Consider the following 139,588-nt stretch of genomic DNA (forward strand, 5'->3'; position numbering starts at 1 on the left):
ACATGCACACACACACACACATACACATGTGTGCACACACACTTGCACATACTTAGCGGCCCACGTCTTTAGGTCTGTGAGGACCACCCGATGTGAAGGTTCCGAAGGCGGTAGACGGTTATGGTCTTGGTCTTGAGGTGTGATCCTGGTTATGGCCATTCAAGGTCCTTTCATGGCTGCTCCCCCCACCCCTCTAGTTCTTCTGGCCCCATGAATCAAGGTGGGGAGATCCAGGAGAGACACGGCGGTGAGCTCACTCCAAAAATCAAGGTGTCACCATTCCCTTTGGGAAACCAAGGGGTGTCAAAGGCATAGTTGCTCTGAGAGAGATGGGAAGGGTAGCATCAAGGGATGGGACCTAGGGTTCGATTCCTATTCTGAAATCCATATTGGGCTTCTATCTGTTCTTGCTTTATTTGGGGGAGGGGAGGAAGGAGGTAGGCAAAGGATTCTGTGAGCTTAGCGTTGCGTAGGTCCAGAGTTACAGAACTGTAATCCTGGTCTGGTTGTGTTCAGGAGCTTGTCTCACGGCCTCTATTTCGCTTCCTCGGTCTATGACCTCCACCACCATGGTTAAACCAATTCCGATCTCGAGAGTGCATGACTACATCTCTTCCTAGCGCCTCTCAGAAATCTGTGGTAGATCCACACCTCCTCCTTCCCTTGGGCCATTTTTGTGGGTTTACTAAACCCAACACCCCCAGTTATTTTCTTACCATACTTCCATTTGCTTGGACACTAACGCCACAACCTGCTGCAGGAAAATGACAGAGAGCACACAGCGCGGGCTGCGCCCGACGTCCACGTGCGTTTAGTCTGACCGCGCATGAGCAGTGGGGTCAGGATGAAGCACCTTGAGACCAACCCACCCGATGAACTTTTCCTTTCTTGGCTTAACACACGTTGGGGATTCTTGCCTGGATAATAAACGCGTAAGCCTCTGCCAGCCACGCCTTCCTGTACAAGCCCACTTACGTCTCCATGGGGAGGAAAAGAAACACCTCCAAAAACTACAAACATCGTTTAGATCTGCCAAGAAAACATGAGACAAGAGAAGAACAGAAAGCTCCACCCCAAGCTCGCAGGACTGTGAAGGTACCCCCAAATTATAAGCAAATCCAGCTCACCTAGAAGTATGCATCTCTCTTAGGGCAGAGTCTCAGCTGACCGAGGACACATCCTGACTTAGGGAAGGGGACACGGAGGAGAATTTCTCACTCTCTGCCCTAAATCAACCTCGCTCAGACTTTTGTCTTCTCCGGGCTGGCTGGCATCGTGTCTAGCTGCTTCAATCTTGTCCCTGAAAAATGCTACGGAACAGCTGGGGCGGCCGCCATGTCTCCCGAGCCATTCTCCGCCCAGCTTTTCACACACCCGGCTCCATGCTCTGTCTACGTTGGTCAGGCCATAAATCAGAGAGGGCCTCTGATGGGGTCAGGCCTGCTCAGCTCGATGCTGGGCTTAGAGTAACGGATGGGGATGGGCTGTTTCGGTGAGCTTTGGCTCTGGAGCTGGGGGAAGAAGGCTGGCACTTGGTTGTTTGATAAACTCGGCACTGGCGTGTCCTGGGTCCAATAATTATGGTTTAACATCTATTGGGAGGGGCTGGCGTGTCCCTAAGAATGTGTGGCTGCCTCAGTAGCTCTCCTAAGGAGACAGGATGTCCAGTCAAGGCTGGACAGGGGCAGGGCACAGAGTGAGTGTCAGACACAACACCGATGGCCTCTTGCCTTCCCACCAAGGTCTGTCCTGCACTATGTTCCCCTTCTGGGGTCTGTGTTCACGGTTAATGGATGCACCAAGCAGTTTAAGAGTGTGGACACTTGATAAGGAGGGCCGTGGTTGCCTTGCCTGTGTTCAGATAGAAGAGGCCAGATACAGGGATGACGCGGACCGTGCCTGACACCAGGTCACGCGTGTCACAGCTCTGAGGAGGACCCAGCACACCCCACAGGGGTACTTCAGCGCAAGGACAGAGTGGCAGGTGTCTTCTTGAAGACTCAAGTGGCAGAATGTCAGGGCTGCCTCATGGGGCTCTCCCCCCATTCTAAGAAGCCAGCACTCATCCTGGGGAATTGGGGTCGCCAGGTCCAGCTAATGCCTGTGAAGCCTGGAGGTCATGGCGGGGAAGAGGTTTGCTTGGGCGATGATTCCAGAAAGAAGAGGAGGAGAACCCTGAAAGAAACAGCCTCCAGTGATAAAATCGGACAGACATGATCTTTTTCCAAGGGTAGCCGATGTGACTGCTACTCGACACTTGACACCTTTTATCCGTTGGGGGACATTTATTCTTAGATCTCCACCACCTCCTTCGCTGCTGCCACCATGTTGTAAGGAAGCTCAACTTCCCCCGTGGAGAGGAACGTGTACCTGGGCAAAGAGTAAATCTCACAGGTGAGCAGTGGGGAGGGCAAGGTGGAGAATGGAACCGAAACAGGGTACGTGGCCACCCTCCCATCCCATGGTTCTGTGTTGCCGGCTCCACCTATGTACCTGCCATGCTTGCTTCTCTCCAAAGCTATCATGGAGCCAAGGACTCTGACACCGTGGCCCCTGTGGGACTCTCCGTCTCTTACCCAGATTTCTGCTTCCCAACGGAATCCCATAACATGATGAGAAAGTTGTCTACCTCCCCCCTCACCCCACTACCACCCCATGCAAAAGAAACTCCATGAGGGCAGAGACTAAGTACCTGCTCTCTGTTCTCCATCTCCAGGGCAGGACAAACACCTGGGTGCGTCCCATGCCTTTGTCTTAGGGTTATCTCTCCAAGAGGAGAAAGGACCAGGTGGACACCATTGTCTACCAGGGTGTTCATGTGCAAAGGGCTTTGGAGTGAAGAGGTTCAGAAGGACCCGAGTTGGGTCTGAAGCCTCATCCGATGTCTTCATCCTGGGGAGCACAGGCTGGCTTTGCTTGCAAAGCAAAGACTTGAGCTGTAGCTTGCAAAGTGGGTGGAGCTGTCGGGGGTTCAGACCAGATGGTCCCTAAGCCATCCCATGTGTGGACCTGGCCAGGATCCTCTCCCCACCCCACTCCCAACACCCTCCCCCCACCCAGGGGAGGCCCCACCCAAGGTGTCTCTCCTCGCTGGCCTTGAAGTCACACCTTCCTGGGCGGAACATTCCTTTATTGTAAACTCTCCACCTGATTGATCTCATAACCCAGCGCTTTGATGGTTTTATTGTCCCTAAATTCACACCAGGCTCTGGGTAACTTCAGAGCAGGTAGAGAATGTGGAGTGGAAGGGTTGGGGCAGTGAGCAATCCAAGTTCCAGGTTGCTACTTCAAAATGCATGGGAACAGATCCATGTCAGAGAGGGGGAGAGAGAGGGGGTGGGAAGGGGGTCCCGAGCACTGGCCCAGATCACCCAGTCTAAACAGATCAAGATCCACCTCCAGGACCCCTGGGCTCACCTGTCAAGGCTGCTTACGGAGTGATGGGTGCACTAGACCAGCCACACTTCTGGAGTTGACGCTGGTGACAATTGCTCTTGGTTCCACACCAGCCAGCACTGCCTGAAATCACCTGAGCCATGGGACTAGGGGCACAAGGAAACCCCTTCATTTTCTTCCTCTTTCGCTGGGGACTGTTACGTCCTGAATGAAAATGTGTCTTCCTCAAAATTCCTATGTTGGGCTGGGCACTGGTGGCTCACACCTGTCATCCTAGCGACTCAGGAAGCTGAGATCTGAGGATCACGGTTGGAAGCCAACCCCCCAGCAGGAAAGGCTGTGAGACTCTTATCTCCAATGAACCCCCAGAAAACCAGAAGTGACGCGGTGGCTCAAAGTGGTAGAGTGCTCGGCTTGAGCAAAAGAGAGCTCAGAGACAGTGTCCAGGCCTTGAGTTCAAGCCCCAGGGACCAACAATAACAGAAAAACGAAACTCCTAAATGGGGCTCCTAATCTCCAAAGTGATGGCTGAAACACACAGTCTCCAGACCAGGCAGCAGTGCAGAAAAGAGCACATCGCCCTCCTACAGGTGCTCACCTGGGAGGGGCGATGAACCCCATCACCATGGCAACCAGTAGAGATGCAACTCCCAGGACCCAGCACGTGGCGAGTTCCACACGGGCACGGGCCATCCCCAAGGACACACGCCGCAGTTTCTACTTGCAGAACATAACCAAGCAGTAGCTGGGCAGCCCTCCTGGGGTGTCCTGTAACAAACCCCCACTGCCTTGCAGGGTCCCTGAGAAAGCATACCCAGTCTCAGATACATGGGATCTTAGGGTCCCCACCAAGTACCTCAGCCTGACGTCCAGAGGTGGAGGGAGCTGGTCAGATGGTCAGCGGTGGTTTGTTGACCAGATGAAGGGCTCGGGACCTGATGCCACTGGGCAGACCCCGTGTCTGCGTGTGACAGACGACTCCCGTCTTGGATGCAAGAGATACCCTGGAAACGTGCATCTAGGAGTGACCCTTGGGTGGAGACTGGCGCTTGGGAGATGGAAGGCTTGTTGCCACGTGGTCACATGACGGGAACGGACTTTTCTCGTGACTTTGAGTGGTTTGAAAGGCTGAGTTGGGGGTAGGGGGCAGGGGAGGAGATTTGCCCTGTCTTCACATCAGCTCGGGCTGGGTCAACTCAGCCACCACTGACTAAAGCTCCTACTATGCGCCAGCACCTCTCCTAACCAGATAGGAGTAGCATGAGGCCCTGGCTTCCTATCACCCCATTCCGCTGCTCCTGGGCAACCCAAGATGTCCTTCTGCTGCTCACGGCTAACCTTCCCCTGGCCCGAAGGCTCTCTGTGCTCGGGATCGGCAGAGCTGGCTTCCCGTTCCTCGGGGATCAAAGGAAGGAAGGAATAAGATACAACCGAGCGTGGTGTCAGGAAACAAGGCAGGCAAGCGTGGCTGGAGGGGAGGTGGGAGGAAGGAGAGAGGAAGGGTCAAAGGGGTTGCCTCCTATAAAGCATTATAGGGCAGAAAAAGGAGTCTGGCTTTCTTTAGGCTGGTGGAAAACTCATTATTTTCGCAATCGGAACAAGTCCTGCCATTTATCCTCTCCTCCCATCGTGGCCTCCTGGCTTCTGTTCTCCAGAAAGAGAAGAAAAAGGATGTGGGCAGATTCGAGATGAGAGAGAGAGCACTTACTGATCATTCTGATGGATGGGAGGGGGGAGAAGAAAGATTAAGTTTGAGATGATCAGATCTTTTGGTTTCGTGGGGTCTCCCAGAAAGCAATGTGTCAATAAAGTTCAAAGGGCAAGTCACTTATTCGGGGCAATTTCCTTGACCCCCATTCCCCCTCTAAATGGAAAGTTGCTTTTCGTTTCTTTACATTGACCAAACTTGTATTTACGGCATACTTGTTTCCATAGGCGTCTACACCATGGAGCTAATTAACACATTTATCGCATTGTATACGCATTGTTTTACCCTTGTATAATGATCACCTTGTAGTGACAATGCAGAATCTAGCCGGCGATTTCGTTAGCTGTTCTGGGGGTTTGAACTCAGGGTCTGGCACTTGCTAGGGAGATAGACGGCTCTACCACTTGGGCAAGCCTCTAGCTCTGTACTTTTCTGATTATTTATGAGATAAGGCCTCACCTTCTCCATCTGAGCACCTGCCTGAGCTACGATCTCACCTACTTTTAAGCTTCCCATCATTGCCGGGATCAGAGGCAGGCACTCGACCACTGCAACCTCCCTGTCTCTGTTGAGGAGTCTGGGTGACTTTTCTGCCTGGGTTGGCTCAGAACTGTGATCTTCCCATCTGAACATCTCAAGCAACTAGGCTTGCAGCCACCGCGTTGCACCATGGGATGGATCACTTAGCATATTCTTTCTGTCTAATCGAAGGAGTCTTCCTTTGTGCTCTTGGTCAACATCCCAGACCCTACCACCCCCCAGTACCGCCCTTCTGCGGTCCTTCTGGGACACAGGTCTGAGAGGTACGCCTGTCCCCGTGTGTGCCCCCTCCTGAGAGCGTGGAGGGGGTAATGTACCACAGTGAAGACAGCCACCGAGTCTTCCTGTGAGACGCCGGCTGTCAACCTCAGCTCTGCATCCTCCTCCCTCCTCCTCCTCCTCCTCCTCCTCCGGGGACCTGACCTGTCCCACATCCGGCCCAGGGCCCGGCTGTCTGGCATCCAGATGGATCCTCCACATTCTCCCTTAGAGCCTCCCCTCTCCAGGTGATGCTTCGTTCGTTCCTGTCGGTGCCTGAATGCTGCGGGAGAGAACAATCCAAACCTGTAACCCATCTTCCATTCAAACAGCCCCGGGGATGGAGGGAGGGCGGGGGGAGGGGGAGAGGGGCAGCTGCACCCAGATGCTCCTCCTCCCTTCCCCCACCCCAAGGCTGGCAAATCCTCCCTTAATCCCCCTGTCATTTGAGGGTGCCTGAATGCTGCAAGAACTGTTTCGCCGTGGTTGTATTTTGTATTTCGCTCCCACCAAGAAAAGCGAGGTGAGCAGCGAGGCCCGACTGAGCTGCACGTGTGTCCTGTTGCTTTGGTGAACAGGGCCACTTGATATAAAATCCCCCATTTAGGGAATCAGGGACCAATCAAAGTCTACAACAGTGAGCCGGGCGCTGGTGGCTCCCGCCTGTCATCCCAGCAACTCAGGAAGCTGAGCTCTGAGGATCGCAGTTCAAAGCCAGCCAGGGCAGGGAAGTCCATGAGACCCTTATCTCCAATGAACCACCAGAAAACCGGAAGTGGCACTGTGGCTCAAGTGGTTGCACGCTAACCCTGAGCACAAAGAGGCTCAGGGGCAGCACCCAGGCCCTGAGTTCAAGCCCCACAATGAACAAAAAAAGATCATAATCACCCTTGGCAAGGATTTGGCGACGCTGATGTAGAACTCAGTCCTAAAGACCCAGCCCACCGATAGACAGCAAAAGTCCAAGACACCACACCACCCACCAAGAGTGCCATAGTAGGTGCTATGGTCCTGGGGCAGATCTGGAAAACCAGATCTGAGCATCACATAAAGCCAGGATGCACAAGCTGATCTTCGCTAAGCAGGGAGATAATGTGTTTCCAACCCAAGTCCTGCCCGCCAACCACAGCCCTGGCCCTGGCTGTTTGTAATCGGCTGGAAATGGTGACCTCCCCCCTAAGTTTGTCTTCCCAGGCAGCTGAGCCCCCTTTATCTCTTTGAAGATTACGGGGCTCTAGCGTGCCTTTAAAGTGATTTTTTTTCTCCTCTGCGTTTTATTATAATTAATGACCAGAAAACTCTTCTCTTTCCCCCCCTCCCTTTATCTCTTAAATATGTTTCTTCCCTCTTTAAAAATGCAATATTTCTTTTTAAAGCAGGATATAGATGAGCCTGTCCCTAGCAGGGCAGGCTGGGCTTCATCTGTCAACCTGATTATGCAAAGCCTCTGTTTTCAGCTGGCATCTGAGGTGGATTTCAAAGCCATGACTCACGTGTGCTCCAAGCACACCATGCAGACAGCACGCGTCGTGGAGAGCCCGGGCACCCTGGGCTGCGGTGGCTCGTCCCTCCGTGGTGCCAGAGACAGGGTGACTGGCGGGACTCCGTGTCCACACGCTGCACATGGAGCGCAGGCAGGCTCCTAGGCAAATGCTCCATGGTGCGATCATGCCACACAAACGGTCCATGATAGCTTTGCGAAACTCAAAGCTGAGCCGGCGGCTCACGCCTGTCATCTTAGCTACTCAGGAGGCTGAGATCTGAGGATCACAGTTCAAAGCCAGCCCAGGGTAGAAAAATCCGTGAGATTCTTACCTCCATTGAACCACCAGAAAACCGGAAGTGGCGCTGAGGTTCAACATGGTAGAACGCTAGCCTCGAGTAAAAGAGCTCAGGGACAGTGCCCAGGCCCTGAGTTCAAGCCCCAGGACCAACAACAACAAAGCCCTCAAAGCTGTAGTTACAATGCTTGTCCTGTGTGTGCTGTATGCATGCAGAGAAGATACCCATGATGGGGGTCCTCAGACTTGGAGACCAGCGACAAAGTCCCACCATCGCAAACCTCCACTGCACACGGCATCCTTCAGAAAGCAGGCTTGTGTGCATATGCATATGGCCCTGTATATGCTTTCCTCTGTGTGTGTGTGTGTGTGTGTTTATAATTTAGACCTGATTCCTTCAAACAGCTAATGCATAGCTTCACAAGATGAACTCCAGGGAAACATATGTTGTTGGAAGAGAGAGAAAGAGCGAGCTAGAGGGAGAGGTGAAAGATGGCTGGAGAGGGGAAGGGTAGGCCAACACAGTCATGCTATTCAATGTTCGTAGGTGAAAATGGAACAGGCCGCTAGAGGGCAGCGGTGGGGAGAAAGATGAAAGGGGTGATATCAATCTGGAGGCCTTGTATTTGTACATTGATATGCTGAATTGAAACCTCTTCGTGTAACTGCTGAAAGGGAATTAAAAAAAAAACTAGTGAGCTGTGGGGGGCCATCTTACAGACTGGACAATTTCTGCCAGCATCTCTGACCTCTGCCCACCAATGCCAGAAACACCATCCAGCCAGGACAACCAAAATGTCTTCATGCATTGCCACATGATCCCAGATAGCCCCTCTGGTTCAGAACCATTCATCTACTGAGCTGGGCACCGGTGGCTCATGCCTGCAATCCTAACTACTTAGGAGGTTGAGATCTAAGGACCAAGGTTTGAAGCCGACCCAGGCAGAAAAGTTCACGAGGCTCTCTTATCTCCATCCAACCAGCAGCAAGTCAGATATGGCGCCGTGGCTCAGGTGGCAGAGGTCCAGCCTTGAGTGAGCAAGCTAAGCGAGAGAGCAAGGCCCTGAGGTCAAGCCCCCGTACCAGCACAACAACAACAACGACAAAGAAATTCTGCACAGACACACAACAAAATACCAGCCCTACATTCCAGCCAGCAGCGTGAGGGCATGGGGTGAGTAGAAGACTTTGGCTAGCTGCGTCCCGTTAACTATTACTTTGCATAAAGAGTAGAGTCGCTATTGGGGAAATCTGGGTTTAATAACCAACTACTCTGGTTTGGGAGCAAACAAATTCAAGGAGTCTGTGTTGAGAACTCTGGGACGGGGCTGTTCCTGTGCAAACCATTTTCCCCAGAGGGCTTGCGTGGGAGCCCCTGAAAGGTTTGTGTTTGGGGTGTAGGGGTATCCTAAACATAAGCTGGAATGTTCTCGCGACACTTCTCTGCTTAATCATACTACACGGCACACAGTACGATTCTGGTGGAAATCATTCCTGTACTCTGTGCAGTGTCCCTCGATCCTCCGTAGTTGGATGCCCCTCCTTCTGAAAGTGGGGGAGGGACCAGTCTGCTCAGCCTCCTCCAGGGTCCCCCTCTGTAGGAGGAGACTTCACTGGGGTGGGGCAGGTGGTGAGCAGAGGTCAAAGTGCATACCCCCTAACCAGGACGCGTGAATGAGCCTCTTTGCCGACCATCCTCAAAGAGAGCCTGCCGTTGCGTTAGAGAACAGATTCAAGATCACCACTCCTTCATCTGCGCTAGAGACCAGTGAGTCTTGTGTCTGCGGGGGCCGTGGAAGAAGATCTGACGGCTCTGTCCCTGCTAGGCCTGGCACGGTCACAGAACTGAGCTCTGAGCCACATGGCCCAACGGCCAGCTGAACTTGCCCAGAGCATGGGGGTCCCCCAAGGCCCCCCTCCACCCCCGTCCCCCAGCTTGGGATTCCTCAACTCCTGGGTTGGAGGAGAGCTGGACATGGGTACATATCAGGAGTGCACGAAGTCGGGTGCCAACCACCAGCCCTCACACAGAAGGACAGGGTGCATCCCCCCTCCCCGGCATCTGCTCCCCCTCCTAGCCCCATCCCACCCCACCCCAGAGCAGGATCCTGCAGAAACGAGTCTGTCTCTCTGTCTCAAGCAGTGAGAATGGAAGGCCAAGGATGGGAAAACTGCCCAGACCAAAGGGAGTCTGGGAAGCCCCAGACTCACAGGGATGGTAGCCTAGAGAGGACTGCAGACACTGACCATTGTACTTCCCAGCCAGGCCCTTACCAGCTTGAAGATTCTGTTTTTTAGGAAACTGTTACGCAGAGGTTCCTCAGCCTTTCCTTCCTTCACCACTTCCATTTCCCTCCCAGTGATGTGGAAGCCACCGCCGCTGGGTTTTATGAAGGACTGAATGGTGTGACTTAGACATTTGCATAATGCAACCACATGACCTCCCCTGGGGATTCCCCAGGGCTGATTTCTTTTTATTTAGCCATCAGTAGCTGTCAATCAAACAACAGTTCAACCCCCTAGACCCGTTCAATGCAATTTTCTAGTCCGTTACCACCATCTTAGCTATGAGCGGCCAGATGAGTGTCTGTTCTCAAAAGTTCACCCTCCCCCACACACCCGGCAGACTCCAACATCTCAAGTCATGGCTGCTTTGCTCATCTGTACCCCGTCCCACTGAGTAGGCCTGCAGGCCTGGAACACAGGTCTAGGGGTACAGCAAGAGCTCTGAATGGGGGGGGGAATCTCTCTTACCACTCTACTCTGAACCGCACCACAATCTCAGGTGATTCTCGGCATGAATCAGGAAGGTACGCCGAGCCTTGATGGAATGGAGGAGAAATTGGAAATAACTTATGTACTCTTGAAAAGGGGAAGACATTTCAGGGTACACCAGAGCCAGCAAGGCAGATCAACATGTTGCCATGGTGGAATAATCCCCCAAACCACCTCGGGAAACTTGTCCACCATGTGCAGTGTAGTCTGTGCGGCACACAAATATGTAAAAATGGGAGGTATGTATTTATGTTTATAAAAACAACATCGAAAGGTCTAGAAAGTGGGCATCAGAGTTGGGTGTAGATGGGTGGAGTCAGGGCTATAGCCACTTGTAATGTCTGTGATGAAACCACCATGGCTGACAAGCCGAGTGTTAAACTTGATCTTTGATCCTTTACAGTTAAATAGTCTCATTAGCTAAATAGTCTCATTAGCTACCAAGTACCATAATGGACCAGGCAGTTCTACTCTCCAGAGCCAAGAATCAAGCGGGAATTCTTAAGTGGTTTGGCTTGCTTAGAAAACATAATTCCAGGCTGGGAAGGTGGCTCAGTGGTAGAGCACTTGCCTTGCATGCATGAGGCCCTGGGTTTGATTCCTCAGCACCATATAAGCAGAAAAAGCCGGAAGTGGTGCGATGGCTCAAGGGGTAGGATGCTAGCCTTGAGCTGGAGAGCTGCGGGACAGCGCCCAGGCCCAGATTTCAGGCCCCACGACTGGCCAAAAAGAAAAAGAAAAAGAAAACATAATCCCGTATCGTATCAGAAAATTAGGACTTTCCTAAGTGTATTGGGGGGGTACCCTGGATGGGACCCCCAGATGGTAGACGAATAATAGAACTCTTGCTGATGGTCCATGGAGTCATGACTTCAGCAGTAATACTTTGCCAGTGCTTGCCTTCGTTTTGAAAGATGTCACATTCCTGTAAAAGGTTACCGGCAGGGGAGGCTGGATAAAAGGCACGTGGGGCTGGCTTGTCTCCGTACCTTCGTTCCAGAATAAAGTATATTCAGAAATTGATCGCATGGGAGTTTGGTGCCTAGGTAGTTTCCTGGACTCAAAAACAAAAGACAACTCACCACACTTGAGTTTCTGCTCTTGTCTTTCATCAGCGATGCTTTGGGTGCCTGTGGGTTTGGAAGATTTGGCACTTTGGAAAACCTTGGTGAGGGAGGAGGAGGAGGAGGAAGAGAAGGAAGGAAGGAGGGAGGGAAGGAAGGCCATAGGGCCACACACAAGGGCCATGGGAAGCGGAAATAGCTGCTTCCATCTGGCATTCGGCCACAGGACACCCCAAGGGTATAGCAGCCTGGGGGGTACCCTGGCTTGAACTCAGGCTTCAGCATGGGTTCAAGAATCCTGCAGGGCCCCCTGTGTCTGGGGGACCCTTCCAGAGAACCTGCCCCTGACTACGTAAACACTGGAGACTCAGGATCAATCTCCTCCTCGCCCACGTACCTCCCTCCGCCTCTGAGCCTGAAGATTTAAACACCCCAAGTACTGTCCTGCACAGCCGTTTCTGGAGAAATACTGTCCTCTAAAGGCTTCTGGAGCCTGGTGGACCTCGGTCCTGTGTTCGATTCCCACCGCAGCACGAGGGGAGCTGTAGCTCGTGGACAGCTCTGGACTTCAGTTCTCCCTCTCATTTGGGACCACCCTCACAGAGGGCCGTAAGAACTCCACCCTCTTGAAATCAAAGCCTCCATCAAGCCCCGGTGCATCATGGGTAGTGGCCATTTCCTGATTCCCGCCCCCAGAAAGCAAGCTCCAGAGCCACCTCATCTTCTAGAAAGTTCCCCTAGTCAAACCAGGAAAAAAGATTCTTAGATGTAGATGGCTGTGTGTCTGGCTTGGACTCTCACCCTCAACCCCAGGCAGAGGGAGAGCCCCAGTCTCGTTGTCGGGTCTTAGAACCCATCTCACCCGCACAAAATAGAGCTGTCCATCGGGGGTGAAAGACGCAGCCTGCACCCCCTTCATGCGAGAATAAAGAACCCTTGCTAACCATCGTTAGCGTCCTGTGGCTGGTGTCTGCACAAGGCTGACAGGAAGTTGCCACCCCTCCACTTCCTGGGTTGAGTGGCGGACTGCTCCCCCACCAGCCCGCAGGCTACGTGGGGCCCTCTGCCTTCCTGAGTGGAGATCCTCACAGGTGAATCAGAACCAGGCTGGCCCTCTCCTGCCCCGCCAGGCTACCCCACACCCGCCACAGGCCAGCTGACCACAGGGTCCTGGCAGCTGCTGGCCGGGCTTAGAGGGCATCCTGGATGGTGGATGGCGGGGTCCGGTGCCCCTGGCTCTTACCCGCAGCTCAGCAACACCTGTGATGCCCGCAGGGGCCCTCTGCCCACCCCGGAAGGGCCTGCAGCCCTCTGGGGTCCACTGATCCATTCTCTCTGCTGTCCCCATCAGTCGAGCAGTTGGCTTCTGGACCCAAGGAGAGTGAGGTGGCTATGGATGCCCATCAAGACTGCTCCTCCTGGCATCCAAGCCCCAACAGCCCGGTCTGGCAGCTCGTGGTGCTCCCTGCAGGACTCTGGTCCCTGGCTCTGTAGGAAAGGCAGGTGTGTAGCTGGACACAGGCGGTTCCCCCCTGCCCAAACCCCTCTCCATTATCCCCCTGCCTTGGTCTCTAAGAGTGGTCTCTACAACCACCAGCTCATCATGAATTTCCTTCTGAACCTGTCATCTGAGCTACTCAGGAGGCCGAGGTCTGAGGATCGCATTTCAAAGCCAGCCTGGGTGATAAAGTCCAGTCTGTGAGACTCTGATCTCCAATAAACTACTCAGAAAAAGCTGGAATCGACTCTGTGGCTTAGGTGGTAGAGCGCTAGCCTTGAGTACAAAGAGGCTCAGGGACAGCGCCCGGGCTCTGAGTTCAAGCCCCAGGACCAGCACACACACACACACAAATTCATGATCAAACCTAGTAGCCAACCTCTAGAAAGACCTGTTAAAGTCTTCTCGAAATCCATTTTATGTAAGCTGTTGCACCTCTGAGCCTCAGTTTCCCCCCCCTGCCACTGGGACCACCGTGACCCATCTATCTCAGGAGTGTTCTGAGCATCAAATAAAGTATTTCATCAAAAGCATCACTGCTAAGAGGACCACTGGGTCCTGGCAGAAGTCTCTCAGCGGAAGGAGCTGGTTACCGCTTTTGCTGATGAGAAGGAGAGCATCTGGCCTGGGCTTGGGTCACGGCTGGCGGGTGCCTGCCTGGGCTGCCAGCCAGGGCCATCAGCCTGAAGTCTGCACCCCGGTACCCACATCAATGTGGTGGTGACGGAAGGCATGCCGGGCTTCGTTGAATCGATCGTTCTGCCATCCACCCTGTCCACTAGCCTCAGTGCTGCCCGTCGATTACCCATTAGCACACGATCTAGTCAGTCTATTAAGACAGAGCAAGGGAAAGGGTGGACATTGTCCAAAAGAAATGTACTCACTACCTGACGTGTGTTAACTGTCACACCTCTGTGAGTCACCTTTATCAATGACAACAAAAATTAGAATTTTATAAAAGAAAAGAACAGACGACAACACCTTAGGCATTCAGCCAGTTGACGATAAGTAGAGGAGAGAGAAAAGTAATCTCGTAGGCCAATGAGCAACCTCAGTTTCAGATCACTGAATCCTTTCGTGTGTCTGTGTGCTGGTACTGGGGCTTGAACTTGGGACCCGGGGCCTCTCCCTGAGCTTTCTCTGCTCAAGGTGCTTGAGCAACACCTCCACTTCCGGCTTTTCACTGGCTTTCCTACAGACTTTTCTGCCCCAGCTGGCTTTGTCCTAGGAGCCTCAGATCTTCACGTCTTAAGTAGCCAGGATTATAGGTATGAGCCACCAGTGTAGGACACCGATATATATTTTTTTCATCGGACACCTTGAACTTCCTATTGCATAAGTCTTCGTTTTCTTACATACATGAACTTATCTGAGCCTCCATTTCCCCATCTGTAATATGGCCAGGAGCAGTAGGTTTGAAAGGACGGTGAATGCAACTTGCCTCTGAGAGTTACCATCTAGAACAAAGAGCTGAGAATTTGACCTCTGGCATTCCTGCCTCTGGTCTGGGCCTACAGCCACCTCCTCCTGGGGACCAGGTGAGCCCCCCGGGTAAGACGAGACCTCCAGCAGGCCCCTGCTGCTGCTCCCCCTCCTCCTCCTGGAATGAGGCTGGCCATCCCTGCAGCCGACGACGACGATGAATAATAACTGGAGAAAGGGTCGCTCTGGTTCCCAAATAAACAGGCTTGTGAGTGATAAGGGGACCCCCCCTTCTCTCCCACCCCCATCCCCGCCCGGGCAGCTGTGGCTGGCAGCATCGTGTGTGTGTGCACGTTTCCTACATGCAAGAGAATAAACACCCCACAAGATCCACTTCAAAAGGCCCAGGGCTGCCGTGGACAGGCAGCTGCTGCTGCTGCGACCAGTGTACAGGGGGGTGGCGGGGCGGGGCCTGAACCAAGGGGTTGGGGTGGCCTCTCCGGCAACCCCCGGCCCCCGAGACGTCCAAATACATCAGTATGGAGGCCTCAAAAGCCCAGAGACCGAGAGCAGGAAAAATAAATAATTCCCGTTATCTCTGATGAATTTTTGTCTTTGATCTCCTTCCCCCCCCTCCCTCTTTTCCTTCCATCGCTCTTTCTCCCCACCCCCTGCCCTGATTTTTTTCCCCCTCTCCCCACTACCTTTAAAAAAAAAAAAAAAAAAACCTCTCCTCTTAACTGTTTGATTTATGCTCCCAAGTGCTCTGTGAGCCTGACGTCCTCTGATGAATGATCGGGGTGGTTCTTTTGTGCAGACACCAGGATGGGCCTCGGAGAATGGGGGAGAGAAGCTCTCCTAACAGAGAAGAGCCCTGGCACTGGAGAAGAGCAGGCCGGATAGACACACGTGGCGTGCGTGTGGAGGTGTGTTCCTAGATGCTCACCCCCACCCTGTTCCCCAGAGCTTGGACCCCTCTGCTCCCTTTTGCCTCCTGGGCCAATCTAGGAAGAGAAGAAAGATGCTTGTTCTTCCTTTTCTCCTTGAAGGGAGAAGGAAGAAGGCCTGGTCTCCATTCGATCACGCCAGGACCTCAGGTTGTACGGCCAGAGGGCCCAGGTTCAAGTCCCAGCTCTGCCAGCCTCCTGTGAGCGCAAAGCCTTGGCATAAGGTGGCCGATTCAGCACGCCAGGCTCATCTCCTGCACAGATAGAGCGGTCATCCACGTTGGTTCTGAAAAGCCGAGCTCAGAAGCCGAGCTTGCTGGGGTCAGCTCCTCCTCCAACCTCTGAGTGGATGGACGGTCACAATGCTGCAAGAATGGGCGAATGGGCCACGAGGATTCCTCCTGTGTGGGGCACTGCGTGGCTTCTTCCGTGGAGATAGGACAGCCAGGCATTTGAACTCGGAGCCTTGCACTTGCCAGGAAAAAAACTTGACCCAATGAGCCAAACCCCCAGACCCTTTTGCTTTTAGTTCTTGGTTGATTTTTTTCCCCCATGTGAATGCCAGGCTTAGGACCTTGATCCTCCTTTTTATGCTTCTCACATGCTAGGATAAACAGGTGCATCTCAGCTTTTCTATTAGCGGACATAAGTGTCTCAAACTTTTTTTTGCCTGGGCTGGCACCAAACTTCAATCTTCCCGACATCCACCTCCCGAGGAGCCGGGATTACAGGGGTGAGCCACCATGCCCAGCAGCCTTCCTTTCTTTCATGTTCGGCCATTTCATCCTCGGAGGAAGAGGCTGGTAGGACTCCTTTTCGTGGATGGGCACAGCCAAATGCCCCTGGTGGAATGGGCCAGGCCAAGCCTGCTCTCCACTAAACCCAGCCTGTCACTGCCCTGGGACTGGATACAATGGCTCCCAGCCCCAGATGGGGATAACTGATACTGTAGGAGTGGGATCTTTGCTACAAGGCCTGCGGCAAGCTCTTCACCATCCTGAACCCGTTTCCTCACCCAGAAAATGGGAAGAACAGTAAGGATCTCACGGATGGGGCTCCAGAGAACGTCAGAGCAGATCCCGGTATCAGGTTAGCCCTAGCCGTTTCCCACTTCATCTGAGACACGTGGGGCTCCGCATCACCCCTGCCCTGGGCCCTCATAAAGAGGCGTGCTGGGAAAAGAAGCTCTCATTCTGGCAGGTGAGACGCAGCAGCGGTGCATTACTCGGTACCCGCTGCCAGAGTTCAGACAGGAGTCTGCGTGGATGCTCAGAAGGGTCCTTCGAGGGGGTGCGGGAGGGGGTATCTGATTGGGGTGTGGCTCTCCTTGGCCACCGCCCCGCCCCACCCCATCTTCCTGTCTACATTTCCTGCCTGGTCCAACTAGAATAAAGTCCTACAGGGCTGGTGTTCCAAAACGAGGGATTAAAAATGAACCCAATTAAGAAGATGGATCAAACTAGAAAAGGTTAAAATAACAGCCTGACTGTAAAACGGCTCCCCTGGCCCGGGGAGCGCCCTTGCTGTCACCCCTGGGAAGAATCCGGCGCTCCCTGCCTCTTAGTTCTCGTGGGGGTAACTGGCCTTGCTCCCAGGGAATCCAAGAGAAGAAGCCAAGGCAAGGCTATCCCACGGGGGAGGGGGTGGCTTTTGGCTCTTCCCATGGTGCTCCACGCACTGCTTGCTAAGCCGTCTGCCCCCTCCTGCTTGTAACTGGGCTCCACGAGACCCCAACACCAAAGCCCTCCCTGTGTGCACGCGGCGGCGGCTCCAGACCCAGCCTTGCTGGTAAACATTTGGCTTCGTCCCACACAGATCCTCTGTGGAGAGCAGGCAGGGCTGGGCCCATCCTGGCCCTCGTTCCAGGCTTTTCTGGTAATTTTCCACTTGGAACAGGTTGTACTTGCCTGGAACTGTATGTAGAAGAGGTTAGGATATCTCCAGAATCATCAGAGGAGAAAGCCAGACCCGTGTATGGTGTCAGCTGACCATCAACTACATAGGAAGGGGAATCACACAGTATGGCGGCCTAGACCACGTGGCGTCAGTTGACTGGAATTAAATGCACTTCCTCCAGCCCTTGGGCCTTAGACCTATGTTGTAACTCTGGGCTCTCTGTAAGGCGGTTAGAATGGACTAAAGTCACACGATTGAGGCTCAGACCGAATGTGGCCAACACTGTTCATGATCAGCGATAATAGCACGATGCCGTGTGTCCCAGTGTCTCCTGGCTGTGAACTCAGAATCCAAGGAGGAGGTAGTGTGAGGACGGAGGGGCTCACAGAGCCCCAGGACGGCTGTGTGCCCAGCGTCTGAGTCCCCGGTGCTGGGTTTGGTCCTTGGTTACACCACGAGGCTTCGGATGACGACTCAACCTGCTGTGCCTCAGTTTCCTCCCCTGTGGGCCGGAGGTGATAGGCTCTCCAGGTATGGCTGCGTCACTGAGACAGACAGGAGATTGGCCTGGCAGGTGATAAAGGCTCTGTAAACCCGAGGTTCAAGCGTGTGCATCGAGACCCTTTTGAGAGAAGAGGCTCAGGAGCAAAGATGGGAGCGCTCCCGGGAAGGGCATGAGCTGGGATCGCTGTGTGACTGCTCTTCTTCTCCACTCCTGCCCTGGCCGTTCTCCGGCTTCCATTTCAGAAGAACAAATTCCTCTTGAGGAAGCTCCCAGCCCATCTGCTTCAACGTTCAAGGGAGAGATGCCAGACAACCTCCCCGGCGGGGGCCTCGCTGCCTCTGATAAGAAGGATGAAAAGAGGTGAATTCTAAAAATTAAACAAATCCTGGTGTCTTGGAAAGGTCACCGGGCTCCCAGTTCGGCCGTCCTGTCGGAGACAGACTGCAGGGCCGGGCCAGCCCTGCAGGGAGAGGAGCAGAGTCCCCAGAGCTGATGAACCCGGGGCGGACAGACCGGAGCAGGGCCAGACCCCAGCGTTCACTCCAGGTCCGAGGCCCACCGGCCCAGGGTGTGGCTGTCCGTGAAGCTGGCTGCCCACAGGTGTCTCTGGGACAGGCACAGGGCAAGGCACACAGAACTGTGGTGTATTCCCTGGACAGCCCACTTCCTGTGGGCAGTGAGCACTTCCTGCCCCCATGAGCACTTCCTGATCCAGTAGGCATTTCCTGCCACCACTGGGCACTTCCTGCCTTTGTGCTACTTCCTGGGCCCCCCCCCAAAGGCATTTCCCCACTCCATGGGTACTTCCTGCCTCCATGGCCATTTCCTGTCTCTCTGGGTATTTCCTGCCCCCACTGGGCACTTCCCGCTCTAGCCCCAGACAAGGACCCCACCACCTTCTAGTGGCACTCCGTCTCGGGGCAGCACAGAGGAGCGGCCTGTTGGGCTCTGCTGCGCTCACTGGTGGGGTGCTGTTCCCACATTAGACTTTCACCCCCATTGCTTGCAGACACGAACATTAAGACCAGCCTCTCATGTATCAGTGTCCGCCATTATGGGGAGGAGAAAGTCTGCAGAAAAATGACTTCCAGCAGTGCCGGCTCTCCTGTATCCACTGGGAGACGGGTGTTGTTTCCCCTCTTCTCGGGTCTGGCCTGGCCCCGGACCTTACTTTAACCAACAGAGTGTGGTGGAGGTAATACGCTGAGACTTCTGCGCTCTTAAGAGAGATCACAGCTGTTCCTTTCCCTTCTAGAAACCGACACTGCTGCTGTGAGAAAGGCCCGGCTAACGCGTACAGAAGCCAGAGGCCCAAGGACCCTTTCAGGGCCCTGTGGGAACCCCCAGCTAAATGTGAAGACAGAGACTCTGACAGGAGACCCACCCAGCCGAGCCCTGGCCGAATGCCCGACCCACAGCGTCATGAGAAATGAGCAATCGTGGCACTACATTTGGGGGAGTGTTTAGTCACGCAGCAAGGAAGAACCCCAGGAACACAGGGATTTTTGTCTGTGCGGGTCCCATTGGAACCCTGAGCCTCACCTAGAACCTGGCCCCCAGGACAGTGGCTTCTGAATTCCAATAGATGGCCAAAGAAAGCCACGGGTCCAGGCAGGCCCCAGGCCTCGGCCACCTCTGCGTCTCTGGGTCTTCTCCCGGGTCCACCCTTTATCCAGAGCCACCAGGTCTCAGGTAATAGAAAAAGATGGGATCAGCAGGCTGAGGAGATCTGGAAATGTCTCCGCACCTCATCAAGTTGCCAGAGGGGTTATGTCCCCTTCCCAAAGGGGGGCAGCCATCCACCAAGCTCTGCTCCCCATTCTCCTTCCACTGGGGGGCTGCACCCCATTCTTCCCCAACCCAGAAATAGGAAGGGATCCTTTCACCTCTTGATACCGTGAGAGGCCCCCCCTCCCTGCTTGTCTCCCCAGCACTGCGCTCCACAGTGGGGGGGGGTCATGTCCTTCCCCCTTCCCCCACCTCTCATCATACCCCTGTGCCAACTTCTGAGAGCCAAGAACGGAGGGTCCTGAAGGAAGGGCGGGTCCCACCATCCTGTTCTCCCACCTCCCACACCTCGAGTGCTTTGGAGAAGGAAGCCACTTCTGACTGCGAGAGGGGAGAGAGGAGAGCTGAACCCCCCTCCCAGAGAGCACCGAGTCCCCTTATCTGTCCCCAGCCCTGCCCCAGCCCCTCCCCGGGCCAGGCCGGGCCTGACAAGCTCATACATTCGCACTTTTCCAAAGCAGTGTCCACTTTGGGACGAGTGGTGGGGGCCCAAGAGCAGTCATTTCCTTTGACAAATGCCAGTGCTGACAGCTGGACACTGTCCTACAATCCCCGGCCCCCCACTGCCCACTTCCCCCCCACCTCCCGCCCGGGCGCTGGCAGAGCAGGAAGGCGCTCAGAGGCAAGTCCTTCTCCAAGGACAGAGACCCAAGAGGACGTCCACTGCGTGCAATCTCACACCGACCGTCAGGGTGGCCCAGGCTGCACAGGGCCAGACGCCCGGCTGCGCCCTGAGCCTGGCCAGCTTCCCTGCCTCATCCTGGCTCTCCTCAGCGGTGGAAGAGAGGTGGCTGTCTGGCTGTAACTGCTTGGCAAACCGCACGGACTCAGCTGGAGGCAGTGGGCATCACTCTGGCTGCCGGTCAGCGCCGTCGGTTGCCTGGTGAGCGCTCAGAAACAGGCTCTAGTAGTGTTGGATCCATAGTGTCGGTTGAGCTGGGGTCTCTTTTGAAGGCTGGGTCAGGAATGATCTCCCAAACTCCTCGGTTATTGGGCAGGAGGTGGTCTCTCACAAGCTGTAGAACTGAGAACCCCAGGCCAGGTGTGGTGGTTTATGCTTGTAATCCCAGCTATCTTAGGAGAGTGAGATCCAGAGGGTCATCCAAGGGACCCCCATCTCAACTGATAAGCTGGACATGTCATTGTATGCCTGCAATCCCAGCTCTTTGGGAGGTGGAGATCAGGAGGTTTGCTGTCCAAGACCAACCTGGGCAAAACATTGAGAGTCTCCTACACACACACACACACACACACACACACACACACACACACACACACACACACACTTCAATCAACACACCAGGCAAAGGGGTACATACCTGTATTTTGAACCCCTCGGGAGGCACAGGTAGGAGACTCGTGATCCTCTAAAGCTAAAAGGATTGGGGGCCATGATTCAGAGTGCCTGCCTTGCAAGTGCAAGGCCCTGAGTTCCAACCTTAGAACCACTAAAAAAAAGCAAAGGGAGAGATCTTCAGTTCCATGCTGGCTGGTGGCCAGAGGCCACCCTGGGGTCCTGGGTCTCTCCAACATGAAAGTAGCTTCGCCAACCCCAGCAGGGGAAACAGAATTCCGTGAACATGGGCCGTGACATCGCCATGGGGACAGCCCACCCCCTTTGCCCTCAGCTAGTTACCTAGGAGCCAATCACGGGTGCCCGTTCACTCTGGAGGATTCAGAAGGGCCTCCTGACTTCATGGTTATCCAATGAGGCCCTGGGTAAGTCATTTCCCCATGGCCCTCCTCTTTGCAGGGAGCCACCGTTCCTGTTCTAGCCATTCCAGGTTACAGAGCTGGTAGAGAGCACAGAAATCCCGGCAATGGGGGAAGTCTCCCGAGGAGCCAAATTCTGAGACTGGAAGTGGGATGGTGGAGAGGAGGGAGGACAGAGAATGAAACAGGAAGGTAGAGAGGAGGAAGGAAGGAGAAGGAGACAGGAAGTGGGATGGTGGAGAAGAGGGAGGAAGGAGGAGACAGGAAGGGGGATGGTGGAGAGGAGGGAGGAAGGAGGAGGCAGGAAGTGGGATGGTGGAGAGGAGGGAGGACAGAGAATGAAACAGGAAGTGGGATGTAAAGAGGAGGGAAGTAGGAGGAGACAGGAAATGAGATATAGAGAGGAGGGAGGAAGGAGAAGGAGGAGACAGGAAGTGGGATGGTGGAGAGGAGGGAGGAAGGAGGAGACAGGAAGTGGGATGGTGGAGAGGAGGAAGGAAGGAGAAGGAGACAGGAAGTGGGATGGTGGAGAGGAGGGAGGAAGGAGGAGACAGGAAGTGGGATGGTGGAGAGGAGGGAGGAAGGAGGAGGCAGGAAGTGGGATGGTGGAGAGGAGGGAGGAAGGAGGAGACAGGAAGTGGGATGGTGGAGAGGAGGGAGGAAGGAGGAGGCAGGAAGTGGGATGGTGGAGAGGTGGAGGAAGGAGGAGACAGGAAGTGGGATGGTGGAGAGGAGGGAGGAAGGAGGAGGCAGGAAGTGGGATGGTGGAGAGGAGGGAGGAAGGAGGAGACAGGAAGTGGGATGGTGGAGAGGAGGGAGGAAGGAGGAGGCAGGAAGTGGGATGGTGGAGAGGAGGGAGGAAGGAGAAGGAGACAGGAAGTGGGATGGTGGAGAGGTGGAGGAAGGAGAAGGAGACAGGAAGTGGGATGGTGGAGAGGAGGGAGGAAGGAGGAGACAGGAAGTGGGATGGTGGAGAGGAGGGAGGAAGGAGGAGGCAGGAAGTGGGATGGTGGAGAGGGGGGAGGAAGGAGGAGACAGGAAGTGGGATGGTGGAGAGGGGGGAGGAAGGAGGAGGCAGGAAGTGGGATGGTGGAGAGGAGGGAGGCAGGAGAATTCATTTCAGGGTCTACCACAGGGTGGAGGGCAGTGGCGGGCGGTACGCAGGTGTGAAGGTATTTGAACCCACTGAACTCTCCCCCTCAGTTCTGGCAGAGGAAAATGGAGTTGAGCAGAGAACAGCCAGGGCTGGAGGAAAGGGCGTTAGCTCCGCACACATGGCTGCCAGGCTGTGTTGCCACCCGCCATGCCCCACGCTGGCAGGCCGGGCCCTTCGCTCCTTGGTGCTGATTGACAGCATTCCCCCAACTCCCACCCCCTCACCCATCATTCCTTCCTGCTCTCACCCATCCCACCTTTCAAGGGCCGGCCAGGACCCCACACCCATCCATCCACAGTGCTGACCCCGTCCACCCTCCATCTCAGAGCCACCTTCCACGCCTGCCCTGCTCTGGCCTTCCTCACAGTCCTCCAGATACACACGACACAGAGGAGGAAACTGAGGCTGGCGTCCAAGGACAGAGATGAGATTGTCCCGCCCAGAGCTGCTCATCTTCCTGGCTCTGTAGCTGGACACTTAGGGGTACACTCTGTGGATACCCCATTACAGACTTGTACCCCAGCCACCTGGGGTCTTGTTGACCCCTGTGGTCTTCTGCATCAAGGGGGTCTGGGTGAGGCCTGGGACTCTGAATTTCCAGCCAGCTCTGGGTTGGTGCTGCTGGTCCTGGTGGTGAAGTTTGAGAAGCTACATCTGACATGTGGCCCCTCAGATACTGGGGGTGTTGTATGAGAACTTCTGGGGTCGCCTCAGTACAACTGGTGTGAGCTTGGGGCAGTGGGTGGGGGTCATTCGTTGGGCAGGTCATCTACTGCCTTGGTGAAAAGTGGGTTTGAGCAGAGGCATTGCCTGTTTACAAAAATAATCAATGAAGCCGGGCACCAGCGCTCATGTCTGTAATCCCAGCTACTCCTCATGCTGAGATCTGAGGATCCCAGGTCAAAGCCAGTCTGGAGAGGAAAGTCCAGGAGACTCGTATCTCCACTGAATCACCAGAAAACTGAAGTGGCGCTGCGGCTGGTGGTACAGCACCAGCCTTGAGTGAAAAACGAAGGGACAGTGTCCAGGTCCCGAGTTCAAGCCCCAGTATCGGCACCTCCAAACAGGAATAAAACAAATCCTCCTGCCACACCGAAATCTAAGTCTCTGCCTCTCAGGGCTGAACCCTCTCCTCTGTCGGCACCCACAGTCCTACAAGTAGCAGGGTGCAGAAAGGAGGATGGAGGACCTTCATGGTAACATGGGCAGGGCCACCACCAGGGAGGACAGACAGGGATGAGGAGGAGCGGGGTCTCCATCTCATGGGGAAAGCCGAGGGCCACCCCAGGAAGCCAGTAGAACGACTTCCTGGCGCCCTGCCCAGAGTTGCTCCTTGTGGCCTGGGCTCAGCAGAGCCCGAGGACTGTGCGGGAGGAGAGGCAGCGCTGAGCAGCTTGGGACTGCCTGTGGTGTGAACTCCCGGAAGTGAACTCGGGCCAGGCAGGAAGCCAGGTGACAGGTGATGGAGGTTCGGAGTTCAGCTAGACCCGGTGACCTAAACCCCAAATTGCCAGGACACTGGGCGAGGACCTGGGTTTCCACAGGCTATGGGCCCCTCCCCAGGACAACACAGAGCCCCACATCCATCTCTTCCTCCACGAATGAAGCCAGAGGAACCCCAATATCCATGGACACTCCCCTCCCCACCCCGCCCGCCCCAAGACAGCCATGGGTCTGGGCCCCTGGGAGCCCAGGAACAGGATGACTGTGTGCGCCCCACCTTCAAACCTCGCTCTGCTCTTCCCGGGGATGTGTGCACCCCACCCCTCCCGCCCACCCCCACAGTCCTCTGTCTCCCCCCCCCCCCCCCCCCGTCTCCCTCAGTGACATGAGGTGAGATTGTGGTTGGGATCTCCCAAAATAGAGCTGAGAACCCGTTCTTCCAGTGGCACAGGACACACCGCACCCGCCGGGTAAAATCTAGAGGAGCAGCAGTTGCCATGGCTGGATCAGCAGGGTGTCCGGGTTCTGTCCCCAAACGTGGGCAGCGGTGAAATGAGACCTCCTGGGGGCCCATACCGGGGATGTGATTGGTCACACTCTCTCTGGAAGGCAACAGAGTAAAATCCAAAATTCTCGGGTTACATGGAGAGTTAGGATCCAAAAGATTTGGACCTGGGGGTCCTTGGGATGCATTTTATGACACCAAAGAACTGGCATTGTCTGTCTGTCTGTCTGTCTATGACTGGGTATGGGCAATGCACCCACAGCAGAGAATTTCCTGTGACTTTTTTTTTTTTTTGCCAGTCCTGGGACTTGAACTTAGGGCCTGGGCGCTGTCCCTGAGCTTCTTTTGCTTGAGGCTAGCATTCTACCACTTGAGCCACAGCGCCACTTCCAGCCTTTTCTGTGTATGTGGTACTGAGGAACGGAACCCAGGGCTTTGTGCATGCTAGGCCAGCACGCTACCACAGAGCCACCTTCCCAGCCCCACCCATGACTATTTACAAGCATGCTGGCAGCCCATGCATTTCAACCGGAAAGCATGGCCGCAATGTATTGGTAACGTAACAATGGGCCAATCAAGTTCTCCAAAACAAAGCCAGCCTCGTGTGTGTGTGTGTGTGTGTGTGTGTGTGTGTGTGTGTGTGTGTGTGTGTGTGTGTGTGTGTGTACACGTGATGGCAACGCATGGGAGGGGAGTTAGGCATCACTTTGTTGGAGGGTGTGACCATCTTCTGACTTGTGTAACTTTCCTTGAAGATGTGCTTTGAGCGGTTGTAAAACTCCAAGATTCAAAGCTACTAAAAACCCTGAACGGCTGCTCACTGGAGTCAGGGTATCTCACCCCTTACCTGTCTCCCAGGGTTCCTGCTGGTCCTGGGCCTCCGTCCCCTCCACGGTCCCCTCCACCGACCCCTCCACACCTCTCCCTGCCTAGCCCCCTCCCTCCCAGGCCTCCTGGGATGTCTCACACTGACTGGCCCAGGCTGCCCCAGCCCTGACCTGCTCTCCAAGAGGTTGAGAGGCCGAGGTGAGATAACTCAGCTCTGGCCACGCCCTCAAGGGAAGGGAGAGGAGGAGAAAGTCTGGTGCCTCACCAGGGCCTCCTCTGACAACCCCAGGGCCTAACCCCCCAGGGGCCAGGTCCGACTCTGGGCCTTTATTAAATGGGTCAGCACACCCCAGCACCATGGTGCACAGAGCTTGCGAGAAGGGCAAAGACGGAGGCCAGCACCTGCCATTTCGGGGCCTTGGTTTACTCCTCTGGGAAATGGGTGTGCTAAGAGCAGTCCCTTCGAGGATGAAGGCAATACTGGGCCTTGAACTCAGGACCTCCTGCTCTTGCTTAGCTTTTGTGCTCCAGGCTAGCACGCTAGCACTTGAGCCATACCTTCACTTCTGGCTTTTTTGGGGGGTAGGGAGGCAGTTAATTAGAAATAAGAATCTCAGCCAGGTGTCGGTGGCTCATGCCTGTCATTCTAGCTACTCAGGAGGCTAAGATCTGAGGATCACGGTTCAAAGCCAGCCCAGGCAAGAAAAGTCCATGAGACTCTTATCTCCAATGAACCACCAGAAAACAGGAAGTGGCACTGTGGCTCCAGTGGTAGAACTCTAGTCTTGAGCCGAAGAGCTGAGGAGCTAAGGGACAGCACCCAGGCCCAGAGTTCAAGCCCCACAACCACAAAAAGAAAAAGAAAAAAGAATCTCTCAGATTTGTCTGACCGGGCTGGCTTCAAACCATGATCCTCAGACCTCAGCCTCCAGAGTAGCTGGGGTGACAGGCGTGAGTCACCAGTGAAAGACTCCTGTGTTTATTTTCAGTCTCTGTTTAATTCTCTAGGTATCTATCTACGTTCTCCTGTTTTGATATGTCCCCCTACATATTAGACCTCTTGTTGATACATCTTTGTAGAAAAGAGGTCTGCTGGTGAATGCAATAATAATAATAATAATAATGACCCTGTGAAGAATAATAATTGGTCCCCACCGTGAGTTGGGGGCTGAGGATGGGTCAGCCTGGTGCTGGTCTTGCAGAGTTAGAGTCAACAGACGGCTGGGAAAATCCCTACAACACGAGCAGCCACTTAGGTGAATTTTCCCGGTATTGGCAGCACAGGAGCCGCACGTGGTGCCTTCTGGGTAATCCCTGTATCTGCCCTCTGAGCCGTGCACCAAGTTAGGCCGGCCCCCACCCAGGACCTGCTCAGCCAGTGGCACTGGCTAGAGTACCCCAGGCAGGGGGAGGGGGTGTGGGGACCCATCTCCGGGGTCTAAGGATAAGTCTTTGTCATAATACTCAGGGCACATATGTGCAAATGGAACCAGGTGACTCAGGGTGGTGGGGAGGTTGGGGGAGATGAGGAGAGAGGGATGGAAGAAGGGCTGACGTTTCTGGAGACACGCCGGACTCCCAAACTGACATGTCCAATGGAAACCCCTTGGTTACACCGACCTAACGATAAGAACGCAAGCCCGGTCCCTCCTGATCTTCTGCCATACGCGTAGCCTAATTCATCTTCTCTCTCTGTGTAAAGTGGGGTTGTTGCAGTCCGAGCAATGATATTCATTAATGATATTCATTGTGGGTACTGTGTGTCAGGAGCCGCCCGCCCCCCCGTAGCCCCCCCCGTAGCCCCCCTCCATTGCCCCCCCGTTAGTTCCTCTCCCTCGACCTGGTGAGGGGGAGGGCATCCCAGATCTCACTTTGTGTGTTTGGGAGGGGGGGAAGGGAGGGGGGCATGGCAGGTGTGGAACTGGTGACATGAAGAGACTGTTCTTGCAACTATGCTATGGAGATGAGATACTGTGGGTAAACTCTTCCCCCACCCATTTCTCAGATGAGGAAACTGGGTGGGGGGCATAGAGGCTGAACCACATCCAAGGTGTCAGGAAGAGAAAGGGGAGCCCTGGGGCACACAGCAGACTTTCTATCCGCACTTTCACCCTGAGCCAGCCCATGGGTGCTCCTGCTCAAAGAGCTCTGAGGACCCCTAGTGGCCAAATGTTGTCTTGCTTGGGGACAAATTGGACCTGTGGGCCTGAAGGCAGGATTTCTCTCTCTGTCTCTCTCTGTCTCTCTGTCTCTCTGTCTCTCTCTGTCTCTCTCTGTCTTTCTCTGTCTCTGTCTCTGTCTCTCTCTCTCTCTCTCTCTCTCTCTCTCTCTGGTGGAGAGAAAAAGGGAAATTCCCACAAAAGCATTGGGCTCTTTTCATCTATGCATTAAACGAGGGTCCAAGTGGACGCCTAGAATCCTAGCTACTCAGGAGGCTGAGATCTGAGGATCAAACGGTCGAAGACAGCAAGAGCATTAAGTGAAGCCCTGAATTCAAGTCCCAGTACCCCCGCAGGGCAACAGCCACAATCTTCCTTTCCTATGCTTCTCATCACATATCAAAGAAATATCCATCCATGGTTATGTCCGGCTGGTAGGATTCATTACGGGCAACTTTGAATATTCTTTGTTCTTAACTGTATTTACTAAATTCGATAAACAAAAATGCTAGATTTTTTTTTCTTCCATGGTTACTCTATCTATGTCCTGTGAAATTTTCATGTACTTTTAATTTCCTACAGGAGAAGGTGGCAGGCCAGAGTAGTCAAAAGCCTATGTAATGATCCAGAAAAGGCCTTGTCCTGGCTGGCTGGCCCCAGGGTGCTTCATCCTAGTGGGGGCTCCCCCCGGGCTGGCCGGGGCCCCAGGAAGACCCATCGATGCCATGACTTTTCCTGACCACCCCAGAAATCTCCATTCCCTGGCTGCACGAGAGGAGGGAAGGAGGGTACAGAGAACTTTTACTCCCCAGACTCGCTCCCCACAGGCAGAGAAATGGGACTTTTACCTGGAGGCCACACCAACCCTCGCTGTGTCTGTCCAACAGAGAGTTACAGATGTTCCCCTCTACACACACACACCAGGGGTGGGGAGGGGAATGGAGACCCTCACACTGCTCTCTTTAGAAGCTGGCAGACATCGTGGCTTTGATCCTTCACCCCTCCGTGGGTGTGGGGGGGCTGAATTTAACTCAGAGAGTGCCAGGGTGCAGAAGTGTCCCCGCGGCCTTTGTGGGGGGCTGCACGGAACCCTGAGCCCATGTGGTGGCTAAAGATGGCCTCTCCCCCTTGAACCTGGAGACGAATGTGACTGTCTTAGGATGGCAATGAGGGCTCTTGGGTCTGAGATCTCTGCAACCGGGTCTTCTCAAGACCTTGCTGTGAGTGGGCGCCCTGCTACTTTGCTGTAAGGAAGCCCACATTCCAGGGACCCTGGAGAGGCAAAGATGGCGTGCCAGCATCACTGAGCTCCTAGTGCGTGACTGGTTCATTAGATGGCGTCTCTTGTGCACTTGCCATGAAAAACCCTGTGTGAGGGGCGGCATCAGTACACCATGGATTTGTCTGCCTGGGCTGGCTTTGAACCTCAATCCTGAGTAGCTAGGATTACAGGCATGAGCCACCACCAGGCATATGTGCTGTGATTTATCTGACGGATTCCTTTTCAAATCCTATTAGCAAGAAAGTAACTGTGGCCCATGGGCATCTTGCAGACAGGGAGAAGGGAGAGCTTCCAGAAATCTCAAGATCATAAAGTGACATATTCGGGAAACGACAAAACAACCATCTCCAAAAGTGGAACCGACATTCACCCATGAGTTTTCACAAGCACCGAGCCGCTGGGGGGGCGGGGGGGGGAGGTGATCGGGCCCCACCCTGGCCTGCGTGCTGATCCTTGGGCTCCAAGGCTATTTTATGGACTGTTTTGCGGAAAAGAAGTAAAAGGAGGTTTTTGAAAACCCATCGTCGAAGGTATCCAAGAAAACTCAGAACCCTGAGCAGGGAGGGTGTGGGTCTGGAAGCCAGGGTGGTGGGGGCAGCTGTGGGCAGGGCTGGGAGAGGCGGGGGGTGGGGCAGCCCACGCCAGGGGACCACCCCCGGCAGGACTCACAGTGCGCTCATTCTATCCTAGACGGCCGGGCACCGGGCTGGGGTGGAAAGGCCGGCACTGTGTGTCTTGGCAGAGCTGGCCAGGGTTGGGGGCCTCGTGTGTTTACCAGAAAGGGTACTCCCTGCCATCTAGGGGAGAAGAAGGGCAGGCGAAGCTCCGGGAGGGACTTGGAAACGTGGAAGGGCCGGAGATCGACATGGGTCAGTGTGTTCCCAGAAGGAGCAGAAGGGAAGGGAGAGGGGAGGCAGGGAGGCCGGAAGCCCGGGGCGGGGGCGGGGGGAACCTTGGCCTCCATAAAGCAGTTGAGGTCAGGGCTCCTGACACGGGCTGTGGGACTGAGGCCCAGAGAGCACAGCAGCCCGCCGACACGTCTCCCGCTCGGAACCAGGGCTCAGAGCCACTGTCACCCCAACTCCACGCTTCAGCTGGCCATCACCCATCAGTACAAATAATATCCCAGAGAGACTTCGAGAAAGTACGACGCCCACCGTGTTTGGACAAGCCGTGGCTTTAGGGCCCCGTGGGTTGGAGCTGGAGGGGTGGGCTATGAGCTACCTCCCTTGCTGGGAGACCCTCCCCCCCCCACTTCCTATCTGCCCAGCCCCTCCAGAGCCTTGGTTTGCTTCAGCCGCGCCCCCCCCAACCCAACCCAGGCCTTTGGGGTGATCACAGTTACAGCACGCTCCTGCCCTCTAGTGGCAGGAGGTCAAAGGTGCCGTTGTCTGCCAGCCAGCCGGACTCCCAGGGAGAGAGACACAGTCCACTCTCTCCTCCTCCACCGTTTGGAGCAGCCCAGGATCTCTGAGCAGGGGCCTGGGTGCGTGGAAGAGGCCAAACCTCGCTTCTCACTGTCGGGTGAGCCAGAGCAGTGACCAACACCGAGTCTCCTGAGAGATTTGTTCAAGGAAATAGACCAAGGGCAAAAGAGCCAGGGCAGAGCGAGGCTCCGGGGAAAGCCACGGCCTTGGCCTGGTCCTGTGGGAGCTCCACGGCTCCCTCTGCTGTCCCGCACTGGTCCATCGAGGACGAGGGTCACCCCAGAGCCGGGCTGGGTGCAGCCACTAGACCCCATGGGGCCAGAGGCTGGGGTGGGGGACAGGAGGGAGCTGGGGGGGGGGAGTGGGAAAGCAATCATGCAAGTCTGCTACCACCCAGACAATCAGGTTCCAAGTGAACAGTCACGGGAGGTTGTCTGAGATCTGGTGCTGGATCCTGTCCACCTGTCCATCTGTCCATCCTCCCTGGTCCGCAAGCTAGCCTGCCTGCCGCACCGTCCGTTCACACCCAATCCTTGTGTGTTGTAAGAAGAATGTCTGCCTCAAACTCACCAGAGCCCCTCGCTGGATGGATTTATTCCCCCACACACCTCTGCACTGGCCCCCCCGGCCCTCTCTCCTCCCCGATGTGCCCACCCCCCGCCCCCCGGTTGGTTCCAGGCTGGCCCACGCTGTTTTCACTCAAGTGAAAACCTCACCCCTGCCCAGGCCGCTGTGAAGTCCTGCGCCATGAAGCCCCCAGCCAGGCCCCACCCTGGGGCAGCTGGCCACCAACAGCCCGTCTTCACCGGACGGGAGCCACAGGGGAAAAGCCCACCCATATGGAGAAACCCCGGACCCTCCAGAGCTGCTTGGCCTGGGGCATCCAGGGCTGGCCTCAGTTGCTTCCTCCTCCATGATGAAATGTCATGACGGCTGGGCACCAGCAGGGGCGCTGTTCTGAGTGCTTGTGTGTCACTTGGCTCCCCCCCACACACACACACACTTTGTAGGAAGGGAAACCGAGGCACGGAGCGCCAACATCCCTGAAGCACCATCCATACTGTCCTTCCCACCGGGTCCTTGGAGTTCCGTGAGTTGTTCCAGGTCCTGCCCCCCCCCATTCTCTCACTCCCCCCCATCCTTTCCCTCCCCCCCCCCCACCGCCGTGTTCGGCCAGCCCCGGCCCTCGTCTGTCACAGCCTTCCCATCTTTGATCACCAGGCAGCCCAGATGTTGGGCTGATCAAAGGCAGCTGCCGCCTGGACCCTGCTAGAGCCGCAGGTTGTGAATGCACTTAGAGCGCGGGAGGCTGGCGGGGGCGCACTGTGGCCTGGGGCCGCGCCCAGGGGGTGGTTCTCCCCACTGGGGGGGGGGTTGCAGGGTCTCAGAAGGGCACTGGGCAGAGGCTGATGCTTGCCCAGGGGTCACCATCGCCAGAGGAAAAGCCTGTCTCCAAACATACCACGCACATTCAAATTCCATCATTTCATCCACCTTCACAGGTTTCAGACTTGGCTCAGTTCATCCTGGGGTATGTGTGTGTGTGAGAGAGGCGGGGGACTGGGTCTCAAGATGCAGCCCAGAACCTGCCATTCTCCTTCCTCTGTCTCCTGAGAGCTGGGATTACAGGTGTGTACTACCATGCTGGGCTCATTTCCATCTTTTCTTTCCTTGCAGGTCCTCCAGATTTTTGAGGGTTTTTTTGTTTGTTTGCTGTTGTTGTTTAAAATTAACTAGAAAACAGCATGGAATAGCAAGTACAACATAACATACATAATATATATTTGCCAGTCCTGGGGCTTGAACTCAAGACCTGGGCACTGTCGTTTTGCTCAAGGCTACCACTCTACCACTTGAGCCATGGCACCACTTCCAGCTTTTTCTGTTTAATGTGGCACTGAGGAGTGGAAACCCAGGGCTTGGTGCATGCTAGGCAAGCCACATTCCCAGCCCAACATTTTATATTTTTAACAGAATTGTGCTGGTACTGGGGCTTGAACTCAGGGTCCAGGTGTTGCATCTTAGCTTTTTTACTCAAAGCAAGCACTCTAATACAGTACCACTCCGGTTTTCTGGTGGTTCACTGGAGATAAGAGTCTCACAGGTTTTCCTGCCAGGGCTAGCTTTGAACTTCAGTCCTCAGATCTCAGCCTCCTGAGGAGCTGGGATGACAGGTGTGAGCCACCAGCACCTTTTAAACATTTGTCAGACCCCCTCTGTGCATACAAGAAACACTCAGCTTCACAAACTGGAGGTGATGGCCCACACCTGTAATCCCAGAACTTCAGAGGCTGAGGCGGGGAGGATCGTGAGTTGGAGGCTAGCCTGGGCTACTTAGTGAACACAGCAGACAGACAGACAGACAGAGAGATGTCCACACTGAATGATTCTCAGGCCGCCCAGCGAAGCCAGTGTCTAGCTCTTGCTCAAGATTGAAGTCGAGGCTGGACCTAAGTGTGTATGCTCCTGAACTGGGCCAGGCAGTTATGGCTGTGTCCACACACCAGGTCACCATGTGGCACAGATCGAATGCCACCCATCTGTGGTGGTCTCTGCCCAGCCCAGGGGGCCCGCTCCACCCTGCCTTGACCCCCCCCCCGTGGCCATCTCCCCACTGCACCCTCTGCACGGCGGGGGGGGGAATGGAAGGCTCCATCCCAGAGTCCTCCTGGCCCTGCCTGTCCTGTCCTGTCCTGGACAGAGGCCGGTACGCCTGCCGGGCGGTGCGTGGCTCGGCCGGGGCCGTGCACAGGGCAGTGCACTCAGCAAACGGTGGTGGTTTGCCGTGGCTGAGTTCTTTGGTTTTCTGGTTCGCAGACGGGACGGGTGAATCGGGCGGTCTAGGGGTTCCCCTTGGAGTCTCCCCTCCCCCCTCCCCCTCCCAGAGCCCCTGAGAATACAAGGGGAAAGCTGAGGGGAGGGCTGATCCATCACCAAGCCTTCTGAGGCCCCCGTGGCCGTGCCCGGCTCCCTGGCTGTCCCAGCGCTGCCTGTCTGGTTAGAGCTCGCAGCAAATGCATCTTGGAGCGGGCTTTGATCGCTGGCAGCTGTGTACTTGTGGCTGAACCCGAGGCCCCGGGGCCGAGGCGGGATGGGGGGGAAGGAGCTGGACTCTCTCCTGTCTTCTAGGCCTGGGACTTCACACACACACACACACACACACACACACACACACACACACACACACACACACACACACACACACACACACACACACACACCGCCCCCAGCAGGCTGCGCTGGGAGGCAGGCAGGATGGAGCACAAAAGCCATAGCCAAAATATCACAGAGTCCCAGGTTCAAGTCCAAGCTCTGCCCCTTTCCAGCTGTGTGGCTTTTCAGCCCCTCTGGACCTCGCTTTCTCCTCATCCAGAAAACAGGCGTAAGAACCGTTTGGATGTCAGGAGAATGCACAAGAGTAAATAGGTCCAGGTTCTTTTGGTTTTGTTTGTGACAGTCCTGGGACTTGAACTTGGGGCCTGAGCTTTCTTTGCTCAAGGATGACACTCTGCCCATTAGGCCACAGCAACACTTGTAGCTTTTTTTTGGTGGTTAATTAGAGATGAGTTTCACGGACTTTCCTGCCCTGGCTGGCTTTGAACCACAATTCTTAGATCTCAGCTTCCTAAGCAGCTGGGATTACAGGCGTGAGCCACCGGCCCCCACCAGGTCCACATTCTTGAGTTGTTTGGGATAAAGTAGGGGCTGGAGCAATCTTTCCAGTTCTGCTTGCAGAAAGACACCAATCCGTTATACAGAATATGATGTAACACTCTAAAATGTTGCAAATGATGCCACTTAGAGAGATCTTCTCAGTTCTTCCCTTTCTGAGCCCACACACACCTCCTCTCCTACCCCTAGAGATGGAAACAAAGCAGAATTATCTTCCTCACAGGGCATTTAATCTGAAAATTAATTCAAGCCGTGTTTTAAAGTGCTTGGGACACTCCTCCACGGGCTCAGCATCGGAGTCAGCGGGAGAAACAGATAATGCTGTGTGACCTGGGCCAGGGCTTTCCTGCTAGGAAAAAAAATAATAATAATGACCAGGCACTGGCGGCTCTGGCCTGGAATCCCAGCTACTGGGGAGCCTGAGATCAGAAGATCGGGGCTGGAAGCCAGTTTGGGCAGGAAAGTTTATGAGCCTCTTTATCTCCAATTAAGCCCAAAAATCTGGGAAGTGGAGGTGTAACTCAAGTGGTCCAGCACCAGCCTTGAGCAAAAAAAAAAAAAAAAGCTCAGGGATAGCACCCAGGTCCCTGAGTTCCAGCCCCAGGACTGGCAAAGGGAGGGGGGTAGGGGTGATAAAGCTTCATGTAAGATAAGGATAATCTCCATTAAGGACAACATCCATTGAGATAACCACAGCGTCCCAGCGTGACCTAGAACCCAGGGCCCTGCTGGGACCGCACAGTGCCCGCAGTGGGGAGGGCAGTTGAGAGCGGCCGGTGGCTCTGCCCCAGATGGGGGTTTCCATCTTGCTTCCTCCTCTAGGCTTGGGGCTCCTCAAGGTCCTGGCTGAGGCTTTTCCCACAGCCACGCCCGTGTCCCTGCCTCCCCGGCACCCCTCACCAGCCGGTGGCCACGGCTGACCCCTTCCCAGTGCCCTCTTGACTGACCCCCCCTCCCCAGCCAGGGTCCGGCGGCTCAGCGACTGACATCTATTTATGTCGGCAGAAGTGGCCCTCACGCGGCCTGTCCCCTCGGAGTTTCTCTGGCAAGAAACCTGCGGGGGCAAAATCAGGACCCCATCGCCCCTCTGTGCCCACACCGGGCCGGGTGGCTGCCTGGCTCTGGCTGCCAAAGAACCCCAGGGGCTTCCCCTAGCTTTCCCCGGCTTCTGCTGGGGCAGGTCCACGGTCCTCCGGCGCCCCCTGCTGGCCCCAGCAAGGGACTGTTTAATCTCCTCCCCAGTTCCTGGCTGGCTAACACGGGATCTTCCAGATTAAAGTCATAGCATCTGTACCGCCTGCACACTGCTCACCCCATGGGCCCCTGACTCATTTGCCTCCCGTAAGAAGCCAAGACCAAGCCGGATGCCGGTGGCTCATGCCTATAATCCTAGCTACTCAGGAGGCTGAGATCTGAGGATCCCAGTTCAAAGCCAGCCCCGGCAGGAAAAGTCTGTGAGACTCTGATCTCCAATAAACCACCAGAAAACCGGAAGTGGCACTGTGGCTCAAGTGGTAGAACACTCACCCAACCAAGAAGAAGCCAAGACGGACTCATTATTTCTCTCTCCTCTTCTCTCTTTTTCCCTTCCCCCCTTCATTCTCTCTCTCTCCCCCTCCCTCTCTCTCCCTCCCTCCCACCTCGGCCTTTGGAAATAGATCACTGGGCCACCCACACCAAAGCTTGGGGTTGAGCCCTACTTTTAAAAGTCCCAGGGGCTTAAACTTGGGTCCAACGGCATCCCAAATGTCCTTGTAAGAGGTTCCGTGTGAGAAGGAGAGGTGAGGATAGGGGAAAAGTCAGAGCAGGCGTTGAGGAAGGGGGTGGGCTCACAAGCCAAGGGAAGAGGGCCGCTTCCGGTGCTGACAGCTGGGGATGGAATTCCACGGGGAGCCCAAGCCTGGGGGTGTTTTAAGCCACTACAACCAGTGAGTGCTTGTTACAGAGGCAACGAGAGACTAACACGGCAGGTACCTGACCTGGGCTGCGGCCGGTGTCCACGGCAAACCTTTCAGAAGTGCAGTGGACGGATCTCACGGATGGAGAGACAGAGGCTGAGGGGCCGGGAAGGGGCTCTCAGATAGCAACAGAAGGATGAAGCCAGGAGTCCCTGCAGAATTCCTTCCTCCCCGGCCCCCTCCCCTCTGCCAGGCCCAGACCCGGCTTCCCACAGGGCCTCTTGTACTCATAAAGCCTCCTCATTGTGTATGTGTTTGTTTGTTTGTTTAAATCCCCAAGCCCAGACAGGGGGAGCCAGTCTGGGGGGTCCAGTTACCCTTGGATCGTATTTTCCGAGAGTAAAAAGGGCAGAAGGCAGAGCAGGAAGGCAGGAAGGCCGTAATCATGTTATAACGTGCTTGCTTATTAAACGCGGGGGTTACATAGCCCGCAACACGGTCGGTCATTCTCCTAACATGTGGTCACCACATTTCCCCGGGCCGGGGTGGGGACGTGGGGTTCGTAAAGCGCTTTCCATTTTCTTTTAATGCCTTTAAAACACCCTCTGATCGGACGCGGTCTCGGGAGAAGGCTATATTTAGTTGTGTTTTAATAAAGGCAGTTCAGGAAAATAATAAAAGCATATGAAACTGGCAACCTCCGCTTGCTTTAAAGGCAAATTCCTCAGCACTGCCACAGAAAGCCTGTATACCCCCATCTTAACGGGGTCACGGCGGAGGCGGGGAGAAACAGCCCCCCTAATTGTCCTTCTAATTAAAAGCACATCAGTAAGCAAAAGTATCTGTTAAAACTCTTTCAAGGAGGTAGAACGCCGGTATGGCCCCTGCCACCTCGAACACTGACAGTGCTTGGGTTACAACCTTCCAGCTCCCCTCTGCGGCTATTCGGAAATGTGTAACTTCTTGTTGCCAACACACACACACACACACACACACACACACACACACATCAGTGGGTTTGGGTTGTTGTTGTTTGGTGTTGCTTCTGGTTTTTGCAGTGGTTGGGTGTGGCAGCCAGGGTGATGTGCATTCACATGCACGTGTGTAGTAAGTGCCCTGAGCTACAACCCAGCCTCAGCCAGTTAATGGAGCTGAGTGTGTGTGTGTATGTGTGTGCGTGCACGTGCGTACATGCATGCATGCGCACATACGGGGAATCAACAGTCCATGTAAGACATAGCAATGGAGGGATGCAATCACAAGCCAATCACACAGAAGCTGCAGGGAGACAAGGAATCTTCTATGGTTCTACCAAGACTCATCTTTCTATCCTCACATGGCTTCTCCTGTGTGTGTTTCTTATAAGGATACCTGTCGTTCCATTGAGCAGGGAAGGGGTCAGCAATAAAGGGGCAGGGATTCCTTTGGAGGAGGTGGTGACAAAAATGTCCTAATATTGACTCGAACATGGTTGCAAAAGAGCAAGCATGCTATCACCATGGGACAAATGTAGACAAGTGAATTGTCCGATATGTGAATTAATCTTTTGTGTGTGTGCACGCACCAGTACTGGGATTTGAAATCGGGGCTGGGGCCTGTCTCTGAGCTTCTTTGCTCAAGCTAGTGCTCTACCATTAGGTGGTTAATTGGAGATGAAAGTCTCCAGGGCTGGGTGGTGGTGAGTCACACCTGTAATCCTAGCTACTCAGGAGGCTGAAATCTGAGGATCATGGTTTGCAGCCAGTAGAAATGGCCCGGTGACTCTTATCTCCAATCAACCACTCAAAATCCAGAAGAGGTACTGTGGCTCAAAGTGGTAGAGCTCTAGCTCTGAGCAAAAGAGCTCAGAAACAGCACCCACGCCCTGAGTTCAAGCTCCACAACCAAGAACAACAACAACAAACAAATGTCACGGACTTTTTCTTGCCCAGGCTGGCTTCAAACTGCGATCCTCAGATCTCAGCCTCTTCAGTAGCAAGGATTATAGGCGTGAGCCACCAGGGCCCAACTTGTGAATTCATCTCGATGAAGCTATTAACCAAAACTCAGGAGTATCTTGAAGAGGGAAATTGCAAAAGCTGAGAGGAGGGGGAAAATCCAAACAACGTTAGTGCATCAGATGCTGTGGCCAAGAAGCAAATGCTGCATACTAAGGATAGTATGGGGGTTCCTGCGGATCTCCCCCACCCACCAGGGGGTAGAGACTGCATCCTGATGTACTCTTGTCCTGTCTCCTTGAACCTGGGGTAATGCAGAATTATCACCGTAGAAATCGGTGTGCAGACTCCCCTCTGCCCGCCCCCCAACCCCGGGATCCTGGGAACCAGCGCCCCCTACCGACATCTCCCAGCCTCGTCTCTAGATGGAGCTGCGCCTGCGCAGTGGGCGAGTCCTCCGCCGCCCTCCACCCCGCCCCCTTCCTCTTAGGGCGTGACTTCCTTGAGCGGCGTGGCCAATCACGTCTGCTTCTGGGAGGGGGCGGGTCTCGAGCGCGGTCACGTGACCGGCGAACCATGGCGGCGCCCAGGGCGGCAGCGTGAGAGCGGCGGGGAAGGCGCCGCGGGCTGCGGCTGGGATCCGGAGCGCCGGGAACCTCGCACCATGTCGCGACTGATCGTGAAAAACCTCCCGAACGGGGTGAGTGCAGAGCCAGGCCCTGGGACGCTTCACGGCGCGCCCTCCGGGGCACGGAGCCCGGGGCCTGCATCCCGAGCCCGGAACCCCGGGCCGACGTCGGCACCCCGGGCTTGCCCGCGCGGCCCTCGGGGAAGGAGGAGGAGCGGCTGCTCGAGGCCTCCCCGCCGGCTGGAACCCCGACTTCTCTTCCCGGGGCGATGCCACCCCCGCCCCGGCCCCCCAGGAGGACCCACAGGTTCGGGTCGAAGTTTCCAGGCTGTTCACCGCGAGGGACGACGGGCCTGAGGGCTCATCGGGGGGTCACGGCGTTTGCTTCCCCGCCGCTGCGGCCCGGGCACCTCGGAAGACCAAGTGGGGGGCGGGAGGTGATGGGGCGGGGTGACCCCGCCCTGCTTTCCTGCATCCCCGGGAGCCCCGGCCTCCACCTCCCCAGGGAAGCATCCCTCCGACACACGCCGGGTACCTCAGCCGAGAAATGGACGAGTGGGCGTGGACACGGGGGGTTGGACCCTCCCTCCCATTTCAGTCCGACTTCTGGGTTAGAGAGCTCCTGATGATGATGGAAGGCCCCAGGCCACCATGGAAAGTGAGCCGTTTGAATGGGGTGATTGGGAATAACGCCTTCAGAACTCTGGCTTCTATCCCCGAGGGTATCTTCCTCACTTTAGAAAATGCCAGACTGTTTCTGGTTTTTACTGTTGCCTTGGGTGGATTTGTTTGTTTGCTGGCTGGTTTTATTGTTGTGGATTTTTCTTCTCAAACTCTCTCGCCTGGAGGGCTGGGAAGGTGGCTCTGTGGTAGAGCACTAGCCTTGCTTGCGCGTGAGGCCCTTGGGTTCCATTTCTCAGCACCACATAAGCAAAAAGAAAAAAAAAAGCTGGAAGTGGTGCTGTGGCTTAAGTGGTAGAGCGCTATCCTTGAGCTGAAGAGCTGAGGAACTGTGCCCAGGCCCAGAGTTCAGGCCCCAAGACTGACAAAAAAAAAATCTCTCACTGGATGGTGCTCTGCCACTTGAGCCATGCCTCCTGCCTGGTTTTTTGTTGCTCAACTGGAAATGGAGTCTCATGGACTTTTTGACCCAGGCTGGCCTCAAACTGTGCTTCTCCAAACCACATTCTCCTGAGTAGCTAGCGCGTCTTGATACCTGGGCTCCCGATGGAGGAGGGGGCACCCCAGGTCTCCCCTCATTGTGCCCCTTCTCCTCCAGATGAAGGAGGAGCGCTTCAAGCAGCTGTTTGCTGCCTTCGGCACACTGACCGACTGCAGCCTGAAGTTCACCAAAGATGGCAAGTTCCGTAAATTCGGCTTCATCGGCTTCAAGTCGGAGGAAGAGGCCCAGGTCGCCCTGAGCCACTTCAACAGGAGCTTCATCGACACATCCCGGATCACGGTGAGTCGGTGGGAGTCCCGCTTTGCCTGCTTCCCTGGAGTGACAGCAAGCCTCTCACTCAGCGCCCGTTGCTCTTCCCCTTTGGCCTTCACCTTGGGTTCACACTCTTTTGAACACATAAGAATCACCTGAGAACTTGGTGAAACATCCTGGGCCCGTCCTGAGTGTCTGAATGAGCTTGTGGAAATGAGGCCCCAGCACGGGCACAGCCTGTCCCCAGGGGACCACCTGTGAGCCCCTCCTTTGTTCACTCACCTGTCAGCTGCCTCTGGGAGCTCCCTCTGAGGCTGGGTAGCACACATCTGTCTGGGATTCCCAGCTCTGTGTCTTCACATGGCCACCTGCCAGCCGGCAGGCAGAGCTCTGTAAATCAGCAAGCTGCTTGTGTACCTGGAGGGCTCAGGAAGGCTTCCATGTGTACTGATGACATGACAAAGCATGAGTCGTACCGCAATGAGAAGGAAAAGGAGACCTGATCCCATGCACGGCCATATCCCTGCTCTGCGGGTATATAAATGCAGAAAGAACCAGGTGCCACAAGTTTCCCAAAAGATTAATTCCTCTCTGTGATTGATAGAAATTCAAGTCATTTTAAAAACCATCTTTATACTATTTTTCTGTCAGTTGAGTCATGAACACATGTCCTTACCACAGAAATAATTTTCATGGGTTTTTAAATGGACCAATAGCAGGACTTGAATTCAGGGCCTCAAACTCTCACACCTCACTTTTTGCTGTTTAATTGGGAGATGGAGTCTCAAGGACATGTCTGCCCAGGCTGACTCCAAACTTGGATCCTCCAGGTCTCCGCCTCCTGAACTGCTGAACTCGACACGAACCACCAGTGTCCAGCTAACAATTGGTTTTTATTCTTTTTTTGGCTGTTTGTTTTGGGGACAAGGTCACAATATGTAACCCCAGCTGGCCTTGAACTTGAAATTCTCCTGCTACACCTGAGTACTGGCTTACTGACGTGTACCACTGCGCCCAGCAGAAGGAATTATTCTTTTTTTTTTTTTTTTTTTTTTTGGTCGGCCGTGGGGCTTGAACTCTGGGCCTGGGCTCTGTCCTTCAGCTCTTCAGCTCAAGGCAAGCGCTCTACCACTTGAGCTACAGCGCCACTTCTGGTTTTCTGGTGGTTTATTGGAGATAGGAGTCTCACGGTCTCTCCTGCCCGGGCTGGCTTTGAACCGCGATCCTCAGATCTCAGCCTCCTGAGTAGCTAGGATTACAGGCGTGAGCCACCAGCGCCCGGCTCAGGAATTATTCTTAAAGACCCCATGAAAGGATTGTGACCCTGGGAAAAGTGATTCCCTGTCGTGGCAAGGTGTGGCTTGTGGCTGTGTCCACGTGGGCTCCCACAGGGCCAGTCCTCCCAAAGGTCACCTCCTGGAGTGTTGGAAACGTCTAGGTTTTGAGAGTTGTTCCTTAGGGCTCTCCTGAGGGCCCCCCCCCCATTTTCCCTGTTACCCTGTGATGGTTGTCTGGGGCCAGCCAGGCTTGCCCCTGTCAGCTGTCACTCTGCATTGCTCTGTTCCAGCTCCCAGCTGAGCATAAAGCCTGTGTCACCAGAGCCAACCTGCACACGTGGTTTTAAGACCTTAGGCCCTGAGTTCGGTCACTTGCCACCTGGTCACTGGGCAGTGGCTTCTGTTCTCTGCTTTGATTCCTGGGCTGGGAAGTTGGAGAGCAGCGACTCCTCCTCTCTGCTTGGGGGAGGTGGGGGTGGCGGGGCTTGGCATGCTGACCCTCGCAGGTGGAGTGAAGCAGCATCAGTACTCAGGTTCCCCATGCATAGTAACTGTGGCAGTGACTTCAGGACTGGGGATGGGAAGGAATTTGCTTCAAGGAAACAGGTCACTGTTTATGGCCTGTCTCTAAAGCCCATGTGCCCAGGTCCTATGTGTGTGTGTGGGGGGGGGGGGGTGGCGGGTGATAAACGCCATCTTCTCCCCACACAGGTGGAGTTCTGCAAGTCGTTTGGGGACCCCACAAAGCCCCGAGCCTGGAGCAAACATGGCCAGAAAGCGATCCAGCCCGAGCCTCCTGCACAGGACTCTGTCCCCAGAGAAACTAAGAAAGTACGCAGGTGGTGGGGCGGTCACTTGCTCCCTGGGAACAAGGCAGGGTGGATGGTCCCTGGGCCCAGCAGGGCTGTGCTGCTCTCCTCTCCCCAGTCCCCACTCATGCTCACCCTCTGCCTTCTGCCTTCAGGATAAGAAGAACAAGGTACCAACTGAGCTGCAGAAGGTGAGTCCTGGGGCTGATCCGAAGGGAGGCCTGTGCAGGGGAGCTTGGGGGAGACCGAGTCCACCCCTTGCCCCATCTCCTGGCTTCTTAAATCTCCTGCATCCCAGGGGCTCTTGCTGGCCTTCCTCGCTAGGCCCAGCCCTCACCCGAGCCTCCTCTGCCTCTTCTCCATCTCTCCACCCCTGCGTCCTCGGACGCTGTGCCATCAGCTGAAGGAAGACACCGAGTTCCAGGAGTTCCTGTCAGTTCACCAGAGGCGGACACAGGCGGCCACTTGGGCCAACGACGCCCTGGACACTGAGCCCCCAAGAAGGAAGAGCCAGCCAGCCAGCGACTACTTAAACTTTGACTCTGATTCCGGCCAGGAGAGTGAGGACAGTGAGGCAGCTGGGGAGGAGGCCAAAGGTGAGGACCCGGCCTGAGTGCTCCTGAGTGCTCCGTGGTGGCATGGCTCCTGAGTGCTCCGTGGTGGCATGGCGTGTCTGGCACATCCTGGAACGCCGGCCCCCTGTCACCCAATTCGCTGAACTCATCTCCCTGTTCCTCCAGGGAAGCCAGGGCTGGAGGGAAAGGTGGCCGTGCAGAAGGGGCTCTCCGACATGGATTACCTGAGGTCCAAGGTGGTGCAGGCCGAGGCATCCTCCTCAGAGGAAGAGGAGGAGAGTGAGGATGAGGCCGTGAACTGTGAGGAAGGCAGCGAGACCGAGGGCGAGGCCCAGAGCCCCCCTGCCTCCCCTGCCCACCAGGAGAGCTCGAGCAGGGGGCTGGGCCCGGAACCGGGGGTCCTACCCCCCAGCAGACCCCAGGAGGCTGCCGCTCAGGTGTGTGCTTCTGTGAGGGCCCGAGGCGGGGAGGAAGGAGGGCCGGGCTGCACATGCCAGCCTGGGGGCCCGCCCTTCGGGGCATGGCATGGAAGAAGAGCCAAGAAACTGAGGCCTGGAGCAGGCCATGGCTGGGAGGCAGTGCGGTCAGGACTCACTCCTGGCTGCCGGGTTCTGAAGAAGGGGTTATAAAGGTTGCTGCACACCTTGTGTCCCTCCCATGGGGAGGGGGGAAACCCCTGCGGGCCCCCCACCTTAGAAGCACCCACTCTTCCCTCCTCTAATCACAAACACTCCAGAGAAACCTGAGTTCTGGGTTCAGATCTCAGCTCTAGTCCTTAGTTGGCCGTTTAAACCTGTGCGATCTTCCCTATAAACAAGGCTCTTCCAGCTCAGTCCCTGAGCAGGTTCCCATTCCTCCCTACGCCAGGCCTAAGCCCAGGGGTGCACAGCGCCGGGAAGATGAGCACACGTACAAGGGTCTTTGGCCCTGGCATCGCTCATACAAACCTCATGCCGAGGACTCGGCCGGTCAGCCCCGTGGGCCGGTGCTCAGTGCTCAGCCCGGAGCTGACCCATGGGAACCACACTCGAGTCAGGGCAGGTTTTGTGCCCAGAGCTTGGGTTTGGCAGGGCTGTTTGGATTTCAGAATCCAGGGAAAGACTGAACCAGAATACCTGTCGAGTCGTATTACAGACTGAGTCAGACACTGGCCTCTTGAGTACTGGGCACAGTCCCGGTTGGGGTGACCAGTGTCTTTGTGCCTCCGGCTTCCTTCCCTTCCCCGCTGGTATCCCCACACCGCGGGGCCCGCTGCTCCCTGATGCCATGGCCTCCACCTCGGCCAGCCGTGCCACGCCCAGCCCTCCCAGGGCACGGGCAGCAGCTCTGCTGCCGTGGGAGCCATCCCTGGGGACTCACCGCCACTCCTCTGTCTCGCCACCACTCAGACGCAGAAGCCGGCAAACCAGAAGGAGCCCACGACCGCCCACACAGTGAAGCTGCGCGGAGCCCCGTTCAATGTCACAGAGGTGCGGGACAGGACGGGCGGGCGCCAGGACGGAGGGGGCGGAGCCTGAGCCGCCCCTGGGATGAGGACCAGCCAGGACGAGCTAGAGGGAAATAGGGGCAGAGGCGGAGCGATGAGCCCACAACATTGTTGTGGAAAGGGGGCCAGGGGGGAGGAAGATGGGTCATTCCCTGCCATCGGCACCCGGCTGGGTGGGCCTCCTGCTATAAAGGGGCGGTAGCCACGGTGGTGCCCACGCACCCTGGAGTAGGGCGCACGGGCTCTCCCACGACGCCAGGTTTCTTGTGGCGCAGACGCACCGGCCTCCCCAGTCCTCTCAGTTAGACCCGGGTCATTGTCAGTGTTTGGCTATGAGGACTAAACGCTGGAGACTGAGGCCCGGGCCTCACGCATGCCAGGCAAGAGCGCGGCCAGCAGCCATGACACCCCTGCCCAGTCATGGGATGCTTCAAAGTCTTCAGATAACATATCTGAAGGATGTTTTATAGGATTAATAGGATTAATTTTTTTAAAAGTCGTTTATTAAGGAAGTAACACAAGAGAGACTGGCTGAGAAAACATTCTTTCTTACAGAAAAACGTCCTCGAATTTCTGGCCCCCCTGAAGCCCGTGGCCATTCGGATCGTGAGAAACGCGCATGGGAACAAAACAGGTGGGGTCTCACAGGTTCTGGGGGGGCGGGATTGTGGGGCGCACCTGGCTCTGGCTTCCGTCGGGTGGTCGGGGTCTGTCCCCGGCCCCCCATCCCTGCCTCTGGCAGCCTGGCTGACGGTGGCATCTCTCCCAGGGTACATCTTTGTGGACTTCAGCAGTGAGGAGGAGGTGAAGAGTGCATTGAAATGTAACAGAGAGTACATGGGTGAGACTGGCGGGACAGGGCCATGAGCGGTTCACCATCCACGGGCCGTGAGCTTCCTTGCTCTGCCAGAGCCCGGGGTGGGCACTGGGGGTGCAGTGGCCAGCAGTCCCCTTAGTCAGGCAGAGGGCTCCATGGAGCACCTGGGGTGGGGGGGGGGTTGGAGGATGGATGGCCACGCGGGGTGAAGCACGGGCCTTGACACCCGTGACCCTGGTCATTCTCCTGGGCTGGATTGGCACAGAGGACGTTGCAAGTGGTACCAGAAGGTCAGCCTCAGGACTCTGGGGTCTCTGTGGCCTGGGCCGGGCAGCCCCCAGGCTGGAGGGTGGTGGGGTCAGCAGAGGGGGTGCCAGGGGAACTCTCCCCCTCCCGGGCCACAGCGTCCAGCGGTAGCAGAGAGGAGACCAGAGCCACTGGTCAGGAGGCCCTGACCCCCTGTCCCTGCACAGGTGGGCGCTATATCGAGGTGTTCAGGGAGAAGCACGTCCCCACCGCCAAGGGGACCCCCAGAAACAGCGCCAAGCCCTGGCAAGGCCGCACGCTCAGGGAAGACGAGGAGGAGGAGGACCTGGCGGACTCCGGGCGGCTCTTTGTGCGCAACCTGCCCTACACCAGCTCCGAGGAAGACCTGGAGAAGCTCTTCTCCGCCTACGGTGCGTGCGGCCGGCCTCGGTCCTGGGTGGAGCCCCGTCCAGTCTGCAGCGGATGGCCGCAGCCCCTGTGTAAAGTGGGGATTCCCAGCTGTGGCCTGAGGACCACTAGATGGCGGCTCTGCTGAGTGTGTGGAGCTCTTCGTGCCAAGGCAGAGCTGGAGGCGGACGCTTTCCTGAAGCTGCCTGGCTGGCCAGATCCTTACACACCCTCCCGCCCCCTCCCCCCCCCCCCCAGTGTTTGGCAGGCAGTGACTACAGGCCTGGGCATGCCTGCCACTTGGGTGTCTGAAGTTGGCTTCCTGTGCAAAGCCATCCCCAAATAGAGGTGGTGCTGGGAGCCAGTTCTGGCTGTGTTGTAGGGCGTGGTCACCCCTGGGCTCGCCGTGGCCATGAGGTCTTGGTGCTGGTGCCACCCCAGCAGCGGTCTTGGGTCTCCCCGGGCAGGGAGGTCCTGGGTCACACAGCAGGAGTTGGCCACAGACCACAGCTGTCCATTCGGGAAGACAGATGTGAGGCCACCCAGCAGGCGGTGGGCGAGGCTGAGGCACAGCTGGGCACACCGAGAGCAGACGCGAAGGAATTGCGCGGTGACACTTTGACTGTCAGGCGGCTGCGACAGCCAGTGGCCGGGAGAGCCGGGACTGAAGTTCCCACAGCCACGCCCGCCCCCTCCAGCGCCAGCACCTTGCTCACCCAGCGCTCGGGCAGCCAGCCCCGCTCCCAGCCGGCTGACTCCATGCCCGTCTCTGCCCAGGGCCCCTGTCCGACCTCCACTACCCCATCGACAGCCTGACCAAGAAACCCAAGGGCTTTGCCTTCGTGACCTTCATGTTTCCCGAGCACGCCGTGAAGGCCTATGCCGAGGTGGACGGGCGAGTATTCCAGGTGAGCAGCAGCAGGGCCGCTTACAGGGATCCGCCATCAGCTGACCCCACCCAGTGACCACCCTCGGGTCAGCGGTGTCCACAGTGAGTAGCATGTCCGTGACAGCCAACCCCTCCCTCCTCCTCTGCCTCCTCCTCCTCCCCCCAGGGCAGGATGCTGCACGTGCTGCCGTCTACCGTCAAGAAGGAGGCCAGTGAGGACACCGACACCTCCGGCTCCTCCTACAAGAAGAAGAAGGAAGCCAAGGACAAGGCCAACAGCTCCAGGTCCTCATCACCCAGTCACCCACCCCAGCTTCCGCCCCCTCAGTCCTGCCTTCTCTCTCTCTCTCTCTCTCTCTGACACTGAGGTTTGAACCCGGGGCCCCATGTTCTCTCTCTGCTTGCTTGCCTGTGGCTGGAGCTCTTTTCCACTTGAGCCTTGTCCCCCAGTCTCCCAGTCCAAGTCTTTGCTGGTTATTTTGGAGATGGGGTCTGGACTTTTCCTGCCCAGGCTGGTTGGGAAGCCCCCTGCCGTGGCTCCCAGCCTCCTGAGCAGCTGGAATTACAGGCGTGACTCACCAGCCTTATCCAAGCTTCCTGCTGCTCTCACTGTTCTTCCCCATGGGTTCTGTGTGTGGCCTTCCAGAGCCTCTCTACTCATCTGCTCAGCGGGGAGAGCAGTGTGGCCATCACTGGCCGCCAGTGACCACAGGCACTGGCATCTGCCATTGTGTGCACAGCCCCACGCATGCGCCGTGCTCCGGCCATGCTAGCTGGGCGAGGGCGGGGGGCGGTGGGGTTGGAGCTCGGGCAGCTGCCCAGAGCCATGCCTTAGCTCTTGGAGGTCTGAAGGAGTTCCCCTTAAGCCGGGTGTGACCCCTGCTCTGCCTCTGCCCCTCAGCTCCCACAACTGGAACACGCTGTTCATGGGGCCCAACGCCGTGGCCGATGCCATTGCTCACAAGTACAACGCCACCAAGAGCCAAGTGTTCGACCACGTGAGTGAGGGCCACATGGGCACGTTCTGTGATCCAGCGGTACCTAGAGTCTCAGGCTCCTGAGTCTGTGTTAGATAAAACCCACAACTGGCTTCCTCCAACCTGCCAAGGGCAGCCCTGATTTTGTCCACTGTCCCTTAATCCTCCCAGCATGCCAGGCCAGCACTGTCCCTAGAGGTAGAGTGACTGCAAAGGAAGGAGACAAAGTTAATTCCAATCATCCCAAGCCATTTTTCAGTCTGTTTCTCACCAAGTCCAGTGTGACTGGGCCACTTAGCGGCTCAGTGTGGCCCCTGGTGGCCATGTAGGGTAGTGCAGGCTGGCCCAAGGTAAGAGGAGAGGCAGGTCGCAAGTACCCGCCGCGCACCAGGAGCTCAGCGGAGCCCAGAGCAGGGGTTCTAGCCCTCCCGTTCCTTGTAGTTGAGGAAGATAGTGGCGCCCAGAGTAGTAGTCCAGTCTGAGGTCAGCAAGTCCATGAGTGCCACCCGAGGTCAGCAAGTTTGTGTCGGAGTCACAGCAATCTGTCCCAGGGGCTGGGGGAGGAGGAGGCTGGAGAAGGGGCTGTGGGGTCCTGGGGTACTCGGACCCAGGCAGCAGGGCCGTGAGGGCAGGTGAAGGCCATGGGCCAGCCCCATTTCCCTCTGAGTCCGCCACCCTCCCGACGGGCCGCCGTGCCTCTTCCATTCCGTCCCTCAGGACACCAAGGGCAGCGTGGCCGTGCGGGTGGCCCTGGGGGAGACCCAGCTGGTCCAGGAGGTCCGCCGCTTCCTCATCGACAACGGGGTCAGCCTGGACTCCTTCAGCCAGGTAGGTCTTCACGCAGCTCCAGCCGGGGACTCGGGCGTGGGCGTGGCTTTCCGGGGAGGCCACGGGGCCTCGGTGGGGGAGACCTGCCAGGCTGGCGGGGGGCCCATGCTTCCGCAGAGACAGGGTGCACCAGCCCACGAAGGAACCAGGCTCTCGGTCACTGCTAGGCCCAGCCAGGACGGGCCGGGCAGCGAGGGGATCTGCCTGGCTCAGAAGGGCCCTGGGCCTTCACTTCACCCTCCACAAGGCCGCCATGGCGGCCGAGGCCGGGCCTTCTGGCTCTGCTGCCCGAGGCCACTGCTGGCCGGGGCTGGGTTTTGCCCCAGGCCCCGCTGCTCTGGTCCCACCGGTGTTGTTCACTTCACCCCTGAAGGCTGCAGCGGAACGAAGCAAGACTGTGATTTTGGCCAAGAACCTCCCAGCAGGCACCTCGGCGGCCGAGCTGCAGGAGGTCTTCGGCCGCTTCGGCAGCCTGGGCCGGGTGCTGCTGCCCGAAGGCGGGGTCACCGCCATCGTGGAGTTCCTGGAGCCCCTGGAAGCCCGCAAGGCCTTCAGACACCTGGCCTACTCCAAGGTGAGGCCGGGCGTGCGGCGTGGGGAGCCGGGGGAGCAGGACGGCTCACAGACGGACACTCGCAGTTCTGTCAGCCGCGGGCTGTGGGGGTCAACGCGCAGCCATATCTTTGGGGAACCCCCATTCATCCCGCCAGGTGTCTGTCAGGAGCGGACACACCTCGCTGACGGAGCTCTCTCTGTGACGCAGGGAGGAGGCTGCCAGGGGTGGGGGAGAGCGAGCCTCCGGCCTGGACTCAGCCCACTCGGCTCTCGGGTGCCCCCGTGCCAGCCTGTGCATGCAGCTACCCAGGAACGGCCCTGGACCCCAGCAGGCACAGGCTCCCCTGGGATGTCGATGTCCATGTCTTTTTTTGTTCTTCTTTTTTTGTCGGTTGTGGGGCTTGAACTCTGGGCCTGGGCGCTGTCCCTCAGCTCTTCAGCTCAAGCCGAGCGCTCTACCACTTGAGCCACAGCGCTACTCCTAGTTTTCTAATGGTTTATTGGAGAGAAGAGTCGCATGGACTTTCCTGCCTGGGCTGGCTTTGAACCAGGATCCTCAGATCTCAGCCTCCCGAGTAGCTAGGATGACAGGCGTGAGCCACTGGTGCCCAGCTCATCCTGTTGTTTTATACCACCTCCATTAATGACAGCGGCTCTCTCGCTGGCTCCCCGCTTTGCACTCCCCACTTTGCATAAGTGTAAATGAAGGTCCGGGAGCCTCAAACCATATGGCTGGAAGGTGCCATCCCAGCCCTCTAGTTGTCCCTTCTGAGTACACAGGCGCAGGTGTGCACCCTCCCACCCCCAAGGCTGGCTTGGAACATGCGCACACCTTTCCCCACCCCACCCCCAGCTCAGCATGTGGACTCCTGGTACTCAATCGGGCGGGCTAGAGCATGGAGTGAGATCCGGAAGGTTCCGAGTAGCCAGCGATGCTTTCTGTGGGGCTGGGAGATGTACCCCCCACATACCCTGTGTGTGTCTGCCCAAGTGCACCGTGCTCTCCTGCCCCATTCATTCTTCCTGTCCCGGCCAGACACTCCGCCCTCCCAGGACCTTGGCGGGCTCTCAGCCCCGGGATGCCTCCCACAGCTGGCACCCTGTCTCCACAGTTCCACCACGTCCCCCTGTATCTCGAGTGGGCTCCGATGGGCGTCTTCTCCAGCGCAGCCCAGCGGACGAGCGAGCCCCAGGCCGGGCCAGGCGACGCTGATGAAGAGGTGCAGGCGGGGCCAGGAACAGGTAAGAGCCAGGAGGCAGGAAGTCCTCGTGGAGCCGATGGCTTCTCCCTTCACCCTGCAGAGATCTGAGGGTCTCCTGGTGGGCGCAGCCTGAGGCCGTTTGGGTTGTCAGTTAACGGCTGGAGAGAGGAACTCTAGAATCCATTAGCGGGACTCAGAGCAGCAAATGGGAGCACCTTATCGTTGCACAGGTGGCGGAGGGGCAGGTGGAGACCGCCCAGGTGCGCTCCTGGCCTGGTTCCACAGCAGCCCCTGGGGTCCAGTGGCTGCACGGTCGGTCAGGTCGGTCAGGCAGCGTGGTGGCCCCTGGCGTCCTGGCAGTGGGTCTTCCCCCCTCCCTCCCCCCATCCCCCAGTAGCTAGGCTGTGAGGCACTGTTGTCAGATCGTTCCTGCTCAGCAGGATCGTGGTGCAAGCGGCAAAAGCCTATCACAGCCCGCAGAGCAGCAGGGGTGCCTCCGTTCCCAGATGCCCCCTAGCGGGTGGTAACGGCCCCCCACGAGAACCACTGATTCTAACCACATGTTAGACTCCAAGACCGGTAGCCGCGTTTGGAGTATAGTAGAGGTCTGTTTACTCAAACATTAGGGTTTTACCCATAAGGATGGGCCTGGTGGTACATACCTGTAATCCCAGCATTTGATAGGCAGTGGCAGGCGTGTTGAAGGCTGGTAAGACTGGCTATGTAACGGGCTTGTTTCAAAAGTTTGGTGGTTTTTTCTTTTAAAGTCCACCAGTAGCAGGGCGCCCGCATGGAATAGAGTTCCCAATTGGTTTATTAGATAAGAATACATCTTTTAAAGAAGTCAAGTCGGCTGGGAAGGTGGCTCAGTGGTAGAGCGCTTGCCTTGCATGCCTAAGGCCCTGGGTTCGATTCCTCAGCACCACATAAGCAAAAAGAAAAAAGCCGGAAGTGGCGCTGTGGCTCAAGTGGTAGAGCGCTAGCCTTGAGCTGAAGAGCTGAGGGACAGCGCCCAGGCCCAGAGTTCAGGCCCCACCACTGGACTAGAAAAAAGAAGCCAAGTCCTCCATCTGCTGACTCCATCATTCTTGCATATTTCAAAAGAAAACTAGAAGGCAGAGGGGCAAAATGGTGAGAGAGGACAGGTGGTTCTCACCTAAGCAAAGAGCAGGTCTGAACCTCTCCTGTCCTGCTCCACAGCAGGTCCCAGAGCCTGCTGGAGGGTGGAGGCGTGAGCAGGGCCCACGTCCACCCGTGTCCGTGGAAGCATACACGACTCGCACCCACGGAGAGCTGCACACCAGCAGCCGCGAGGGGCTGACCAGGATGGGCACCATCTTCCCGTCCCTCGCGAGCTTCTGGCTGGTGGGGGGCCCGAGGGGGTCTGGGGGCCACCCCAGCTGCTGTGGGGTTCCCTGTACAGAGGCAGGTTTCCCACAATGGAGGCCTGGGAGCCTGGAGGAGGGGCTCGCTGCCTGCCTGGCTCTAGACCAGGGAAGTGTGCCATCTGTGCCTTGCCCAGCGGGTCCCCGCCCCCGCCCCCCCCCCCCCCCCATGTGTCGCCTTGGCTGTGATTTCCCAGCGCTGGTCCCAAGGCTCCCTTCTATTCTCCTCTATCTTCCCTTCCATCCCCTGCTCCCCACCCCGCCCTGGTGCACCATTGTTTGAAGTGTCCCCAGGTCTCTGGCTCCCCGTGGCTGGGTGAGTGGAGCCCTGGATTTGTCAGCCCTGCAGGGAGGGAGAGGATGGCGGGGAGGGAGAGGGCCGGGCCGTGTGGTGCGTGTCGGCCCGTCCCCCCCTCCCCCCCCCCCGCCTGTCTGCGATGCTCTCCTGTTCTCCGTGCCGGTCCCCCGGGAGGGGACAGCGTGTTTTATCTCCCCACAACCAAGACCCTCACCTCCAGATAAAGGGCCGCGAGTGGGGGGGAGGTCCGGGAAAGCTGGGCGCCGCTGATAACGCCGCGCCGCGGGCCCCGAGCCGCCGCCTGCAAGGGGAGGGCGCGGTAATTCTGCGCCCGATTATCCCGGAGCCCCGGGTGGCGAGGCGTGACTGGATTTGATTGTGCTCAGGACAGACGAGCACAGCCCCTGTCCCCCTCCAGCCCTCCCCAGCCCACCTTGCTCCCCGCCCCCTCCCCCCGCGCAGCCCCGATCGCCTGCCCAGCCGCCCGCCCGCCCGCCCCCTTCCTGGTGGTTTTGTGGGCAAACATCTGTAGGCGCATCACCAAGCCGTGTTTCCCTCTCCTCCTCCTTTGTCTACTCGTGAGGAAGACCTTGGGCTCTCCGACCTGCGGAGCCTGGAGTGGGCTGCAGGGAGAGGGGTGCGGGGCTCAGCGCCCCTCCCCTCCTGAGGGCCCCGCGGGACATTGCTGCCGAGCGCACATCAGGCCTAGGTGCGCTGCCGCCCGCAGGGACACCTGTCACCCCTTCATAGAGGTGACAGAGGCCCGGGATCTGTACGGGGACACACGCAGAGAGAGCCAGGTGGGGTCCAAAGCCACCGGCCTCAAGGTCTGAGCTCTTACCCACCGCGCCGCAGCTCCGCGTGGGCACCACTTGGGTGTTTCTGAGCCTCACTGCGTTCCAGGCGCGCACCACGTGCAGCCATTTGTTGTGCACAAATAGAGATCTGAGCAGGAGGAGCCAGGCCTGGGTGGACCAGAGATGAGCAGAATAGGCTGGAAGTGCAAGTGCAAAGGCCCTGTGGCAGGTGTTGGTTTGCAGGCTTGGCGATCAAAGAAGAGGCCGGTGCAGTTGCAATAGAGCAGGACAGGGAAGAAGGAAGGAGCAGGAGAAGGACCCTCAGCTGCTCGGCGCGGAGACGGCTGGGCTGGCCAGTTGGGACCTCTCTCAGTGGTGCAGGTGGTGTAAGCTCAGGCGGGACCAGCTCCTTCGTGACGCAGTCAGGCCACCAGGATCTGAGGACGAGGTTTCCCCGTAAGAAGCTGTACTCTCCACTTTTCTAGAAGCATCTGAACTCCTGGCCATGCTGGGTGGGCCTCCCCAAGTGGGGAGACCTGGAGGGGCTACCCCTAAAACCACAAAACTTGAGAGGTACAGCGCTCTGGAAGTTTCTTCAGGTCTGCGGTGAACCTGCCAGCCCTGGGTTCGATTCCTCAGTACCACGTTCACAGAACGCTGGAAGAGGCGCTGTGCGTGGCTCAAGTGGTAGAGCGCTTGCCTTGAGCAGAAGCAGCTCAGGGGCAGCGCCCAGGCTCTGAGTTCAAGCCTCAGGACTGGCAGAAAAAGAAAAGAAAAAGTTACATTGGAGTTGGCAAGCTTGCCGAACGCCGCTTTCCTAGGTAGAATTCACATGTGACGCGCGCAGCCACGGCCCCCGCTCAGGAGCAAGGTCTCGCGAGGGCTCTGACGTTGAACGTCCGGCTGCCCGGGGCGCGTTCCTGCGCAGAGCTGGCAGTGTGGGGGCCGCAGCCGGCGTTTGCTCTGTCCCCGGAGGCGGCGGGGGTCCCGGCTGCGGCCTTGGGCAAACCACGCTGCCCCGGGCCGCAGGGAGCTGGTGGGCTCTGGTTTTCGGGCTGGGCCCCCTGGGCTGAAAACGTGTGGTGTGTTTGTGCTGAGGACAGCCGCCGGCAGGCCGGGCGACGGCGACCACGGAGATGATGACGATGACGATGACGACGAAGAGAGCTCCCCGGGGTGCACGCTGTTCATTAAGAACCTCAACTTCAGCACCACGGAGGAGACGCTGAAGGAGGTAAGTGGTGCTTAGGGGGGGACGGGGGGGAGGGGAGTGTCCTGCGTGGCCCCCGCCACGCGTGCAGCTCTGGCTCACCCGGCCCTTTTTAAGTGGGGGTGCCCCCCAATGGGCCCCACAACCCAGTTCTGAAGGTTTGGGGCCTGCCGCTGCTCCCCCACTGCCCGCATGTAAACCCGCTGTGTGTCGCCGCGGGGGCCGTGGGCCCGATCCCCGCGCTCCCCGCACGTGCTCCCCACGCAGTGCTACCCTGTCCACGCCTCACCTCCCACACGGCCTCGCTCTGTGCCCCCGAGCATGGGGGGATCCCCGGGAGCTGGGGTGAGACCTGGTGACGCTGTCTTGCAGGTGTTTTCCAGAGCGGGTGCGCTGAGGAGCTGCGTGGTCTCCAGGAAGAAGAACAAAGCCGGTAATGCCTGGATGACCCCCGAGACCATGGGGGGCGGGGTAGGGTGACCAGGGACCCCGTGCCCTCGCTTGGTGTGTGGCGTGGCCCCTGCCGTTCCCCCAAAAACCGGCCGCATTTAGTGGGCAGGCAGGGTGGATGACCCTTCTCCCCCCCAGCAGCCTCCACCCCCTCCCCACGTGGTGTTTAGATGTAGAACTTCTAGAACATTCTCCCGAGTCATGAACCCTGGGCCTCTCAGCTGGAGCAGGGTGGGTGGGGACGCCCCGTCACCAGCCTGGTGCTGTCCTGACCCCTGCTGGTTGCGGGGGAGGGGGGACGGTGGGGTGGCCGAGGCCCAGTGGTCCTGTCGTGGGGACCCCGTCCCCAGGGCCCCCCAGCACAGCTTGAGGACACAAGTGGAGGTCTGCAGCACTTTTGCCAGGGTCACGGGACGCTGTGGTGTGACAATCCCAGCACAGGCTCCCCCGTGGCAGCCCGGGGGCTTGGCAGAGAAGAGCGGTCAGGTGGCAGAGGCTGCCGGCACTGAGCACCAACCAGGATGTCCTGTGCTTCAGGTCCTCGTGGCGTCCTGGGTTCGAGTCCTGCCTACCCTGGCCCTTTCTTAAAGGGCAGCTTCCATACAAGTTCCATACTGGGACTTGTACCCACCCAGGTGGCCTGGTTTTGACTCGATGGTTTCTGTGAAGGACAAATCTCACAGCCCGGCATGGTGGTGCACACCTGTAGTCCCAGCACCCCGGAGCCTCAGGCAGGAGGGTCGCAAGTCCCCAGGGTGGATCCTGTTTCAAAAGAAAACAAAAACCAAAACATTTCCATAAGGTCACGTTTCGGGAAGAATCAGTTTGGGGATTCGGAAAAGGAGATCACTCTAAGGCCCGGAAGGGGGGTCGGGCTGAATGGAGGTGCCCAGGGCCAGCAGGTGCCAGGTCTCAGGGTCCCCGAGCCCAGAGGCCGCCTCTGTCCCTGGGCGCCCAGCTCAGCAAGGAAGCGGTCCACACGGCAGACGGGACCAGGGCCGGCCAGGCAGAGCCCCGACGCCCACCTTGTCAAACCCCTCTCCCTCCAATGGCGGTGCTCCGTGACGGGCCCATGGTCATGCCCGGCTTATGCCAACGATTGGCCCGCCGCGTCTCAGGTGGCGTCCATGATCACCTCGTGGGCGCCGGCCCGGGCCCGGGCGCCCTGGCACACAGTCCTGGGCCTCCTCCCTGCCCACCTCGCTGGTGACCCCCTTTCTTTCAGGAACCCTGCTGTCCATGGGGTTCGGCTTCGTGGAGTACCGGAAGCCCGAGCAGGCCCAAAAAGCCCTGCGGCAGCTCCAGGCAAGATCTCTGGGGAGACTGGCAGGTGCGGGGGGGGGCGTGCATACACCCCTCCATCTGCCACCACTCATCCTGCTCTAAGGAACTGCAGCCGGTGAGCAGCTCAGAACGCATTAGTTCATTCGTTCTGTCCACAGCCCTTTGTGGGCGTGGTTTGCGCCCTGTGCTGGGCGAGGCCTGGAGAAGGTGCTTCCTCTCTCTATGTGGGGGAAAGATAGGCAGCAAAAGCCTGAGCAGGCATGCAAGCCCACAGCACCAGTAGGGGCAGTGGGTACATGCAGAACACATCTCTAAAGAGATGGAGGTCGAGCTCACACCTCAATCTGAAGTCAGCTGTGCAGAGAGCCGGGAGGGGAGCAGTCAAGAAGGTGGGAGCAGCATGTGCAAAGGGCCTGTGGCGTGGGAAGGTAGGACTGAATTTCATGTGTGTGAAGCCAACGGAGGCCCAATAGTGGGGTAAAAGGTGAGGTGACGGGTGTCGGGGGCAACGTGTCCCAGGCTTTTGAAAGATTGGGCTGGAGCCAAAGGCTGTTTCAGGGTTTGGAGATCCCTGAGGAAGGATCCGAGGAGCTGTGAGCCGGCCGGCCGGTCTCTGATCTGCCGGTGGCCACCTGGGCCAGGTGTGGCCGCCATGCTCAGGGCAGGGAGAAGTACCCTCAGCCCCAGAGGCAGGAGGAAGAGAGCTGGGGTTCACACCTCCCCGAGGGTTGCAAGGGCTCCTCGCGCCCCACATCCTGGCACGCACGTGCACGCGTGCGCGTCGGGGCCGGTGGCACCGCCCACCAAGGGCTGCCCACAGAGGCTGCGTGCGCCGCGGCGTCTCTGAGGTGCTGTGGTTTTCAGGGTGGATTTTGCTATCACCCCAGCTTTGTCTCCAGAGACTGGCGTTAGAATCCTGCCCTCGGGCCCCGGTTTAGACTTTTCCTTCAGGAATTAGCACTCCGACTAACCCACATTGCAAGCCTTGAAGGGTAGAAGATTCTGGGTCCCTAGTGGTGTAACAGGAAAATAAGGAAAGGTCAGGTCTCCGAAAGCCGTCTGTGTCCCCTGCCCTGGGCGGGGGTTCCCTGGGTTACAGGCAGAGCGGTGAGCCCAGCGTCTCCTCTTACAGGGTCACGTTGTGGACGGCCACAAGCTGGAGCTGCGGGTCTCAGAGCGAGCCACCAAGTGAGTGTCCTGATTCCCTGCTTCCCCCACCCGTCGGGGGTCTTCTCGGTGAAGGCTGTGCGTGCCAGCTGGCCGCCGTGCCGCTCCCCGCCCGCTCAGCCCGGGCCTGGCCTTTGGGGCCATGTTACCTGTGCTGCTCCGATGTGCGGCCGGGGAGAAACATGCACGCGGTCAGGGCTGGATGGTAGGAAGGAAGCAAGGGAGAGTTGCACACGTGCCTCAGATGAGCACTGTGAGGCATCACGCCCACCCGCGTTGGTACGCCCCCTCCCCCACTTTCCCAGAGTGGGACAGCAGAGGCCAGGGACATCGGTCAGTTTGAAACTCGGTAGATGTTAGGTAGACCAGTTGTCCGATAGCTGTTTCCTGGAACAGTGGGAAGAGATTTTGGGAGCTTTGTTAGTTGGCTCCCCTGTCTCTACCTGCTTCTCCACATCAGTGACCCAGCACCCCCAGGAGCTTCCAGCAGTGCCCCCCAAGAGCGTCTCCCAGCAAGTGCTCATCTCCTGGCCATTACCATCTACCTACTCTGAGTCTGATGACCGACCGCCTCCCACCGTCCAGAGCTGGCTTCAGCCATTTCTTTGGCCATTTATTGTGGCTGTCCAGCAGCCGGGTGCTAGTGAATGTTGGGGAGTCCTCCCTCCTGTCAGGTCCTCCTCCGGTCCCCCGACTCTCAGATTGAGGGGTAGTGAGTGGCCCTCACAGCTTGTTGCCTGGTGCCGGGCTGACGTGGCCCCCGGGTCACGTGGGGCGGGGGTGATGCATCCCCCTGCTGAGGGCGGGGCGCTGGTTCTGGGTGGGGGGGGCGGGGAGGCGGGCTTCAGTCACCTGACCACCGCCCCTCCTGCAGGCCGGCGGTGACATCCGCACGCAAGAAGCAGGTCTCCAGGAAGCAGACGACGTCTAAGATCCTGGTGCGCAATGTCCCCTTTCAGGCCAGCCAGCGGGAGATCCGGGAGCTCTTCAGGTAGGACGCGCTCCCGTCCTCGGCACCACCGCCGCCGCCGCTTGGTAGGGTTCGGGAGCGTCCTGGGTTCTAGATGGTTCCACCGCAGGCCAGATCATCCTCCTCCTTAGACTGGTCCCCTGATGTGAGAGCCTGTGCAGGGCCGTGGCCCAGCCAGCCCTCCTCCACAGCGGGCCGGACCCCGCCCACTGCGGCAGGCCCGGCGCAGGGGCCTCACCCCATATCCCCCTTGGCTGGAAGCCAGGGGCATTGCCTCGGGGGCTTTTGGGGGTCCCCCCTCCCTGTATCCGGGCATTGGTCACAGCTCCCAGGGGTCTCTGGTCCTGGCCCCTTAGAGAGGAAGGCGACTTCCCTGCGGGCATCCCCTGCGGACACGGGCCTCTGGATGCCGGGAGAGCAGGCCAGCTGGCCCAGCCCGCCCTGCCACGGTGCCAGCCAGGCAGACAGGCAGGCATCCGATGTAATAAGTCCCCTCTGCTCACGTAGCACCTCGATTCTTGCAAGGAGTGAATTCCTCTGCAGCCGGTTTGCTCTTGGAAAACAAAGAGCATAGGACAGAGCCCGGCCCGCCCCCCGCCCCCGCCGTGCCCACGCCGGGTGGGTTCTGATTTCTCAGGCTGCTTAGGGGTCCCCCACGGCGCCGGTCCTGAGGGAATGGGGCAAAGGCTGGCAGGTGTGGGGACTCCCCACGTACACGTCGAGGGGCGTCCAGAGACATCCCCCCCACCTCATCCCCAGAGTGGAAGCACGTGAGTTAGCCCGGCCGGGCGACTCCACAGCAGGGGCAGTTGGCCTTCTCCGTCCGGGGTGCGGTCACTCGTCCATCCCCCCCTCGCAGGGCGGAAGGAAAGCGGAGCCCCTGGGGGAGTCTCCAAACCCATCTTCCTGGGCCACAGCAGCAAGACGGAGAGGAGGAAGAATTCTCTCCATGGGAGCTTTGCCCCTTGCCTCTTGCCTGAGGCTCAGGGCAGGGACTCAGTGCTCTGTCCTTGCTCTCTACCCTCCTGGTCTGTCATCCGCCGGGCACAGGTGTGCGGTGTTCACGGCCGAGGTTGGCAGGACCCCACGCCGGCCCTTGTCAGCGTGGGTAAGGGGGTCAGCTTGTTCAGACCTGCTTCTTCTGCTTAAAAGGAGTCCGATGTAGGAGGTGGCAGACACCGACGCCCAGCAAGGGATGTCCTGGCAAAGGATGGCGTTCCTCGACACCGATCCCGAGGAACAAAAGCCAAAGGGAGCGCGCCATCTGATCTCGAGCTTTCTCTGCCTTTTCACAAGGCAGGGAACCGAATTCTGTGCAGTGCCCCTTCTCCCTGCCATTGTTCTGGGAGTTTGTCACCCTCCTGGCAGCCCTCCCTTGCTTTTGTTCCCGGGGCCGCTCCCAGTGGTGGACAGCAGGGGTCGCTGTGAGCCTTCCGAGGGAGCCCCGGGCAGGCTGGCAGACAAAGCCCGTGGCCAGCATAGGGCTCTGGCCCCCCGAGGAGGAGGGGTCCAGGTGTGGGGCACGTCCTGCCAGGTGGACTGAAAATCCCAGTCCGTTTTCAGACCCGTGCCGCTGTGCTGGGCTCTCCGCCAAGCCTGCTGCCTTTCTGGGCAGGATCCTCCTGAGTCACACACAGGGTAGGGGGGCCGAGGGGAGTAGAGGTGAGGAGGGGCACACCGCGCGCCCCTGAACCCATGTGGGGCCCGCCGTGGATGACCCCGAGCTCCAGCTTGGAGTCTTTGTGGGGCCTGCCGCCCCACGCCCCGTCAGCCCGGGTCCTCAGTCCCAGGGTTCCTGGTCCGTGTCTGTGTGAGCACTGTGCACCGTGCGTGAGCCCGTTTTGCCGGGCACTGTGCCGGGCGATCTGCTGGGATGCCAGCCCGTCTCCACCGCCGGGGGCAAATGTGGCACATCCACGGAGGGGAATACTATTCAGCTATCAAAAGGAGTGGGACACATGAGCCACAGTGTGAATGAACCTTGAGACGGCCCCTTTTACCTGGTGACACCTTACCCGGTGTGACACCAGGCACCAAGGCTTTAGCTGTACCGCCGTTGGCATGAAATGGTGGGCAGGCAAGTCCGGGAGGCAGGGAGGCTGCATAGAGCTGGGGGCATGAGGCCAGGGGAGAGTTGAATGCTAGGCTTCTGTTTGAGGTGGCCGAATGTCCTAAAATTGTCTGGGAAGGCTGCACTGCTCGTGTGGTATTGTCTGATTGAGTGAATCGTAGAAGGCGTGACCAGCAAGCTTGTCTGAGTGAATCCTAGAAGGCGTGACCAGCAAGCTTGCGTGAGCAGAAGCAGGAAGGACCTACGCACAGATGTTCCCACACGTAGCTTAGGTTATGATCCCGCCATGTTGGAGCCCAGCCGGGTGTCTTTCGGTGGGAACACAGCTGCACCGTCTCTGCTGTGTCCGTACAGCGGAATACCACTAGGTAGCGAACAGGAGCAGAGTCACAGAATTACACAGCAACCTGTTAACTCCAGAGAATGATGCCGAGGGAGCGGGCCTAGCTCCCGGAGGTCACAGCTGTGTGATTCCTGTAGCGCTCCCGAAATGACAAGACAGGAGGTGACAGACACTGGTGGCCAGGGATCGGGGAGGCCGGTGACTGTTTCTGTGAGAGGGCAGGTCCTGCTGGTCCCCAGGGTGCCCACCCCAACCCTCTCTAGAACTAAACAGGCACCTGGGGCCAGTGTGCAACACATGGGAAGTCTAAATTCCCTGAAAGGTGGTATCAAAGTTGATTTCCTGGTCATGGTAAAGTGCTGAAGTTTTGCCAGAACTTAACACCGGGGGAAGAATATATAATCACAAAAGCTGAAAGTGTTTGGAACCAAATACCCCATGCTACAAAAGATAGAAAGTAATGAGTCGCCCATCCCCGGGGGTAAGTAAGTGGAATCCGTGAGGGCTGCTGAAGAAGGCGTTTGTGATGTCTTGACAGGCCAGGCTCCTGGGGTCAAAGAAAGGAGAATTTTCTAGGTTTTGGAGACAGCCACAAAAGTGCCCTTTGTCCAGGAGGAAATGAGCAGAGCCCAGGGAGAAAGAAATCCCCCCAACTTTCCTACCCCTCTGAACAGGTTGTACACTGGGTTCCATAAATCTAGGCCAGTTAAACCCAGGGAGGTGACAGGGCTGGCCTAGTAAGCCTATTTTATTTCTTGGGATCTATTTTTATCTAGGAGGTTCATGCACAGACTTCCTGGTACTACAGTGACTCAGAAAAGAGATGAAGAATCTAGAATTAATACTCAAAATATTCATATTAATGTTAAATTGTCTTCAGGGTGAAGAAACACTGCTGGAGGTGTTTCTAGACCCTTTGCAGAGAACTGAGAAACAGGGTCTGCCTGCCTGCTTGTCTGCCAGTGTGCCTGTCTCTGTCTGCCTGCCTCTGTCTGCCTCTGTCTGTCTCTGTCTGTCTCTTTCTGCCTCTCTGTCTGTCTGTCTGTCTGCCTGTCTCTCCCTCCCCCTCGAAGGCTCCCTGGAGCCCAGCCCTGGGAGCTCACCGAGCGCGCTTGCTCGTGAGCTGATACTTTCTGAACCTGAGCCACTCACCTTGTGGAAACAATCTTAGATTCCGCCACCCTGCCGGTCACCAGTGTGTCCACTGGGGACATTCACGGCCAGTGTGGGCCATCGCCGCCCGGCGTGACCCAGCACGCTTGCTCAAGACACTGGGGTACCTGCGGCCTCGTTTCTCTCCATCGTCAGCTTGGAAAGGAGGCCAGGTGATTTCCCGTGAACCAGCAGTGTGCCAGCCCGAGAGACTGCGTTCTGCACCCCGTCCTAGCGGCGGAACTGCTGAGGGAGTGAACCCATGACAGGACCAGACCAGACCAGCATGGCAGGCGGCTTCTGCCTTCCCAGGCGAGCCCGGTGGTCATGGCTGCCTATGTCCTCTACAGGAGGATTGTGAGTCTATTTGGGCTCCGCGGGGAGTGGCATAGTAATCGATTAGTAATGTCTGGTACAGATGCAGGCGTGGCATCTTTGACTGCTCACCTACACATGTGCTTCTCGCCTGTCCACCTGCCTGCCAGGAGGCTGGCTCCCCTCCCGTGGATCGCTGCTGGCTCCCGCAGCCGCCTTCTCTCCCCTGCGGGGCCGCTTTGGCCCAGGTCCCCGCTGCCATCTGAGTTTGTCTGCAACTCAGTTACGAAGTGACTGGCGGGCTCGGCAAAAATGGGCTGAGCGTCTCCTATCTCCGGCGAGACGGGGCCTGTGGCTGTGCTAGTGAGAAGGAGGGGGGGTTAGGTACGAGTTCCGTGAAAAGCCCCAGCTACGGCGCTCACTCATACCACTGAGCCCAGACTCGGTGTCCAGTGCTCCGACTTCGCCAGGACCAGTCCAGACCCGAGACCTCATTCTTTTTATCTTTGTTACCCTTCCCGGCCGCTCTGCCCCACCTCGCTCCTCAGCTCCTGAGCCCAGCCCCGTGTAGAATGGGATGGGATTCACTGTGCCAGGCAAAGCCGGGATAGTGCTGCTCTTGGTGGGGAGGAGAAGGAGGAGGGGAGGGTGCCCAGAACTCTGTCATTTCAAGCCTCTCCATCACCCTCTTCAGAATCCTTCTTTCTCTATGAGCAAGTTTTGCCCTTGGAGAATTCTCTTGATCCTAAAACCAATGTCCTTCAGATCATTTGGGGAGTGGAGCAAAACCTTCGGAGCAGGGTGAGTGTGGCGTGCAGCGCCTCCTCCCCGTCGGTCCCGAGACCGCACAGGTCGCACCGGTATTCACCTCACCGCCTTGCAGATGAGGGACGAGGCCAGAGAGGTTAAGCGGGCCCCGAGGTCTCCTAGCCAGGAGTGAGTTACAGCCGCCGCCTATGCGCCCCAGTCACTGCTCAAACGTGGACGCAGGTGACGGGGACGCGTTTGTCCGGGACGCACGTGGCCGCGCACGGGCGGTGAGTGGCTCCTTGGCCTGGCGCAGGCCGACGGGGCTGGAGGACCCCAGCCCTGCCCCCGTCCCCGGGACAGCCCCGCCAGGCTGAGTGCCCGGAGCGGCCTTTTTTCCATCCCAGCCTCAACCTCCGCCTCCCCTCTCGGCCGAGCTGAGCTGCGGCCTCCACCCGTCTGTTTACGAAAAGAGAGCAGGCATCTGTGCTGCCTTCCATGCTAGAGGCCTCTCAGCCTGCGACTGGGCACCATGGGAGCTGTGCGGACCGCATCCCCTAGTGGGTGGGCACCACACCCCTCTGTGTCCCCCACCTGACCTCTGGCCCTGGCAAGCGAGGGGGACTGCTAAGAGCGGCTGTTCTGCCAGGGCACCCGAGGCTCACGCCTGTACCCCTGATTACTGAGGAGGCCGAGATCTGAGGATCAGAATTTGAGGCCAGCCTAGGCAAGAAGGTCTGTGAGACTCTCATCTCCAGTTAACCAGCAAAAAGTCAGAAGTGGCGTTCTGGCTCAATTGCTAGAGCACCAGCCTTGAGCAAACCAAGGACAGTGCCCGGCCCTGAGTTCAAGCCCTAGTGTAGACACACACGCACAAGATGGGCCATTCCCTTGATCTCCAGCTCCAAGTCCCCTCCATCCTGGTGCCGTTCGTTCCATCATTGACCTCCCCGAGAGAGAAACGGTCCAAGTTCTCAGAACAAAGTTGGCACAGCAAAACAGTCCCGCCGCCCGGCTCAGGGGCGGGCGGGGGGGGTGCATCTCGGCTGCCCGCTGCCCAGTCTCCTCCCCCCTCTGCACCCCTGCCTGCAGGAAGGCCTTGGACCTGGCCTGAAGTCCTGGGGACTCTCTTAAGGGTACAGCCACTCTACCTGCAGCCGCTGGAGCCTCTCTGAGCCCCACCCCCACCCCCCAGCCCCGAGGGCGGTGCTTCCTGCTCCGGGGGAGTCGCTCATTTCCATCTCATTTTCGAGTTATTATCGAGCTGCCGGTGGTGAGGGTATTTTGACAGCAGCTGTCAGCAAGGTGTGAGCGTCTGCCATCGCCTCCGATTGGCTGAAGACACCTATGGCAGCGTGCTGTGCATCATCCCAGCCCCCACCCACCCCGCCAGAGGGGCGCGGGGAGCGTGGAGGGAGACGGAGGATGGGGTGTCCAGGGAGGCAAAGCAAACAGCCGGGCAGCCAGAGCGCCGCCGCCAGGCCCAGCCAGGCCCCAAACGTCATTAGCATTTTTCCGACTCCCGCCAGAAAAGACAGCCCGTTAAAAAAAAAAGACTCCAATGGCGTCTTGTGTTTTATTTAATTTATTTTATTCGAGGTTTTGGGCAGTCGGGGAGGAGGGGGCGTGGAGAGGATCCATTCAAACAACCATTTAGGCTTGTCAGAGTTCATTGATTGAATTAACAAGGCTTCCGGAACCTCCCAGCTTCCAGCAGCCGGGGCTGAGCCCACAAAGCTAGAGGTAGCTGGTGGGGGGGTGGGGGCAGAGAGCTGGGGAACTGGGGGGGCCCGGCCCGCCCCCCATGGCCTCTCGCTCACTCGCTCGCTCTACCCCCTGCCAAGTGGAAGTCCAGGCAGGTGTCTCCCTCCTCCCTCCAGCCGTGGCATAAATCTAGTTCCACGGGTGTTTTTTCCCAGCCAGGCGCATCCAGGCACAGCATAAATAACGCCGTGCCTCCAACGCCTTTTACCTGAGCGTTTAAAATGCGTTGTTTGTTTGCTTTGCTTCCGTCTGAAGTGTGAACGCGCATGTCAGCCACACACACTCCGGAGCAAACACACTCCGGAGGCCCGGGGGGGGGGGGGGGTGTCTGTGCCAGGCCCGCTGGCCACGGCGGCAGGTGTCACTCCCGCGTCCTGCCCCGCCCCCTTTCCCGGTGGGCGAAGCCCCCCTGCCTGGGGGCCACACTGCCCGAGCCTGCTGTAATCGGGTCTGGGGGCTGGCTTCTCCTGGTTGGGGCCCCCACAAAACTGAAGAGAGTCCCCGTCTCAGGTCGTGTGCCCGTCCATGGCGGCTGTGGTCCCCCTGGAGGCTGTCACTGGTGTCCGCGGGGTGGAGGTCAGGAGGCTGCTCCTTCAGGAGTGGATGGAGGGGGAGGATGTGGCTGTTGAGAAGGGGGCCTTGTTTGGGGATGGGGGGCAGGCCCTGCGGCACGGGGTTGGCATGGCTGGAGGACCTGCCCCGGGACGCTTGCTCACTGATCTGGACCAGAACCAGGGGCAGGGCCGCCGCTCCACCCTTGCCTTCGTCTCTCCTTTCCTGGTGACCCTGAGCCACACGTCCGGCTACATCGCCACACATCCCTTCCGTGTTTAAATGAGAAGTGGAGGAGGAAGGGGACCAGTACCCTGTGAGCGAGCCGCTTCCTCGGGCCCGGCTCTCTCCCTGCGTCTCTGCGCCAGGGGCTGGGCTGAGTACACCTCCTGGGGGTGAGTCCTGGGGTCTCCATCATCACAGAAATAAGATCCTAGCAATTGTTGGGGGGAAAGAAATCACAAGTGCCTGGTGTTTGCAAGAAACTTGATCTTGGTCTCTTGGCCTCCAAATCTGACACACACAGTTACGAAGTTCTTTTATTTAAGCCAAAAAAGAAAAAAAAAAAGCCTGCTAGGCTAAAGCGAGGGCCAGCTCCGCAGCAGTTGGACTCTCAACTCTAACCCATCGTGTGTCCAGCAAGCGGAGAGCCAGCCGCCGTGGCACACACTGGACTCGGCCACCCCCTCTCCCCCAGAGACACCTCAGCTCCGGCTTAGTCCCCAGAGTCGGCAGGGCAAGGAAACAGCAAGTGGACTTTAAACCACAGGTGTTCAAGCCGGTTGCCGTAGCTCACGCCTGTAATCCTAGCCACTCCGCAGGCTGCTGACCATTCAAAGCCAGCCTGGGCGGGAAAGTCTGTGAGAGCCTTCCTTCCAGTTCAGCAGCAAAAAGCCCGAAATAGAATTGTGTGTGATAGAGCACCAGCCTTGAGCAAAAAAGCTAAGGGACAGCGCCCCCAGGCTCTTGAGTTAAAACCCCAGGTACAAGAACAGAAGCCCCGTCCACGGAGACAGGCGAGGAAGGGCCCCGGGGTGGCGCCCTTTGGCACCCTTTCTTGGGCATACTCCTCCCACTGGGGAGCAGGAAAGGCAAGGTGTCCTCCTCCCCCCACCCCGGCCCAGGCCCCCTCCTCTTCCTCACAGGGAGGGGACAGCAGGGCCTGCATCAGCCGTCTCTGAGCCGGGCAGCCTGAGGAAGGTTCCGGGTTCGGGTTGGGATCTGACTGGCTGGTCCATCCCTGTCGTTTTCTGTTTCACTTGTTTTCCTCACACAGAAGCAGATCGGCAAGGCCCTGCCCACCTGGGTCCTGGCAGACAGCATTTGTATTTCATCTCCCCGACCGGGGCTTCCTCCGGCTACGGGAACTTAGATTATTTTGTGGAGGTGTGGATATACCAAGCTGCACGGCGCTTGTCCTCTTCCCTCCCTTCCCGTGACAGCTCGTTAAATTATTCCAAGGGAGCCGAGCGCTGCGGCTAAATTACGACGCGTATCATGGCAACTGGCCCCGTGTCACCACTGTGGCTCTTCTCAGAGAAACTTGCTCAGGAGAAGGCATTACTGGGATGGGCAGGGGATCTAGGACCAGTATACCAGGGCAGGTAGGGGATCCAGGACCAGTATACCAGGACAGGTGGGGGATCCAGGACCAGTACACCAGGGAAGGCGGGGGATCCAGGACCAGTATACCAGGGCAGGTAGGGCATCCAGGACCAGTATACCAGGGCAGGTAGGGGATCCAGGACCAGTATACCAGGGCAGGCAGGGGATCCAGGACCAGTGTTCCCCCATCCACCCCCCCTCCTTGCACCACCATCGGGGCAGGGCCCCAGATGGAAGAGCCTCATATATGTAACAGCAGGCCAGGGGAGGGCTGTGGGTAGGGCGTGTGGGTGGTCCGGGGAACTGGTGTGGCAGTCATACTGGCACTTACAGAACAGGAGACACTGGCAATAAGAAGGGGTGAGGCAGAGCCCCCCACTCTTCATGCTCCTGATTTTGACTCCTGTTTGTTTATTCACTCCGTATACGCGCACAGCACAGGGCGCGGAGCATGGATCAGTATCTCTGCAGCTCAGTAAGGGATCGTGGGGCAGCTGGCGCCTGGGAGCACCACCCAGCGGGCAGGAAGGTGACCCTTGACCCGAGGCGGGTGACCCAGCCCCGGCGCCTCCGCCTGGTGCGTGTGGTCATGGCCACGCTGCGCTGCGCTGTGCGACCCCGGGGAACCGGAGCCACGATGGTGCTGTAGGGCCCCCACAAGGCTCCAGAAGGAGCTGGGGCTGGTCTGTGGGTCTGTCCGTGGGTCTGTCTGTCCATCTGGGTCTCAGCCAGAATTATACTCCCACGCTTGCCTGAAACACCTCATGCGTGGCAGGTGAAAATGTGGGGTACCCCAGTTAGGACTGTCGGGGTCTTGCTGGGGTGGGTGACTCGGCAGCATACTTGCCGGGCATGTGTGAGGCGCTGGTTCCCGGCCCAGCACCAGTGTTTCCCAGTGTGTTTTGGTGTGTATGTCTGAGCCTACAGCACTTGTACTTACCCAGGCTGTTGGTCGCACGCCCAGGACCCCAGCAACTGGTGGGAAAGAGGGGGTCCAGTTGCCCTTGGGCAGGGAGGAGGGGCTACTTAGGGGCCCCAAAGCAAGAGGGTAGAAGTACCCAGCTTGGGGTGCTGCTTGGCGTAGTACTCTTCTCACTAACCTGCCAACAAGAGTCTCAACAGCGCACCCCTCTCCCCCCAGTGGGACATTTGGGCAAGTGTCCGCAGGAGCCTTGTGCAAAGCAACCGGTCAGAGTTCCTGCCATGGGATCCTGGGTGCAGCCTGAGCTCCCTGGCAGCCTAGCCGATAAGGGAAGCAAGTGCTTCCACCAGGCACCACGGATATCTGGGTTGAAGCAAAGCGAGCTGGCACTCCAGCCATAGCTGGAGGGCATTTGGTGTTTGTGCCATCCACAGATCTCTTGTCTCTCTTTAGGAAAGTGTCACATGGTATATGATCATTTGTGCAGAATCTGTGCGTGTGGAGTAGACTGTGTGTGTGTTTTGCCTGGTCCTGTGGACCCAGAGCCTGGACTCGGTGGCTTATTGGCAGCGGCCAGGGAGTGGATGATGATTGGGGGGGAGGAGAGGGAAGGGGAGGACGCTTCGGGCCCTGGTCCTGGCAGATACAACTGAGAAGCCCGGGGCTGGCCTGACCTGCTCCCTGCAGTGAGCGAGCTCTGGGGTGGAGCAGGGTGGGGAGGGGGGCGCTGGGTCACCACAGACCATCGTGAACCGTCCACCCTGCCTGCGGCCACCAGCCAAGGTGGACCAGAGGCTGGGATGCAAACTCTAGCTCTGTGTCTGCACAGGCAGCAGCGTGCGTGCGTGCGTGCGTGTGTGCATGTGCGACTCCAGAGCCAACCCTCTGCGCGCGCCTGTCACACACGTGTGTGCGTCTCTTCCTCGACGCCAGGGCTTGTCACCTGGCTCGGCTAGGGATCGAACCTGGGGCCCCGCAAGTGCTAGGCAGGTGCTCAGCCCTGAGCCTCCCTTCCTGTCTTTCTGGTTTTTCCTCTACTTCGCGGCCCTGGCGATGTCTTCCCGCCTGGTGGCTGCCTGCCTTGGCTGCGGTCCAGTTGCAGATGGCTCTCCTGGAGCGGCTGCCTTCCATTCCTGCTCTGTGTGCACTGGGAAGGAGGATCCCCGCCTCCCCCCTTCCTCCCAGGCCCATGGCTGGTCACCCCATAGGACAGATGGATGGAAAGGTCGGGGTTCGCGGGGTCCCTGGCCCAGGCGCCAGCCCTCACTGCCGCTCCTCAGGTGGGCAAGCCGGGGCCTAATGAGGCTTGCCGCCCGTCTCCTAATTGCCGGTCGACTCGGTCCTGGGCGGCCTCTCCTGAGCGCCCTGTAAGTACCTGATTAAGGAAAACGAATCCCGGGAGGCGGGAGGCGAAGCCGCTGGGTTCCGAGCGGGGCAGGCGCCAGCGCGTAAGCTCGTCAGCTTTGTGGGCCGCACAGTCTCGGTCACAAACGCCGCCGCCGTCGGGCACAAGGCCGCTGTCACCGGTGCAGCAGAGGCCGCCAGGAGCCTCGGCGACCCTGGGGTACTTGGGGGGGCGTCTCGGCCACTCCTGCCTGCTGCCCGCTCCGCCGTCCCCGGCAGCCCCTGTGCTGCTCACGACGGCAGGGACGTGCGGGGCCCTGGGGACCCCTCCACATGGCCGCTCAGGGCTGGGCGAAGAGGGCGCTGCCGAGCCCCGATCCGCGGGGGCTGTGTCCCATGACAGCCCACCCCGCCCCTCGGTAAAGGTCACCCCAAATGTCCCAGCTACAGCCCGCCGCCCTCACGACTCCTGGGATTCACGGGGGACCCACAGTTCGGATCAGCTGGGAGAAGGTGGGGCGGGCAGCACCTCTCGGATCAGCTCCGAGCTAGGGGCAAGCGCACTTCCTGTCCCGCAGAATGGGGTTTGTGGCCCAACTGAGAGCCAGCCGGGAGCACCGGTGTCGCCACCGGCCTCGCCCCCCCACCGTGCCTGCCTCCCCTCCTGCCGTGGGCAGGTTCATGGGGGATGCTGGAGGGTGAGTGGGGCCGTGGGCCCCTCTAACAGACGGGCCAGCCGAGACGCAGCCCCCCAGCTCCCATCTGTGCCTCAGCCTCCCCACCTCCCTCGGTCTGGGCCGAGCCCGCCGAGCCAGGATGGCAAACCCAGCCCCGCTGTTCCCCGTGGGGTTCCACAAACACATCTGGTCCAATTTCTGTTGCGTGGCGGTCGAGTGCAGCCAGGGAAACCAAGTGTGCCTTTAATTATCTCCCACCCTGCCTGCAAAGCTTTGATTGTTGTCCTCCGACGGTAACTCCACGTCCCACCCCCCGCCCCCTTCCCCAGACCCTCCGCCAGCTGGGCCTCGGCGCGAGCCGTGACCACACTTCCCATCCTCCAAACGGACAGGCCGGCGCAGCCGGGATTACAGGCAGCCCCTCTCCTGCGGAGCCGCAGGGAGACAGAGCAGCGCGCAGCTTCTGTGCTCCGCCTCACACGCCATAATTCCCTTTCCCTCCTCACAAGGGTTCTGGAGCTGGACGGCCGGGGCAAAGGGCACCCCCTTTCTTCATCGCAGCGGGTTCTTCTCCGCTTTCCTTTCCTCCCATCTTGTCTCTGTAATTTTCCCACACCCCAAACCTCATCTGGCCCCAGTGGGTCTTTTTTTTAAAAAAAAAAGATCTAGCCTGGCTAGAACGAGCCTTTTCTGTCCCTCCCACTCCCACCCCGGGCCCCCACAGACAGACCCACACAGAGCCCCTTGACTCGCACCGCCTGACGGACCAGCAGCTGCCCGCCGCCTAATCGAGCCGGGTTCTCCCTTGGCCTGTTCAGACCCCCAGCAAATGGCACGCCTCACAGATCCATCTCAGCCTTTCTCAGCATCTCCAAACTCGCCAGCCATCCCGAGTGCCAGTTGTTTTATTGTTGTTTTCTTTCCCAGACTTTTAAAAATAACAGTGGTCCCAGCTGGGCCGAGCTGCCGGGCCCCCCCCCCTCTCGGCGCGCCGGCGGGCTGGGCGGCATGAATCACCAGCCGCTCGCCTGCCCGCCTCCCCGCAGGCCCCGGGCAGCCTCCAAGGCCTTCCGTCCCGCCGCCAGCCCCAGGGGAGCTCGGGTCGACGCTGCCCAGTCACCGCAGGCACACCCGGCTGGGATGCATTGTTGGGCAGATCACCAGGACACGGCAGGCTCCGGGCCGCCAGCATGAGCAGGGCCGGGCAGAGGAGTCTCTGAAGTGGGTGGCTGTCTCGGGCACGGGCGTCTGCAGCGTCCCTCCCACTGGGCCGTATAGAACAGGAGTCTCTGCAGACCTTTCTCTCCCACTTCCTCCACCACCTGCCCGGTGCTTCCCGGGGGGCTGGCAGCCATTGCTAGATGTTCAGGCCTGCGGACCGGGGCGGGTGCCGACCGGGGTGGGGGCTCGTGGGTAGGCAGAGGGTGTCCCCACCTCCACCGTCAGGGAGGCCTGCGTGTCGCGAGCCGCGAGCCCCTGGGCCAGGTCCCCCGCTCAGTCTGCCCTCCTGTGGGGCTGGGGGCCTTGAAGGAAGTCAGTCCAGCGCCACGTCCACCAAATGACAGGCAATTGGCCAGTCGCTGCCTACGCACGGCCAGGACCCAGTCGTGAGGGCTGGAAGAGAGGAAAGCCAGGAAGGGACACACAGCCGTCGGCCCACCCACCCGCGGTCATTGTCGTTTGATGAGTCTAGGAGACGCTCTAGCAACTGCTTGTTTTTATAAATAAAGTTTTATTGGCGCGCGGGCCACGCTGGTTGACTTACATGCTGAGGTGAACAGTGGTTGGAGGGGAAGTGCCTCTGCCTGTCTGACCTGGGGCTGTCAGCCGTTCTGGAATCTACCACTGTCAGCCCCACTGCCCTTGTCGGTCAGCAGCTTCTGAGCTCCGTGGTGCTGTGCCCAGTGGGGCACGTGGGGGCGGGGACCCGTGCCAGTCCTGGCGTTGTGGTGGAAGTCACGGCGGGAAGCCGGCAGGGTCGTAGATTGATTCCCTGACTGGTGTTAGGCTAGTGAGCAGGCCAGATCTCTCCCTCTCCCGCGCGCTCTCAGCGTTTGCCCTTCCCCCGTTCACCGTGTCCCCGCACGGAGGCGAGGCCACCCGAAGGTGTTAAATTGGTTCTGAAGGTCCACCTCTGTCTGGCCACGTTCTCGCACCGATTTCATTGACCAGAATCATCCATTTGTTTTCTTACAATGGGATTAATGGTGTTGGAGGTGGCCAGAGAGGAGCAGTCTGTGTGCCTTTCACAAACCGAGCAGAGGGACGCCCGGGCCTCGGCATTGCTCCTCTCACCCTGCTTCAAGCAGGAGAGAACTGTGCCCAGCGGCCCACGGGGCCCACGGGGCTCGCGGCCAGGCCACGCCTCTCCAGACGCCGTCCTCCCGCTCCTCGGAAAACCGGAGTGGCGTTGCATGGGCTGGAAAACCGCCGTTCCTCAGAGCTCTGACAGACCGCGGCAAGGGCTGAGCAGGGGGTGCTGGTCCCGTGCTGGGCATCACGGAGAGCCCTGAGTGGGCGCGCGCATCTCTGCAGCTCCATGGGGAGGAGTACCCAGGACCCACGACAAAGCCAGTCTTCAGCAACAGGGCTGTGGGTCTGCCATGGACCAGCCGTGACTCAGAGGCCGGGGTACCCCAGGTGCTGTCCCCACAGCCACCCCTGCATAGCCAGTCGGCACAAGTGTCGCCCAGCCTGCATTTCCTGCCTTCATCTCGGCGCTCTGGCATACCTGTGTCCTGCCAGGAAATCATGGGTGGGAGGAGGAAGTTACTTATGTTTCACTGAGTTCAGTCTCTTGTGTCAAGAGACTACTCTATTTTCTTGCTAGATGCTCCAGGTAGACCTGTTGGGCCTTTAACATCTTTTTTTTTTTTAATTTAATTTTATTTGTGAACATACTGTACAGAGGGGTTACAATTACATGGGCAGGATAATGCGTACATTTCTTACCAAGCATTGCAGCCTCCTCCTTTGTTTACCCTTCACATCCCTTCCCAGCCTCCCCCCTCCCCCCCAATCCCAATCCTTCTCCTTCCCCCCCTTCCCCCCCCCCCCCCCGCCTTTAACATCTTAAAGGCACTGACAAGGTATGCAGCAGAGGTTTGCTGAACTCCAGCCAGATTCAATCCCAGAAGCCTTTTTACCCAGAGTTCCCATCAATGTCCTTTAGGAGGAGTTTAAGACCCATGAGTTTTGAAGTTGCCGTGTGTGTGTGTGTGTGTGTGTGTGTGTGTGTGTGTGTGTGTGTGTGTGTGTGTGTGTGTGTGTGTGTGTGTGTGCGTGCTTACATGTGTGTGTTTGCACACATGCACACGCTGCTTAAGACCTGAACTCAAGGCCTAGGCTCTGTATCTGAGCTATTTTACTCAAGGCTGGTCTACCACTTGAGCCACAGCTCCACTTCTGGCTTTTTGGTAGTTCTTTGAAGCTAAGAGTTTCATGGACTTTCCTGCATGGGCTGGCTTCAAACCGTGATCCTCAGATCTCAGCCTGCTGAGTAGCTAGGATGACAGGTATCTAGGGTGACAGGTATTAGTCACCGTTTCTCGCCTCTGTCTCTGACTTGACCTTCAGATGCGTCTTGATTCTCAAGCCAAGGAGAGATCCACCCCTTTGTAGTACAGGATGCTGGTGGGGGGGTGGGAGGGATGCGGGGAGAAGGGGGGTTCCTCCAACCTCCCGTGAGGCCTGGCTCACCGCGGATGGCCCTGTGCATTTGGTGGGTTTGGAAGCAGCGTGTGTGTGTCTCGGCCTCCCCACCTGTTCAACACCCCTCAGGTCCTGCCGCGAGACCGCTGGCAGCCGTGCACTCAGGCTCAGGCTGTGCCCGGCCCCTGTGTGCCCTCAAGTCTGGGGCGGGGATCCCGAAAGCACCTCTCTGCTTCGGTGTATTTAAAGATGCACGGAGAGTCAGCGAGCTGGGCTGCTGTCACTCGCAGAACGCAGAAGTCCCGAGGGCCTGGTCTACCCAAGATGGGAAATCAGTGCCCACGGCGGCCAGGCGAGCTGGTTCGCCCGTGTGTCAGGCCTCCCGCCGCCCGTGACCAGTGCACCGCAGCCGTGCTCCCACGCACCATGTTCCCTCCTCCTCCCGCCCCTCTTCTCCCTCCCACCTCCTCCCCGTGGGCGGGTGGGGCCCCGAGCCAGGCCCCCAGAGCCGCTCCGGACTCTGTGGCGGCCACCAGGAATGCACCCCAACTCAGCGCAGAGCCACTTACCCACTCATCCCCAGGACTCCTCATCTAGAGAAGGGCCCCCCCACGCTCCTCTGCCACCTCCTCGGGAGCAGAGCCATTTTCAGCCCCCCAGAAAGAGGCAAGAATGGAAGGAGTGGGGTGCGGCTGGTGCCGGGGTGACTTTCCAGGCTGAGCGGTGGGTGATGGGTGGGGAGCGGGGGAGGACGGTGAGGAAGAGGCTCCGGCTCTATGCGGCTCCCTCAGATGCCCGAGCGCCTCCCCCGCGCGAGGCAGCCCCGGGCTGCTCCACACGGTTCGCCCTCACGCCACGTCCCCCACGCATGGCCACGCCGTGCCCTGGCATGTGTGTGTGGGGGGGGGCTGTGGCTCTTCCCGCGTCCTGTGCGTGAACCCTCCCCCTCTATCCTGCTGGGACTTACACACCCCAGGAGTAAATGTAGGCACTTCGGGGGACCCCAGACAGCGCTGCCCCCAGAGCTGGCCTCCCGCGTGGGCGGTGGGCGAGGGGGGCAGTGAGCCCTGACTCCACTAGCACTGAAGATCCCAGTGCCAGTCACGAACTGGAGCCCCAAGCACAGCTTCTAGCAAAGGGTAGGGGAAATAAGCAAACCCACCCTTCAGATGGCGAGCCAGATGGCTGGGGGCGGGGGGCGGTGGGACCAGGAGGCAGCATCAACTAAGGAGGCCAGACAAGCAAGGCCCGTGGAAGAGGCCGCCTCGGAGCCGAGAGCTGAACGACAAGGAGTCCGTTCTGAGAAAATCCAGGGAAGGAAGGTTCCGGGTAATGCGAAGGGCAGGTGCAAAGGCCATGGGGCAGACTTGTCTTTGGTGGCGTAGGGACAAGCGGAAGGCCACCTCAGGTTCTCTGGAGCAAGGGAGGAGGGAGAGGGAGGAAGGCACTGCCTCGAGGCCCCGGCAGGAAGTGCACGCAGGCCCCACGCAGGCCCCACACAAGCCCCACGCAGAGCCCCACCATGCAAGCCCCACGCAGGCCCCACACAGGCCCCACGCAGGCCCCACGCAGGCCCGACAGGCACTGGCCATTGCTCAGCTGGGCCTCGTCCACATGCAGTTAGGAAGCCTGTGGTGTAGTTGCAGGGCTTCCTAATGCCAAGAGACTTGGCCACAGGTCCTGGCCGCAGTGTGCTCTCATCTAAAACCGCCCAGTCCTCTCCTGGGGGCGGGGCGGGGAGTGTGTGGGGGGGTGGACACCGACTCCCAGAACAATGCCGTGAGGCAGGTGAGGGGGGCCCTGCCCATCCTTGGGGTCCAGGGCGGAGCAGAGGGAGGAGCCCCTCCCCCCCCTGGGATGGAGGGGCCTGTGTGCAAACATGTTTTGCATAGCCTGACTTGTTTATGGGGGCCAGGCGTAATTGACTGCCCCCCCTCCACACCTTGGAGCCCCCGCTGCCCCCCACACATACCGCCACCGCCACCGCGGAAGAAATTAGAAACGTGACAACAAACTCCACTTGTCACGCACACACACACACACACACACACACACACACACACACACACCCGTCCCTCCCCCGCCCACCACCACCACCAATCACGCGCCGGAGGCCTGGCAGAGGGGCGGGGCCGCGGGGCGGGGTGCGGGGAGGGTAATTGGTGAACCCGGGGTGAATGAAATAATTGGAAAAGTGAGGTGTGAGTTTGTTGGGAAGTGTGAGCGCGCGTTGGGGGAGAGCGAGCCGGCCTGGCCCCTTTATTCACAGCTTCGGATACAGTAATTGCTATTTTGTGCTTCCTATTATCCTCGCAGCGGGGAAGCCCAGGCCGCCCTCCCCCTCCCCCCCCCCCCCCCCCCCGCCACGGGCCGGGGAGGAGTCCCCAGGTGCCCTCTGGTTGCCCAGCCTCCCCTCCCCCACCCTGCCCCCACCCATGCCCGCCCCCTCCCCACGAGACGGTGCGGGCAGAGGGACTTCCTTCGGGAGCTGCTCTTAAAAATGGCCCTGTGGACTTGGCAGTCAGAAAAGGACCTTCATAATGGCTGCTAGTTATATGTCGCTTATCGCCAAGGAGCTAAAGGTACTTCATCGATTTTTTTTTTCCACCTCCCTCCCCCGCTCCCCCCCCGCCCCCCCTTATTTTCTTTCTTTTGAATTCTCTCTGGCTGGCTCTCTGTGATCGTTACGCACGCACCCGGGCCTGGCCACGGGTCCCCCGTGCAGTGTCCCGGGGCAGGCGCCCTCCCGAGCCCTGTCACGTGGAGGTCGCAGCGCTGCCGTCCCCAGGGTGGGCACACAGCCCAGAGAGGGGCAGAGCCCAGAGGCCCAGCGGGGCGGGCGGGGGGTGCCCTGAAGTCTCAGCCGCGCATTTTGGGAAGTTCCTTCTCAGAGCTAACCCTAATCCCACTCTGCCGCTCAGCTGGAGCCGCGCTCTCCCAAAGCCGCCATGGCCGTCCCCACCTGAGCCGTGTGGCAGCTCCCGTGTCCTCCGACGTGGCTCCCCCCGCCGAGCCCACAAACGCCACTTCCGCGGGCCACGGGAACCTCCTCACCAGCTTCTTCCTCCACCTTTTAATTACTTCCCTCGCCTATCTCCAGACCTCCGGCTACTTACCATGCACGAAGCGTCGCAGCTTACAGCACGCCGCAGAGAGAGAGGACTGAGCCTCAACAGTCAGCCTCTCGTCTCTCTCACACGTGCACGCACGCACAGATACGCCGCGCTAAGAAACCTGGGCAGAGGGTGCCGGCTGTCCTCACCCGGAGCCCACCACCCCCGGGGCAGAGCGGGTGGTGTGCACACAGCCCCTGCGTGGGGGAAGCTGGGCCCCGTGGCACTGGGCAGACCACCGGGTGTGTGGGGCTCCCTCAGCTGCCCCCACAGGTGGCTTCCCGCTGCACCCCGGGCCCAGTGGTGCCGGCTCCTGGGAATGACTGGTCCCCGCTCAAGGCGGGGGGCGGGGGGGCGGGGAGGGACGTTGGTGCCTGCATCCCGTTCAAATCCCACCGCTTCCTAGCAGGCACTGCTGCTGCTCCCGACAGCTTCTCAGTCTGGGAAATGGGGCCACGGACAATGGCCACGCGTCCCGAGTCATCCTCACCCCCGCTCTGTGGGCAGGGGTGAGTTATCACCAACCACATCCACCTTCATGGTTACCACCACCTCCTCTGTTGGTGCCAAAACTTCCTCCTGGCTGAGCCACAAAGATCTGCATCTATTCTTCTCTCATGGGGTCCCCCAACCCCAGGGAACCGTCTCTGGTTGGTGCAGGGTGATGTCAGCCTAGCCTTGGGGGGGCGGGGGGGAGCTAAGCCCCAGAGGCTGCCAGGGCCCATGGTTGAAGCACCTGCCCGGCCCCCACACTCTTCATCATCAGCGCCATCATACTCCAGGTGTGAAAGCTCTCAGCCTCCATCCCTCATGTCCCAGTGACTCGGAGTCAAAGAACCATTCGTGCAAGCGAGGAACAGATCTGTGCACCCCTGCCCTGCTGTGTCCGGCTGTGTCCCCGACCTGGGGATTAGCGCAGGGACCGAGGCCCTGTGTGTCAGGGGCCGGGTCGGCCTTTAGGTGGCAGCATAGAGCAGGGTTTGTGGGCTGCGCTCCGGCCTCCATCTCACCCCACCTGCCCTGTGTCTGGTCCTCCACCACCCCGGCCACTCTAAATCTAAATCGGCCGAGAGCTGCCTCACAGCGGGGAGCTGGCCGGTTCCACACCCACTCTTCCCCTTCCCCGGAGGCCGGCCCTGTCATCAGCTGGACGCACGGGGGGGGGGGGGGGGGACGCAGGCAGGGCTGCAGAGCGGGAGGAGACGTGCAGGTTCATTTTGAGGATTCATAATGCTGCATTTACACACCGTCCTGCCTCCGGAAATGGGGCTGGCAGATGCCTGGTCATGCGGCAGGGCCGTGGGTTAACGTCTCGGATTTAGCTTATATCATTTCACAAGAGCTCGAGGCCTTTGCTGTGTTTCTTACCTGATCCGTCCGTGGCCCAGAGCCTCCTAGACCGGCGGGGGAGGGAAGGAGGGAGAGAGCGGTTGTTGTATGTGTCGGGTGGCCATCAGTGTGTGTAGATTTTCAAATAAACTAATACCCCTCTTCGGATGCCGTGCACATTAAATATTTATCGGTAGCAACCCGGGCGTATGGATTTGATAAATGGACATTAGGCGGTAGTCGGCGCGGGCGGGAGACCCTGAGGCAGCCCAGCCCCTTGGTGCTAGAATCCCTCCACGGTCTAGCTCAGTGGAGAGGACAGGGGCAGCCCAGGGGTGACTGAGCCCATGTTTACCTGTTTGATTCCTCTAAGGAAACCCCGGGCCATCTTCTTCTCCAGAGCTTTGCCTGGCTGTGGCTTAGCAGGTATCAAAAGGAAAGCCCTGGAGAGGGGACCCGGGGCTTACAGGGAGGTGCTGTGTGGCGCAGCCTCGAGGGCACCTGCCCGGCCTCGACCTGGGGCTAGACGCCAGGGCTCCGCGCCTGCCCTCCCCGCGTGGGGCATCCCCGCACCTGGCCCCGAATGGAGGGGCACCCCACCGACCCCGTGAGCAGCCCCTCTCCCTGGCAGAGTACAGTCAGGAGCAGGGGGTGGGGGACTGGTCACCTCACAGGAAGGTCCCCCCCAGCTGCTGGGGACGCGCCGAAGGCTCCCCACCGCCCGCCACGGAGCACACGCGGGCAGCCCCCTCCACAGGCCTCGGTTCTGACCCCACGTCTGCCTTCCGTTTGTTTCCAGCACCTTCGGGGAGCTGAAGACGGTGCGCTTGCCCAAGAAGATGGCGGGGACCGGCGCCCACAGAGGGTTCGGCTTTGTGGACTTCCTCACCAAGCAGGATGCCAAGGTGAGGTGCCGCTCGCCCTCTTCCGGGGGGGGGGGGGGCCTTTGGGAGAGGGGGCCGGTCAGCAGGGAGCCTCCACAGCTTCTCTCCGCTCTCTGTCGCCATGCTGATTTGCACAACCCAGCCCCTCACTAGAGTGTGTGTGTGTGTGTGTGTGTGTGTGTGTGTGTCTGTCCTCTGCACACACTAGAGTACATGCCACCTGCTGCCCCGTGCCTGGAGAGTTCCAGGCCCGTGGCGAGCGCCTGGCGGCTGTGTCCTCCCTGCCTCAGCCCGGCCCGGGGGTCTGGCCACCGCGGGGAGCGTGGAGAGGCGGCGCAGGCCGCTGGGGTGCCGCTCGCTGCAGAGAGCAGGCGGTGTCCCGCGGTCCCTGTGAGACTCTGAGCCGGGCGCCGTGCCTTGGAACGCGGTGGCAAGGCTGGTGGATGACATGCAGGCTGTAAGCCAGCCAGCCCTCTCCACCTGCCGTGTGGCTCCCATCATTAGCCGGGTGCCTCAGTTTCCCCCTGGTGGAACAGGTCTCAGAGCTGATGTAAGAACCATCCCACCGCGCAGGCGTCCTCGGTTGGTAGGTTAAGGAGTCTGGGGGTGCCTTGGGGGTGTCTGGGCTCCAGGCGACGGCTGGAGGCCCTCCTTCCCCACAGGGCCGCTGCAGAGCCCACGCTTGCTGTGGGCTCCGGCCTGGGCTCACAGGCCCCTCTGCCGGGCTGGACCGTTGGGCTCTTGGTATTGGCTAGGGCAGGGGTCCTCGGGGTGCACGTGCTGTGCGTGGCGGGTCCCCCGCCGGCGATGTGGACTGGCTCTCCCGCCCGGCACCTCACCAGGCGCTACTTTTAACCCCGCCGTGGCCGCAGCAGCTCTGCGAGCCCCGTGCAGGGCGCGCCCCCTGCCCTCCCAGCCTTCCAGCGGCTTCTGCCAGGCCAAGCTCCCTTGCTCTTTTTGCTTCTCCAAACCCGCTGTCGCTCCTCCCTCGGTCCCTCCCAGTCAGCGGGCGGAACCGGTCCATCACCCACCCAGAGCCCCGGCTGCCCGCTCCCCACACACTGAGTGTCAGAAATAGTGGTCACTGGCGGGGTGGGGCCTGCAGGGCGGGAACTCCCCTCCCTTCTCCCTCCCCTCCCCCCTCATCTGTCCTCTCCCTCCCCTCCATCCCCCCTGCCTCCCCTCTCCCCTCTCCCCCAGCCTGGAGCTTGGGCTTGTCCTTGTCATCCCTGAGCTCTCGTGCTTTCTCCATGAGACCCCCTGGCGTATCCCCAGGGACTCAGGTCCGTCAGTCCCCCCGCTTCTGGGTCAAGTTCATAGCCCAACCTGGAGATTGGAGGCTGTGGCAGGTCCCCAGAGGACCCCAGAGGCGCTGAGTGGGGGCAGGGAGGCCCCTCTCACACGGCTCACCACGGGCTCCCCCCCCCCCACCACCACCACCGGTGATGGTGATGGCCGAGATCAGGAGGGGCTCTGCGTGGCGTCTCCTTCCCCAAATCACACACAAACACACACACACACACCGTGGGACTCCAGCTGTGTAACCCACTGAGAAGCTTGGGGGGGGGGGCCCAGGCTGGCACCAAACCGCTCCCGCTAAGCTGGGGGTGGGGCCTGGGCCATCTTCCCTGGACACAGGCCAGGGTGACCGGAACCCTGCTCGCAGGAAGCCGATCGATGAGCTGGCAAATTCTGCCAGCCTAGGACATTTCATCAGCGCCCAGTGTCCCGGGCAGTAAATGTCAGTGCCGCTAAGAAGCACTGTTATCTGAGTCTCCAGGTGTGTTGACAGGGCACTGGGGAGGGAGGGAGGAGGAAGGGGCCGCGGCTGGGGCCCTGGGCGGGGCTCTAGGCCGCTGTAACAGCTCAGGAAGGAGGCAGCTGGGAGCTGAGTCCCATCTTTGGCCAGGACAGTATTCATCCTCATAGCACTCAGGAACAGGCAGCAGGAAGCCCCTTGACAGTTGTGGAAACTGAGGCACAAAGGCCCGAAGGAGGTGAACCCAACAGCTGGGAAGAGCCTGGCTTCCCCCCTGAATAGAGAGCCAGCTCTCCACGCCCCGCCTGCCTGGGTCTCCAGGCGTGGGGCAGGGCACATGGCCGGTCTGGCCTTCTCACCTGGGCAGGTGCGCCCCGCCCTCTGGCCACCAGGCATTGTTGCCTTGAAAGCTGCTTGCTCCTGTCTTGACCCAGCCCGGGCTGGCTACGGAGGTTCTAGAAAGGGCCACACGGGTGAGAAGGGCACAAAGAACAGATAGGCCACCCGGAAACGCGTGCATGAATCCCCGCGCCCCGTGCCCCCTCCCCCCCCCCCCCCGCGCCCCGTGCAAGGCGCCTTTAATTTTTCCCCCCTTCCCCAGCCCGCCATGCAGTACTTTGGCGGTTGCAGCTGTTTTTATTTGCCGTCGCTGCTGTTGTTTTAAAAGGTCTATTTTCACATGGAATGTTATCCAATTAGCAGAGCAATGTGTTGGCTTAAATAAACACTTGGGGGGAGCCGGCGGTGGGAGACGCCATGGCGGCTGGCGTTGGCAGGCAGGGCTTCTCCACTGTGGCTTAATTGTGGGGTCTCCAGTCGGCGTCTCCTCTCTCCCTCTCATTTCTCACCTCCCCACCATGCGGGGTGGGCTCCGTGCCCAAGCCCACCCCACCCCCGTTCCTGCAATGCTGAGTGCGGGGGGTGGGGCATTTCGCGTGGCACCCCGACAATGTTCTTACCCCAGTCTCTACCAGGAAATGGCACCGCGGGGAGCAGGGTGGAGGGGTGGTCTCTGTGCTCGGCACCCGTGTCCCTGGTTGAGCTCCTGTACACCTGTCCTGGTGTGGGTCTTCTCATCGCAGCCCACGGGGAAAGGAAAATGGTTTGAATCCTGAACTTGCATTTCAAGGCAGGGGCTCCGGCCCAGCCAGCACATTCGTGGGGCTAAGGATCTAGAATCGGTACAAGCCACTCAGAGTAAGCAATGCTGCCTGGCACCCCTCAGGGGCAAGCAGCTCTGCCGGCGGCCCCCCTGCAGACATCCTGCACACAGAGGCCCACCCAGGGCCCTGGAGGGCAAAGGGCACTGGGGTTCAAACGTCGGCCTCCAGTGTGGGCCCTGAGGGCCTCGGGAGCCGTTTGGACACCCTCGCCTGGAAATGGGCCATCTATGGGTGTTTGTGCAGGAAGCGCATTCCCGGGGGGACCCGAGGGGTCACCTCGACCTACACAGGGAGCTTGGGTTACCCCCGCCCCAGTGCCACCCTGGCGGGCAGACCTCCAGCCCTGCTGGGGCCGGAAGAGGCTGACAAGCCACCGCGAGGCTTCACGACGGAGGGCAGGGTCTGTCCCCGGAGCGCAGGAACTGCTGCTGTGCGGACAGGGCATGCGGCGGACCCTCCCCTAGCACACCTGGGCCCGGGGAGCCATCTCTGCACACGGGGGCCTCCTGGCCGGCTTAGGACCCACTCATCCCGGGTCCCTGGGTACAGGTGGTTTGGGGCAGGCTGGCTGGCAGGGCTCCCCGGCCCCCCGCCTCCCAGGGAGGTACGGGCCCCTTGGGACAGGAGTCCCGCCAGAGGCACAGAGCAGCCTTTTTGCCGCCTGGAGAGGCCGTTGCTCTCCCCAAGAGGCTGTGGAGCCATCAGCCCAGCACTGTGCTAACAACCTTCCAGCACCTTCCTCCACCCTGAAAGATGGCCGCCAGGCCCGGCCACACCAGCTCGGCGACATCCTCAGGGAAAGGCAGGCAAGGATGCAGGAGGCCACGATCCCTCCCCACCCCCACCCCAAGCCTGTGCCCGCGGCAAGGTGGCGTGGCCCGAAACCAGGCCTGCCGCTGGGCTCTGCCCCCTCCCGCCCCGGGACCTCACAAACAAGGAGCTTCCCTGTGCCCTTCTAATGAAACCCAATTACGCCGGATTATCCAAGGCCCATTTTAGCCGTCCTCGCCCGGCCGCGGGAGGAAGCCCCGGTCCCTTCATTAACCTGTGGGGACCGGCCGGGCTGGGGCGATGCTGCTATTTTGGGAGAACCACATACCGAGCTCTCCGTGCAAACACAAAAGGGCTTCTGTGTCCACCCTGCCGTCGTTCCTCTTCCTCCCTCCCCCTCCTCCACCCCCGTCCCCGCACGGTCACGGAAGGCGGGCACAGGTAGTGGCAACAGGCCACATTCAGTGCGCTCACGTGCCAGGCCGGGTAAGCTCGAGACTCTCGCCAAATCCTCCCCATTCCTTACTGCTGCTCAGAGACAGCAAGCTCTCCCCGCGTCACACAGCGTCTCTGATCATGAAAGGCCCCTCCAGGGTACAGAGCGGGAGAAGGAACCTTTAGGGAATCCTCCAGTGAACAGAGACGCATGCGCACAGACGGGCCCTTTGAAGCACAGGAAAGAAGGAGCTGCTTCCATCCGTGGTGTCTCGCCCGGGCCTCCTTCCTGGAGTCTCACTTCCTCCCTCCCAGGGTTGAGATCTGAGCAGCCACCAGATGCCATGTCTCGCCTGGCACGTCCCCAGGAAGCAGCTCCTGGGGGACCCTGCGCCCGGCTGGAATATCGGCCATGCCGGGCTCCCCACCAGCTCCTCTCCCGGCCCCCCACCCGCCACCTCCCTGCCTTGCCAGCTGAGCGAGTGTTTTAGAGCTCAGAATGAGCCATTTCGGCTCGGGGTCCAGATGCATTTTTATATCCGCCTAGGAAAAAAAAAAAAACCCCACGCAGGGGCTCTGTTGGCAGTCAGAAGGAGGTTTTTAAATTAAAGTCAAAAAGAGAGAGAGGAAAGAAAGTTTCAGCACCTGGCCCTCTGCAAACAGGGGAGAGAGGAAAAGACTCCCTGGGTTTGAGACGCGTCTGGTGGGTGGCAGTGCTTCTCCGGCTTGAAGAGGTGCCGCGTCCGTGCCTGGGCATGCGCTGGGCCCGCCCCAAGGTCACTTCCCAGCCTCCTTTGCGAAGGGCCTCACAGGAACGGGTTGTCGACCAGTCCAGAGGCCCAAGGTGGCAGGCAGAGCCTGCCTTCGGAGAACCCGTCCCCCTGGCCCAGGAAGGGGCCGGCGGGCCGGCAGCCCTGAGTTCCGTGGCTCTTGTGTCCCCACCGCCAGGGCCTGCCTCCCTTCCTGCGGAGGGAGGGGATCGGATCTCACTGCTGTAGAAAGGGCAGGATGTGGGCCAGGCCAGCCCCGGCTGCAGTCAGCTTGAGACAGCAGGGAAGCAGGGCATTGAACAGCAGTACAGGGCCCGAGCCACCAACAGCCAGGGCGGGCGACAGGGTGACAGTCGGGGCCTCGCGCCTGTCATCCAATGACCAAAAAAGAGCCAGGCTTCCTCCCAGGGCTGCAGCCGCCGCCGACAGCTCGGCGGGAGGGGCGCCCAGCTAAAGGGGTCACCCCCCCAGGGACAGAACGTCATGTCCCCCAGGGTCACCGGGGCCAGAGACCCCGGCAGGCAGCGGGCGGGCGGCCTGGGGGAGCCCCGGTTCCGAGTCACTCACGGGCTGCGTTTCTCGTCCTCCGACAGAGAGCCTTCAACGCCCTGTGTCACAGCACCCACCTGTACGGCCGGAGGCTGGTGCTGGAGTGGGCGGACTCCGAGGTGACCCTGCAGGCCCTCCGGCGGAAGACGGCCGAGCGCTACCACGGTGAGTGTGCCTGGGGCCCCGCCCACCGGCGGAGCCCTGTGCCCAGTCCCCTGTCCCTGAGCTGGGCACACGGTGCCCAGGCCGGAGGCAGAGATGGGCGTTTATCCCAGCTCCTTCCTGCCACACTGCTCATCCACGGCGTGGGCCGTGGTCCACCGGGTCCCCCAGCCCAGCCCCTCCCCTTCCTCACACGGGGCATCGCGTGGTGACCCGGATGGCTGCATGTCGGCCGTGTTCTTATGCCGGGGTCGCCGGGGCTGAGGAGGGAGACGGGGGGGTTAGATGTGTACCAGGCAGGTAGGAAGAGGGGAGAGGCCGAGCCACGGCACACGGGGTGATGGCAGCTGGGCGCTGCAAGGGGTGCGTGACCTCGAATCCCAGCTCCACCGCCCCCCAACCCCACACCCGCCTCCGCGTCTCCCCTGCAGTCAGGCAGAGCAGCTGCCACATTCTGCCCGCTGTGGGGCCTTGGCTTAGCGATGGTCACCTGGCTGTGAGTGCGGCCCTGGCCACACCCCCCACCCCAGACACACACCTTCTTCCCCACGCTGTCCCCTCCCACGGGCTGTCTCTCCAGTGCAGGGCTGGAGTCTAAGAGAGGCCTGGTCTAGTCTAAGCTAGCCTAAGAGATGCCTCACACCCCCTCCAGGAAGCCTTCCTGCCTGCCCAGGTGTCGGCGATCATTCCGTCCGCCCGCCCGCCCTCCTCTGCTCCTTCTCCTCTTCCCCTGTGATGTGCCTGGGCCAGGCCATCTTTGTCTGCAATCCGCCTGTCTTTGGGTCCCCTGTGCAGTCGGAGACGCACAACTCAATAACTCCCCAAATGCTGACGCGCAGACAGGACCTGCCTGCGCCATCGACAGGCATTGACAGACCCAAATGCACCGCTCGGCAAATGTTTGTGTAAAGGTTTTCCCTGGAGCGGAGGTGCAGCCCCCACCCGGGGCTGCCAGGACTTGTGGGCTCAGCATTTGTGGCCCGCACGGCGGGGCGGGGCGGGGGGGGGGGCCTTCAATACATTGAGCTCCGGGAAGCCTCGCTGTACCCCAGCGCGAAGAGCCGGCCCAGGCGCCGCCGCAGCATGGCACCCGACAGCCCAGGCGCACACCGCGGGGCCAGGTGGAGCTGGGCTGGGGTGAGCTGGGAATGCCCCCAGGTTCTCCAGGAAGGCGCTGTGTCCTCTGATCACAGCGGGAACTTCCACCCGGCGCGGTCACTACAAAGGCTTCCTGGGATGAGGACCACAGAATGAAAGGCGACATCTTAGCCGGTCCTCAGGCAGGGCCTGGCAGCGCTCATGGGTGCCACCTGGTCCTGAGAGCAGATCCCCGGGCCCAGGGGTCAGGCGTGGCCGGGCCAGGGCACGGCTGCACCCTGCCGCCCCAGAATGGGTCCTTGGTCCCAGAGGAAGCCTTGGTTCACCAGCGGAGCGCTGAGGTTCACCGTGAACACACCTGCGCCCCTGGGACCAGCCTTGTGTCCCCCTCCCCCAGGGTCACCGGGGAGCTGGGGTGAAGCCAGATCGTACTAGTTACCGTGACAGATGTGCCACCTGTGGGCTTGGGCACGTTTCAGTCCTGCGCCACAGAGAGCGCTACCGTGCTTAGCTCGTCACGCAGCAGAGGCACAGAGAGGGCAGGACACTTGTTGGGAGGCAGCCAGCAGCCAGCCACGCCGGGCAGAAGGGCGACGCGGTGCTGGGCCTCCCGGCGAGCTGCACAGCCGTCCCCGTGTGCAGTGCTTGGCTCCTCGTGTCTGTGACTTTGGGCGGTCCCCACTTTGGCTTCCGGATGGTAGACGTAATGGGGGGGGTCCATGTTGCTGTTGGGGTATCGCTGGGCTCAGGAGATGATGGTGCCCGGCTCATGCCCCCCCCCACATCCCATGTCCCCCCCCTCCCTCCCGCTGGCAGTCCCGCCTGGCTGAGGGCAGGTGCGCTCGGGAGGAGGGAAGGGCGAAGGGCGTAGTGCTGATCCAGCAGAAGCCACCGCCCATGCTGGCTGAGGAAGCTTGTGTTGCACCCCAGCTCAGCCCCCAGGGCGGCCTGTCCCCCCCACCTCCCCCCTCCTGCCTAATCAGGGGCTCCTCTCTCTCTGTCTTAAACATTGCCTGGAGCTGGCCCAGACCTGGCGAGTCACACAGGGTGCTTTGGGAGGGGAGGATGGAGGCCAGCCTCCCCTGCCTCCCCCCCCTTCCCCGGCCAAGAATCACATTTCTCATGGGCAGCCCGGGGCCCGTGGAGCGCTGCTGTTGTGAAAAGAGAGAGCAAGGAGGGGAGCGAGGGAGAGGGAGAGAGGGAAGTCCGCCCCTGGCCACGTCCCTTTCTTCCCGAGCGTGTTCCAGCCCAGCGGGGTCGCGGCACCGCCGGGCTTTCAGGGCCCCGCAGGCCGCGGGTCCCCGCGAGCAGCCGAGAGAACATAATGGCACGGAGGAAATCGGCCGCCAAGCCCTTGGTTTTAAGCGCTCGCCGCCAGGGAGGCCGGGCAAACAGGCTTTTATTTGGCCGGGAGCACGGCTCTGCTTCCTCGCGTTGTCTTATTCCAGCTGGGCAGGCCTGACGGGCTGTGGTTAGCGCCGGTTACCTTTCACCTCCGGAGCCGGGAGTGCGGGCATGACCGGCATGGCAAGTGGCTGGCAGCGCAGGGCCCGGCCGGCGGGGGTGGAGACGGAGGGAAAGGCCCGCAGAAAACACTCTCACCGCCCAAGCAGCGCCGCCTGCCTGCGGGGAAGGGGGCCGCCGGCCATCCCCGCCCGGGCCTCAGCCCGAGGGTCAGGTGAGCGTCTCCCGGGGTGGCTTTCCTGCATCTTTCAGCTCCCCACCCCTGCCAGTACAGGCTCACGGGCACCATTACAACTCTCTGCCCACCTGCTTGACCCCAGGCCCCGGCCAGCCTGGCCCTGAGCCTTGGTCACAGAGGGGCTCGGCGACGGTGGGGGTGAGGGAGGACCACTAAGAACCTGAGCGGCGCTATCAGCAGGGCGGCCAGTGTGGGCCCAGCATCTAGAATGTGCCGGGCCTTGCGTGGTGCTGACTTGGTTCATCTTCCATCTGGTGGGGGGGGGGGATCTGGGCTCCACAAGGCTGGTCATGCCCAGAAGCCCTGCTGACTGAGAAAAGTGGGGGGTGGGTACAAGTGTTGTAGTACACTTACAATCCCAACTCTGGGGAAGCCAAGGCAGGAGTCAGAGGCGTGAGCTCACGGGAGACTGCGTCTCCAATTTTAACCACGCAAAGACACACTGGGCAGCAGGCGGTGGCCAAGCCCTGTAATACTAGCTGCTACCAGATCAGGAGGCCTCCCAGCGGACGAGGATGGGCGGAGAGGGCCAAATAGACCCCAGTGTCCATCCCCCCCTCCCCCGCCCCTGCAGAGCAGAAGGAGAATCAGGACGTGGGATTATTTGGAGCCAGGCTGCAGAGGCCCGGCCGGGGGTGGGGGTCCGTGGGCGAGCCGGGGCAGAGGCGGCCGGCTGAGGCTCCCCCGGCGGCACGAGGCCAGTGTTCCTGAGCCCTTGGTCTCGGTCCTCCCCGCGTGCGGGGCCTCCCCTGGGAGCAGCCGTCCGCGTGCGCGCGTGCGAGAAGGTACTTACTCCCAATCCAGAGAAATTGTTATTGACTTGTGTTCCCTGCCTTGCGCAAACATTTCACTCAGCCGACACGGCGAGGCCGGGAAGCCCCACCAGGGCTAACGGGGAAGCCAGCTGTGCCAGGCCATCGCCCGGCTCCTCCTCATTGATCATGGAATTAGACTGACGGGAGGTGGGGGGGCAGGGCGGCCGGGGCGGGGCAGGGGCCAGGGCCCAGCCGTGATTGGACGAGGGCCTGGGACCTGGCCAGAGAGAACAGCGGGCCCCCCTCCAGGGCGTGGCCAGCGGCGGGGTGTGGTCGGGAGATCAGCAGGTGCATCACAGCCGCATGCGCGCGCGGAAGGAGGGGGATTCCGTGGCCCTTGAGGGGAGAGAGGAGCTCGGGGGCCATATTGGCCGGCACCCACTCCGGTCTGCACTTTGCCCACAAGATGGGAATATGGAAATACTGGGATTAATCATCTTGTTTTGCTTTTGGAAGACCTGGGCAGGAAATTAAGCTTTTGACCCATCCTCAAGAATCAGGTCTGGGGCCAGGCAGGGTTGTGCACACCTGTACCCCTTACCGCTCAGCGGGCAGAGATTGGGGAGATGCGGGCCCTGGCCAGCTAGCTGAGAACCGACTAAAGCCGGGGGGGGGGGGCGGGGGGCATGGCTTGAAAGATTTGCTGCAGGCCACAGCCCTGGCCGCAGCCACGCTGGGCTTCGGTGCCCTGCAGGGCGATGGGCCAGCTGTCCCCTCAGGAAGGGCTGGGAGGCTTGTGATAGGCGGGGTCCACAGTGTGAAGGGGGGGCGCTGTCCCACCTGGTCCCCTCCGGGCACCCAGTCTGTTCTCGGGAAGTAGCGAGGCGAGCAGACCCCACTGCAGGGGTCGGGGGCACCCTGAGTTAGCTCTCAGGACTTGGGGTGCGTCTACACCGGCTGCCCATCCCCCTGCCTCGCCGTCGAGGGCCACCCTGGAGCCGACCCCCAGCGGGCACTGACGGGTGCCCAGGCTGGCACGGCTGTCCTGCGCTACAGGTGCAGGGGCCACCGCCGTGCTCCCTGTGTCACGAGCATCTTGCCTCTGGTTACGTCCTTCCAGAGAGGGGGTCTCTCTCTGTTGTCCAGGCTGGCCTCAGACTCCCCGGCCCGCGATCCTCCTGCCTCAGCCTCCCCAGAGCATGTCCTGGAGCAGTGTCCAAGGCGCAGGGATGAAGCCTCTGACTGCGGTGGCCTGGCCCAGGTCTCCCAGCCCCTCCCAGCGCTGCTCTTCCTTCCCCTCCCGTCCTCTCTCCTCCCCGCCTCGCCTCCCCTCTCCCAGCCTCTGCCTCCACAACAAAACCCCACAAAGCGCCTTCTCTTGTCCTCCACCGCCCAGCCCCCCGCCCGCACCTCCCCACTGCCACCGCCGCCGCCTAGTGCGCCTCACGCACACCGGGCGACAGAACGCCAGCCAGGGAGGGAGCGATGAGACACGAGACGCGGGCTGGCATTCTGTCAAGGAATTAATTGAAAAATAAAATCATTAGGTAGAAACTCCAGAATCGCAGAAGTGGTGGTTGGAGGGGAGGAGGAGGGGGCCAGGCCGGGGGGCTGCGGGGGGACGGCCGAGCTTTTTGTCAAGTTAATTTCTCGGGTGTTGGTGTTTGGTGACAGTCACTTGTTGTTTATCTCCGGGTGCAGCTGTGACGCGGGACCGGCGCCGCGCGTTGTCTTCCACCTTCCTCTGGTTGCATATTGTGTTTGTGTAGCGAAGAGGCTGTTGGCTGGGGCTTTGGGGGGGTGCTGGATCTCAGTCGCTGCTCCTGAGCCATGGGGTGCTCCTTGCCTGGCACAGCGGGGATCCTGGGGGCTGTGCAGTTGGGGTTCCCATCCGAACCCTGACCCCCGAGGACCTGAGCCAGGCACACGGGCGTGGGGAGCGGCCTGCGCGCCCGGCCTGCCCCCCACCTCGTTCATTCCCAGGGGTCACCGCCACACCCTTGCGGCCCCAGGCACCCCCATTCTCGATCCTGCTAAGGTAGGGGCAGGGTGGCACCCCCCCCGAACTCCAGCCACCTAGCCTCCAGTGTGACAGGTCACCTGCCATCTTCTCCCCCCTCCCCCCGCCCCATGGCACAGCAGCATCGGCCACCATGGTTAAGCTGGGGGACATGTCCCAGCCTGTCCGGGTGATGAGGGTGAGGTGCACAGAGAGGCGAAGCATGTGCCTTGTAGGTGCACAGCTTGTCAGGGTGGAGCTGGATTCGAACCCAAGCTTCGTGCCCTGCTCCTGACCGCAGGTATCATAGACGGGGGTTCTTGAGAAATGAAGGCACCCCCGTCAGGACTCCCGCTCTACAGAGCGCAAAATCAGAACGGCCAGGCCCCCCACACACACCCAGGGGTGCACCCGCTCCTGAGCCCTGCAGCCCGGTCGGAGCGGCCTGGACCGGCCTGGAGGACCTGGGGCTCAGCTCCGGGCCCCGGCTGACCCCTCAGGGGACACAGCGCCTCGGGCAAATTGAGACGGGGTCCCCAGCCGCCCTCTGAGCTGCGGGGCCTGCACGGGCACTCCACCGGGACGTGTCTGCCTCTCTCTCCCCCAGGCCTCAGTTTCCCCAGTTAGGCAGTGTCTCCAGTGCCTTTAGCTGTGCCACCTGCTGCTCCCAGAACCTTGCTTCATCCTCCTGTGCTGAGCTCCGATGTCGGGCTCTGCGCTGGGCACCAGCGGTGGGCGGCCTGGGGCAGCTTTGGAGGGTGGGGGGTGCAGCAGTGGCTGTGTATCGCAGGGTCTTACCACCAGGGGGCGCATGCCAGCGCCAGAGCCTGGCGTCGGATTCCATGAGTAGCCTTTCACTGATGGTTAGACAATGCAAGACCAGGCCACATTTATGGAGCCAGGGGCGGGGGAGGATGAGAGGGAAGGTGGGCAGGGACAGGGCTGGCACCCAGAGAGAAACAACTGGGGAACTGGCCGCATCCACAACCCCTTCCTCCTGGGAGCCTAGCTCCCTTTTCCGACCTCGTTACAAAGAACTCCTCTGCATCTGTCAAAGCCCAAGTCAGATAGCCCTTCTGCTCTTCATCCCTCGCAGCCTCCTGGGCTTTGCATGCGTGCACAGGGCATGTATTGCACGCTGTACCCATAGTCCAAAGCCTCCAAGGAAACAGAAATGGCAGCTACCTCGTTTCCCCAACCTTTGCCCAGCCGGGCCTAGCCGCTGACCCCCAGGGAGGAGGCCGCTCACCCTCCGGGGTGGAAGATGGGGCAGGGGTGCCCCATGGGGAGAAACTGCAGACTAATATTTCTCTCTTCTCCTCCCCTCCCCCTCTCTCCCCTCCCCCCTCCCTCCACCGCTCCCACCCTCTCGCCCTTCCTTTCTCCTCTCTTCCATCTGGGCTCCCACAGAGCCCCCGAAGAAAAAGCGGTCCGCGGTGTTGGACGGGATCCTGGAGCAGCTGGAGGACAGCGAGCACGAGTCTGAGGAGCAGGCCCTCCCGCTGTGAGCCGCGGCCAGGGTACGTGGCCCGGGGCCCTGGGGCGGAGGGCGCAGCAGCTCCCCGGCTCTCAAGATCAGGGAGGCCAGGGCCTGGGAGCCGGGCGGAAGGCCCCAGGGGCTGGGCTGCAGGACGGACGCACAGCCTAGGCCTGGCCCTAGGCTGGCCGGGGGGACACCCACAGCGAGGGGCGCCCTTGAATCGGGGTGCAGGTACCAGGTTTGTGTCGCTCTGCATCGCCAGCGATGGTGGCCACACCCCCTCGGGAGCTGGGGCCCTGTCCCCCCCACCCCGGGGCACAGTGCCACGCTGCAGCCCTGCCCGAGGGGGACGAGGGCAGAGAAGACCCAGCGGGCACCGCCACCCTGCAGCCAGGTCCCAGCACCACCACCGCTCCCGGGGGCCACCCCAGCCGGGCCCCCCCACCGGGCAGGGCTGTGTGTGACATGGGGCGATGCTGGTGTTAAACCAGAGATGCAGGTGAGCCCCAAGATTGGCATCTCTGTTTGCCTCTGAATCTGGATCTCTGGCTGGGGAATCTTTCAGCTTTGCGCATGAGACTCGGTCCGGGCTGCATTTTTGTGGGATCACGTCTCCGGTCCTCAGCTGGCGTAGGGAATGGCCCAGACCCCATGCCAAGCGAGGTACAGAGTACCGGCGCCCACTTCCCATGTGGTAGGCGAGCCTTACCAGGCCTGGCTCACCCCGAAGAATCTGGGGCAGAAGATAAATGCGCATAGCTCATTTCTGACCTCGCTAGTTCCCAGAATCCATCACGAGAGACCCAGGAAGAGACGGGGTAGGCCAGGCCCGTGGGCAGAAGGGGAGTGGCAGGAGAGAGCAGCCGCGTGGGGGCAGCAGCTTGGAGATCGGTGCTAGGAGGCAGAGCAGGTGGGCACAAGCGCTGGGCAGGGGATCTGCAGGGCTCCACCTCTGAGCTCCCTTTCCAGGTTGGTAAATGGATGCCGTTTTTGTAGGAGTGTGTGTGTGCGTGCGTGCGTGCGTGTATGTGCACGTGCATATACCAATCTCAGGGCTTGAACACAGGGCCTGGGCGCTGTCCCTGAGATTTAGTTTTTTTGTTTGTGCTCAAGGCTACTGCTCTACCACTTGAGCCACAGCTCCACTTCCAGCTTTCTGCCGGTTAGTGGGAGAGGAGTGTCATGAACTTTCCTGCCCAGGCTGCCTTTCCACCAAGATCCTCAGATCTCAGTCTCCTGAGTGGCGAGGATTACAGGCACACGGCCTCGTGGGATTTCTTTAAAAGACCAAAGATCTTGTCAGAAGATCCTGGGTATAGAAGCACCCGGCAGACTCTGTCAACACTGATTAAATGGTGGTGTTGTTATCGGTCACTTCAATGGTCATCATGGGCGGAGGGGAGAGAGATATCCTGCCCTCAGTGCAGGCCCAGGAAGTTGAGGCCTCAGCTGGGGGGGGGGGGGCAGGCCAGCTGGGGCCGTGTGCAGACCTGGGCCAGAGAAGAGCCCTCCTGCCCGGGAAGGGGCTGGTGGGAGCAGCACAGGCCCAGGCCGGCTCACAGCGGTAACATTGCTGGTGCTTCCCGCGCCTTTCCAGCTGCGGGTCCTATGCTGTGGGCAGGCCAGCCCGGGCCGGTGCTAGGCCAGGGGACAGATCTGTGATTGGAAGAAGGGTCAGAAAACTGTGAGATAGAACCCCAAGCCATCACCCCCCACCCCCACCCCACCACGGGGAGATCCAGGGTGAGACAGAACCCCAAGGTGACCTCTGCTGGCCCTGAGACCTGGGAGCTCAGATTCTACCCCAGGTCCCTTGACTGTGGGAGGCGCCTGCATCTGCCCCCACCCCCCACCCCTGGGAGCGGACACAGGCCAGGTCCCCACTGGGTGAACACCCAGTACGAGGAGAGAGCCGGGGGACACCAGGGTGTGTGTGCCTGGCCTCCCCACCCCGGCCTCCCTCCCTCCCCTCCGTCCCGTACCCCCGGTGCTGAGCAGGCCTCCGCCGACTGTGCTCCAAGCACCCAGGCCAGGATTAGCTGGGCGCGGGCGCACAGGCTTTGGTGAACAGAGCCGAGCCGGGTCTCAACATCTAATTCAATTTGTTCTGCCGAGATTGAAATATGAAATGGTTGCCAGTCAAAGGACGGGGAAGGGAGAGCGGGCCTCAGCCAGCCAGCCAGCCAGCACTGAAAGTTAAATTTTAATGGAAACGATTTAACCCTTCGGGTTCCAGGCGGAAAATGGAACACGCACTCACGTGTCCCGGGCTCTCCCTCCCGACCGCCCGCGCCCCTCTGAGCTCCTCCCACAGAGTCTCTCGTCCCCGCAGTATTAACGAGAAAAGATTGCTGCCCTCACTCACTAATAACGGGTCCCCCCGTACCGCTCCAGCCACTGAAATGAGCGCCTTCCAGACTCTGTGTGGACAGTCTAGCCTGGGTTAGGTGATCCTGTGATGCCAAATATGTCTCCCTCCCTCCCTCCTTCCTTCCCTCCCTCTTCTTTCCTGTTTCCAATGGTGGGCATTTTCACATGGTCCTCCTGTCTCAGCCTCCTGTGTCACAGAGACCACAGGCACACCAGGCTGTACCCCGCTCTCCCTGCTCCTTCGGCGGTTTAACCTCTGTGTGCGGGCCACGGCCAGACGGGCTCCAGGCCTGTGCTGTGCCTGATGACCCCTCCCCCTCCCCCCCCCCCCCCCGCGGTGTCCTTGGTACTTAGGAAATACTTGCTGGAGGACTCCGTGGCCCTGCGCTCTCTTCTCTTCCCAGCAGCCCCGAGGTCGCCTTCGTGGGCAGGTCTGGTCTCCGCTCCATCATTCACACGTACCTTTCGCTGCTGGTGAACTCGGTGGCTTTGCCCACCTTGGCCGGGCAAGTCCTTGTCTCAGGGCTGCTTCCTTCTCTGGCTTGATGCCCTGGAGGCAAAGGATCCAGAGAGACGCTCACTCGGTCAACACCTCTGGGGTCGTTTGTCGGGGCTCCATTGACAGGGAGAGGGGGCTGTGGAGAGGCACAGAGTGAGGGCCAGCCCCCTCCACCCCAGAAGCCCTCGCGTCCATCCCCCATCTTTGGCCTACGCCATTGGGGCGCTCCCTTGCCCTCCTCTCCCCCTTCCCCCGTTCACCCCTGTTCATCCCCCGGGTCCGCACCCACTTCCTGTGAGCCATGTCCCTCTGGTTCTGTGAGGGCTGCGGCCCGGACGCCCGCCTTGGGTCCCCGCACACAGCCACCCCTGGGCCCTGTCACTGGGCCCCGGGGAGGGCTCAGGTCCAGCTCACGTCCTCCCCGCCCTGCTCTTCCCACAGCTCCCGAGGTCACGGCAGACTCGCGGGCTCCAGCCAGGGTAGTGGTCAGCAACCCCATGTGGTTTAGCTTTAGCTGGTGTGTGATCTGCTCTGGGTAAGCCGCCCGCAGTCCACGTGAGAGTCTCCCGCGTACTCAGCGCGTGCATCGTTCCGCCTGCCCTGCCCCTCGGGTCCGCACGCGTGTGTGTTGTCCGGGCTGGATGTCCAGAATTTAACCCGGAAGCAAGGCGGGGTGGGGGGAGGGTCCCTTCAACATACATCCCGCCTCCCCCCCCCCCCCGTTGACAGGGAGGGCAAAGCCCCCAGGGCGGCCCAGGACCCCAGGAGACGCCCCGCACAGGGAGGGCGGGGGGTGCCAGGGACCGGCGCTCCGGCAGAAGTCAGGTGTGAGGGTCCACGCGGGAGGCATGGCCGGGCCACGGTGGGATCTGGGGGCCACACAGTCATCCGGACGTGGAGGCGTCCAGGCCACTGCGGGAGATTGGAGCTCTGTCCGCCAGAGGCACCCCCGATGCCGCCGCGGGGTCCCCGCAGCCGGTGGCAGGGCCGCGCGGGCCCGGGCTGGACGGCGTCACGTGGAGCCGGCTGAGCCCTCCACATCCGCTCATGAATATCAATGAGGGCCGGTAATTCACAGGCAGAGAGCTCCAGATTGACTAATCAGCAAGGCTTTTGCCCCAAACTGGGTCTGAGGAGGAGAGTGGCCACAGGCAGGTGTGAGCACGATGTGACCGGAATGGGAAAACACACACGGCCCAGCCGCAGACAGCGCCCCCCCCCGCCCCCCCGCGGGGACCGGGTCGCCTCTCAAGCCGCAAGCTGGCTGCCCTGGCCTGAGCTCGCACAGCCGAAAGCCCTCAGCTGGGGCAGAGGAAGTCTGGGCCAGGGAAGGGGGGGCTTTTGGGGGGGGTCAGTCCTGGGGCTTGAACTCAAGGCCTGGGCGCTGTCCCTGAGCTGCTTTTGCTCAAGGCTACATTTAGCCACAGTGCCACTTCCAGCTTTTTCTGTGTATGTGGTGCTGAGGAATCAAACCCAGAGCCTCATGCATGCTGGGCGAGCACTCTACCACTGAGCCACCTTCCCGGCTCCTGAGGGGGGATGTGGCTTTTTGTGACACTTGGTGGCCCTGCCACTCGGTGGTCTTAGACAAGTTGCTTCAGGAGCACCAAGGCCTTGTCCCCAAGTAAACAGGTCAGAGTCCAAGGTCCTGAGCACCTTCTGTGAGCCCTGGGTTTCACCTAGGGAGACTGAGGACAGGCCCTCGGTTTGTGGAGTTACCTGTCAAGTTCCCTGGACATCTAGTGCCTCAGTTTCCTCTTATGTAAATTATCAAAAATCAAGCATGGCCCAGTTCAAAGCCAGCCTGGCAGGAAAGTTTGTGAGACCTTTATCTCCAGTTAACTACCAGAAAACCAGAAGTGGCTCTGTGGCTCAAAAGGTAAAGTTCTAGTCAGAGCAAAAGAGCCCAGAGACAGCACCCAGGCCCTGAGTTCAAGCCCTACAAGTGACAAAAGAAAAACAAGTGTGGTAGTGCACACCTATAATCTCAGAATCAAATCTGTAATCCTGGGAGGTGGAGGCAGGGAAGCTTAAGAGTTCCAGGCCAGCTTAGGGGCAAAAGTAGTAAGACCCTATCTCAAAACAGAGTGACAGGTAAAAGGACCAGGTGCTTTAGGTTTGTGGGAAAGCGCTTACCTGACAGCACAAGGCCCTGAGTTCAGCCCCCAGTACCGCCGCCCCCCCCCACCCCAAATAAATATCTGGGATCAGGAAGATGCACCCGAGGGTGAAGGTGAGCCATGACGCTGCGTGCAGAGGCTGGACCGGTGTGGAGGGGTCTCTCAGCACCCCCCAGCCACAGCCTTGGGGCCAGCTGTGCCCATCCGGCTTGGCCTGGCTGCCCCCCACCCCACCCCCATCCCTGGTTACAAAGCTGTGGTTCTCTCCGGGCCTTGGTTTTGTTGGGGGAATCCTAGCACTTTGCACACATCAACACAACTTCCTACGTATTCTTCCTCTTGGATCTAGAATGTTCTGTGAGGGAAGGGCCCATTCTCCTGGTCACTGTGACCAGGTGTGACCCCACTGCACAGGTGTGAATACCGAGGCCTGGATGCCGGACACGGCTCAAGGGCAGAGCCCAGTGTCGGCCTTTGGCAAGCAGCCGCTGCTATGGAAAGGGGGCAAAGTCGGCTAAAAGTTGGAGACCTCGGTGCGGTGGCGCCGAGTCCCCGGCGGGGCCCACACAGAGCTGGAGCAGGGACGTGCGCGCGTCGCTGGCAGCCGCGGCCGGGCGGGCGGTTCGCTCTCCGCTCACTTAGAATGCAGGCCTGAGATCTCCACTTCTCTCTGATGGCTGCAAGTGATTGACACTTACAAATTACCCAGCCGAAAGTGTCAAGTCTTTGACCCCTGAGTAACATCTTTGGCAAGCCTGAGATTTGCCAGCATTTTGTCATCTAATTACTACAAATCCCTTGAAAATTCACTGGCTGGTGAATTTTTAATGTGGGGCATGGTCCAGATGGGTTCGTGCATTGCCCACCTCTCCCCCTCTTCCCCCTCACCCTCCTCCTCCTCCTTTCCCTCCCTCCTTCCTTCCTTCCTCCCTCCCCCCGCCCCGTCCTCTCTCTCCATCCCTAACTTTCTATTTCTGTGGATCTCACAAACTTGTGGATGAGCCCCGCCCCGCACTGGCCAGTGCGCACCGGCATCCGAAGGGGCCCGCGCCTACCCCCCAGATCTGCCCCCGGCTTCCCCTCCTCCCCCTCACGTGTCCCCCAAGCCATCGGGCGAGTGGCTGCTCTCCCGCCAGCATGGGCCGGTGACTCCCTGCAGGGTTGGTTACATTCACCGTGTGCTCTCTCACCTTGTTTTCCAGGTCCAGGCGAATCGGCCACCTTGCGTGGCACAGAGCTGAGACCGTGGCTTCCGGCCCTGCAGAGGTGCAGAGGCGGCCTCCGCCCCCTCCAACCCCAGGCCTCCATCTTCAACACGGAGGAAACCCGGCTTTCTGCCACTTTGCATTCTCCCACGCAAGAAGCAGAAGGATCTCCAGATCCAAGTGAGAGCCAGGCATGGTGATTCACCTCTGTAATCCCAGCACTCAGGAGGATCTCACATTCAAGACCATCCTGGGCTGCATAGCAAGACCCTGTCTCCGCAGCAGCAGCAGCAGCAGCAGCAGCAACAACAACAAAAGCCCAGTGAGAAGCCTGGCACCCACGGCTCACGTGAGGCCTGTGATCTCCGCCATTCAGGAGACTGAGGTCTGAGGATCACAGTTCAAAGCCAGCCCAGGCAGGAAAATCCCCGAGGTCTTATTTCCAGTTAACTAGCAAAAAGCCGGAAGTGAAGCTGTGGCTCAAGTGCTAGCTTGAGCAAAAAAAAAAAAATACTAAGGGACTACGTTGGGGCCCTGCGTTCCAGCCCCAGGACCTGCACAGAAACATTAGAACAGACAGCGGTCCAAGTGAGCCTGTGCTCCTCCAGTTCCCTCTGGTTTAAAAGGGTTTCCCATTGGTGTCTTTTTCCTACTGTGTACATATTGGATTCTTACTTCTCAATACAAAATCAAGATGCCTTTTCAACCCTGTGCCCGGATCCACTGTCGCACAGGGGCGCGCGCAGGCTCTCCCCCTGGGCGGGAGGGAGCGCGGGAGCCGGGCCCGGCGCGCGCTCCCGCCAGCCGCAGCGGGCAGCGATGCGTCGGCCGCCACCCCGCCCTCCGTCCCCTATTCAGGGAGACAGGTTTTGCTTTCAGCCCCGTTCCTGGTTACATGTGTACTCGCCTGATAAAATGTCCCACTTGGCCCCTTGTCCCCCTCGGGACCGCTGTCTTACGGGGAAAGGGTTTGTCTGACAGCGACCGGCCGACGCGTGTCGCCTGGAAACCTGCTGGGGAGGGGAGGTGCCTGTCACCCGCGCTGCTGATCTCCACTTCGCTCCGACGCCTTCCATCCATAGTGGCCTCCACAGAACGGGTTCTCCAAGGTAAGTCACCACCCAGGCCCTGGCCTCAGAGGGACAGGGGCAGGAGGTGGGCTGAAGCGGGCACCGGTGGCTCACACCTGTCATCCGAGCTACTCAGGAGGCTTGAGATCTGAGGATCGCGTTTTGAAGCCAGCCTGGGTAGGAAAGTCCACGAGACTTGTTGCCCGTGAACCACCAGAAAACGAAGTGGAGCTGTGGCTCAAAGCAGTAGAGCGCTATCCCTGAGCAACAGAGCTCGGGGACAGTGCCCAGACCCTGGGTTCAAGCCCCATAACAACAGCAAAGAAAAAGGATGTGGTGTCGTTAGGAGAAAGGCTCACCTGCTTCAGATGGACCAGGAGTGAGAGGGGTCCCCCAGAGCCACCCTACACCCCTGCGTCTCAAGTCTTCCTGCACAGCCATGAGCTCCAAATCCAGCGTGTTCCAGGTGTAAACTCAGGGCAAAGGAAGGTTTGCGGAGTGGGGCCCGGACTTGCTGGAGCCCCTGTGCCAGTGGCCGCGGCCGGCCACGCTGCCTGCAGGAGCCAGGTTCACTCTGCCGCTAGGCCCAGCAGTGTTCTGGTGTCTTCAGAGCCCGGTGCCGGGCAGGCGAGGCTGCTGGGCACTGGGATGGCAGAGTGAGCCTGGCCGTGGATGGCTGACCTCAGTGGCCACGACCTTGGCGGGGAGACGGCCTCTTAGAAGGAGCCGTGTTGGTGGGAACTTCCTGGGTGAAGAATCACACAGCAGTGGCTTTCCTGGGGTCCCCGAGGCCTCTGCTAAGGCAGGGCTGAGCCTGATTGAAAGGATCACACCGTTGTTAGATGAGAGACCTTCCCACCCCTTTGCATCATGGGTAGTGACACTGGGTGCCACACTGTGGGCGATGGCCACTCGGCCTCGGTTCCCCGGGACAGAAGCATGCAAAAAAGGCCAGCAGTGATGTGCAAAGGGGTCTTTACTTTCCCCTGCTTGGCCCTTCCTTGTGTGAAATTCACGTGGGAGCCCCCTTCTATGAATCCAGAAGCACGGGGTTCGAGTCCTGCGTTTTCCATCCAACACCAGTGGTGGTCCAATGGAGTCAGGAGACACCCTCCCAACACCAGTGCTGCTGACTAAATGCTGACGCTGCTCCCTGCCTCTCGGGACCCCGCAGACATTCCGTGGACAAACAGCAGTGGGCACTCAGCCCTGGCGCTGCGGTCATCCACAGTCAAGGACTCAGGAAAGATAGGCTGCTGGGTAGCTGCCTGAGAATCATCTGGAACATTCTAGCTGCCCCATTCCCGGCTAGGAAACCTGCTTCTATGCTTCTCAACCAAGTCCGGTAGTGCTTGGACCTGGAACATTCCAGATGGAAGGGTGCAAGGTCAAACGAAGGGCAGTGTTTATAGTGTCTGCACACAGATACCTGGGCAGGAGGAGGATAAACCTCCTCAGTGGCTGCATCTACTGCAAGGCCCTGGACCACGTGCACACCCACCCACACAGTTTCCCCGCATCACAGACTGGGCCACGCCCCACGGCCTAGACCAGCTTCCTGCCTTTGCACGTCTCACCCCACTGCACCTCTCCCTGACGGGAGGGGTCACCACATTTCTCCATTTCTCCATTGCTCTGTGATCACCCCAAATTTCCTTCCAGTATAACCAGTAATTTGACAAAGAAAAAAAGTGTGGGGGGGGAACTACAGCAGGTTTTAGGAACACCCCCAGCTGGCAAAGCCAAGCATCTGCAATTCTGCTCGGACCCAACCTTGCATTTCCTCTTTAACAAAGGATAGCTAGGTCCTTGGTGCCCCGTCTTTAGAGGGGCGGCTACCCTGGTACTCAGCTTCCTGGAAGGAGACCCACATACCCTCCTCTCCATGGGGCTCCTTGCCTTGTGGTGATTGTGACCACCAGGACGTTGGACTTAATGGAAAACACTCGGGTCCTCAGTCCCGCGTGGCATGCATTGCTCGCTTGTTGGCTTGTGGCAAACCCAGACCCTAGGTGGGGTTCATCACCAGCCCACCACCCCCAACAGCACAAAAATACCTGAGAACCCCTCAAAAAATGGAAAAGATAGATGGAGCTCCACTTGCTGAGAAAGCTTTTTCTCGTGCTTGAGGTTTTAACTGTATTTCTTTGTCTTTCTCTTTTTTGGTACTGGGGATTGAACCCAGGATGGTACTCTTGCTAAGTAAGGCTACGTCCCAGCCCTCATGCTTGAAATAGAGATTAAAAAATAAGCAATACTTTTCCTCCCAACTTGTGTGGACCCGTCGCATGGGGGGAGGGGGGTGTCCTGCATGTGTGTGCAGAAGGCGGAAGACGGGAGAGAAGCTTTCAGAAAGCTACAAGGCTGTTCCCAGCCACCCCTGCAAGACACTGGACAATGGTCGGTAGTGCAACGTAGTGCTGCCCACACCCCCACACCACCACCCCCTGCAGCCCCAGGGGGAGGGCACATGTGGTGCATCCTTGGGGTACCCCCAGAAAAGTCCGCAGGTGTCTCCAGCCGCCGGAATCGGCGGGGGGCTGCAGGCCTGGCCTCCTGGGGTGCGCACAGTCATCCCATAGGTGTGAACACCCCTCCCTGCAGCTCACAGATGGGAGATGTTTGAGATTTTCATTTTCACCCAGGAGACAGCCTGTCTGTTGGACGGCTAGGAGCCTCCTGGGTTTTTTTCTTTCTTTTTTTTTTTTTTTCCCTGAATGATAATTTTCCCCCCCTTTTTTTTTGTAGCTAAAAATCACCCAGGCTTGTCCAGACGAGAGGGCAGAAAATGAAGCGGCGGCGGCGGAGAAGGGAAGATAATTTCTCTGGGTCGCAGCCGTTCGCACTTGTCAAGTCTGCAGGAGGAGAGGAGGGAGGGGTGGGGGGAGAGAGGGAAGGATGAAAAGGAAGGCTGGCCCGAATCCATCACTGTCCCCTCGCCTCTCCCTGGGGGGCCCAGCTGCACGGAGGGGTGGGAGGAAGGGAGGGAGGGAGGGCGCTCCTCTGATCAAAGCCCTGTCCCCACTGGACAGGCTCACTTCCTGCTCCAGGCCTCAGTTTCCCCATGGAAGAAACACAGATGATAACTTCCTTCTCCTATGCCACGTGCACCCCCTGGAACAGTAAATGAGAGGGCTCGAGGTGTGGAGGGGCCAGCGTGGACAGCACCAAGGGAAGAAGCCTGCCAGCCGGGAGCCCAGGCGTTCAAATCCCATTGCCATCCTCTGGGACAACGCCAACCCTGGCCTCAGTTTCCCCATCTGCAAGCTAGGGCTAATTTCACAACCTGTTTGGTAGGATGACCTGAAGACAGAGAAGTGTTCACAGCATGTATGACACTCTCATCACTCAGCAGCCAGAGCACCACAGTCTGGAAGATGACAGGCAACCATCACCAGCCACCATGTCCACAACCCAGCCGCCTGGAGCTGCAGTCTGCAGGCTCTGCAACTTACTGGCCAACCTAGAGGCAGACCACACCCTCCGGTGGGCGTGACCAGACCCGGGCTCCGCCCTCTGGTGGGAGGGGCCTAGGCTCTGAGGTCAAAACGCAGACTGCCCTTTCACGCCAGGGCCCCCTAGCTGCAGATGGGAGGACCCAGTGCCTGTCCAGCATCCCTGGTGGAGGGACAGAGCCAGGGCAGTGACACCAGCCCACCCCAGGGTGTAAGGGTCTCTCCCGCTGTTGGGTGGGGCATGAACTAGGAGCTGATCACAGGCGGTCAAGAATGGTCAGCCCTAGCTATGTGGCCCTCCAGTAGTAATACCTAACCCCCACCAGGGCCTTGACCGCTGTGTGCAGACAGGACAGGGTGCACGGGATAATGACGGGTCGTCCGTTCGGCCTGGGCAGAGCTGGAGTGGACAGCAGGAGCCGGGATTCCTCCAGCAGGTGCATTGTGAGGCCCCTCGGCCCTCCCCTGGCCCCAGCCCAATGAGGAGAGAAGACAGCTCCTTCCTCCCGAGGTTTAATTAAGTGATCTGCCTCCGCGGGCTTAATCCTGTTACCGCCGCCCAGCGCTGACCACAGGGGAAGGGGGGGGACCATGTAAAACGTCAGCTGTCTGGAGGGCCTGGCGAGACCCTGAAAGCCGGGGCTGGGAGCTGGAGCCCACATGGGGCAGGACCTCCGCTTTCCAGACAGACACAAGAGGGGCCAAGCTGGGCTTCGGCCCCCTCCCAGGAGGGGTCAGCTAAAGCTTCCCTTTGGCTGCTACCCATGGGCAGGGGCACATTCCAGAGCAGAAGCCACCAGCCAGCACCCCCTTCCCTCTGAGGGCCAGAGGGGAGCACCTACGCTTGTGTTTGGGGAGAGTTTGCAGACGGATGCTCTCTCCACCGTTTCCTGTGTGGCTTCATGCGTATGGCTTAACGTCTCTGAGCCTCTTTTTTCCTCAGTCTATGCTGGAGACTGACCTCCCCCTCCCAGAGTCACTAAGATTTAGCATTTGGGGAGCAGAGCCCCACAAGCAGTGGATACTTCCTGCTGCATCGGCTACTGCAGCTCTGGGTGGTAGCCTGACCCATCCATCCATCCATCATCCATCCGTCCATCCGTCCATCAATCTGTCCAGCTGTCCATCCTTTCCCTCATCTGACTGTCCATCCATCCATCCATCCATTCATTCTTCCATCCTTTTTATCCATTGGTCCATCCATCTCTTCATTCATCTTTCATTCATTCATCGGTGCATTCCTTCGTCCCCAAGAATGTGTTGACAATTCACTGGCTTCTTTGACTAAAATCAACTCATGAGTGTGACAGTTGGACAAGACAGTTCCTCCTTACCCTAACGTCAAAGTTTGGGGGAGTCTGGGAGTCACCCCCTTTTCCCTGGGAGCCACTTGATCTGTCCTCTGCCTGATTACCACCTCCCCTCAGACGCAGAGACGGGTCCCCCGGTCCCCCGGACCCAGCACACACACGAAGTGGGGGGCCAGTCCGAGGACTGAGGAAGAGTGTGGCTAGGACAGACCCGCGGGCTCAGGGGACACGCGTGCCCGGGACCGGTGCCAGAGGCTTTCCCACGGCCACGCCCACCAAGTGAGCCACAGAGGCCCCAAAGAGGGGCGCCCAGAGGCTCAGCAGCGCTGGGACAGCCGCCAGGGGAGAGTCCACCTCCACAGTGGCCTGTGCTTTGACCCTCTGTGCTTGGCGCCTTGCCTCAGTTTCCCCACCTGCCAAGCAAGAGGGGAGGCCCAGGCTGTGGAAGGGCCCAGGCCTGGCCCTCTGTCTTCCGCTCAGAGGCTGCTTGGCGCCCGGCGGGTGGAGGCCAGCCAGTCTCCGCCATGGAGTCTGAGGAGTTGCACACATGACCCCAGAGCACTCCATAAACCGAGTGGCAGTTCGGTGCGGACTTCCGCGTGGATGGAGTAATTAGCAAACTCCCCACAGAGTAAAACCCAAATGTCACCCTGTGCGGGGCCATTAATGTCATCCTTGGCCAGGCTCGTGCCCGACGCCGCGGGGCTGCCCACCGCCCCATGACCTTCTAGAAAGCCAGGACGGCCGAGTAGGGGGAGCAGCCTGGGTGCGGGGAGCAGAGGCTCACTTCCTGTCCCTGCCAGCCCCGGGGCCCATGGCCTCAGCCTCTCCTGGTTCATCTGCCAGATGGGATTGTACCCCATGAGGGCAACAGCAGTGGACTAACCCTGTGTCTCGTGTCGGCTGAGATCCGGGATTACAGGCATGTGCAGCCACACCCGCATGCACTCTGTGGTTTGAATATGGTTGGTTCTACCTACCCCCTTGGGGCTTAATTCAGTGTGAGCTGTCTGCCATCCCACGAAAGACCTGTTTATACCCCGTGTGTGTGTGTGTGTGTGTATGTGTGTGTGTGTACTGTGACTGGGACAGCAGGCTGCTGTGGGCGCCCCCCTCTGCCTCCCCCTCCCGGTCCCAGGCCTTGGGCTCTCACCTCCTAAAGCCTCATCCACTCCTCTGTAAAGTGGGGGTCTCACACCCCCTGTGAACCACAAGATGCACCACCAACCTTGGCAGTGCTGTTCCTTCTGCCCAGAATGCCTGTCCTGACAGGTGTCTGATCGTCTCCTGGGCTCCCAGCGGAGCGCCCTGGGGTCAGGAATCCTCCTGTCTGACCCCGAGTGTTCCTGACGCTCTGCGGTCTGCGTGTCGGGGTGGGCAGGGCGGCAGGCGGAGGGCCGACGCCCCTGAAGGTGGCCGAGGCGAGGAGTGGGGTCATGCCAGCAGGTGTCCCCAGGGTGCTGGGGTAAAGGGCAGAGGAACTGAACCCCGGAAGGCTGCAACTGGGGCACAGGGGAGAGGGGGCACCACACCGCACCTCAAGGGGACAGGATTAAAACTGTGGAGATGGGGGGGAGGGGAGGGAAGCCCATGGCTCACACCTGTCATCCTAGCTACTCTGGAGGCGGAGATGTGAGGATCACAATTAGAGGCCAGCCCAAGCAGGACAGTCCCTGGGACTCTATCTCCAATGAATCTCCAGAAAACCGGACGTGGAGCTGTGAGGCTCAAGTAAATAGAACCTTGAGCAGAAAAAGCTCAGGGGCAGCACCCAGGCCCTGAGTTCGAGCCCCAGGATGGACACAAATAACAAAGACACATGGGCAGACATGACTGTGTCTGCAGCTCCAGCCGTGAGGCCCGAGTGGCCTGTGAGCCTCGAGGTGGGGCTGGCACCGCCCGTCCCGCCCCTGCTGGCCTTGCGCGGTACTGCAGGTCGGCCGGATCCAAGCCCAGCTCCCGTCTGGGCTGTGGGACCCTGGCTGGGCCTCTGCCTTCCCAGGCTGTTTCAGGTGACCGGGAACGTGGCTGGTGGGTGCCCAGAAGGCGGAGGGGCTGACCACTCACGTGCCCGCCACCAAGCCGGATGGATGGCACCGCGGGCACTGGCTGCCCGGGACCTTGGCACAAGCTGGCCCCTCTGCCCTCTGATGTGTGTCACGGCGCGGGGAGGGGGGGCCGGCTGACCTCCCCCAATTAGGTGACACTTCTGTTAATATTGACACACAAAGGGGCCAGCTGGCGACCTCTGACCTCCCCTCCCTGGAGACCCTGGGCTGATTTGGGCCCCAGCCCTCAGCTCTGAGAGCCAGACTTGTAATCTCCTTTGTCACCCGGACTCAGCCTCCTCCTGACCTCTGCCCCACCCCCACCCCCCTCCCAGGCTTCTGGTAGTTCTAGAAACTTGGGCACCACATGGGCACGGCCTGCATGGGCCAAGGACGGGGAAGGACGGGGAAGGACGGGAGGAGGCCATGAAGCAGGATGGGGGCTTGGGGGGGGCGTTTGGGGGTGGCCAGTCCTGGGACTTGGGGGGGCATTTGGGGGTGGCCAGTCCTGGGGCTTGGGGGGGCATTTGGGGGTGGCCAGTCCTGGGGCTTGGGGGGACATTTGGGGGTGGCCAGTCCTGGGGCTTGAGGGGGGCGTTTGGGGGTGGCCAGTCCTGGGACTTGGGGGGGCGTTTGGGGGTGGCCAGTCCTGGGGCTTGGGGGGGCGTTTGGGGGTGGCCAGTCCTGGGGCTTGAGGGGGGCGTTTGGGGGTGGCCAGTCCTGGGGCTTGGGGGGGGGCGTTTGGGGGTGGCCAGTCCTGGGGCTTGGGGGGGCGTTTGGGGGTGGCCAGTCCTGGGCATGGGAAGGGACGGTGGCCAGAGAGAGACTGGACAGTGCGGCGGTCAGAACTGGCCACAGCTGAGCCGAGAAGCGGGGGAGACTCCCCCACACTGCACTGTCCCATGGCGCTGGGGTGTTACCATAGTAACCAGCGGGCCGCTGCCCAGGGGCGCAGCGTGGACGGGGACCCAGCCCTCCACCTGTGTTCTCTGGCTCTTCTAGTGTTTTCTACACAACATCTGTCATCGGGACCCTTCCCCGTTCCCCTCTTCCTCTGATGAAAGAGAAGGCCCCGACTCCTAGATTACAGATGAAGCCTCTGGAGCCAGACTGCTTAGGTTTGGCTTTGGCTCTACCACTTGCAGGCTGTGTGACTTTGAGCCAGTTACTCAACATCTCTGGGCATTCCTGTTCTCATCTGCACACTGGAAATGGGCACTCAGGTTAGTGAGTGGTGGGGAGGATGACTCTTAGAATGGTGCTTGGTGGGGCATGAGTACTAAGACTCAGTACTGCTCCCTTCATGCCAAGACTCAGAGTAAAAGGGGAAGTGTGGACAGGCGTTAGGAAGACAAGTGCTTTGTATGATGTAGGAGTCTGATTTGCCTCGATTTCCCCCCAACACATAGCGTGGCCCAGGCATAAATGTATTTCCACCCTCCAAAAAGACTCCATCGACTTTAAGAAGCACCATCTGTCTGTTCAATTATAGTACTTCTAGCCGCTAAAATTGGGGGTTATGTATGTCATCTCTCCCAGTTCCAGACTGCTAACGGGGAGAAAGAAGTTGTTCTTGAAATTGGAGGAATAGGATTGTCATTAATAAGCAGTAACTCAATGAATGAGTTCAGCTGTGATCATTCATTCGCTTGATGACTGCTTACTAGTTCATCAAATGCCAGTGGGTGAGTGAGTGGATGGACGGGTGATGGATGGGTGGATAGATGGATGGATGGATGGACAGATGGATGGATGATGGATAGATAGATGGATGGATGGATGATGGACAGATGGATGGATGGATGAATGGATGATGGACAGATGGATGGATGATGGACAGATGAATGGATGGATGGATAGATGGATAGATGGATGGATTGATGGATGGATGGATAGGTGGATGGATGGATGGATGGATGATGGACAGATGGATGGATGGATGGATGATGGACAGATGGATGGATGATGGACAGATGGATGGATGATGGACAGATGAATGGATGGATGGATGGATGGATAGATGGATGGATAGATGGATGGATAGATGGATGGATAGATGGATGGATGGATGGATGGATGATGGATGGATGATGGATGGATGGATAGATGATGGATGGATGGATGATGGATGGATAGATGATGGATGGATGGATGATGGATGGATGGATAGGCGGATGGATGGATGATGGGTAGATGGATGGATGGATGGATGGATGGATGATGGATAGATGGATAGATGGATGATGGACAAATAGATGGATGGATGGATAGATGGATGGATGGATGGATAGATGGATGGATGATGGATAGATGGATGGATGGATGATGGATGGATGGATGGATGATGATGGATGGATGAAACAGTTCCACAGAGGACAGGTGAACACTCTCTCTGCCCAGACAACACCAGAAGTGTGAGGAAAGGAACAAGCAGGAACGCATCCAGGTAGCTTCCCGGAAGAGGTGGCCTACGGGTGGACGGGCAGTGTCCTGATGACGTAGGAACTTGATTATCACCAGCTTCTCGCTTCCATCTCCTTCTTAGGGGAAGGTGACATCTGGGTCAGCTCAGAGAAGGCAGGATCACCGCACACGCCAGCCCCGGGGCCCCAGGCCACCGCACACGCCAGCCCCAGGGCCCTGGGCCACTGCACAGCCAGCCCCGGGGCCCCGGGCCACCGCACACGCCAGCCCCAGGGCCCTGGGCCACTGCACAGCCAGCCCCGGGACCCCGGGGCCGAGACAAACAGGGGCCTAAGACAGGAGCAAAGCAGCCTGGGTTCTCATCTTACCTTGGCTGCCCACTAGCTGGGCCATGCCAAGCTGACTGCCTGGCCTCTCTGAGCAGTGGAGAATAGTAAATGGGCAGTAATCACAGTAATGTGTAGTCCCCCCCCCGCCCCCACCCCACCAGCGTGGAAGCTGGCCTCCAGGACTTGAACCCTCCTTACAGGCCGGAAGTGGAGGCCTCCAGGTTCCCCAACCAGCTACTGCCTGCAAGCCACTGAGGCTGGGGGTGGAGGGCTGGGCACACTTTGTAGGGCCGGGTGCAGAAGGAAATGACCTGACCTGGGGTCACAGCCCGCATCTACTTCCTGGTGGCCCCAGGAGACCCAAGTGGCATTTTGTGGGCTTCTGACGATCGGGACCACCTCAGCCTTGTAAAAAGACCCTGCCATGTTCCCTGTCATGCACACAAAGAAACTGAGGCACAGAGGGAAGGATCCCAGGGTGTACTTCCAAAGGACAGAAAGTTCCCCCTGCACCCCAGAACCTGGGTCTCTCACCTGCCTGGGGGGGGGGTGTGAGATACCATTCTGCCAGCAGGAAGAGCTTGGGTTGGGTTTCACCCCGGTATCTGAGGGGACAGCCAGGCCAGGCTGCACCCCTCTTCCCCCAGCAGGGCAAGACCTGGCCAGGCCCAGGGGCTCCGGGGCTGGGGGCGGGGGGCAAGCGTCCAGGTGGGAGGGAGCTCAGAGAGCCAGAGAGTAAAAGGACATGTCAAATTAATCATATTTAAACAAAAGCCTCTCCCGCCCAAGGGCCCTTTTAAAAGCTGCTTATTTAATTAAAAGTCCCATTTTCCATATTTATGGCCCTTATTCAGTTAAATATTAACCGCCGGGGCCAGGGCCGCTGTGTGCTCTGCGCGCGCGTGCGGGGAGGTTCATTCAGAGCAGCGGGGGCAGCGATCAATGCCCAGCCCTGAGCAAACAGCCCGGCCGCGGGCGGGGCCGCTCCTCCGTGCTCGTCGGGACCAGGGACCCAGGGGTCTCTCTGTCCCTCTGGCTCCTGCCGTCTGTCCCCGGGACACCGGTGGTACGCCAGGCAACGGAGACCCTGAGAGGAACAGATGGACATCCCCGGAAGACCCAGGGACAATGGAGCCCAGCCGTGTTTGTCCCTGTCCCGCTGTACTTCAGTGGGGTCTGGCGCAGGCTTTTCGAGGCCCTGGTTGCTGACATCCCAGGTGCAGGGTGGCGGGGGGGGGGGGGGCAGGGAGAGCAGGCATCTGAGGACCTGACCCCATGGAACGGGGCAGTGGACGGGGCAGCGGCTCTGGGGTGCTGGCATCTGGCGGGGGGTCGGGGGGGTGGACCTGGGTGCGTGCTCAGGCACAGGACAGTTGTCCCACGGAGACTGCCCCACGCCAGGTGCCATTCAATGCCAAGACTCCTCAGCGGTGCCGGGCTCATCCTAGATGCCAGGATTCCTTTGACCTCACGTTACATGTAGGGAAACTGAGGCTCCAGGAGTCAGGTCTGAGTTCGTGGCCACTGAGCCAGGACAGATAGAACTGTCCTGTTGACTTGGTTCCCCCCAGCTCTGGACAGGACAGAAGTACGGCTCACGGGCCTGGGAACCAGGGGTGTAGGGGGGAGGCGTGTGCGGAGGAGGTGCGGGGGTACAGCGGGGACTGAGAGGCTTCCAGCCAGCATCCCCCCGGGACCCTGTGACACCTGGCCAGTCTCCCCGGAGGCCTGGCAGTGCTGCCTGTGGCCACCCTGTGTTCTTAGACCTGGGACGCACTGCTGGCCCTCTCAGGCCTCAGTTTACCCATCTGGGCAACAGGCAAGATGGCCTGCTGGCTTTAGATGGCCAGAGCCATTGTGCGGGCTGTCCCCAGCAGAGAGGGTGAGGAGCAAGCCACAGTAGTGTTTACCACACATGCGCTACACACCCGTGCACGCACACACGTGCAGGCAGGGATGCGTGCACATGCACAGAAACCGACACGAGCAAGCACACGCATGTGGGCTGTGCGTGTACAGGTGTCCCTGCACACGCACCGGCAGCAGGGCACACCCGAGGCTGGGCACGCGGCCTCCCGCCCATCCCAGTCCCAGCCTCCTCCCTCGTCCACTCCCCCTCCTGCCAAAGGGAAAAAAAAATCTGAAAAGCCAGATTAGAACTTCACACGCATCGCCCGGGAAAATCTATGTCTCATTTTCATATCTCGCAAAACAAAATGACACAGAGCGCTCCCGCAGCCTCCGGAGGGGAGGAGGTGTGTCTGTGGAAGACTGGGGACTGGGGGACCTCTTCCCAGAGGGGGGCCAGAGAGGAGGGCCAGGGGGATGACATCTATCAGGCCATTTTCCTCCTGGGGTTGGAGAAAGCTGGGGAGGGGTGGGGGGGCTGGGAAGAATCTTGGGGCTGGGATGGAGGCTGGAAAGGGAGACCAAGAGGAGGAATAAAAATCCTGGGATGGTGGTGTGAGCCAGGGAGCGGGCGGGAGAGAGGGAGAGACACCGGGTTATCAGAGAAGTGTGAAGACAATAATACAATCTGACATTTCTGAAACAAGACCCCCCGGTTGCCATGGCAACGTCTCTTGTGGGAGCAGCTCCCAGGAGACGGCTCTGAGATGTACTATAAATGATGTTTGATTAGAATTTAAATCATTTAGGCAGAGAGAAGATAGGCCTTTTGTCAGCAAGGGGACCTGGGGGGGGGGGAGACGGGAGGAGGGAGGGGCTGAGGGGAGGCAGGGCGGGGGAGGGGGCGCCATGGAGCCCGGGGCCCGGAGGAGCTCAGCCGAGGTCGCCGGGTTGATTACTTTTGCCCCCCAGCTTCATTCCCCACACAGCTCGTTGAGTGTAACCTTTTTGAGCTGCCCGTGGGGGACTCGGAGGGCAGAGAGGACAGGCCTGGGGGGACCCGGGGTGCGGAGGGGAGGAAGAGACAGGGATGGAAAGGCTGGAGAGACAGATGGGACAGGTATGGAGGGGGAGCGCGGGGGGACTCAGGGCCCCACATCACACACACACAACCCCCGGAGAGTGCCCCGGGAATGGGAGCTCGCAGGAAGAGCCCTGCCCGAGAGAGGCCTGAATCACCCTTCTACCCCACGCCCCCACCGCCACGGGGCAGCCCTGCAGCCCGGGGTTCCTGAACTGGAGGAAGTGCCCCCCCTCCCGCTTCCATCCATAGAAAAGGGGTGGAGCCGCTTCCCAGTAAGAGCTCCCAGCAGCCCGTCGCAGCCCCTGCCCACATCCTCACACACAGCCCGGTGCACGGCCCCGGCTTCCAGCCATGTTCCCATCTCCCGGGCCCAGCCTCTAGTCCTTAAATGATTTCCTTGCTAATGCTTCAAACTTGGGAGGTTTCACAGAAATAGTTCATTCCTGGGCTCTTTAAAAAGAGAGAAGAGAAAAAAAGAAAGAAAGAAAGAAAAGAAAGAAAAAAAGAAAGAAAGAAAGAAAGAAAGAAAGAAAGAAAGAAAGAAAGGAAAGAAGGAAGGAAGGAAGGAAGGAAGGAAAGCAAAGAAAGCAAGAAGAGAAAGAAGAGAAAAGGAAGGAAGGAAGGAAGGAAGGAGAGAGAGAGAAAGAAAGAAAGAAAGAGAAAGAAGGAAAGAGAAAGGAGGGAAGAAGATGAAAGAAAGAGAGAGAGAAAAAGAGGGAGAGAGGGAGGGAGAAAGGGAGGGAGGGAAAGAGAAAGATCTAGAGGCTAACTGGGTGTTTCCGCCCAGCAGCATCGGTAGGGCCCGTGCAGGCCCTGTGCGGCCTGTTGGGCGTGCGTGGTCTCTGGGGGGCGGGTTGGACGTGCAGGCCCTGCAGGGCAGGCTGTGTGGTCTTCAGTCTGCCCAGTCCCCGCTGATGTCTCTCCTTGGTTTTCAGCCAAGCGTGCTCCTGTCTGGCCCCTGAACTCCTGTCTGGCCCTCTGAACTTTCAAACTCTGCAGATAGCCCAGTGATGCTTTGAGGACTCTGGTAATATTCTTACCCCTGGGTTGCCAGGGGTCTAGGAGCCGAGGTAGAAACAGGAAGCTGACATGAGCATTTGTACTGGGGATGAGAGAGCAATCTGCTGGGAGGTCCCCAGGAGTGCGTGTGTGTGTGTGTGTGTGTGTGTGTGTGTGTGTGTGTGTGTGTGTGTGTGTGTGTGTGTGTGTGTGTGTGTGTGTGTGTGTGTGTGTGTGTGTGTGTGTGTGTGTGTAGTCAGTGTTCAGGTGTCTCCTTTAGCCTCAGACTCCGGGCTCCTCCTGTCTCTGCTCTGGACGTGGTGAGGCTGAGCTCAGTCCTCCTCTGGTATTATCTCGGGAGGTCTGGGAATGGGTCTACCACCGTGCCTGGCCATACACCTAGTAGGTATTCAAGAAGATCTTAGGGAAGAGGGATGTCTGGGATCTTAGGACCCCTCCACCCACATTTCCCTTGGGCAGAATTGTTTTTCCCAAGAGTAATTTCCCTCCTCAATTTCAGGAGGCTGAGCTTTGTCACCGAGGTGGATTCACGCCCAGGCAGTAACCATAGCAACTGTGGAAGCTCCAGGCCCTTCCAGGCTCTGACTGCACTGGGAATGCCTGCCCGTGTCTAGACTTAGTGAGCCAGAGTGCTGCAATTGATTACTGATGTCTGCCACAGGTAGGGACGCGGTCACTCGCCGGCCTTCACTGGCCCAGGACCAAGAACACCCCCCTTCCTTTCCTTCCTTTTGCCAAGTTTCCTGTTATCCCTCCGGCAGACGATGCTGCTGCAGCCCCCCATTCCCTCCCCCATCTTTAATAGGCTAAGACGTTTAAAAAACCTGCTGCCCACTCCTCAGCAGCTGCTGGAGATGTCAAAGCCCCGTCATGCAGTGGTTCTGCCCCGATTTCCCCTTCCCTGACCCACATTCCCATCTCTCCTCTGCTGCTCCCCAGAGATCAGTCACCTGTCAGATCAGACATCTGCACCGAATCCTTGTCTCTCACTCTGCTTTCAGAGAAACCTGACCATGTGCTTAAGTAGGCTCAGCTCATACCTGGCTCCAGCTGGGAACACTGGGCCCAAATTGGCTGGGGCAAAAACAGAGTGTTTTCTCCTTGACTGGAAAGTGCAGAGTCCTGTGACGGACTTCAGGCACAGCTGGATCCAGTTCCTCAAACAAAGTCATCCAGCATTTTCCTGACTTTAAAACCTCAGCCACGTGTTCCTCAGCCTGGGGAGTGTTTCCTCATACATGGTCTGCAGATGGCATTCTTCAAAGAAAAAAACAACAAGAGCAACTTTTATCTACTAAGTGCCCGCCAGAGAAGCACTTGGGTAGCCCTGCCCCCTAGCTCTGATTGGCTTGTCCCCAGTCAAGTGGCTATGCTGGTACCAATCACTATGGAGAGAGAAGGGATGAAGGACTCTCATTGGTCATTCTCTATCCATTACCTGGAGGTGGGACCAGCCTCATGAAGGACTGGGGGGGGATGCTTTTTAACGTGAGACCCGGTAAAGAGCGAGCAGCTAGCAGCAAGATCGTCCTGTATTGCTAATTTTAGGCAAATCCCTCCCGGGGGCAGGACACAAGGGGCTGCCCAGCAGGGGGGGGCCTGGAGTGGGGAGGGACCAGAAGCCAGGCATGGTGCCAGCCAGCCGTGCCAGCCCCTCCTGGCTGGAGGCAGCACGCAGATCTGTAGTCAGAGAACTTGTCTGTATTTTTGCAATTTCTATTTTCTTTGCTACAAAGCTGAGGCTGAGCCAAGAGGAAATAAAGTTCCTTTCAAAAATGCCAGCCTGTCCGTGCCGTGGAAATGGCATAGAAAGAGAGAAAGAGCCTTTTGTGGGAGGCTGGGGAGAAAGGAAAGCAGGGCCGCTGGCAGAGGACCCGCAGGGCCCCTCCCACCCCGGGGGAGAGGCAAAGGAGTGGGGGGGCAGCTCGGGGGAGGGGCCGGCCTTGCCCCCGGAAGGTCTGAGGGGCTCTGGTGCAGGTCCTAAAACTCAGCACCTCCGTTTCCCCCATCTGTGCAGTGGGGATACTAATGGTACTTCATCCACTCGCTTCTGTGAAGATGACCAGAAATGACACATCAGAAGCCGGTAATTAGCTAGATGAGTTGGGCATGTGATAAGGACTCAAGAACTATTGGCTGTTATTAAGATTGCTACTCTGTGTGTGTGTGTGTGTGTGTGTGTGTGTGTGTGTGTGTGTGTGTGTGTGCTGGGCCTGGGGCTTGAACTTAGGGCCTAGGTGCTGTTGCTGAGGTTTTTATTTGTTTGGGTTTCTTTTTTGCCCAAGGTTGGTGCTCTACTACTTGAGCCACAGCTCCACTTCTGGCTTTTTGATGGTGCACTGGAAATAAGAGTCTCAGAGACTGTCCTGTCTGGGCTGAGGTTGAACCTCGATCTTCAGATCCCAGCCTCATGAGTAGCTAGAATGACAGGTGTGAGCCATTGGTGCCTGGCTCAACTTTTTCCTTAGCATAGAGAGCAAGTCTTCCTTCCCTCCTCACGCCCCCTTCCTGCTTACCCTCCGCCACCCTCACCCCACCCCACCCCGTCCTGAAACTGCACCAGTCTGAAACTGGTACACCCCGTGGTCCATGACCAATGAATCCCAGGGAGTTCCTGGGTGCTTATCTCCTATGGGAAGATTGGAAAACACAGATAAGTTAAAGGTCTTGATAGAGAGCGTGGTAAGGCTTACGTGGTTCAGATTTCACGTGCGTAGAAGATGGGGTCTCGCTGTGTTGCCCAGGCTGGCCTCCGGCCTCAGCCTCCACCGAGGCTGAGGATACAAGTCACCCCATCCTGTTGAATGTAATGACGAGGGTCCTGGTCAGGGGAGGGAAATGCAAACCCGGGGCTGGAGCCAGGTTCCAGGGCAGCCTGCAGAAGCCCCGGCCTATGAATCAGATGGACGCCGGCTCTAACATTGGCTGGCGAGGTGTAGAGTTCTCATCTCCAGAGCTGTAAGACAATGCACACGCGCTGTGTTCCACCACTACTCCGTGGCAATCTTTCTTAGCAATAATAGAAAACGATTCCAGATATCAGTACCAGAGGAACAAGAGAGAGAGAGAGGGAGAAAGAGGAGAGAGATGATTGCATCCTGCCGTTACAGAGAAAGCAGACGCAGCAAGTGATGAACTTGTATATTTTAGCTGAGAAAATTTCCAAGCAATGTGTCAAAAGTGTAGCCTGACTTCTTCTTTTTTTTTTTCTTTTGGCAAAATGTGAGAGGAGAGAGAGAGAGAGAGAGAGAGAGAGAGAGAGAGAGAGAGAGAGAGAGAGAGAATATTCAAGAGCTGTTCGGCAAACAGGTCTTAAAGACTTGAGAAACTCTCAGCCTACCTCAATTGTAAAAGACGCCATGTTAGCCGGGTACCAGTGCTCACGCCTGTAATCCCAGCTACTCGGGAGGCTGAGATCTGACCATCCCAGTTCAAAGCCAGCCTGGACAGAAAAGTCCATGAGATTCTTTATCTCCAGTTAATCACCAAAAAGCTGAACATGGAAATATAGCTGAAGCTTCGAGCAAAGAAACCAAGCAAGCGGCCAAGGCCCTGAGTTCAAGCCCAGGACCAGCACACACGCACCCCAGAGCCTTTTACTCTCTTCCCAGAGCTGCTGCCCGGCTCGGGAAGGAGAACGGACCACAAGGCTCAACACGTGTTTACAAGGTGGCCTCGTGGCCTCTATTGTGGGGTTGGGGAGCTGTAAAAGTCCACCCAGCGTCCACCCCCTGCCTCTCGGGGCAGTTCTGGCTTAAGCAAGCCCAGGCCCTATTCCCCTCTCAGCCTCCAACACCCCCAACCCCACTCCCTTTCCCCCCCACTGCTCCAGGGCTCAGCTCGCCTTGGTCTGGTTTTGTCAGAAGTTAATTCTCCCTCCCCACGTGCCCCCCCCCCGCCATGCGGTGCCCGGGGACCGAGGGCCATCCCCCCCCTCCCCGGCCTCCACGCCCAGCTCCTGAGCTGTCTCTATGAATGCATTCAGCGTTCCAGGCGGCCTGCTGGACGCCCCACAAGCATCTCTACGGGGTGACTCCAGGACTCCTGTAAGGTACAGGGTGAATGCGTTTCTTGAAATGGAAAATCCCATCACCTGTAGCTTTTTTCACTTGGTTTAATCAGAACCATGTGTCCTGTGGGCGGCTTCCCCGATCCTCAAAAGGCCATCCACAGACTCCTCAGCGGCCTCAGTCGGTGGAGATTCAGCGCGGGGACAGGCCCTTCGAGGTAGCAGATGCAGGGAGAGTGTGATCTTGATTTCAGAATCATAGAAATTACAGCGTAGACATACATGCGTCTGAGAAGCAGGACCTGGGGGGGCTTCCATTTCAGATGAGGAAATTGAGAACCAGAGAGGGTGAGTTACTTGCCTCAGGCCACACACCCTGGAGGCCTTGGAGCTAGGTTTCATCCTCTGATCTCCCCGGGTGCCCCCCCCCCGCTTCCCACTGTGCTGTACCCCACCCTTCAAACCAAAGATGGCCATGAACACATGGCTTCCGGTGGCAGCTAAAGACTGTGCTAAGGATCGGGGTGTACCCCCGTCACCCTGAAAGACTGACCTGCAGGGTCTCCACTGGGTCTTCAGTGCCCAGAGGGAGGGGCTGGCACACAGTTGCTATTCACTGGGTCTTCAAGCCCATGAATGAATGAATGAATGAATGAGTGGACTTATTGAACAGGTGGACGGGTAAGTGGGGGGGGCGGGTAGAAGGGTGAGTGGAGATGGATAAGGAAGGGGGAGAATGTCAACCTGATTCTCCAGGGGGGCATGCCTGTGGGGGCCTGGGAGGGGAATTTCAGATGGGATTAATGCAGGGGGCCGGCAGGCTGGTCCCGAGGTGAGCAGCTTTGTTCCATGAACCAGGACCCCCAGAAAGAATAACGGGGGGGGGGGGGAAGGATCTTCCTGGCGGCCATGATGTGAGCTACGCTTTTCTGCCATGATGAATGGAAATCTCGTGTGTGTGTGGGGGGGGGTGCATCCGTGCATGCACACTTACGTACACTAGGCCTGAACTCTGGGCTTGGGCACTGTCCAGGAGCTTATTTTGCTCAAGCCTAGCCCTCTACCACTTTGATCCACAGCTCCACTTCCAGCTTTTTCTGTGATTCATTGGCGAGAAGAGTCTCATGGACTTTCCTGCCCAGGCTGGCTTGGAACCACAATCCTCAAATCTCAGCTTCCTGAATAGCTGGGATGACAGGCGTGAACTCCTGGTGCCTGGATGGGGTGGATGGGTGGATGGGTGGATGGACGGACGGATGGATGGATGGGTGGATGGGTGGGTGGATGAATGGGTGGATGGATGGAGAGTAGGTGGATGGATAAATGAGTGAATGGATTAATAGACGGGAGGATGGACAGACGGAGATGGTGGACAGATTTTAGACAGCCAGAGGGTTCGGGAAGGGCTCACTTTCCTGGCCTCCACTTTTGATCCTCCATGGGAAGTCTCTAATGAGAACAAAATTCCCTTCGAAGCACCATCTCCATCAAGACAGAAACAAAGCGAGCCTGGCTTGTGAACGAAGAAACTTCGAGCCCCACCAGAAAAAAGCAGGTGGATAAGAGCGTTTGGGAAATGAAACCCCACGAGCCCCTCTCCTCTTCTGGCGGCCCTGGGCAGCTCCTCTTCTGGGGGATGTGTCCCCACCCCCTCCCCGGCTTGGAGACAGAAGTTGGCGCCTTCTGTTTGCAGACCCTCCAGCGCTCAGGGAGAGCCGGCCCGCCCGCCCGCCCGCCCGCCCGTGCAGGCCCGCCCGCGCCCGCTTGCTTTCTCCGGCAGTAGTGTGTCCTTGTGCAGATCGGCCTCCAGCTCCCACCATCTGGGTGTGCACGGCCTTGCTCAGGGGACAATGGCTTCCTGAGAAGCCCCTCGGGTATCTCCTTGGCCCCCACCTGCGCCAGCCCCGACCTGTCCATCTGTAAATGGCCGCCTCGTCTGACTCCTGGGCTCCGCGGCTTGCAGCCAAGTCAGCCTCGCTGGAAGGCTGGCAGATCAGAGCCATCCTCGCTGGCTCCTTCTCCCTCTCTTCCTCCCCCCCCTTCCTCCCCCCTCTTCCGCTGTCTTCCTCGGAGATCAGTTGCTCCAGGGCTTCCCAGGAACAGGACAATATCCGTGTCTTGCTCCGGGATTCAGGTCTGTGGCGCGGGCACAGGGGACTAGGGTTTGGATGAGGTCCTTTGAGCCCCTCACCCGTGGGGAGGGCGGAGGCTGGGTTCAGTGCCAGGGTGGAGTGGCTGCCTTAATGGGCGTGGTTTAGAAGGTGGAGATGGGGTTTGTGGGTGGACTGGGGCGGGGAGGGGGGGTCAGGACCTGGTACCACAAGCACCCCGGGCGGGGGCAGTGGGCAGAGGGCCGCGGGCCTTCCCTCCACCCAGGGGTAGGGGCTGGTCAGGGGTACAGGCCCTGTGGGGCTCTGGCGAGGGGCCTGGGGGTGCTCACTGGGTTCTGAGCCACAGAGGACTGGGGTCCCCCGTCAGCCCATGGGCTCTGGGCCCCAGAAGATCTGGCCCCTGGGGGGAGGGAGCCTTGGGCTGGCGGAGGGGGAGGGCGGCCACCACCAAAGCAAGGCATGGGCCTGGGTGGAGGGGGTGGGCTGGGGAGGAAGGGGGGCGGGGGGTGAGACAGAGACAGAGCGCCCCACACTCCTGAGCCACCCCTTCCCCCGGAAGGCGGTGTGTCCAGGAAAGTGGGCAGTGGTCTGGCGTGGGCCCCCTGGGAGAACGGCTTCTTTCTCCCCCCACCCACCAGGTTGGTGGGGGAGACACTGGCTGGGGAGGAGGGAATGGGGACAAGGGGGGGGGCATTTGTTTTAAGCCTCTGCATGGTAGCACACACCTTTAATCCCAGCATTCAGAAGGTGGAGTAGGCAGACCCAGAGTTGGAGGCCGGCCGGGTCTCTCTGTAGGACACACACACACACACACACACACACACACACACACACACACACACACACACACACACACACACACACACACACACACACACACACACACACACACACACACACACACACACACACGTGTCAGGAGCGTGCCTCAGTGCCCCATCGCAGCGCCCTGGCCGGGCGCCTCTGGGGAATCGCGGGCCTGGCGTCTTCTGCGATGCTGCCCTGCGTGTCGGGGAACACGCAGCTCACGGGCACAGGTGGGTCCTGAGCTCAGCCTCTCCCCGTCTCCCGTGGCCCCCCACACACAGGTGCAGCCCACCCATCCTGCAGCCGCCGCCTCCCCAGCCCGGGCCTCCCCGGGCCTGATTCATTCCAGTTTAAATTGCATGGGAAAGGAAAGAGAAGAGGAGAGGGAGGGGTGCAGGGAGAGGGGAAGGGAGGAGAGAGTACTTAGTATTAAGCGCTTCTCCCGTGCATGGGGGCTGTCTCATGACAGCCTGGAGCCATCTGGGGAGCAGTAAGATCACTCAAGGCCAAGACGCCAAGGCCCAGAGAGCAAAGCCACTGGCCCCGAGCCGCACAGCACAAGAGGAGCCAACCTGCCCACTCAGCAGCTTCCCACCTCCACCTCTACCCCTCACCCCCCACAAACACCGTCCTCAACCCCCGCCGGCTGCCCTGGGCTTCACCAGTTCAACTTCACAGCAGCGGCTCACAGAACTTGCTAGCGGGGGACCCCAGCGGGGCTGAGGGAGAGACACTTGGTAAGACCCACGAAGCTGCTCCCTTCCCCCAGCTTGTGCTGGCTGGTGATGTGGGGTGTGGAGGTCACCCCCAGATCAGCCTGCCGCCCTCTGGGATGTCTGGGGGGTGATGAGGGAAGATGGGCGCACTTGGTGGTGGTCCTGGGGCTTGAACTCGGGGCCTGAGCGCTGTCCCCAAGCTTTTTCACTCAAGGCTAGCGCCACGGCGCCACTTCCCATTTCCTGGTGGTTCCTTGGAGATCAGAGTCTCTCAGACGTTCCTGCCCAGGCTGGCTTTGAACCGGGATCCTCAGCTCTCAGCCTCCTGAGTGGCTAGGATGACAGGCTGTCTGGTCACCTCTTCTGTCAGGGGTCACTTGGTGGTTGGACAGGCAGGCCCAGTCCGGGTTCTGCTGTGATAAGAAGCCCCACCCCGCCGAAGCACCCCAGTCTCGGTGCCGGAATCGCCTCTCCCCACGTCCTGCTGGGCGCCCGCTGATGCGGGCTGGGCCTGGTGGAGTCTCAGTCACCCCGGCAGGCAGGGGTGAGGGGTGGAGGGCCGTGCACTGTGTGGTGGCTTTGGGCCCTACCTGGCTGAGCCAGGCCACGCTCCCACCCCCCTCTCATTGGCCCACACTGAACGGAAGCAAAGGTCGGGACTTCCGGTGGGGCAGGGTGAGGGTCCAGCTCTTGACTAGGGTCAGAACTGCCCTGGACCCATCAGTGCCTTTTCCAGGCAGGTCGGAGGCTGGAGCCTCCCATCCAGAGCCTCCCTACCCCAGAGCCTCCCATCCAGAGCCTCCTACCCCCAGAGCCTGCCATCCAGAGCCTCCCAACCCCAGAGCCTCCCATCCAGAGCCTCCTAGCCAGAGCCTCCCACCCCAGAGCCTCCTACCCCAGAGCCTCCCAACCTCAGAGCCTCCCATCCAGAGCCTCCCTACCCCAGAGCCTCCCTACCCCAGAGCCTCCTATCCAGAGCCTCCCTACCCCAGACCCTCCCATCCAGAGCCTCCCACCCCAGAGCCTCCCAACCCCAGAGCCTCCAACCCCAGAGCCTCCCATCCAGAGCCTCCTAGCCAGAGCCTCCCATCCAGAGCCTCCTAGCCAGAGCCTCCCTACCCCAGAGCCTCCCAACCCCAGAGCCTCCCTACCCTGGCCCCTCCTCCTTCCCCGGGAAGGACGGCTGAAGGCCCTCCCTTGCCAGGCAGCCCCGCCTGGAGTGGCCGTGGGTGCGTGGGCTCCTCTCCACGGCCTGGCGCCTCCCCGCCGCCCCCCCGCCTCCCCCACCCCCCCCACCTCCACCAGCTGCCAGCTCCGTCTGCTCTCCTCCCCGCCCCCGCTCCCCGCTCTGCCTCGGAGACAGCCATAAGTCTCCCGTGAAATATATACAGTGTAAATATATAAAAAGCCTGTGCCTGCCTGCTGCTTATGTATTCATGAAATAGTAAATAAATTTTATGAGATAATTCGAGGCTGCCAGGAAGCCCCGAGTCCTAATGAGACGGAGTATCGGGGCGGCACACAGACCATCGATCCCGCACATCTCCCGCGGCCCGGGGCGGTGTGGAGGAGCTGCTGGGGGGGGGTCTCGGGGGTCGTAAACGGGATGTCTGCGGGGGGGGGAGGGCAAGGGGTCCCCAAGGAGGAAACCTCCGCCGAATTCCTTTCTACTGAGCCCTTCCTGTGTGACCCCGGAGGTGGGTCCCCTCGGCATGCCTCAGTTTCCCCAGGTGTGTGAGGAGTACCGTGAGGCCCCTTTTTTACAAGGTGTAGCGAGGGCCTGTTTCGTGCCCACTGGGTTCATCGGGGTCTCTCCGATACTAAGGGAGGTCTCCCTGGGCCTAGGCAGAGGGCTGGTTCTTGCAGTGTTTGTTGGTTTTGGAGCTGATTAAAGGGGTGGCACCACAAGTCGCCAGTGCACCCCCCTTCTCCCCCTCCCCCTCCCCCCCCCACCTCCCTAGGGGCTGCCGTCCCCTGCAGTGAGGTCCCTTCCCCCCACAGCCACCAGAGGGCCCCGTGAACCTGCGGCATGTAGCGTCCTGCGCCAGCTCACCATTCTCCTGGGGGCTCTTCATCTCACCCAAATGGCCAGAGACCTTCTTGGGCGCTAAAAGGCCCCATGAGTCTGCCTCCAGCCTGACGCTACCCCAGCCATCTACGCCCTCCCTCTCCTGTGAACGCTGGTTGCTGGTTGTCTCGCTGATTCTGCGCTGTACCTCAGGGCCTTTGCACCTGCTGCCCTCACCATTCTGAGGCTTTGTGCGATTGCATGAGACTGGCCCGAGGCAGCTGGCCACCCTGATACCCCATGTCGCTGGTCCTGTGCCCCGTGGGAGAGAGGATGGGGATGGCTGAGTAGCCCAGCCCCGGAACACCGGAACACATGACTTCACCATTTCCTGATCTTATCACCACACCCCTTCCTGCAGAGTTCTCTGTGCTCTCTACCTCTGCCCAGAATGGCAGGTACCGGACGGGGGGGCGGCACAGGTTTCCCCTGCCCCAGGCCCCCAGCCTCAGACACCACAGCCAGCACCAGGGGGTAAAGAGGGCATGAGGGACGGAACAGAGCCCAGCCCCCACCACATTCTACCTGCCCAGCCGTCAGCAGGAGTGCAGCACACACGTTTCTAGAGGAATCTGTCTACAGTTGCTCCTCCCCCCCCACGGGCTCCACCCAGCCGGGCTCTGAGAGTGTGTCCACCACACACACACACACACACACACACACACACACACTGGTCATTTACCAGACCAAGGGGGGCGGGCAGCACGGGTCTCGGGCTGTGTGAAGCCCATGAAATCACCTGATAGACACCCGCACTTCCCGCCAGCAGCCCCGGCACATCTGCCCGGGTTGGTGATGCTGTGTGGGCCTTGAATGACATTGTAAATAACCAACTAGGCCCGGTGCTGTGGCTCATGCCTGTAATCCTGGCTATTCAGGAGGCTGAGAGCTGAGGATCGCAGGGAAGAGAAGTCCGTGAGACTTATTACCTCCGAGTAACCAGCGCCAAAAAAGCCGGACGTGGAGCTGCGGTTCACGTGGGAAGGTACCAGCCTTGAGCAGAAAAAGCCTTGGTGATGGCACCAAGGCCTTGGGTTCAAGCCCCAGGACCAGTGCGTGCTCACGGGCGTACGCACGCACACACGCACACAGCGTGTGGGACAGCCTCTGCTTTATGTAAACAGCTAAACATTTTATGTAAACCGCTTGTGCGCGCGTGGCTTTGTGTATGGTGGGGGGAGGGGTTCTGGAGCCAATTCCCCACACACACTGAGAAAAAATGCATGTATTTGTCTCTGCCTGTCATCATAACACGCTGTGCACCCTTCTGCCATGGTGATGTGTCTTTGCCTTGGCTTTCTGCGATATTACTAGACGTGCTCTGGCCTCGTTCTTTTTTATGACTGTATAGTATTCCATCGGGCGGGTGAACCAGCGTTTACTTGCTTGGTCCTGTTTTGATGCACAAAAAGATCATCTCAATGGCTCATCAACCCTTTCGAATGCACTGTTTTTTGTTTTTTGTTTTGTGTGTGTGTGTGTGTGTTTCTTTGGTTTGTTTTTTGTTTTTATTTTTTAAGATGTCGAAAGAGAATGTAGCATGTCTCAGTAAATCAGCCGACAGAAGAGGCTCTTTGGTCAGAGCCCAGAGTGCATCATTAAGTCCTTGGGTTTCCTCACTCCGGCTTTTATTAAATTATCCCAATTTGTCCTTTCAAATAGATGTCTTTTCTTAAGTAGTGATTTACCACAATTAAGGGCCTCCCCCCCCCCAAATTAAATGAAATGAATTACGTCTCTCAGGTTGGGTGTCAGTGGAGCCGGCACCGGGCACAGTAATGGTCCAGATGCTATTAAAGGCAAAGGCAGGAAGCGCGGGCTGGGTTACGAGGGAAAAATTCATAGCTCCACTGATACGCCATGATAAATAATTATGAGTTATTAATTTTAAATTACATCTTTAATGCGTTGCATGATTTTAATTCCCCCTACAGTATTAATATCGGACTGGCTTTGATTAATTTAACGCAGAACAGAAAGGTGACAATTAAGGAAGTGGGGTAAGAACTTGGAGGTGTTTATATCCATCTTCCCACGGCCCCCCTGAGGGGAACAAGGTCACCGCTCAGGGGAAGTGGGGGACTGTCTAGAGGAATGGGGGTGTAAGGTGAGGGGGACAGACGCCAGCCCTGCGCAGCGGGCGGGGTCTCGGGTGGACAAAGTGTGGAGAGGAAGGACGGGGAGCCCATTCATGCCCGGGAAGCAACCCCGATAAGACCCAGTATCTCATGGCCCCTGGGAAGGAGCTCCTGGGTCTCGGGGTGTCCTGTATGCTACAGGACAATGCTTTGACTCTAGGGGGGAAGAGGGGGTGATGTTTGATGGATGGGAAGCGTGGGTGATTTTCCTTTACCAGCCGGACGGTGCTGAGTCCGTGCCCCGTGTGCGGACACCGTGGGTCACACACCAACCAGGCTGTGCTGTGTCCACCGGCTCACACGGAGGCCGCGTCCGGGCTGAGAAGAGAAAGACGAAGCTGGGACAATGGGCGGCGCTGGCGATGAGGAAAAAGCCAAACCCACCGTCTGGCTGGCACAGCCCAGGCGATGGAGGCTGGCGAGGATCGGTGACCGCGGGACCGCCGGGCTGTCACGTCACGGCCACGCCCAGCCGCGAGAGCAGAGGTGCTGGCCACCCACACTCACAGGGAGGGAGTAATGGCCCCCCTGGCACGGAGGACCCAGCCCTGGGTGGGGTGAGGAGCAAATGAACAAGGTCACCTGGCCATGAAATGCATGGAGAGGCAGTCTGTCCGGACGGACGGACGGCGGCTGCTCGGTGGTGGTCCCTACGTGCAGCAGTGTCTTCTTGTGCCAATCACCCTGGCAGCCATGCTGGGGAATGTGATGGTCAGGGGGCGGGCATGGCTGGAGAAAAGAATAAAAAAATGGATGGGGGAAAAGATTGGGCCAAGTTGATCTTGAAGAAACTGTCTCAACAGAGCAGGAGGAGAGAGACACATGTAGGGAGGGGGTGCAGGGAGATTCCCCCACATTTCAGAGTCTTGGTGAGCAGAAACTACCATCTTACACACGTGGCCTTTCCGTTGTGTCTTTCTGACTTGGCCAGGGCAGCGTGTGGAGGGTGTATCAGCTACCCAGGCCGCGGTAATGCTTGGTAACAAACAGGCTCCCTGTGGATGTAGACGGCACCCATTGGCTTCCCCTTTTCTCCTGCCTGAGGTTGGCTGACCTCGGAGGAATGGGGTTTCTGGGCTCTGCTCTCTGAGTCCTTGTTCCTCTAGCCAGTGAGCCTGACCTCTCTGGGGTCTATCTGTGGTAAGGGACGCCCTAGAGCAAGGCCAGAAGCCCCAGATACCCACAGATCTGTGTGCCTATCACAGAGCCAGCCTGCACCAGGCCAGTCAGAGGGAGGAGAGTTGGGGGACCGTTTAGCACCCTACCACCATCACCACCATCACAGTCCCGTACTTAGTGAGCAGACAACATTAGGAAGTAAAAGTCTCCTTCCTGCTGCTCTGGGTCTCTCAGACTGTGCCCAGGATCACCCCCAGCCTGAGTTTTAAGAGGCAGCTGACCATCTGCCGTGGGGAGGGGTGTGGGGAGGGTTCTGGTTAACTTCCCCTCATAATCTCCAACTCTGCCAGGGTCTCAGCTCCTTCCCAGCTCCGCGCTCCCCTGGGGGGGGGGTCTCTTCAGCTAAGCCTCCGCCAGGGCTATGAATAGCTAAGCGCCTGACCTGCATTTCAATATTCCCAGCCCTGCCCAGGCCCGGCCTGCTTGGGCACTGGCCCCACGAGGCTGCCTGTCCCTACAGTGCCAACTCTGTCCCTGAATCCCCCCCCACACACACACAGTGTTTGCTTATTCAAATCTTCCTCTCAACAAATATTTATTGAACACTCCACTTGGTACCAGGCCCCAGCCAGACCCAAGAGCATCTGGCCAGGCACCTACACCTTCCAGAAATTCCAGGGCTGCTTCCCCACCCCCTCTCCCTCCCTCCCTCCCTGCCCCTCTCCCTCTCTCCTTCCCTCTCTCCTCTCTCCCTCTCTCTCTCCTTTCTCTTTCTCTTTCTCTCTCTTTTCCTCTCTGCTACACGCACAATGACGTAGGCGATGTCCGGTTACCATGGTAATGAGATTCAGCTCCTGGCGGGTGATTGGCCGGTTTGTCATGGGGTCCTCTGCATCTAGGAAAGTTTTCTAGAAGCGGGGCCCGGGAGGAGTTCTGAGAGAGGGACTTTGGGTGACACTGACCGGGAACTGAGGGACAGGCCCGGGGCAGAAGGAGGGGAGGGGTGGGCAGGGAGGCCGGGCAGGGAAGGGCCGGCGGGTGCGGCCTCAGCCCAGCCCTGTGCCTGGGCCTGGGTTTAGAAGCCAGGGGGCAGCTGCTGTCCCCACCTGTCCTGCATGGTCGGCCACCTTGGGTGTGTGTGGAGGGAGGGGGCGGCCATGAGGGTAAATCGGCAGGAAGATTGACAGGGGAGCTACAGGGCAGTGACCTCTGGGGGGAGGCAGCTTGGGGCTCCACAGCACACAAGGCCACCAGCCCCTCCCTGCCCAGAGCCTGCCACTTGGTCCATTCCCACACAATCCCCTTGCGAGTGACAGCTGTCACTGAGCACCAGCGAGCAGAGTCACATCGCAGTGACAGCAAAGCAACCCCGTTCCCCTGCAGCTGCTGGCTGTGTGATACCGGGGAGGTTTCTCTGCCTCTCTGGATGCCCATCTTCTTTATGGCAAACGAAGCTAAAGCCCAGCTCGCAGAGCTGTGGTGAGGATCGGGCTTTGGCGGGCACCTGATAATCAGAACACTCCATCCGAAAGCCTGGGGAACCCCCCCCCCCATGGATGAAGACTCTCCCTCCCGCTTCCCCAGGCCTTCCAGCCGTGTGCAATCAGCAGAGTTTCTTGTATGTGTGTCAGCACTGGAGGCTTGAACTCGGGGCCTGCACGCTGTCCCTGAGCTTTCTTTTTTCATTTTTGCTCAAGGCTGGCACTCTACCTCTTGAGCCACAGCGCCGCGAATGGCTTTTTGGCGGTTCATTGGAGAGAAGAGTCTCACAGACTTTCCTGCCCGGGCTGGCTTTGAACCTTGATCCTCAGAGCTCAGCTTCCTGAGTAGCTGGGATGACAGGCGTGAGCCGTTTCTCCCCGCTGACCAATCCCTTTTGCAGACTGGACGCGAGGTCACCTGACCGCCCCCCCCTACACAGCGCAGGCCTGGCCCCTCCCCCTCCCCTGCTCCTAGCTCCTGCCCTAGCAGGACCAGGGGTGGTGGAAGCAGAGCTGGGGGGCCCAAGGCCTCTGGCCAGCAAGGACACAGGAGGGGCCGATGGACGGCCCTGGCAGGGAGGGGGCAAGAGAAGGCCGTGAGCTGGCCACGGCCAGCAGGCAGGGAGGGTGAGGTGGTCTGCTGGCGCAGGGCCTCAGGTGGCTGTGAGGTAGTGCCAGCCTCGCCCGCACTTCAGAGGCGCTCGGCCTCCGGTAGGGACACGGAGCCCCATTCTCCAGCATGTCAGGGACACAGCCCCGTCACCGAGCCCAGGACCGCCACCAAGGCCAGGGGGCGGCCGGACTTTAAAGGTCACGTCTGCAAGCAGACAGACGTCCTGGGTGGGGAGAAGGGCCCCACGGCCCCACGGCCCCACCACCGTAGGATCCCCTCCCCCTCCCCCTAGGACAGGGCCGCTGGCCTCCTCCCCCCACTGCCCTTCCTGCAACCCACCAGCCCAGCTACAGCCCAGCTGCGGGGTGGAGGGCCTACTACGTGCCAGCTCTGTGGGACCAAAGCAGGACGGCAGAGGAGGGGTCCTGGAGCAGAGCTGGGGTCCAGCTGCCAGAGAGCAAGCAGGTAAACTCACAGAATCTGGCTGGAGTGCTGGCCAGCGGACGGGGACACGCTGGGGAAGGGAAAATAAGGCTCTTAAAGGCACAGGCACCCCTGAGCAGGGGTCTGCAAAGAGGGGAGGGCGGAAGCCATGCATTGGGCCCACCGCAAAATGGTCATGTTCAGAGCAGCAGGCAAGACGCAAAGGCATGCTCAGAAATGGAATTACTAAGAGAGAACTCAGCCAGCACCCGTGGCTCACACCTGTCACCCCAGCTACTCAGGAGGCTGAGATCTGAGGATCGCGGTTCAAAGCCAGGCCAGGCAAGAAAGTCCGTGAGATAACTCCGCTGGTCAAACAAAGGAAATGTCACCCAGGGCCCAAATCCACTGTCCTTGTCTCTTACTGGGTGACACAGGACTGGCATCTTTTTGTCTTTTTCTTTTCTTTTTGTCAGTGGTGGGGCTTGAACTCAGGGCCTGAGTTCACGCTATCACTTTGAGCCACAGCGCAACTTCCGATTTTTCTGGTGGTTCACTGGAGATCAGAGTCTCATGGACTTTCCTGCCCGGGCTGGCTTTGACCTGCGATCCTCAGATCTCAGCCTCCTAAGTAGCTGGGATGACAGGTGTGAGCACCGGCACCCAGCTGCATCCTCACATTTTCATAAGATTCGTCTTTGTGAGGTTTTCTTGCTCCTCAGGATGTCTCCGTGAGGAGACTGTGACCCTGACACTTTCCAGAGGGAGAGGATTCGGTCAAGGGCTCAGAGAAGCCAAGAACTTGCCCTGGGTCACACAGCTTCAAGTAGCAGAGTAGAGATTTGAGCCACAGCCCTATACCTCTCCCAAGATCCTCTCTGGGCCCAGGGGTGGGCCTGACTTCACGCCTGACCCTGGAGAGCTCCTTTGAATGGAGGGGGGGTCACCAGCATGGCCTAGGAAGGCCCCTCACTGCCCTTCAGTTGGGGTGGGGGCGGGGTGGCAGGTCCAGGCAAACACTGCTGCCGTATGGTGGCCTCCCGGCTGGGCTGCGTGGCTCTGGGCCGTGGCCACAGGCATGGCGGGCATGAGTGAACCCTGGCAGGCCCTGGGTAGGGGGAGACCCCATCCCAGCTGCGAGCACATTTACCATATTTACCTCCTCGCTCCATTTCCACGCAGGCTTGGGCGCTGTAACTGTTTGTCTAGCGACAGAAGGTGGCCTGGGGCCTAACACCCATGTGCAGACAGCAGCGAGCGGCAGGGGGCGGGGGAAGGCTGAGTGTGAGCCCCAACCCCCAAAAGTCTAAGACACACGGCGCTCCAGGGATGAGCGGGGACGTGGAGATCCTGGGTGCACACCTCCAGATGAGAGAAGAAGATCACAGCCGCCAGGGTAGACCTTTCCCTGTACCCCACACACTCCGACTCACTCCACCCGCAGCCGTCTGGACAGCTGCTGTGCAGCGGGGCCCCGGGTCGCACACCACGGCGGGGACAGGGGGGCTGGAAGAGCCAGGATTTGAATCCAGAGCTGCCTGGCTCACGGGAAGCAACCCGGACCGGTGAGGCTGGGTTTGCCCGAGTGGATTTCACCTCCGTGTGACCTTCAGCGACCTTCAGTGCCTCCTCATCGTTGTCTGTCTGCCTGCGGGGTCCACAAGGTCCAGTTTGGGCCGATGAAGCCACGGAGCAGTTGCTGGCCTGCAGTCAACACCACCCTGCTCGGATGCAGTAGCTGCTTCGGACGTGAGCCCATGGCTGCAGACAGCATGAACAACGCCAGTTCAGATCACGTGTGGTGAGCCCTTCCTGCTCAGACTCACAAGGCCTGCCGACCCCGGAGGGAGGGACCGGTTTCTCCCAAGGCGACCTCCGTCCCCCCCCCCCCGCCCTCTGGGTGTGGCCAGCCCCACTTCACAGACCTGAAAACTGAGGCGGGCCAGGTGGGCTGGCCGGCCTGCCCAGGTCTGAGCCAGGACAGCGGCCAGCCCAGGTCTGCAGCCTTGGCCGTGTAGGGGGGTGCAGGCGCGCGCTGGCCCCAGTGGCCGGGACACCTGACCCTCAGAGACCGGGATGTGAAGGGCAGCGAGCCAAACCCCAGTCTCCCACACACGCACACAGCCTGGCCCAACTGCCCGGGCCCAGCATCACCATGGCAACCGCCAAGGGCCAGCTGGCCTCAGGTGAGAGGCCACCCTGACCCCGGCCCCGGCATTCTCCATGCTGCTGCTGCTGCTGCTGTGCCCAGCCTGGTGCTGACACGGGGTGGAGGCCCAGCCCCCTTCCCCCCCCCCCGGCAGCCCCCACGCCCACGGGCAGCCCCCCCCACACCCAGGTCCTCCTCCTGTCCATGGTGCCCGTCCTCAGTGTCTGGAGTCCTGGGCCAAGACGGAGGCCACGTTTGCCGGGCGCCACGGGCAGTCACAGCGCTGCGCCACCAATATTAATTATCCGCTAACGACTCTCCAGGCAGACATTAGGTCTCAGCGCTGGCAGCTGTTACCCAAACCTACCCACAGCATCTCGGGGTGCAAGGAGCCCGCCCCTGCGGCCGGAGGGGCAGACAGGCCCCGCCAGCCTGTGGGAGCAGGGGAGAGGCTGGGGCATTCCGGAAGGGAAGGGGACATGGGGGTGGGGGGGAGGGCGGGGTGCCAGGGGGAGACTGGCAAAGAAGGCGATCGGAGGCTTTAGAGGCGTCCGGCCTCTGTCCCAGACGGGTCCCTTTGCATCTATGGAGCGCCTGCAGTTGATGAAGTACTTCAATGCCTAGGGGCTCCAGGCTCCCCGGATCTGGCTAGAAACGCACCCCGAATGCCCTGGCTTGGAAGGTGCATTGTGGGTGATTGCTACACAGCTCAGGGCACACAGAGCCCAACAGAAGTGAGGGAGAGTCATCATTAGCTGAATGACCCGTCCCAGGTGCAGTGGGCGGGGCCTGGACACACCCCTTTCTCTAGCCAGTGCCCCTTCAGCACCAGCTGCCCAACCAATCGCAGGCTAGGGACAGCCACGGTGGTCCCGCACCAAACCTGGGGGTGGCTGGTTTCCCTCCTGGTCCCCAGCCGCACTCCGGGCTCTCCTTCCGGCCCCACACTCAGCCATGGAGGACTGCCACCTTCATCTGCACGTTTCTGCTTGGGGAAACTGAGGCTTCGAAGGGAGAAATGACTCTCTGAGATCTCAAAGACACCCTGGAGGCAAGGGTTTGCCCTTGACCCCCTGGGATCACCCCAAAACAGACCCTCCTGGGGAGACTGCTGGAAGGCCCTAGCCTGGGACCTTGTTAGGTTTATTCTTACTCTTTTTCATGGCTACGTAGTATTCACTCAAACACATTTGTTAGCTGCTGTCCTGTGGCAAAACAGTTGGGTGAGTTCTGCTTTGGCCACAGATATTTTACTGCAGGCCTTGGGTTCTGGCTGGGTGTGTCCACATGTGGAAATGCACAAGCGCTTGTTTAGCTTCTGTTGAGACAGAGAGAAAAGGCAGAGAGAGAGAGAGAGAGAGAGAGAGAGAGAGAGAGAGAGAGAGAGAGAGAGAGAGAGAGAGAGAGAGAGAGAGAAGGGGGCATCTGGGCAAATGTTTTGCCCCACAGTATCCTGTTCAAATGCAATAAATCTGCACAGCTTTCACTGTTTTTATTTCTGTGTCTTTTGTCGGGGTTTTGTTTGTTTTGTCTGTCATGGGGCTTGAACTCAGGGCCTGGACGCTGTCCCTGAGCTCTTCTGCTCAAGGCTAACGCTCTACCACTTTAAGCCACAGCTCCACTTCTGGTTTTCTGGTGGTTCATTGGAGATCAGAGACTCATGGACTTTCTTGCTCTGGCTGGCTTTGAACTGTGATCCTCAGATCTCAGCCTCCTGAGTAGCCAGGATTACAGGCATGAGCCACTGGTGCCTGGTTCCTGTATTGTTTTTGCTTTATGACCCAGGTGTACTGTAACTACATCCTCATTCTGTTTCCTTTTTTAAATAAATAGTAATGGGTTCTGATCTTTAAAAAAGAGTTGGAGAACATTTTCAGTACATAACAAATGATTATTATTGGACACAAAGCCTGAAATAGGATTCTGTGGGCAGAGTCCAGATCCTCGGTTTGGTTTTTTCTGTTGTTGGTGGTGTTTTGGGGGGGTGTTTTTGCCCCCTTGTGGAGTGTCTTTTTAAACAAGCTGATCTCACAGTGAAGCAGAGGACTGTCTGAGATCACTTTAAATTTCCAGTATCTTCCAGCAACCTAAAATCCTAGCAGCATCAGGGCATGTAGAATTCAGGGCAACACTCACCAGAATGTCCCTGTCCCACACCTCTCTCTGAAGGTGAGGCTGCCAGCCTGCGGCCACCGAACAATCACACCGGTTTTTTTTCTCTCTCTTTGGAAAAGAAGAAAATGACATCTTTCTTATCTCCACACCCTTCACAAAAGCCAGAAACATTAGAGAACCAGGCCGCCCAGCCCTGGATCCTCTGTGCCTGGAGAAGGCCAAGCCTCAAGCCCAACGGGTAGAAGGATCTCGAAATGGTGAGGTGAGGTTGTGCACACGACCCTCACCTGATTACCAGGACTCGGAAGTACCGACTGCCCAGAATCGAGCCTGGCCTAGAACAGAACACTGACTATATTTGCTGGCATGAGAACCTCAGCCATTTCTCCTCTCGGTGCCTCAGTTTCCCAAATATGCACAGTGAGGTTCGCCCTAGGGCCCCTTGTACAAATCTTTATTTCTTCTCCCTTTCTCCCCCCGCCCCATTTTTAAAGCCAGAACTTTGTTCTGGCCTCCAACCCTCCATCATCCTGTGTCTGCCTCCAAAGTGCCGGGATTACAGGCATAGCTACTGCGCCCAGCTGTTAAAGGACCAGCTCTCATCCCCCCACAAGGCATGGCACACAGTAGGTCTTCCACGCACGGCAGTGGTGTGAGCCCTCCGGGCCAGCCCTCCTCAAAGATGTCCCCAGTGGCCGACCTCCAGGCTGCCCGCATCGCCCGCACCCACACAGTGTCTGGGAGGCCATGCGTAGTTAGTTAACCGAATAAATGAAGGAGGCAGGTCTACGCCGATATAAATCTCCGGAAGAGAACGTTTAGACAGTCCACAGTCGAGCCCACAGCATTGAAACTGCCAGGCTGCCTCCCCGGCCCGGTTCTCATTACCGAGTTTTGAAAGCTCAGGGCTTAATTGGGCTTGGCCACGGCATGGATTAGAGGTGCTCTAAGCCGGCCCCTTGGTTCGGCAGGTCACCGCGCCACGGCAGCCAGGGGAAGGGGCACGGAGGGATGAGTGGATGATAGCGACCTCCATCTTACCCGCCCCCCACACCAAGGGTCATTGTCTGTACAATGAGCACAACGATGCAATCGGTGCTGGGCTCCTTCCCCGCCTCCCTGCTCCCGCAAGTTCAAAGCTAACCCCTTCCTCTTGGGTCCACAACCCCCTGAAGAATCCGAGCTCCCACCATTCCCCTGTTCCCCCACTCTGGCCTCCTCTCAGTGAAGTCTTGTCTCCGCAGGGCCTTTGCTCGGCCCCAGTGTTTGTCTGGAGGCAGAGAAGCCCTCTGTCCCACGCGGCCTGCGCTTCCGCTTCCGATTCCATTTCCTCCACTTTACCGCCGGTAGATTTGGTTCTTGTTCTTTGTTGTTTTGTTTGTTTTTTTTGGTCGGCTGTGGGGCTTGAACTCTGGGCCTGGGCGCTGTCCCTCAACTCTTCAGCTCAAGGCGAGCGCTCTACCACTTGAGCTACAGCGCCACTTCCGGTTTTCTGGTGGTTTATTGGAGATAGGAGTCTCACGGTCTCTCCTGCCAGGGCTGGCTTTGAACCATGATCCTCAGATCTCAGCCTCCTGAGTAGCTAGGATTACAGGCGTGTGGTTCTTGACTTTCTGCCCCTCTAGGAAGAAACACAAACCCGAGACGCCCCCCCTCCCAGGGAACCCCCCCACGGAGAAGCAAGATGTGGTCACCATGACTGGCTGTAGCGATGGTGATTGTCTCTGGCCTGGGGGGGGGACCCCTAGGGGGCTCAACACCTCCATTTCTTGGTGGAAATAACCGGAGGAAATTTTCTCGTTTCGATGTGGACGTTGTCATCGTTTGGATTCTCCGTGTCCACAGGCCGGAACAAATCCCTTTTTCTCTTTAAGTCTCCCTGCTGTTTTGTGTGAGGAGTCCAATCCACATGGGGAAACTGAGGCATGGGAGGCTCCCCCCCCAAATTGTCACTCAACAAACTTTCCAGTCCAATGAAGCCCGGTTGGTGCTGGCAGGCGGGCCCAGACCCACCAGCCCAGCTCAGGACCGGCCCTGTCCCCGCAGGGGTGCAGGGGCCACCACAGAGACCCGGGGACCCTGGGGCTCGCTGTCACCCCCGCCTGCACCCCAAGCTGCTTAACCGCTCTGTTCACCGCTCAAGGCCAGGATTTCAGGCAGTTCCTCTTTTTGTCTAACTCGCTTTTCTTCTGGGAGCTGAGGTTCAGGTCTTCCTGCCCCTCGGATGGGGGTTCTGTATCACATGCACCCCTAAACACTCCTGGCCACACCCAGTCGACGTGCATTGGTGGCGTCTGTAGATTCGCTCCATACAGGGCACAATGATTTGCTTAGACAGTCTCTCTCTTCCTCTCACGGCTGTGAAATCTCTCTTCTTCTCTTTCTCTCTCTCAGAACAGATTAATCAGAAATTAAGGCTGGGGAATCAAGGGCAGGTGAGCAGGTGGCGGAGTCTCAGGTGGAAGGGGCGGGGGAGGAGGGGGAAAGAGGGGCTGGGGGGTCTGGAGAAGGAAGGAGGGGAAGAGAGGGGAAGGGGGGAGAGGCTGAGAGGGGCAAGCCTAGGGGGAGAAGGAGGAGGAGGAGGAGGCAGAGGAGGAGGAGGAGGAGGAGGAGGAGGAGGAGGAGGAGGAGGAGGAGGAGGAGGAGGAGGAGGAGGAGGAGGAGGAGGAGGAAGAGAGGGAAGGGAAAGAGGAGGAAGAAACAGGAGGGGAAGACAGAGGAAGAAAGGAGGGGAGAGAATGAGACAGAGAGAGGACCACGGAGACAGACAGACAGACAGAGCAGAGGGAAGAAAGGCAGAGGACAAACCCGGGAAGGGAAATAAAACCTAGAGAGCTTTAAAAAATAAGCAAATAAACCAAAACCCAGAAAGGGGCAGAGAAAGAAGGCCAAGGGGAGAGAAAAGCTTGAAGAAGACGATGGAGAGGAGAGTATGGGCGGCCCTGGTGCCTGTGGAGACGGGGGGGGAGGTGCCCACCTGGGGGGCTAGCTGCCCCCCACTCCCAGTGGCCAGGCTCCCAACCCCAGTCCAGTCCAGCCTCTGTGTCTTCCTGGGGGACATAAATATATATATGTGGAACATTTCTCTCTCTCTCTCTCTCTCTCTCTCTCTCTCTCTCTCTCTCTCTCTCTCTCTCTCTCTCTCTCTCTCTCTCTCTCTCACACACACACACACACACACACACACACACACACACGCACGCACACACACACACACAGGGGCCGGGAGATAAGCAGGCAGGAGCCGAGATTAGAGCAGGCTGCTTGGTCTCTTGTAAGACCAAGGCCGAGGTTATCTAAATAGAGGAGAGGAGAGTGGAGCCAGCCCGCGCCGCTCCCCACAGGGCCGTTAATGGCACAAAGAAGGAGGCCAGGAGGGGCGAAGATGAGTTATAATGATTATTTGATTATCTTAGACTTTAACAAACCCAGCCCGTGCGTCTGGGTGTGAAAAATTAGCTGTTCTCACAGCGGCAAATTTCACAGGCCTCTGAGCTATCTGCCTTATTCTCCGGAGAGGAGGCGGAGCGGGAGGCCGGGGCTTGGGGGGGGTGACACGGATGCCCCGTTCCTCTTCCTGTGACCCTGAAGCCAGGTCCTCCAGATAAGGAAAATCACCCAACCATTCAGGGTCAGTTCAAAGAATGTTCTGGATCCACAGCCTAGAATGTGGAAGACGTGTCTCATTGAAATACTTGTCTCTCTCTATAGTAATTCCTTTTGCCTTATTTACTTTTCAGTTAGGGTCCTGTGGTGATTGTTGGTTGTTGTTTTTTAAAGCCAAGGCTGGCCTCAAATCATGATCCTCCTACCTACAGCCTCCCACAGACATGCCCCACTCTGCCCAGATTTTTGTTTTCCCCCATTGGCATGGGGTCTTGGTAAATGTTTTTTGTTGGCCTTCACTGCAATCCTCCTAATCTCTGCCTCCTGAGTAAACTGGGATTACAGGTATGAGTCACCATACCCAACTTTTACCCGTCTCTTCTCTTGTCCTTACAAAGACACCACAGAGGCAGCCACCGTTACTCCCCCTCCCCCACGCCCCACCCCATCCCCCATGGCAGGTGCAGAGGGTTGAGCCACACTGTCCAATGTGTGCCCAGAAGGTCTGGCGCTCAGCTGCCATGGGGAAGGGAAGCCCCCATGTGTCCCAGAGTCACCACAGGTCACAGAGACCCAAGGAGGGGGCCCAGGGGTCACAGGGACTCTATCCTCCATCCAGACACAGCCCTTGTGGGTGAAGCTGGGAAGAAAGCCCGGAGGGCTTCCTGGAGGCAGCCGCTCCCCGACCTCAGTGAGGGATCAGGAAGAGTTGTAAGCAGGACGTTGTAAGAAGGGGATGTGGGTGGGCCCCGGGCGGGTCTCGGCTCCTCTGGCCCCTTCCACGTGGAGACATTGGCACTCAGTTCTGCCACATCCGGAGTGAGTAACGGCCCCCCCATCAGCACACACACACACACACACACACACACACACACACACACACACACACACACACACACACACACACACCCCGAGCTGGCATACAGCCAGCATGGGCCTAGCCTGGCCTCCCCTCCTTCTCCCCCTCCCCACCCCCCAGCATCCCCGTGTTATAGGAAACCTGGAGGAATGGAGGCCGTCACTCCAGCCCTCTGAGCCTCTGTTGCCCAGTGGGCAGAGTGGAGGGTCACAGAGCTTCTGTCTGCTTTCATTTCGCCATGTCGCTGGGGCTGGCCTGGGGCTCTGGCTCCTCCTGCCTGGGCCTCCCCGCGCTGGGATTGCAGGCATGTGCCACTACACTGGGCTAAGGAAGAAACTAGCTTTTATTCTGAGCGGCCCTGAGCTGCCTCTCTCCCACTTTGCCGGCCTGCAGTGGCCAAGGCGGTGCGGGCCGAGGTCCCGGGGCCGGGGGGTGGTCTTAGAGCTACCGGCGCTGGGAGAGGACCCCCTCACCCCTTGCCCACGGTCCGATTCCCTGAGGCTGCCTCTGGGCTGGTGGCTGGGACGGGAGACTCCATCCCTGGGACCCGATGCCTTCCTCCCCCATCCCCAGGCCAGAGCCCTGGGCCTCCCTCCCCTTCCCACCTAGAGCGGGGACGCTATGGGCCCGTCCCGCCCCCTCCCCATCCTCATAACTGAGGGACAAAGCGGCCTCTGTCCTGCAGGGCAGCGCCCCCCCCACCCCTCCCTCCCTTCCTGTCCTCAGCACCCTGCCCCGTCCCCCCCCCCCCATCTCTTCTTTCTCCTTTATTTTATCTCAACTTGCCACAAATCTGTTTTCGGACAAAGCTATTATCTGTGGCAGGGCTGCGGGCGCGGGCCGGCGGGTAGACAATCACCGGTTAATAGAGTGTCTGCGGCTATTGTGGAGCCCGAACCTGCCGATCCATCACCGGCCATGACACTGAGCGCGGGCCGCCAGAAGCCCCAGGCCTCTCGAGTGCCCTCGTGGGGGGCAGGGACCCAGGGGGCCAGGCCCGGCCCCCCAGCTTGCTGCGGTCTTCTGAGGCATGGACAGAATTCCCTCCTGGAAACCTCACACACTTTTACTGTTGTGCCGGTCCTGGGGCTTGAACTCAGGGCCTGAGCACTGTCTCTGAGCTTCAAACCACCCTCGCGCCCCCAAGACTGGTGCACTTGAGCCAGGGCTCCACTTCTGGTTGGTTGATAGTTAATTGGAGATACTAGTCTCACAGATTTTTTTTTCCTGCCCAGGGTTGGCCTCAAACCGTGATCCTCAGATCTCAGCCTCCTGAGTAGCTGGGATGACAGGCGTGAGCCACCAGCAACTGGCTTCTTTAAGAACTTTCTAGAGCAGTCGTTCACCCATTGGAGATTGGCAGGGGAGAAGACGCAGAGAGACAAGCGGCCCAGCACAAGAGCACTTTTCATTAGTGCCTACTGTGTGCCAGACCAACGAGGTGCTCCCGTTCTTACATGGCTCAGAGTTGCGTCGTTACAGGAAGTAGCCGCTACCCAGGCAGAGAAATCCAAGAGACAGTGAGTGTGCCAGCCTTGAGTGAGGAAACCAAGAGACAGCACAAGGCCCTGAGTTCAAGACTCAGTACTGGCACACAGAAGAAAGGGAGGGGAGGGCTGGGAAGGTGGCTCAGTGGTAGAGTGCTTGCCTTGCAAGCCTGAGGCCCTGGGTTCGATTCCTCAGCACCATATAAGCAAAAAGAAAAAAAGCCGGAAGTGGCGCTGTGGCTCAAGTGGTAGAGCGCTAGCCTTGAGCTGAAGAGCTGAGGGACAGTGCCCAGGCCCAGAGTTCAGGCCCCACAACCGGACCCCAAAAACAAAAACAAAAAAAAAAAAAAAAAAGAAAGGGAGGGGAAAAGAAGGGGGGAAGGAAGGGAGGGAAGGAAGGAAGGAAGGAAGGAAGGAAGGAAGGATCCATATGCATTCAGTATTAAGTCTCAGTACTGAGTTCCCTGCGTTTGTTTTCCTTCTCTGTTCCAGCTGGAGGCTGCGAGCTCAGTCCTGGAAGGCTGAGGGGGGGCAGTGACCCCCATCTCCCGCCCGTACGTGTGCATGCATCTGCTGATGCCAGCGCCGTGGCCCTGGCTTTGGCGGTCAGTGTTTAGTGAGCACCTACTGTATGCCAGCCTCTGCAGCTGCCCACCGTGCTGGCTCCATCCTCACGTCCCCCACGGGGCGGAGCTGAGGGGAGGGGACAGCCACCAGGAGGTGCAGACAGCTTCGGGGCCAGCAGGGGGCGCCAGTGAGGCTGCCCAGGACCCGTGTGACGAGGGGGGGGGCGCAGCAGGGAGTGCAGGAGGCCCCGCGGGGTCATGAATGGAAGGTTGTGGGTCAGCTGGACAGCCTCTCCCAGAGGTGCACCTGACTCCGGGGAGGACCAGAAGAGGCAGACCCAGGGGGAAGGACTCTTGCACACCTGTGTGTGTGTGTGTGTGTGTGTGTGTGTGTGCACATGGGCACATTAGAAGAAAGGATGGGGTTGACTCCGTGGCTCAGTGGTAGAGTGCTTGCCTTGCATGCATGAGGCCCTGGGTTCGATTCCTCAGCACCCCATGAGCAGAAAAAGCCAGAAGTGGTGCTGTGGGTCAAGTGGTAGAGTGCTTGCCTTGAGCTGAAGAGCTGAGGGACAGTGCCCAGGCCCAGAGTTCAGGCCCCAGGACGGACAAAAAAAAAAAAAAAAAAAAAGCAAGAAAGACAGCAGGCCCCCTCCAGGCTGTTTAGTTCCCTAAAAACAAAACCAAACCAAACCAAACAACAACCCTGCTCCTCACCACAAGCCGGGACATCTAGGAGCAAAGGCAGGTGCTTTATGCTTTTTTCTTTCTTTCTTTTTTTTTAAACCCACGAGTTGTTGCAACTTGGGGGTAGGGGGTGGGACACACACACAAAGGAGCCCCGCTTCCCCCCCCCCCCCCCCCGCTTCCCCGAGCCCCGTGGGCCTCCGATGTGTGCATGAACACACAAGGTGAACGCGGATGAATGGCTGATTTCCCAGCGGCATTGGCTTCTTCTTGTTGGAAAGTTGAGAACAAAATGACTGGCCACGCATTGAACGGGCTTACACCGCTCTCCATATGGAAATCAAGATAATCCAGGCCCAGCTTTGTGTCTCTGCTCGGGCAGGGGACCCCAAGGAGGAGGGAGAGGGCTGAGGGGGGGGGGAGAGGCAAGGCGAGGTGGGGAGGGAGGGAGGGAAGGAGGGAGGGCGAGGGCTCCAAAGAGCTAGGCCGGGCCCCTTCAGAACACTCTGCTGCTGCTGCCCAGCCCGGGACTTGAGGGAGATTTTGGTCAAACACTTAAAGAGAATAGATTACCACCACCAGCACCACTACCACCCCACCCACCCCCACAGCCCCCTCTCGTCCCCTCTCCCCCCACCCCCCGCCTTTAGCTGGGACCTCAGCATGGATGTGTGTCTGGGCACAGGGCAGGAAGGTTTTAGTACCGTACAAAAGAAGAGGGATTATGGGTAGGGTCAGAGGGCACAGGGATTAGAGATATGGTGTATTAAGAGGGTTAGACTGCCAGAAATACTTTCTGTTCCTATGAAGCCTGTATTAATTGATGGGGAATGTCTCTCAAACGCCCCCCCCCCACCAGCTCTTCTCCCTCCATGCCCCCTCCCTGCATTTCCACAAAGCTAGCCAGCCTGGAGCTGCCTGGAAAGAACCAGAACCCAAGATCCTAGGGCGTCGGCCCCGCCCGGCAGGCCTGGGGCTGCTTGGGGCCACATTCTCACCTCAGGGGACAAGCCCTGTCCCCCTGGCCCCTACCCCAAGCACGCTGCAGGCCCGTGTATTTCTTTGGCATAAGAGTGGGCTCTACTTCTGTGGCGATTGTCTGCTTGTTTTCTCGCCACTAGGGAGGTAGGGGGCTCTAACTCTTTGGGTACACAGCAAGCACATCCCCCACCCCAGTCGCTTCCTTCCTGTGTTTTCTAGTGAGAGGCCAGAGAGGAGTGGTGAGTTCATTTTCATCAATGACCAGCCCAAAGCTCCCACCGAAGGAGCTCATTGGCTCAGTGCAGGTCACATGCCTGTCCATGAGCCAATCAGCTGCTTCCAGATGCTGATGTGACCTACTTCAGGTCAGGTGGCTATTCATAGATCCACTGACCCTAGTCACTGGAGGAAATGGTCTCTCAAAGGAGGCCAAAGGAAGGGATGTGTGGTGGGCAGAGAACAGTCCAG

General features: G+C 59.0%; 1 protein-coding gene across 1 annotated transcript; it reads left to right on the top strand.

The window, feature by feature from the left end:
- Nucleotides 1-38,177: 38,177 nt before the first annotated feature.
- Nucleotides 38,178-98,374, top strand: LOC138806554 (probable RNA-binding protein 19). The gene is made up of 25 exons (XM_069991971.1): nt 38,178-38,298; nt 39,506-39,688; nt 41,650-41,769; nt 41,903-41,938; nt 42,148-42,343; nt 42,488-42,759; nt 43,711-43,791; nt 44,364-44,442; nt 44,578-44,649; nt 45,099-45,302; nt 46,057-46,187; nt 46,335-46,453; nt 47,070-47,166; nt 47,863-47,973; nt 48,347-48,547; nt 49,641-49,770; nt 53,314-53,444; nt 53,793-53,853; nt 55,096-55,175; nt 56,287-56,342; nt 57,196-57,312; nt 77,676-77,781; nt 83,252-83,372; nt 90,334-90,443; nt 96,595-98,374. The coding sequence occupies exons 1-24, from the start codon at nt 38,263-38,265 to the stop codon at nt 90,429-90,431; spliced, it is 2,838 nt and encodes a 945-aa protein (XP_069848072.1). The 5' UTR covers nt 38,178-38,262; the 3' UTR covers nt 90,432-90,443; nt 96,595-98,374.
- Nucleotides 98,375-139,588: the final 41,214 nt, after the last annotated feature.

Source organism: Dipodomys merriami, unplaced genomic scaffold (genome assembly GCF_024711535.1).
Source record: "Dipodomys merriami isolate MVZ:Mamm:240054 unplaced genomic scaffold, mDipMer1.0.p SCAF_400, whole genome shotgun sequence".
In the NCBI taxonomy this organism is placed as follows: Eukaryota; Metazoa; Chordata; class Mammalia; order Rodentia; family Heteromyidae; genus Dipodomys; species Dipodomys merriami.

What these genes read in the sequence shown, in the direction of transcription:
- LOC138806554 (XM_069991971.1), top strand. Translation starts at nt 38,263, where the DNA reads ATGTCGCGACTGATCGTGAAAAACCTCCCGAACGGG. An exon ending in TCCCCAGAGAAACTAAGAAA is followed by an intron (nt 41,770 to 41,902) that starts GTACGCAGGTGG and finishes TTCTGCCTTCAG; the next exon opens with GATAAGAAGAACAAGGTACC. An exon ending in GACGGCCGAGCGCTACCACG is followed by an intron (nt 83,373 to 90,333) that starts GTGAGTGTGCCT and finishes GGGCTCCCACAG; the next exon opens with AGCCCCCGAAGAAAAAGCGG.